Source organism: Lepeophtheirus salmonis, chromosome Z, assembly GCF_016086655.4.
Source record: "Lepeophtheirus salmonis chromosome Z, UVic_Lsal_1.4, whole genome shotgun sequence".
Classification (NCBI taxonomy): Eukaryota; Metazoa; Arthropoda; class Copepoda; order Siphonostomatoida; family Caligidae; genus Lepeophtheirus; species Lepeophtheirus salmonis.
This window is the reverse complement of record NC_092584.1, coordinates 12,043,394-12,187,572: the sequence shown is the minus strand read 5'-3', so window position 1 is coordinate 12,187,572 and position 144,179 is coordinate 12,043,394. Positions and strand designations below refer to the sequence as shown.

The following is a 144,179-nucleotide window of genomic DNA, read 5'->3' as shown; positions in this document are numbered from 1 at the left end:
ATTTTTTCGATTTTTTTTGGAACAGCTCGAAGTTTTGAAAAAAAAAAATATTTTTGTGAACAGCTGTGAACTTTTGAAATTTTCAAAAAATCGTAGCGTTGACAAATTTACTACATATTCTTAAACATTTTTATTATGAGACAATCACAACCCACGAGCCCACTTTTAGGAGGGAGATAAATAGGGTACGAAACCACTTTTATTCTCGTAGAAGAAGAAGGATAAACTTCAAACCGATTTTAGTAATATGCTACCAATGACGTCATAGGGAACAAGGGACGAAATAAAAATAAAATTAACCGAATTTTGTTTAGAGATGTCATTTTAGAAAAAAAAAGAGTGAACTTAAAGGCATTTTAGATAAAGGAAAAAATGTTTGATCGATAAAAAAAACATCATTAAATGAAATTATTTCAAAAAGGCCACAAGAAGGCCTTAAAAAAATTCAGTATATAATAGAAAAAACTAGCATGGACTATATTTTAAAAGTTTTGATGACTTTTCAGTCTGCCTTGTAGGCCCTTCTTGAGGCTAATGGAAGTCATTTGACAATCAAGGATGCTCTACACATGTCAGATAAATTTATAAAAAAGCAAAACTTCGTGTAACTTCATCAAGGGGAACTGGGATTACAAAATGAATCAGATAGTGAACTATCAAAATACTTTTTGAATACCAAGTACCAACTAATTCTAGAATGATGATGAAATTTCAACAAGACATCTTATCTCTGAATAAAGAAAGTTGATACGGTTGGAAAGAGCAAAGAATATTCTAAATTTCCCAAAGGCCAATAAAAATTACGGCAAAGTTTTACTCTTTTCTAATGAAAATATTTCACCTTTGATGTCACTATGAATAAACAGAACAACCACTAAATCACAATCAAATATCGTGAGAAGTTCTCAGCTTCAGTGAGACATGTCTTCAGAACAAAGAACCCAGCCAGAACCATAGTCTGGGCTGTTTTGTAGTCTGTCTTCCAATTTTTATGAAGAGGAAGGAACGGCTCAATGCAGATACTTAAATTAAACTTCTGAATTAGAAAGTATCACCATGCCCAAGAAATAAGTTTGGGGACAACTTTGTTTTCGCAAAAAACGGAACTACTTATCATCTTCTTGAGAGTCAACTTTCTGGACTTTTGGGGACCTCAAAATTTTCCTGCCCTCTTCTCCAGATACAAACACTTTGGGCTACTCTATAAGCTCGAGTCTGATTACATAATCAAGGTTTACAAGGGATTTAGCCATCGTCGTGAGGCAATTGTTAGAGCTGAGGGCTCACATATTGAATAAAAGTTGTGCCAATCACTATTTTCAGATGATTTTGCAAATAAATGTCTTCATGAAACCTCTTGTTTAAATTTTACTCTTCGAAAATAAAATAAAATAAAATGTGTAGCACTAGTGTAACTCTCTGTATAAAGAAAATGGGTATGATTTTACATTTTATATATAACGTCAGTCTACAAATTGAAACAGTTCAAACTATTTCAACTTAATCGTCCGAAACGACTATCAAAAATAACACACACATGACGTAAATTAATAAATTTGTATTTGTTATACAAAATGTTCATGCATACGGATATAAGTAACTTGTTTTGATGATGAAGATTCTAGAAATGTAACGACCTGTATATAAACAAATGTTAAGTCAATTTAAAAAAAGTTAAAGGTATATAATAAATTATTATCATCCCATAAAAAGATTTAATAATGTTATCAGTTTTTGTCCACACCATCAAAAAAATGGAGACATTTCAAAGACCTGCAAAAATAAACAATACATCGAATGATGTAGATATACTTTGGCATTCTAGTAATTCGTATTAGTTGATAGATAGGTACAAAAAATAACTCTAAGAATGGTTTTATCTCACTATCCCAAAATTATACAATGTGTTTTGTTGCCAGCTGTCAATATTTCTGTTTTTTTACCTCCACTCAATATATATACATAGTTTAATGTTCCTTTAATTGGTGAGATGGGATTGCACTGACTAAGTATAACTAAGCATTATTTAGTATTCGGTCCCATCAAATCCATACCAGTCCTGGGGTTTCCATCAATGACCTACATTTGAAGACTGTTCCCACGGACGGACAGACAGGCTTAAGGACATGTTCCAAAGACTAATATTCCAAATTACCGATAAGACTGATCCTAAGACTGGTCTTAACAAAAACAATCAGGACCGACACTAACACAGACGTGAACCTACGCAGATTGAGTTCACGAGAATAATTTCTCCCAAGCGCGTTGTCCATTGAACTACATCTTTTCATACCTATCATTATTTTGAACTTTGATTTTAAAACTTTGAAGCCCTTTTGCTAAGCAGAAAGCAAATCTCAATACTTTTAGAATATTAATTTCCAATTTTCGAAGAACTACCAATTAAGTTTGCGGACATTTTTGGCTCTTTTTGGAGGAAAAGTTGCGAAATACAATATTGGTAACAACGTGTAGGGAAAACAGTTTACTCAGTCACGCAACCTTTTGAAAAATGAATAAGAATGAGAATTATCTGGAGCAAGAGAGGGAAAAACAGTAATATTTTTGTGGAAAAATAAGAGCCTTAACATTTTTACAAAATTGAGTTTTATTCTTTTTGTGCTCGTAGATAGTCTCTCCACAGTAGTGCCATAACCATAGGGACCAAGGGGCTATTGAGCATCACTTGAAAATACATTCTGCTATCGCATATATAATATTTAGATTATTGTTATTATTAAAATCAGAAAACCTTAAATTTTAAACTTCAACAGGATATAATTTATTAATTAATAATAACATTTCAGTAGTAGTAGGGGGACAAAAGTGTCAAAATAGAGTTCAAAAGAGTCTAGCAACGTATGGGATGGGTTTCTTTCATTGTTGGTCTCAAAAGTGGCCTCTCCACCCTCACGGGACTCTTTCCACCTACTTTTTTGATAGCTCTCTAGACGGTCTGCTGTTAAAATCCAAGATCTCTTACATTGGGCCTCATGGACTAAGGGTACTGGCCTGTTCTGTTTTCTTTAACTTCTACGGGTCCAGTTCCTCTTTTTTTATAGAGACTTCTTCCGCTTTTGGACTTTTTGATAATAAAGACGGTGGTCCTGGAAACCCCCAACTGCATGGAGATTCTCTAGCGTCATGTAGTATAGAAATGAAAATTTGTCGATCACGTTCAAGAGTCATTTTCTCGATTTGTATATAAGCTAAAGAGCTCAAGTTTGTTTTGTTTTTTAAGTAATTGTTTAAGGCTTTAATATGTTGAAGTAATTTCAATAACTCGACCTTCATTAATAATTGAATTAATGAGTGTTTGGATTTCAATGGACCACTGGGTAACGATAGTACAGGGTAGATAAATCAATTTAGTTATGTTTATTATCCCAGTCTCCATATTTTCCTTTTGAGTCCGAGTCGAGTACGAAATTGCAGCTTTTCATATTTAAGTACTACTTTTGTCTAAATATTTACAAGTCACCAATTCTACTGATTCAACCATTGCATCATTATTAAAATCCAATCATATAACACATCGTTATAATCCATTTTTTTGTCTCTATCACCCCAAAATTATGAGTGCGACAAAAATTGTGTGTTTAATACCCATAAGAGTAATGGGTATTCAATTGAATAACGAGTATTCAAGTGAGTAACGAGTATTAGGGCGATAAGCTAGTAGAGATCGTTATTTCTTGAGTGCTTTTTTAAATATAAACTCGAAAATACTAGAGCAGAGAAATTCAGCTCGCGGCGTATCACCACTAAAAATACATTGTTATAACCAAGGTCAATAGAGATACAAGATTATACCATAACACGTGTATAATATTTGACTTCCACTACGCTTTTAATATTGACACCATAGTGGATTAGTGATTGCGTGTTTTGTCAAAATCTGTTTTTCTTCCCCAGCAGTCTGTAATATATATCAAATTGAAAATTCTTGCAATAATGACGTCATAGACTATGAGTGGTTCCGTATTTTGTCAAAATCTGCTTATCTTGCCCAGCAATCGGTACAATACATCAGATTGAAAATTATGGCAAGCCCAATTACATGATGGTTAACCTTGTATTTGTTTTAACCTAGGTTGTTACTATATGCTATTGCTTGATCAAGATTATGTATCAGTATACCCCTGGAATATTGACTAAAGAGGGGCATAGTCAATGAAAAATACAATTTGATGATTGTCTCCTCTCTAAAAAAGAAATAGAAAAAATAAATTTCAGATTATGAGATTTATTTAACAAAAAAATACAAACATTAATGCTTTTAAAAGTACAAACTCACTTTTAAATTTTGGAATATATCGGTCAAATCATTTGTTCGTGATACGCTAACAAATAAAAAGATAGGTGGAAGGCCATGTTTAGTTTGAATTATATTATCGTTATTTTTGATGATTGAGCCTCCTATAAATATTCATATGAATAGCTTAAAGTTTTTCAATCATATTTTTGTATTCAAAAAATCACTTATTCGCCTTCATTTTTTTTTTCATCTTTTTACAAAAAAATTTTATAATCTCATTCCCATTAACTGAATTCACAAAGTGAATTTTGTAAAGTGACAAATAAAAAATCTGTAGGTGACGAGGGTAAAAGAATTAATTAAGTAATGTCATTTTTGGGTATCTTAAAAGCAGCATCTTGAGCTGAAAAAGTTTTCACATAACCAAAGAAATCAACTCTATCAAACAACTAACTTTGTTTTATAGAACAATTCCACAATTTATTGACTAACTTATTTAATACGCATATAACGTGTACAAGGTATAACGTGTACAAAACAAAGAAGATTTAGATGACTAATATATGGATAGTGTTGCATATGGCCTTTTAAAGTCCCAGACTTTAAAAATAGATGGTGCCATTTTTTTAATTTCATCCAATTTTTAGTGTCAAAAATGAGTTCAAAAGACTCATTTGAAAGAGTCCTCCAAAGGAGGAGATAGGCTTATTTCGTTGTTTCTATTAAAAAAAATGGCCTGTCCATCCTCATAAATTTCTTTCCAACTACTTTTTTTATAGGTCTTTGGTCAGTCTGGTGTGAAATTCCAAGATATATTACATGGGCCCTCGTGGACTTGAAAAGATTGGCCTTGGCTGTTTCAGACAGTGAAGACGATAGTCGTGGAGATACGTCGAATCGTGGAGATGTAAACTACATACCTCAAGTTTTTTTTTGTAACTAATTGTTTATGCTTTAATAAATCTAAATGTGAATTAATTTGAATCACTCAACCTTCTGTGATTGAATTAGTATGTGTTCAGATTTCAATGGACTTCCCGGTAATACTAATAATAAATAAATACTAATTAAAAAAACAAAACAATTTTAAACGAATAAAACGTGTTTTTCTTTGTGTAACTCGAGACTTTTCAACCCATGTTATAATTTAAAACTGTTTTATTAAAATTACTAATTAGTTACATGTAATCTGTGGCACATTATAAAGTTTGAATTCTCACAGTTGTATTACTTGAAAATACATATACCTTATAACCAAGTAATCTTATGATGTTTGAAGTATATAAGGTACAAAAATATTGTCAATGTTTTTTTAAATAGAATTAAAATTGTTGTTAAAAGTACTTTGTTGCATATCTCAAAATCTATTAAATGATGCATTATGTGCAACCCTCACATGAGTAGTTTATAATCTACAATCCATAATGCAAGGGCGCAAGGCATTTCCCCACTCCCTAGAAGCCATCATTTCCGCTAAGGGCACCTACATTAACAATTAAGAAAGCTCAGGCACACATCTATTTATGGTATTAATTTTGTTAAATTTTATTCTTAATTTATAAATTATATCTTGTTGAAGTTTAAAATGCAAAGTTTTCAGATTTTTATGGACCTCTCAGTAAGGTCTAAAATTACTTCTATTTTTTGTAGAAGAAGATGGATCAACGAGAAACCACTTAGAGCTGAATAATATAACAGGATGGTTTAAATAACGTTGTAGGGATCAGGGGACACATATTTGTAAACATAAATAAATTTTTAGAAAAAAAATGACCTTAAAAGGTTATTTTGAAAATAGAAAAAAAATTGGTTCCAAAAACAGAGTCATTAAATGATATTTCCTCGTAAAAGGCCACAAGTAGGCTTTAAAAAAAGTTGTGTACTTTATTTTCTATTTTTTTTGTGGGGGAAGGTTCAAGAAAATAAGTCTACAGGGATGGGAGGACAAATTATTTGTCCTAAAAAATAACAACGTGATTAATAAACAATCTTTTATTTGAGACTTTTATGCTATTTAGAAAAAGCTCTAGAAAGTTTAACTGGAAATAGAAATAAAGTGCCATTGATTACAATGTGAATAAGCTTATCACATTTTCCAACCCTTCAAGGTCTTTGGGAATTGGACCACGTTTCCATGTAACCTAATTAATTTATAAAAAAAGTTTAACAACTTCAACTTTTATATATTGTATACTTTTCATAGAACTAACCAGATTACATAGTACTCAAAAGACGAAAAATCTACTTTTTAGGCGTATTATTTATAAAATAACTTCTTAGAAAACACTCAATTACAACTATAAATGAAATCAATATTGAATAAAACTTAATTAAGAAACAATTTCTGCAGAAATGCCCTATTGAGCCTCAGAACTTGATGAAGTGTTCTGAGATAACCTTTGCCAAGTTTGATAGTTTTCCATTTATATCCTTACCATTTACAAACAGATTTAATTATCTATTGAAAATAATTTAATTATTAGGGCCTTTCCACTGGTTTTTCAACTGAGAATATTTCTGTTTAAGACTTTCATTGATGCTTTGAGTACAAAATGAATTATTTTTAGTTTTAATTTCTTTAATATGTTCCTTATCTAGCAGAGATGTTATAATATACAATTACTCAGTTTGAAATCTCAATATTAGAAGATTTTGGAGGTTTTTTGTTTTGAAATACACTTTCTCGCATTAATTGAAAGTAGGAAATAGCAAAATACTCTAATATTCAATATTTCCTCCTTCACAAGTAAGAACAGCCTCGACACGCCAGCCAACAGATTTGCAGCACTTGACGATCAAGACCGTATCCGTGGCATACCACGCTGTCATGGGACAGATAATCTAAATTCGAATGAGAGCTGGGGCAGACATTTTTCCAAGCTGCAAAGTCCAAGGGGATTGTGTTCAAGGCTGGAGGAGGGCCACATGGAGGCAGGCCAGAAGGCAGTCATATTGTTTCTACATAAGTTTTGGTTATTCTTGGCTATATGGGACTATAATGGACCTTTTTTTCTTGGTCCAGATTTGTGGCACTTTATTATACTCAAAGTAAATGCATAAAAGTAACAGCAATCTTCTTAAAAACAACATTATAAATAACCAACATACAGATATTGAAATAACATCAGTGTTAAAATGCCGAAATAAAGTATTTAAATATCTCAAATTAATTTAGTAGCATTTGGAATAATATCAATATAACTTCTAGTAGAGCTTTTTGTTTCCACTCAATCGATAATAATCCATGATTTGTTGACACATATTTCATGATATCATTAAGTCTGACGACAAGTAGATATCCCCCTCATCAACAATTCCTAAATATCCTCTAAGTCTCATTTTTCCATTTTGTGAATAAGGACACTTCAGGAACAAATGAATATCATCCTTTTCTTTCTCCTCACATGGCCTTCAAATACTTGTATCATTCTTTTTCACCCATTATTTTATAGGTAACAAATTTATAACGAGCCTATAATTTGTCCACCATGTGTAATGGGAAATCAGAGGACTTTAAATGCTTTATAAAATCACCTTCGATCATTTATTGATTCCCCATCCCTTCTTGAATTTTTCAATAAGCCTAAAAACAGATGAGGTAGGTTGAGTTTTGTTGTTTTTGATCCTCTCCTTTAAAATACTTTATAATAAATGGAGAAGGGTATTCGCAGGTCTTTCAGGATAAAACAACGACTCATTTTCTCTGACCGTACTCTCCAAAGATCCCTAATACTCTTGGGTTCCGAACCCTAAGTTTTTCTTTTTCCATAAATAACAAAACGATCTCAATTTACTTCAAACATGAAGCACCTATACCCATCAAATGGCTTCCCTTAATTTTAAATAGTTTCATAAGGTTGGTATGACTACACATATTCAGGTTTGCCATGAAGATCATAGCGTCCTATTATTGTCATATCCAACTTTATTATGCCTGCCCATGACTGTAATGGACTTCTTAATGTTATAAGTAGTCTAGATGGAGATGTCAAAGGTCTCAACAGTCTTTTTGGCACTTTCACCTGCGTGGAGGACATTGAACACGTTTTGCCTTTTTTACATTTAAAAAGATGGTAGAAAAACATAACTTGTATATTTTTGTTTCAGCTCTCGTTTGGTCAAAATTGGTCGTAATTTAATGCTACTCCAGTGTTTTAGTCTTCTACTTTGCACATATTAGTACTGATGAAGGATTTAATACTAATATGATCATTCCCAGTATATAATAGAAAAAAAAGTTGCAGCCAAGTTTTCAATTTACTTACTAACATTGATGGTATGGGATGTATATATATAGTTTATATCTTCTTATACCACTGAATAAAGAACTAATCTTGATAAACGAGAAAATGAGAGCTCCCAGCATTTACTCCCCAAATCTTCCTCATTAAATACATTTCCGTCAAATGTAGAGAAATATTATCTAAAAATAGGGGATTATCATTCCGTTCAAAAGTGTTAGACACTAACAAGATTTCTTATATATACGTAGTAATGGGCAAAATGTAGAAAAACAACAACAGAAAAACAGTTGGTGTCATAGTTCTTTTTTCTTCTTTCTTGAACAAAAATAGTCGTGGTTTTAATGTCTCACTCTGGAGGACGAATTCGCGACTATGTTTAGTGTACATTTATTATATGTATGATAAAAATAAAAAATATAATTGCTATTATTGAAATTAAAAGTTGTTCTGGAGTTTTCTTACATCTCAAGTATTTAAAAAACTAGAATTTTATGACACTTATCTAAGTAAGTAAATTTCATAATCTCTACTTGAGGCAACCATCATTTAATAAAATCATTTTTTTGACAAATTATGGAGGATTTTTACCTTATCTCTCAGCTAAAGTGTTAATCGAGAGGCACTTATGATATGCAACAAAATTGATTAAAAAACAATGTAAAATGAAATGTAAAAACCTACACTATAAAAAATGTGTACGCCAGCCCACAATTTGTACCGATAAAAAAGTAAAACCCTCGGTAGAATTCTTCATTCTCGTGAATTTCGAGGAAGTGAATATCAGAATATGAAACAAAGTTGTCTTTATTGTGATTATTTAGTAAGATTTTTTTTATACAAGGTATATTCTGTATTAAATAATGGATGTCCAAGATAACCTTCACAATAATCGTATTTTTCTTATATCCCAATTTGACTGTATTTTTTCTAATAGAATCTTACAATAATTTTCTGGAACTAAAGCTATTTAAAAAGAATGAGGATTTTTCTATATATAGCAGCAATATATTTTCTCCCTCCCTAATAATAAAACAGGGAGTTGCCGTTTACAAATATCTTAATTTAGTATTACCATAATCTCACTGGACTGCCTTCTCCTCCCTCTCTACAAAATGGCCATCCCTATACATGTGTTCAACTCCGTACAAAACTTGGTATACATAATTAAAGAGCAACGTACTAAGTTATTCTCTTTAGTCACTTTATTCAAATGTTCAAACCTCTATGGTCTCACTTTGGATAAGATGTGCCAATTTTATACCTTGTACCACTTAAAAAAATATTAAGATCTCCAAACAAGGCCCAGCCCGTGTTAGCGTGAGTGGGGAAAATAAATGTGCAAGACCCTTTTCTTTACTTGATTTTTAAAAAAAATCATTTACTTCGTGAGATGGAGCTCCACTGATTAAGTATAAGTAAACATTATGGCATTAAATTTAATCAATCTTACCTCGGAGTATTCTTTGAAGTCCTAATACTTGTACATAATGTAAATTTCCTTATCCAGGTTTCCCTGGAATTTAAGAGTGATTAATTATAATTTGAAGACAAAGAATAATAACAGGAAACATCCCGATAATCAAATCCCTCTTTTGTTGCAGAATAATTAATGTAAGTCGTCAAATATTTTAGGCTCATAATTTAATTAGGCACCTAATACAAGACTTTTTTTTTTTTTTTGGGTCATTTTTGCTGATACTGATCAACTGAACATACTTATATTTCAATGTTCAATTATTTCAACTTCTTAATTAACCTTGTTTTATTTTTCACTTCAAAGGTGCAAATACCTAAGTATATGTTTGAAAAACATTTTGTATCACGTCATCATATCCTGTTAAATATGTATTAATATCGTAGTTCAAAGTTAGTTCTTATCTATATATGAAAAAGAGATCTGATGTTAACAAAGAACCGAACAAATGAGCATAAATTCATGCATGGTTACATGTAGCGTTGTGACAGTCCCTATTTAGGACGGAAGACTCCAGTCTCGCACCGGTCCAGTTCAGTCCTAGAAACTAATTGAGTAGTTTAAGACAAACATAAAATTGTAAATTTAAAAATATAATTTCTCTTTGTTTTACATTGATGTTGTTTTATTTTGATATATACTTGGGGTTAAGACCAAGTTTACTATAAAATACTATTATAGAAATGGCAAAAATTAATAAAAAAGAAGTGAGCAAATGAAATACCCTTGATACAATTATCTCAACATTCATATTTGATATTTTCTATTTTTAAATATATTCAAATTGAATTAAATGCACTCATTTTACACTTATGAATGCAAAAATGCATAACAAATGACTTCAAGTGGGGGAAACTCATTTAAGCCTTTAATTATATGAAGAAAAGTGAGAGAATAAAATCATTTTCTTTTGGAAAATTAAATGGCTTAGGTTAAAAAATGCTTCCTAATTGTACAAAAAACATTTAAATAATGTTGGAACAGTTTTGAAAATATTTAAAGGTAGATGAACGGCCCTCAAGTTTTGAAAATTTATATTTTTAAAGAAAAACTGGGAATGTCCTTGAATACTGTCCATATACCTCAAATTAAAGCTTTTTTGTATTAACAATAATTTGAGTTAACTAAATTTACAACAAAATATACTTGATAATGATTTCAAAAAATAAAAAATAAATGTTTATATGATCAAAATATCGTCAATTGAAGTTGATTGAAATTTTGCTCTATAACTATTAAACCTTAAGGGAGAATTCATTCTTGTGGTCCTCCCCAGTAAAACCAATGTATGAATTACTACATCGAAATTGAATTAAAATGCCATGTTTTCATAATTAATTACAAAGGACTTAAAGAAGAAGAAATACCTTAAATTATATGTGGAAGAATCATTTATCCCATAATATATGTATGAGGACGTTACTTCTGCAGGGTGAAACTTCCTTGGCCTAAACTGCATAGGGTATAACTTCTGGTCACCATGGTAATGTTGGTCCCAAAGGCCCTGTATATTGTACATATATAGGAAGACGATACGGTTATTCACATATACATTTTTTATAGACAGTAAGGTATAGGATCTTCTATTTGTTTATGTCCTACTTTGACATCCAATAGCTCCATATTTTCCTTAATATTAATGAAAAAAGGGGTTTAATTGTTATACAACATGGTTGTTTAGGCCCAAAAATATAGGATATACAAATTGTGAAGTCACGTGAAAAGTATGTAAATTATTATTTTTCACACGGTATATTTATAGATCCTTGTAGCTGTTGTTGATCTCAGTAAGTATAAAAAATCAGAGATTTTTAATCCTTCTTTTTTACATATTATATGATATAACTTATATTTACTCATATCCATGTAGCCCTATAATTTAATGACATTAATGTGATGTGATTCAATTTTTTTGTTGTTGCTCCAAAACGAGTTATTTCCAAATAAATGATGACCGCTATTACAGCAACAATAACAAAAGATAAAGTAATCTAGACCTTCTACCTACATAGACACAACAATATTACTTGTATCTTTGACACAAAAGAAATATTGTGCGTTCTATTTTTGCAAAAAAGAAGATGAATTTGTTCATTCATGGTGCGAAATACATCAAATGATAATCTTGTTCATATTTTTCCCCGTTAATTAATCATTAAAATTTGGTGCAATTCTTAATAGATTCATGCCTCAAATTACGCATGATAAGATTGTTCATTTGATGAGTCTATGGTGTACAGTTGTGGCAAGTTGACAATAAAAAAATCTTGAACATAAATAAAGATATGGAGAAATATTCAAATTAGTTTTCTACATAATATATGTATACAGCCCAATACTTCATTGCACTGTTTTGATACATTAAAGGGATTTACTTCATCAAGATCAATAACGAGAGTAACGGGGTCAAGATCTTCGGCCTTTATTTAGCAATATACGAGATGTGTTCAAAAAGTAAGGGTACTTTTGAAATTTCGTGGTCAATATTCATTTGGTATTATTTGGAATTTATATTTATTTATTGTTTAAAGCTATCTAGTAATTTTAGTTTGTTTGTGAGAGGGATAATGGTCATAACTATGTATATTTTGTGTTCGTCGTTTTTTTGCTATGTGTCCTTTCATAAATTTCTAAAGTGCTGTTTTTTTCATAATCATATACCCATAATTCGTCACCAGTTATGCCACTTTCGAGCAAATCAGGTCATTGGTATCTTCCCGGCCACCATCTTGGAAGAGTTTGTACCACTTATAAATATTTTTTTTTATTCAGAACAGTTTCACCATATACCATTGTCATTATTTCAAGTGTTTTTAAGCACTTAATTCGACAAAAAATTGCCGAATACACGTAATTCTTCTAATCATTTTTGCTTCTCACAAATAAACTAAACATAATATATAACTTTAAATGATAAATAAATAAAAATTCCGAATGTACTGACATACAAAATTTAAAAAAATATATTTTATTCCAAATATATGTTTACTGCAAAATTGGAAAAGGTACATTACTGTTCCAACACACCTCGTATGTCTCAATTAACCATTTCATGGCAGATAAGAATTTTTGGGGTACTTTTCTTGCCACTTTTAGGGATTTTTGGCCACTGTTGACGTTGGAACGAGTAGTTAAGGACTTTAGAATATTGTTGAAGTTGTTTTGGAGTACCCGGTTTCACCGGTGCTGGAATGTATTAGCGAGTGGGGGACTCCCTCTCGGTCAAATTATATTATGTTGACCCTCTCAAGGAGTAATAAGCTTTAATAGAGCTTATTTTTTTACCGTTTCCAAATTGGACAAAAACTTTTTTTTTTAAATCAAGGAGTTGAAGTTCGTAGGCAGAAAATTAATTTCAAAAAATAATAATTTTTTACTTTATTTTTATTGTTTATCGTTCTGGCTTTACTACCCGGTGGGTCTTTGATAGGCCTAGTGTTAATTCCTGCTCAGGTTAATTAAGTAATAGTCGCTCTTATTGTCTCTTCCATTGTTCTTTATTTTTGCGGTAAAATCGTGTTCCAATCTATTCTAAGACTTTTAACTTCCCATATATGGCTGTTAACTCAACTGCAATGCTCTTGTTACGCATCTTGAAGAAGTTCGCATATATCTGTTAGACACTCATGATATTCAAATTATGTTTGTAAAGTTTCCTTCCGCAATGGCTTGTTTTATGAACTCTATGGCTATTTGAAGATTACTTTTTTTTAATGACATGCTCTATTTGTAATGGGATTCAAAAGTTTGAATTATATATTTATGTTGCTAAATTTCAGAAGTTTGAATTTTAAAGTTATTTTATGAAACTGTTAAATGTTTTATTAAAGTTCATTCTCTCAAGTGATACATAAGAATATAATCCTTTTTTTTAATTTTCTGATCGTTTGAGTATCCAAAGTATTTCGTTAGGCTACAATTTGGTTTTTTTTCAAAATCAAAAATAAGGACTAAATTCTTATTTATCATTTGAGAAAAGAACATTAATGAATCTTTTGAAAGTCAACAACACAACTTTAAATTCAAATTTCCAATGTTCAATAACATAACTTTAAAATTGAAACTTCTGAATCCCTTTACAAATAGAGAAAGTCATTAAAAAAAAAGGCCATTTTCAAAGGGCTTTGGAAGTAAAAAAAACTTTAAAAGACTAAAACTTTGCAAACGTAATTTTTGCATTAAACTACAACAAAAAATTGAATGAACAGTTCATCTTAAAAATTAAACACCCTAGTACACACGAAAATTAAAATTAAAAAGAAGTTGACCCTTTTCAACGTTTGACCTTTTATATGAACTTAAAACTGAATTTTATAGACTTTAAGTATTATACTATTTTAATAATCACGACATTCACGAGTTTCTACGAGTAACCGAAGTGCTTTAAATATCATTTTGCATTCGAGAAAAGTTGAACTACAATTGAATTTGATTTTACAACCGCCCTCCCCCTCCTAATATTGGTTCAACACATTATTTTTCGAAAAATATGGTTACATCATTTGTATTCTTCGATGAATGATCATCTATTTATATAAGCAAATTATTCTAATTAATCGAATGGAGTCGCTGCGTTCCAAATTAAAGTAGCAAAAATTCATCATCACAAAACTTGACTAAGTTGATTTGAAAGGCCATATCTTGGCCAAATTAAGTTTAATCAATGAAATGAAGATTCTAAACTATGGTACTAGGACAAATTTAGACTTTTAAACTTTAACTAGATATAATTTATTAATTAACTATGGATTTAAAAAAAAATTCATACTATAATATTGTATTTTAAATTATTCATACATTTTAAGAATGATAATTTTCATATTCTATAAGCATTGCATATGAGACGACCTTTATAGGCCTGGTTTCTCCCCTATAGTGGAAAAAACAAAAAATGTGTACTTAAGCTCTCTTAATCATAAATGTTGCCCCCGCAGCGACAATTATGGCTTCCAAGCGATGACGGAAGGCCTTAACGGTTGTAGTCCTCTGTCATGGCGTCCCAGTACTCGCTACAAGTTGATTTGAGGGTCTTTGGTGTTTGGATGACAAACACAACATACCTTCTCCTCGAAATAGACGCAAATGTTGTAGTCAAGGGTGTTGGCATAAAGTTTGTAGGAGGAGGGGGGAAAAGTGTAAAGAAAGAGTTCAAAAAAATCTCAAGAAACGACTTCAAAACTCATTCGAAAGAGTCTTGCAACGGAGGAGATTGATTTCTTTCATTGCTGGCGTCAAAAGCGTCCTTTTTACCATCACACGCTTTCTGGACTCTCTGTTGTGAAACCCTAAGATCTATTGCATGGACCCTCATGGATTTGAGGGGATTGGCATAATCATTTTTCTTTAACTCCTAGGGATACAGTTTGGCCTTTTTGAATGAACCCTTCTTCCTTTCCAACGTTTCAGACTTGCGAACGGCGTAGATGGTTGTCCTGGAGGCGCCCAGCTGCTTGGAACGTGGGAATGGATATTCGTTGATCACATTCAAGCGTTTATTCTAGAGTTTTGTTTATCTTTATTTTTTGTTTTAAATGAAACAGAAGAGTTTCTAATTGATTTAAAATGTCTCAATATCGCGGGCAATGACGGTGAACATACTCTAGTATACATTAATTCGTTACAATTCCATCATGTCTTCCAAGCTCTTTTTTTTCGTATTTTATTTGTGACACGATGTTTGTGTTTGTTTCGAAATATCCTCACAAAAGTCCCACATTTGGTACATACGACGTTTAGTTCGTTCCATGTTTTGTCCACCTACATTTTGTCTTTAAATATTATGTCCGAGAATCCAAAACTTTAGTTAACACTCCAACCTATTTCAATCCATTCTAGACATTTTTGAAACTAGGGTATTAAACACCCCATGAAACATTTATTTGGTCAATGTAATTCTTTTTCATTTGTACATACATATATATTTTTTTATCAAAATTTAGTAAATTACTTAAAAGTTGCTCCATGATTTGTCCTTTTGATGTCTTGGAGTCTTTTTTTTTCCAATTTTTTGTTTTTATTTTATGAATAACAAATTATATCTTGCTACAAACTAAACTCATTCTGTTAAGATTATTTGGAAATGAAGATTTTATTTCTTCTCTATTTCTTATGTTATACATATATTTTTTTGTGTTTTAAACAATATTAAAGAGTGCAAAATGTATAGTATCCCTTAAAAAAAGATACAAGATTTAAATGAAGGATCTATTATAAACAAAATTAAATGATTTTAATGCCAGTTCACTAATTGCGCTTTAAAATGTATGCTCTCTAATACTGGGTTAATGAAGGTATAATTAATTTACCTATAATAACATATTGCCTAGGAAATATTAGGTATACAAGGGCGGTCTGAAAACTTTCCCACCTAACAAAGGTACATGACATATTTTATATGTCTGCTATTGTGTGAACTATTTAATGATTACAGTTCCAAAAACAAATATTTAATAACAGCTACATACTTGATCTCAAAATCAATTTCAAAAATACGCCGATCAACTCACTCAAACGACATTTCCATAACAACTGCTCGTCCAAAATGGCTGAAACTTTGGTGAGTAGCTGTCAATAGATATGGCTAGATAGATTTGACTAGCTTTTTATTATGAGTGCTTCCATCTTCACATAGAAGTTGGAAACTTTTCAAAGCACCATTGTATATGGTGTAATAAATCTTTTACCCATCTCTGGATTTTTATTTCATGATAGGCTCAATACTTATGTAAAGAACGCATGACCCAACATTCGTAACAGATAATTATATATTTGAAACTTGAAAAAATAATAAAAAATAGTAAAGCATCATTATGTAACTTTTTTCAATGCTTGATAGAAATGTAAAAATTATAGACATAGATTAAATAATTGATACTATATACTATCCTGATTTTTGAAGAGCATAAAAAGAATATCCACACGGTCCAAAAGGGGAATACTACGGTATTTTTTATAATATATTTTATAAGCTCTATTTATGGATCTCTAACGAATAAAAATTTAAAATAGTGTTCTAATTATAAATTCAATATACATATTGTCGATCTAAATATTCATATTTAGATCTTTGTTATCAATATGACTATTGTGGTTGTCGTTAAGTATAGAGTTAATTAAAATTGGTTGGTATTTCCGATACATCTTTTTCTTCTTCATTCAATTACTAACGAATTTAGTCTGTATTGCAAAACCCGTTTTATATTCAGTTCTTTAATACTGTACATGTCTTTTCAAATATGTAGAAAAAATATATTTTAACATAATGTTTATATATAAGAGGTTGTGAAAAGATATATTTCGTGGTTCCCGCTTTTATAAACTAAGTATCTGTTTTTCCTTTACTTAGCCCATCGGATCATACGATAAGTATTGTAAAGGTGTGAGTGTATAATAAAAATGTTTTTGGACAGAATTGCTCTTGGCTGATTCAATTGTGAATTATTGTGCGTCCAAGAAATTCGCCATATTTATATTTTTACTTCTTACAAGGGAAAAACTCATACAAAGCGAGTAAAAAAATTTGCAATGTATACTTTCGAATCGTGTTGCACAACATTGGGCCAAGTATTTTAATTCGATTGTAGTGTAGTTGAATTATGCACCATTCACTAGTAGATCTGTTCTCGAGAAAGTAGATAAAATTATGGAAAATATTGATATAATAAACCTTCATGATAGCATTGATCATAAAACCGTTTTGGATCATTTGCAGGAAGCTGGATACAAAAACACACTCGAATATCTTGTTTCATCCATAAAACACAATGGGCCACCCACTTTCGATGACGCACCAGAAGCTAAACGTGATTGGGAGTACAAATTTTGCCTTAACAGAGACTTATGGAATTTAGTTAAACAAGTATTAGTCAATAGGGACATGGGCTTCTCCAAAAGGAGTATGTTAAAGTAGGATTCTCGTAGGCAACAAGTTAGCAAGAGAACGGGGCATACATGGCTTAACTCGGATTAATTAAAATAAAGAAAAAAAAAGTAATTATTTTTTCCCGAACCTACTATTTTTGAATAAACCACTTACTAGTGTTTCAATCGACTATTTATTTTTTGGCTCTCAAATCATTTTTTCCCCTTCAAAATTGAGTAAAGTATGTTCTTTTTCTTGGACATTATATTCATAATTGAATATTCATTTATATGTTTATAATTGATTTATGACTCAATACGTACGAATATCATAAGAACTTAAGACCAATCTCCTCAACTCTAAATTTTGGAAACTCAATAGTTTACTTCTCGTTTCTTCTTTTTAAAAAGAGGATTTCTTCTTGAGTCAAATTATAATATGTGATCATAAATGATTAAATATGATAAAGGTCCTACACATGATAGATATATATTAATTATTTTTATGCAACATTACTGACAACCTGTTCAGTTACAAGCAATCTCACATCATGTTTTTCATTTCACATTCACATAGGTACATATAGTTGTTATTTTTTTTTTTTAACAAGCGCCATATGCAACTATTTTATTTTTTTACAAATGAAGGGTCGCCCATATAAAAGCCTGCTCGCAAAGAAGATACAGCATCAGTCTACACGTAGTTCATTTAATCGAAAGACATACACTTCAAAAACACATTTTATAAAATGAAGTCATTTGTAAGGAAATTGACAAAATTACATTTATGAAGATCAATTAGATTTATGAGTTTCTTTATAATATTTCATTTAGGTTTTGTATACTCTCTTGTTGAGCTCTGCTCTCGTAATTGACGCTAGTGTCTTGCACAGACGCTTTAGACGTGATCACGGAGCTCCATTGAGCAGCTACGGTGCTGGTCCATTACCCTTTGGCCAAGCTTCATCCCACAGTCACAACCATGTTGCAGCTCCCTTCAATGGTGCCGGATCTTCCTCCGGTGGATCTGCTGGTGGTGCTGGATCTTCATTCAGTGGCTCTCCTGCTACTGGAGTAGCTGCATCCGGACCTGCTGCTCCCGTTGTTGCCATCATTAGTGAATCAAGCAATGCTCCCGGAACCCTTGGAGACAACGGTGACTTTGACACCGCTTTTGAATCCGAAAATGGAATAAAACAACAAGCTGTTGGATCTACCGTCACCATTGGAGAAGAATCTGTCGTCACCATGAAGGGATCTTACGAATACGTTGGTGCTGATGGTCAAACTTACGTCGTAGACTGGATCGCTGATGAGAATGGATTCCAACCCTCTGCTGCTCATCTCCCCAAGGATGTCCCAATCCCATTCCCCGAAATTGCTGAAGCTGTCGAAGCTCAAATTGCTTTTGCTGCACAAGAAGATGCTGCAGGAGGTTCTATTGGGAATGGTGGATCTGCTGTTGGATTTGGTGGATCTGTTGCAACAGGTAGTGCTGGTGGATTCGGTGGTTCTACTGGAGCTGGTGGATTCCAACAATCCTTCGGTGCTTCTGGTAACAACCCATCTGTTGCTCCTCTTTCTAGTTATGGAAGAAAATAAAACGGATCTGAAATATTTACCATTGTCATTTACAAAACAATTACGCTTTTTCAAAAATAAAAAATTTATATTTCCAGGCAATTATATAATGCTGGAAAAAATTAAATTTATGTCCCTTAAAAAAAGAAAATAAATAGGTGTTGAGTGAATGCACTCATATAAAACTAAGGATTTTTGTTGTATATGTTTTTATTCAATCAAGCCAAAAAAAAACAACTTTTCTAATTACCTTCTTGGTCTTTTATGAATTAGTTTGGAGGTTTGCTAAAAGTTATAATGTAATAGTGAGAGTCTAAAATGTTTCCAAGGTACAAATAAATCAAACAGTGTTGCTTTTAGTATGAATTTTTTGTTAAGCATAATTGATAACTTTAGTTCATCGAAAAAATAAGGAAATAGAACATACAAAATTAAAATATCCTAGTGTTATAATTGAAATTAAGTTGGTTATTATTGTTTAATCTAAAATGATCTCCATTTACTAATTTACTATTTAATGAAGAAGGTAAACACTCTTATTCGGTGCCAAAGAGATCAATGGTTTTAGTCTAATTATAATGTTAGGCCACACATAGTGTTTTGTATGATCCTGAAAAAGCAAACAGGAGCTCTTGTTATGCTGATTTTTTAAATGTTCGAAATATGATGATCTTAATGTATCAAAATCAAGTTTATAGAAATCATTGCCTCATTTCGAAAAATATTTAGTCATAACTCAACGGATCAAAAGTTTTGATTTTGGAGTCTCTTTGTGTTTTGTTATAATCTAAATATTACATATTAAAGATCTTTGAAATAAGGTATAAAATTTTAATTTGACGATATTTTCATCAACAATATTTTATAAAATTCCATAAGAATATATACGTTTCTAAAATAATGATGAGTGTAATTACCTGAATTGTAGTTTTCTGCCTATTACTCTGTTCTTTGGCGTATGACTGCACATCAGTTCGTCTAAAATAAAAGTGTAAACTCGGTTGACCTCAAACCAGCTTAACTTTTTATGACCTTTATTTGAAAAAATATACCTATGCATTTAAACTTTATATAGTAAGTAATTTCTGTAAATTAAAAAGAAATTACATTTTTTGGGGTCAACTAACTTCTTTATTTTCGATTCTACCAACTCTACATAACAACTTTGAATAGTTCAAAACTACCTTGAACCTTTTCATAATCTGCATCTCCTTATGGTTGGATCTACCAAAATAAATGTCTTAAACATGTTAATCGGGTGAAGATTTTTGTTTGTATGACGTCACCCCACAATTTATATTTTCCAATGTTCTAAAAAAAGTTATATAGAAGGAGGGTTTATGTTTCAGACATTATGATTTAGGATGGAGCTGGACAGGACATTAAAAGTTTAGGACTGAAACATCCCTAATAATAAACTGAAACATAAATAATAATTGGGACCATTTGATCTTTATATGGTGCTACAGAATACTTATTTATTTTGAATACAAAAATTAAATCATTAAAACATTGACAATCCATGCAACTCAGTTACTGCATACTTAGGTTGTCTAAATTATTCCTCTCATTACTTCAAACTGTTCATAGATCCAGCATTGTCATTGTAGAGGTAATGGACTTTTTAGGGTCTCCCAAACGAAGAATAAATGGCACAGGCCTCATGCTCGACACACCCCCAAAGATAGATATTACATGGGTTCAAGACATCCTACACTTTTTGGCCTTGTGGGGGTGGTGTACTGTTTTGTTGGAAGGGGTAATTTCTTCCTTGGCTACTCAATCCATTCAGGGAATATAAATGAAAATTGCAAAACCATACCAGTACAAACACAATGTTGGATCAGTTAGAGGTCGCCTGGGCTGCCAAAGCTTCCGGGACCGTGAAGCCAAAGTTTTCAAGACAAGCAGATCTCGTTATAAATAACTGAATGATATTAAATTTAGCTTTTCAAATCATAAGAAAATTATTGGTTCTACCCCATCTACTTCGTTCGTGACATGAAATACTTTCCAATTTATCTGGACCAGCTTGTCGAATATTTATCATATCATAATTGTTTATTGAATTGAAATATGCAATGCATATATAATAATATTTAATTCCCAAATGTACAAATTACATTTCGATAAATTGTCCTTTAGCAAAAAGTTTGTTCGGAATATTGTCTATGCCAAAAAATTTTTGGTAAAATGTTTTTTGGGAAAATTTTAACACCAATAAAAGGGTAAGGCTTTGGTACTTTAGAGGGAATACATTGTAAAAATATCAGGCTATTCATCGAACCTAGAAAGATACTTTTACACTTTCCAAGTTCTATTACAGACAATGAAGATATTTGTAGTACGGCCGATCGTTTGTTAATATCTCACATTCAGGTTACAACCAATGTGTTAAAAATACGATGAATCCACCACGTCTTCTCAGATTTGGGTCGGTTTAGATCTTTAGACGTAAATGTTTAAGTAAATTTTGGGTACCCAAAGTTTTGCATTCAAATCTGAAATAAAATCACACACACCGTAAGTTTGCACCAAAATAAAATTTTCCCTGGATTAAGGTAACTTTTTTTATGGATACTGGAACAACGAATACTACAATGTTATTAGTATTAGAACCTATGTATTATTAGAAATATTGATATGATTATATTGGACACGTAATTACTTTAATTGTATCTTGTATTCCCTTGTAAAGTAAAAAAAAATATGTTCAAATTCAGTTGATATTTAGTCAATTATTTCAACAATAGAACTATTATTTAAGACAATTGTTCAAAACTTAATAAGTACTAATTTGTATCCACCCAATCAATGCTAACCATAATAATTAGAGCATAAGAAGAAGAAACATCTTCAGCTGAAAAATAATTAGATTCTTACGTTTTTCTGTACTTAAGGTAATACCATGTGAAATAACCATGCAAATGCATTTATTTATGTCGATGTTCCTCCAAGCATTAATTAAGAAAAATAAAGATGTTACATTCGACATGGATTATATACTTTTGTTAAAACTTGGATTTAGAATTTTTAAAGGCTCAAGAATTTTGCAGCGTACTTAATGATAAAAGTCAAAATTGACGTGATCAAATGGGTCCTACACATTATATGTAGATAGATATGAATTACCTATACGCAACCATACTAACAACCTGTTCAGTACTACCATTCTCACATCTTGTTTTTTAGTTCATATTTACGTAGTTACATATTTTCAACTTTTGTTATCTTACTAATGAAGGGTTGCCCATATAAAAGTCTGCTTGCAAAGAAGATACAGCATCAGTCTACACGTAGTTCATTTCATAGAAAGACATACACTACTAAAACACATTTTATAAAATGAAGTCATTTGTAAGGAAATTAACAAAATTACATTTATGAGCATCAATTACATTTATGAGTTTCTTTATAATATTTCATTTAGGTTTTGTATACTCTTTTGTTGAGCTCTGCTCTCGTGATTGACGCTAGTGTCTTGCACAGACGCTTTAGACGTGATCACGGAGCTCCATTGAGCAGCTACGGTGCTGGTCCATTACCTCTTGGCCAAGCTTCATCCCACAGCCACAACCATGTTGCAGCTCCCTTTAATGGTGCCGGATCTTCCTCCGGTGGATCTGCTGGTGGTGCTGGATCTTCATTCAGTGGATCTCCTGCTACTGGAGGAGCTGCATCCGGACCTGCTGCTCCCGTTGTTGCCATCATCAGTGAATCAAGCAATGCTCCCGGAACCCTTGGAGACAACGGTGACTTTGACACCGCTTTTGAAGCCGAAAATGGAATAAAACAACAAGCTGTTGGATCTACCGTCACCATTGGAGAAGAATCTGTCGTCACCATGAAGGGATCTTACGAATACGTTGGTGCTGATGGTCAAACTTACGTCGTAGACTGGATCGCTGATGAGAATGGATTCCAACCCTCTGCTGCTCATCTCCCCAAGGATGTCCCAATCCCATTCCCCGAAATTGCTGAAGCTGTCGAAGCACAAATTGCTTTTGCTGCACAAGAAGATGCTGCAGGAGGTTCTGCTGGGAAGGGTGGATCTGCTGGTGGATTTGGTGGATCTGTTGCCACAGGTGGTGCTGGTGGATTCGGTGGTTCTACTGGAGCTGGTGGATTCCAACAATCCTTCGGTGCTTCTGGTAACACCCCATCTGTTGCTCCTCTTTCTAGTTATGGAAGAAAATAAAACGGATCGTAAATATTTACCATTGTCATTTACAAAACAATTACGCTTTTTCACTGATGAAAAATTGATATTGTCAACATTTATTAAATGTCCACAAAATTAAATATATATCACTTAAGAAATAAAAAATAAATAAATATAAGGTTCAGATTGAATCTACTCATATAAAACTAAGGGTTTTTATTTTAATCTTTTCTTCAATAGAGCTGTAACAAGCTTTTCTAATGATTTTTAAAGTATTTTCTTTTAATTAATTTAAGGGTTCAATTAAGTTATGATATCACAGTCAAAAATGTTTCCAAGGTACAAATAAATCAAAAAGTGTTGCTTTTAGGTTAAATTTTTTGTTAAGCATGATTGATAACTTTATGTCATTGAGTTTATTGGAAAAATAAGGAAATAGAACATACAAAATTAAAATATCCTAGTGTTATAGTTGAAATTAAGTTGATTATTATTGTTTAATCCAAAATGATCTCCATTTACTAATTTACTATTTAATGAAAAAGGTAAACACTCTTATACGGTGCCAAAGATATCAATGCTTATAGTCTTAAAATGATGTTAAAGGACACACAAAGTGTTTTGCATGATCCTGAAAAAGTAAACAGGAGTTCTTGTTAAGCTAATTTTTTAAATGTTCGGAATATTCTGTTCTTAATGCATAAAAATCAAGTTCATTGCCTCATTTCGAAAAATATTTAGTCATAACTCAATGGATCAAAAGTTTTGATTTTGGAGTCTCTTTGTGTTTTGTTATAATCTAAATATTACATATTAAAGATCTTTGAAATAAGGTATAAAATTTTAATTTGACGATATTTTCATCAACAATATTTTATAAACTTCCATAAGAATATATACGTTTCTAAAATAATGATGAGTGTAATTACATGAATTGTAGTTTTCCGCCTATTTCTCTGTTTTTTGGCGTATGACTGCACATCAGTTCGTCTAAAATAAAAGTGTAAACTTGGTTGACCTCAAACCAGCTTAACTTTTTATGACCTTTATTTGAAAAAATATACCTATGCATTTAAACTTTATATAGTAAGTAATTTCTGTAAATTAAAAAGAAATTACATTTTTTTGGGGTCAACTAACTTCTTTATTTTCGATTCTACCAACTCTACATAACAACTTTGAATAGTTCAAAACTACCTTGAACCTTTTCATAATCTGCATCTCCTTATGGTTGGATCTACCAAAATAAATGTCTTAAACATGTTAATCGGGTGAAGATTTTTGTTTGTATGACGTCACCCCACAATTTATATTTTCCAATGTTCTAAAAAAAGTTATATAGAAGGAGGGTTTATGTTTCAGACATTATGATTTAGGATGGAGCTGGACAGGACATTAAAAGTTTAGGACTGAAACATCCCTAATAATAAACTGAAACATAAATAATAATTGGGACCATTTGATCTTTATATGGTGCTACAGAATACTTATTTATTTTGAATACAAAAATTAAATCATTAAAACATTGACAATCCATGCAACTCAGTTACTGCATACTTAGGTTGTCTAAATTATTCCTCTCATTACTTCAAACTGTTCATAGATCCAGCATTGTCATTGTAGAGGTAATGGACTTTTTAGGGTCTCCCAAACGAAGAATAAATGGCACAGGCCTCATGCTCGACACACCCCCAAAGATAGATATTACATGGGTTCAAGACATCCTACACTTTTTGGCCTTGTGGGGGTGGTGTACTGTTTTGTTGGAAGGGGTAATTTCTTCCTTGGCTACTCAATCCATTCAGGGAATATAAATGAAAATTGCAAAACCATACCAGTACAAACACAATGTTGGATCAGTTAGAGGTCGCCTGGGCCTGCCAAAGCTTCCGGGACCGTGAAGCCAAAGTTTTCAAGACAAGCAGATCTCGTTATAAATAACTGAATGATATTAAATTTAGCTTTTCAAATCATAAGAAAATTATTGGTTCTACCCCATCTACTTCGTTCGTGACATGAAATACTTTCCAATTTATCTGGACCAGCTTGTCGAATATTTATCATATCATAATTGTTTATTGAATTGAAATATGCAATGCATATATAATAATATTTAATTCCCAAATGTACAAATTACATTTCGATAAATTGTCCTTTAGCAAAAAGTTTGTTCGGAATATTGTCTATGCCAAAAAATTTTTGGTAAAATGTTTTTTGGGAAAATTTTAACACCAATAAAAGGGTAAGGCTTTGGTACTTTAGAGGGAATACATTGTAAAAATATCAGGCTATTCATCGAACCTAGAAAGATACTTTTACACTTTCCAAGTTCTATTACAGACAATGAAGATATTTGTAGTACGGCCGATCGTTTGTTAATATCTCACATTCAGGTTACAACCAATGTGTTAAAAATACGATGAATCCACCACGTCTTCTCAGATTTGGGTCGGTTTAGATCTTTAGACGTAAATGTTTAAGTAAATTTTGGGTACCCAAAGTTTTGCATTCAAATCTGAAATAAAATCACACACACCGTAAGTTTGCACCAAAATAAAATTTTCCCTGGATTAAGGTAACTTTTTTTATGGATACTGGAACAACGAATACTACAATGTTATTAGTATTAGAACCTATGTATTATTAGAAATATTGATATGATTATATTGGACACGTAATTACTTTAATTGTATCTTGTATTCCCTTGTAAAGTAAAAAAAAATATGTTCAAATTCAGTTGATATTTAGTCAATTATTTCAACAATAGAACTATTATTTAAGACAATTGTTCAAAACTTAATAAGTACTCATTTGTATCCACCCAATCAATGCTAACCATAATAATTAGAGCATAAGAAGAAGAAACATCTTCAGCTGAAAAATAATTAGATTCTTACGTTTTTCTGTACTTAAGGTAATACCATGTGAAATAACCATGCAAATGCATTTATTTATGTCGATGTTCCTCCAAGCATTAATTAAGAAAAATAAAGATGTTACATTCGACATGGATTATATACTTTTGTTAAAACTTGGATTTAGAATTTTTAAAGGCTCAAGAATTTTGCAGCGTACTTAATGATAAAAGTCAAAATTGACGTGATCAAATGGGTCCTACACATTATATGTAGATAGATATGAATTACCTATACGCAACCATACTAACAACCTGTTCAGTACTACCATTCTCACATCTTGTTTTTAGTTCATATTTACGTAGTTACATATTTTCAACTTTTGTTATCTTACTAATGAAGGGTTGCCCATATAAAAGTCTGCTTGCAAAGAAGATACAGCATCAGTCTACACGTAGTTCATTTCATAGAAAGACATACACTACTAAAACACATTTTATAAAATGAAGTCATTTGTAAGGAAATTAACAAAATTACATTTATGAGCATCAATTACATTTATGAGTTTCTTTATAATATTTCATTTAGGTTTTGTATACTCTTTTGTTGAGCTCTGCTCTCGTGATTGACGCTAGTGTCTTGCACAGACGCTTTAGACGTGATCACGGAGCTCCATTGAGCAGCTACGGTGCTGGTCCATTACCTCTTGGCCAAGCTTCATCCCACAGCCACAACCATGTTGCAGCTCCCTTTAATGGTGCCGGATCTTCCTCCGGTGGATCTGCTGGTGGTGCTGGATCTTCATTCAGTGGATCTCCTGCTACTGGAGGAGCTGCATCCGGACCTGCTGCTCCCGTTGTTGCCATCATCAGTGAATCAAGCAATGCTCCCGGAACCCTTGGAGACAACGGTGACTTTGACACCGCTTTTGAAGCCGAAAATGGAATAAAACAACAAGCTGTTGGATCTACCGTCACCATTGGAGAAGAATCTGTCGTCACCATGAAGGGATCTTACGAATACGTTGGTGCTGATGGTCAAACTTACGTCGTAGACTGGATCGCTGATGAGAATGGATTCCAACCCTCTGCTGCTCATCTCCCCAAGGATGTCCCAATCCCATTCCCCGAAATTGCTGAAGCTGTCGAAGCACAAATTGCTTTTGCTGCACAAGAAGATGCTGCAGGAGGTTCTGCTGGGAAGGGTGGATCTGCTGGTGGATTTGGTGGATCTGTTGCCACAGGTGGTGCTGGTGGATTCGGTGGTTCTACTGGAGCTGGTGGATTCCAACAATCCTTCGGTGCTTCTGGTAACACCCCATCTGTTGCTCCTCTTTCTAGTTATGGAAGAAAATAAAACGGATCGTAAATATTTACCATTGTCATTTACAAAACAATTACGCTTTTTCACTGATGAAAAATTGATATTGTCAACATTTATTAAATGTCCACAAAAAATTAAATATATATCACTTAAGAAATAAAAAATAAATAAATATAAGGTTCAGATTGAATCTACTCATATAAAACTAAGGGTTTTTATTTTAATCTTTTCTTCAATAGAGCTGTAACAAGCTTTTCTAATGATTTTTAAAGTATTTTCTTTTAATTAATTTAGGGGTTCAATTAAGTTATGATATCACAGTCAAAAATGTTTCCAAGGTACAAATAAATCAAAAGTGTTGCTTTTAGGTTTAATTTTTTGTTAAGCATGATTGATAACTTTATGTCATTGAGTTTATTGGAAAAATAAGGAAATAGAACATACAAAATTAAAATATCCTAGTGTTATAGTTGAAATTAAGTTGATTATTATTGTTTAATCCAAAATGATCTCCATTTACTAATTTACTATTTAATGAAAAAGGTAAACACTCTTATACGGTGCCAAAGAGATCAATGCTTATAGTCTTAAAATGATGTTAAAGGACACACAAAGTGTTTTGCATGATCCTGAAAAAGTAAACAGGAGTTCTTGTTAAGCTAATTTTTTAAATGTTCGGAATATTCTGTTCTTAATGCATAAAAATCAAGTTCATTGCCTCATTTCGAAAAATATTTAGTCATAACTCAATGGATCAAAAGTTTTGATTTTGGAGTCTCTTTGTGTTTTGTTATAATCTAAATATTACATATTAAAGATCTTTGAAATAAGGTATAAAATTTTAATTTGACGATATTTTCATCAACAATATTTTATAAACTTCCATAAGAATATATACGTTTCTAAAATAATGATGAGTGTAATTACATGAATTGTAGTTTTCCGCCTATTACTCTGTTCTTTGGCGTATGACTGCACATCAGTTCGTCTAAAATAAAAGTGTAAACTCGGTTGACCTCAAACCAGCTTAACTTTTATGACCTTTATTTGAAAAAATATACCTATGCATTTAAACTTTATATAGTAAGTAATTTCTGTAAATTAAAAAGAAATTACATTTTTTGGGGTCAACTAACTTCTTTATTTTCGATTCTACCAACTCTACATAACAACTTTGAATAGTTCAAAACTACCTTGAACCTTTTCATAATCTGCATCTCCTTATGGTTGGATCTACCAAAATAAATGTCTTAAACATGTTAATCGGGTGAAGATTTTTGTTTGTATGACGTCACCCCACAATTTATATTTTCCAATGTTCTAAAAAAAGTTATATAGAAGGAGGGTTTATGTTTCAGACATTATGATTTAGGATGGAGCTGGACAGGACATTAAAAGTTTAGGACTGAAACATCCCTAATAATAAACTGAAACATAAATAATAATTGGGACCATTTGATCTTTATATGGTGCTACAGAATACTTATTTATTTTGAATACAAAAATTAAATCATTAAAACATTGACAATCCATGCAACTCAGTTACTGCATACTTAGGTTGTCTAAATTATTCCTCTCATTACTTCAAACTGTTCATAGATCCAGCATTGTCATTGTAGAGGTAATGGACTTTTTAGGGTCTCCCAAACGAAGAATAAATGGCACAGGCCTCATGCTCGACACACCCCCAAAGATAGATATTACATGGCTTGAAGACATCCTACACTTTTTGGCCTTGTGGGGGTGGTGTACTGTTTTGTTGGAAGGGTGTCATTTCTTCCTTGGCTACTCCATCCATTCAGGGAATATAAATGAAAATTGCACAACCATACCAGTACAAACACAATGTGGGATCTGTACGAGGTCGCCTGGGCCTGCCAAAGCTTTCGGGACCCTGAAGCCAAAGTTTTCAAGACAAGCAGATCTCATTATAAATAACTGATATTAAAATAAGAAAGAGTTTGTTCGTGACATGAAATACTTTCCAATTTATAGAATATTTATCAATTATCATTTGTTTATTGAATTAAAATATGCAATGCATATATAAGATCATTTTTTGCCCAAATGTCCAAACAACATTTTTTTGGGAAAAATTACAAATAACTGAATGATATTAAATTTAGCTTTTCAAATCATAAGAAAATTATAGTTCGACACCATCTAGTTCGTTCGTGACATGAAATACTTTCCAATTTATCTGCACCACCTTGTAGAATATTTATCATAATATCATTGTTTATTGAATTAAAATATGCAATGTATATATAAAATATTTAAGATCATTTTTGGACAAATGTCCTAATTACATTTCGATAAATTGTCTTTTAGCAAAAAGTTTGTTTGGAAAATTGACCATGGGAAATTTTTTTTGGTCCAATGTTTTTGGTAAAATTTTATCACCAATTATCTTACTACCAATTGGCCTTGGTACTTACGAGGGTTCAGAATACATCGAGAACATCAGGCTATTTATGTAAACCTAGAAAAATACATTTACACTTTTCTAGTTCTATTGCAGACCATGATGATATTTGTGGCACGGCCAATCGTTTGTGAATATCTCATATCCAAATTACAGCCAATGTGTTAAAAATACGATGAATCCACATCTTCTCAGAAGAGGGTTGGTTCAGATCTTTAGACGTAAATGTTTAAGTAAATTTTGCACACCCAAAGTTTTGTATTCAAATCTGGAATAAAATCAAACACACCGTCAGTTTGGACCAAAATAAAATTGTACCTGGATTAAGGTAACTTTTTTTATGGATACTGGAACAACGAATACTACAATGTTACTAATATTAGAACATAAGTATTATTAGCAATGTTGATATAATTATCTTGGACAAAAATTACCTAAATTGTATCTTGTATTCCCTTGTAAAGAAAAAAAAAAATATGTTAAAATTCAGTTGATCATTAGTCAATTATTTCAACAATAGAACTATTATTTAAGACAATTGTTGAAAACTTAATAAGTACTAATTTGTATCAAACCAATCAATGCTAACAACAATAATTAGATCTTAAGAAGAAGAAACATCTTCAGCTGAAAAACCATTTACATTGTTCATTTTTCTGTACGTAAGGTAAAACCGTGTGAAATAACCATGCAAATGTATTTATTTATGTGTTTGTTCCTCCAGGCATTAATTAAGACAAATACAGATGTTATATTCTACATAGATTATATACTTTTGTTAAAACTTGGATTAAGTATTTTTAAAGTCTTAAGAATTTTGCAGTGTATTTAATGATAAAAGTCAAAATTGACAAGATCAAATGGAATCAATTATATATGGATATGAATTACATATACGCAACCATACTAACAACCTGTTCAGTACTACCATTCTCACATCTTGTTTTTTAGTTCATATTTACGTAGTTACATATTTTCAACTTTTGTTATCTTACTAATGAAGGGTCGTCCATATAAAAGTCTGCTTGCAAAGAAGATACAGCATCAGTCTACACGTAGTTCATTTCATAGAAAGACATACACTACTAAAACACATTTTATAAAATGAAGTCATTTGTAAGGAAATTAACAAAATTACATTTATGAGCATCAACTACATTTATGAGTTTCTTTATACTATTTCATTTAGGTTTTGTATACTCTCTTGTTGAGCTCTGCTCTCGTGATTGACGCTAGTGTCTTGCACAGACGCTTTAGACGTGATCACGGAGCTCCATTGAGCAGCTACGGTGCTGGTCCATTACCTCTTGGCCAAGCTTCATCCCACAGCCACAACCATGTTGCAGCTCCCTTTAATGGTGCCGGATCTTCCTCCGGTGGATCTGCTGGTGGTGCTGGATCTTCATTCAGTGGATCTCCTGCTACTGGAGGAGCTGCATCTGGACCTGCTGCCCCCGTTGTTGCCATCATCAGTGAATCAAACAATGCCCCGGAACCCTTGGAGACAACGGTGACTTTGACACCGCTTTTGAAGCCGAAAATGGAATAAAACAACAAGCTGTTGGATCTACCGTCACCATTGGAGAAGAATCTGTCGTCACCATGAAGGGATCTTACGAATACGTTGGTGCTGATGGTCAAACTTACGTCGTAGACTGGATCGCTGATGAGAATGGATTCCAACCCTCTGCTGCTCATCTCCCCAAGGATGTCCCAATCCCATTCCCGAAATTGCTGAAGCTGTCGAAGCACAAATTGCTTTTGCTGCACAAGAAGATGCTGCAGGAGGTTCTGCTGGGAAGGGTGGATCTGCTGGTGGATTTGGTGGATCTGTTGCCACAGGTGGTGCTGGTGGATTCGGTGGTTCTACTGGAGCTGGTGGATTCCAACAATCCTTCGGTGCTTCTGGTAACAACCCATCTGTTGCTCCTCTTTCTAGTTATGGAAGAAAATAAACCGAATCTTAAATATTTACCATTGTCATTTACAAAACAATTACGCTTTTTCACTGATGAAAAATTGATATTGTCAACATTTATTAAATGTCCACAAAAAATTAAATATATATCACTTAAGAAATAAAAAATAAATAAATATAAGGTTCAGATTGAATCTACTCATATAAAACTAAGGGTTTTTATTTGTAATCCTTTTCTTCAATAGAGCTGAAACAAATCTTTATAATTTATTTCAATAATGTGTCCTTGATACAAATTCATATCATAATGTGTTCCTTTTTTCAATTTATTTAAACTAAACAATAAAATATTGTGCTATTAATTTCTACAATACAATATAAAAGAGAAATCCCTTCTAAAATTAATTGAAATATAGAAATAAAAGAAGCAGCTAACTAAAGAGAGCAAAAAAATAAATGTAAATTTGTATAAATTAATATCTTTTTCATAATTTGACATGTATGTATGTGAATATATATGATGTACAAATTTTAAATTGAACAATATACTTTAAAAGTTAAAAATTCATATTACTATTACTCAATACATTGCATTAAGCAGAAATATGGGCCTAAAAAATGGAACCGTCTCAAATCTAGAACAAATTATGAGGTCAGCAAAGTCTAGAACTAATATATTATTGAAAAATTTTTGTACCTCCAATTTGCCCAATTGATTAAAACAATAAACCAAGCATTAATTTGTGAAAATACGTTGTAAACTATGGTAATTATTATTGATGGGACCCATCCCGATGGGATTTTTAAATTTCTTCTTTAATTAATATTAAAAAATACCATTTCGTTATGAAGGGCATCCATATATATATATATATATAAATATATATTTTAGGGGATAGAGGGGGAATTTTTTGAAAAATAATCGAAAAAATAGAATTTTTTGAAGATCTTCTTTAATGTACAATTTGATATTGAAAATTCATTCAAAATCCACAACTATTACAAAAATTAAATTATTTCGAAAAAATTTCAAAACCAAAAGCTACTCTCAAAAAATTTAAAAATCCACAGCTATTTACATAAAATAATTTTTTTTGGAAAAAAATTCAAAAATCTTCAGCTTTTCAGAAAAAATTGTATTTAAAAAAAATATATATATAATTTGAAATTTTTTTTTATACTTATAGAATATAAATTTATAACTTATAGACATTTCTATACATTGTAGAAAAAAATTTCATTTCGAAAAAAATTTTTTCAAAAACAAAAAGCTACGCTCAAAAAAATGGTTAAATCCACAGCTGTTGACATACTGTAATTATTTTGGAAAAAAAATTCAAAAAATTCGGCTATTTAGAAAAAAATGTATTTTTTTGGAAAAAAAAAAAACAGATCCACAATTCCTCAGAACAAAAAATTTTTTTTGAAAACAATTGCATAAATCATCAGTTAATGGGGAAAAAATTAAAGTTATAGTATAAAATTAAAAAAAAAACAAATATTCTATTTTTAGGAGATAAATTGCAAAAGTACATATTTATTCACATGAAATTAATTTTTCCGAAAAAAATGTGATAAATTAAATTTTTTTGTAAAAAGCGAAAATTTCTTGATATGGGGGAGGGGACGATTTTTTTATTCCTTTTCTTAACTTAAAAAAGTGATAATAATTAAAATATACCAGTAAAATAAAATAATTGGAATTACAAATTAAACATTATTTTTCCAATGCCGTTCCCAATTCCAGAAAAAAACACTGGATTCTCCGATTATAACTCTGATTAATTGCACCATTACTAGTAATTATTGAATTGAACTATCTAACTATAAAGGCTAATTTATATTTTAGACATAAATTTAAAGATGTCCTTCCTACTTCTGCACTGGAAGTTCTACAAAAGGAGCACCTGTCTGTATTATCGAACATAAAATATATATTGAAGATTTTTGTAGCCTGACAATTTTTATAAATAAGAGGTAATTTTAAGAAATAAATAGACGTAACAAATTGATCTCTCTTGGACAACGACAGACAGAAAAATTTGACAATGTTGAATGTTGGTCAAAAAGCTGGATTGATGTGGGAAAATATCCTTCAATGTTGAGATGTGTATGGTCCGTAGAGATGAAATTCATAGAGCAGAGGTCGGGTTTATATTTGTTGAGGAAGGGGGGACTTGGGTTTTGGAATTTTTTTGGAAAAAATTAATTTTTATGAAAATCTTTAGCTATACACAAAAAATTAAATACTATATTTTTTGTAAAAGAATTCAAAAAATGAAGGCAATTCACAGAAAATAAAATTTTAATTACAAAAATTTAGAAGTTTAATATTTAAAAAAAAAGAGATTTCAAATATTACTTTTTGACAATCCCTTGAAATTCAGAGGATAGTGATAAGCTCATAGACTCATCCTTCGATGATGAGTCATTATTTGCTTTGACAACCATGGCAATGAGTAGTTAATGATAAAGAGGAGAACTAAGTTACCTGAAGGAATAAGTAAAAGGTCAATGTCCCCAGACCTTCAAAAATTTAAAGATAAATTTAGGAAATATTGTTTTATTTGTAGGTCTGTATGTCCGATTTAGGACAAAAGCAGACAGGATACCATTTTTTGTATTACCTAATCATCCTTAATTGAGATTATAATTTCCCTTTGATCTATTAACAGTACACATTTATTAGGTTTAGATGCATTTGAACTTTATATTTTGACATATAGTACTTTATAATTTTAAATACAAAAAGACAAAAATTACATCATTGAACCATCAAAAGTCCATGCAATACTCAGTTATTGCATAATTAAGTACTTGTATTCACTCATTTTGGTTTTTGGTTGAAGTTAGTACAAGACAAAAAAAATTCTGTTATGCATTGTTAAATAACAGTTTGAGTACTCTAGTTTTCATCACAAAATGACTCAACTTCAGTGCAAATCACCAATATTTATGTAGATCAACTTTTGTTCCTGTATTTATATGTAGTTATAATATTACGTCGTACAGCTACATAAAACGCCTAAGGTCGTGTAATGTACCTACTTGTAAGCTGTTGTACATATATGGGAATAATTAACCTTTGGAATGGGATAAATATGATTTATATAACACACTCAGTTAATTGTATGATGGCACGAAATGCTTTTATCATAATTCCATATGGAATTGAAATAATGTTATATACAGGGTTGATCTTATCTAGTGTTACACATATCATTTTTTCTAGTTTTCCAGAATAATTAAAAAAAGAGGTTGTTTGAGAACATTTCTTAAACAAAATTATCTAAAAATAATGCTTAGCACAACTTCTTTCAATATGTGAGCATTCAGCGGTATAATTGCCTCAATACAAGGCACTTATCTCTCGCAGAATCGAGATTTGTACAATCCTTTTTGAGGGAAGCCTCTAAAGACTGGACACTCCTCTGAATAGTAGCACAAGTCCTATCTTCCAGACGAGCCTGGATAGACTGGTCCAAGGGTTTGTTTCTGGAGAGGATAATGACCACATTTTCAAGTCCCAAAAGTTCGGAAAGTTGTCTTTCTGGAAGCCCTGGGTTTTAGCAACGCAATGACAGAGAGCTCCAGTTTGAGTGAAAACAAACTGTAGCTGAACTATTCTCTGGCACAAAGTAGCACTTTCTTATCCAGAAGTTTGATGCCAGCATTTGTATTGATTCGCTCCTTCCTCAAAAAAAAAAAAAAAAAAAAAAAAATTGGTAGGGTAGACTACGCAACTCCCAAGACTGTAGTTCCGGCTGTATTCTTTGTTCTGAAGACATGTCACCCTGAAGCTATTGTCTAGATGTTTTGTTGTGATATAGGAGCTGTTCTGCTTATTCACAGTTTCATCAACAATTAAAATTATATAAAATAAAAGAATAAAACTTCCCCCAAATTTTTGTTGGCCTTGAGTCAATTTAAAATCTTCTTTACTCCTTTCAACCGTCTCAGCTTGCTCTATTCAGAGATAATATGTCATGTTGTCCTCCTCCGTGATTTTGCAACCATGTAATTCCGGATTGAAAATTATAAAACGTGTAGCCCTAGATTAGATCAACCCGTGTGTAACAAAACAATATTTGTTTGAATTTTGAACACATAAAAATCACTCTTTTTGTTGCAATATTATACTTGAGAGGAGGGGCCTGGCCTGTTTTCTTTTATACCTTCGGCTCCAGTTTGGCCTATTTTACAGAGCCCTTCTTCCTTTCCAAAGTTTTCCGACTTGCTGACGGTGTAAACAGTGGTCTTATAGACACCCAACTGCTTAAAGTGTGCAAATAGAAATTCGTCGATCCTGTTCTCGAATTGTACGTAAGCTAGAGAACTCAGATTTGCTTTTGTATTGTAAGTTATTGCTTATGCTTTAATATATGAAAATATCAATTAATTTCAATCACGCAACTTTAATTAATTATTGAATTAATAAGTGTTCCGCTGCAGAATTATTTTGAAAGAGTTTGTAATTAGATTTTGAACTCTTTTTTGATGCTTTTGGTCCTCTTATAGCCCTGATGTCAACTCCCCCCAACTGCACCTACAAAGTACATTTAAGAGAGACCACTCAGTAGATTGAAAAAATGGTTTTTATATATTAGAAATTGATGCAAAATAATAAATCGCACTAATGAAAACCTCAAAGCTAAATTTAAATTGGTTTAATTTGATAAAACATTATGTGAAAACATTTTTCGGCAACAGTTATATTCTATGGAAAAGCATGTTCCTCTCTACTCCAGCCCATGATGCAATTTTCTGTATTTTAAATAAGATTTTGGAGCTTTGCCTTTCGAATGAAACCCCGCCTAGCCTACAGTCTGATTGCAACATATTGTAAAAAAAACAAAAACACTTAAAGTAGGAGGAGGGTGGTCTCATTCAAAATGAGAAATGTTAACATTACATCTGCTAATTCTAAATGAACAAAAAATTATGTTTGAACCAAGTTTTTATGTTTTTTAAATTAAAACAACATACTTTTTAAACTGTTTTACTCATCCCCAGGCATTCAGTATATCTTGTTGTTTTTTATTGTGAAAATGCTAGTTTTTTTACTCATCGTTTTAATAAAGGGAAGTAGATATCAATAAAATACCTTCCTGATACTCAAGATAGCTATGTACTATTGTGGCAGCGTTGTACATTGAAATGTTTGTTGGGTACTGTTCAATGCAGTTAGAAAGGATTGTTGCGTTAATATAGCATAACGCTAGCTTAACATAATTTAAACTGTTTTTAAGTAAGATCTTTTTTGTAAATTCAATTAATCAAACCACCATTTATCATACTGAGTCCAAAAAACTCTAATGACTGAATAAACATGCAAGTGTCATGTGTAACCTTACTGAAAAAACAACAGATATAACATAAGATATCTTTTTTTTAAAGGGGGGAGAGAGAAGAGATGAAATACGTGTTTTAGGGATGCTTTATCATAGTTGTCATGTAAACGTTAAAAAGTGTATAGAAGGTTCATATTTTTATTGTAATTTTAATTCAAAATAGTGTTGGATTCGATTCAAAAATTTTGAGTTTGGTTAATAGAGTTTTTTTAACATTGCCATATACAATGTTCGACCTCTATTTTAATAATCAATACATTTTAATAAAAAAAAAAGATCATCCTATTTTAATAAGAAACAATGACAAAGGAAAACTAATGCTGAAAAATACAAAAAGGTTTTTGTTCAGAAGAATCACCTTTGGGTTCAATAACAGACATAACTCAACATCAGAAAATTGATCCTTTGCTAGATTATTAATTCCTCCTACTTCTGTTATACAAGCTCCAGATTTTGTGTTTTTAGGAGGATATGTTGGTAAGTTGTTCAACTACCCCTACACAATAAGTTTATGGGGCTGAGGTCCGGTGAGCTTGGAGACCAAAAAAAAAATGACAAGTGGGACAACGTTTTTTTTCCAGTGTGCCATGGAGTCAAAATCAGCTCCAGACTCTTCCAGTTTCTTTTTGACTCTCCATACAAAGGAGTTGTTCAGGCTTAAGAAGTTTGTAATCCCAAAATTGTCGCATTTAGCCCAGATTGCAACAATAAATTTTACCTTTTCATGATTGTTTAATAAATAATTCGTTGATCGATGCCATTTTTTTTACTGACTAGCCTCCAAAATAACATCCTACCTTTCCAGCTGTGGCAGGCAATCAAAGTTAGTTGTTGAACAACAGCTGCAAGCTGTTTGTGGTGCATCAACAATAAAAATAATCTTGAAAAAAATCAAGAAAATGCGAAAATCCAAATACATTTTTTGACTTCATGTCCTGAAAAATATTTCTTAGACATATTTGAGGTAATTATTTCCTTTTTATTCACATTTTTAGGATAAATTAGGATCCTCAAGAATTTTAGCTATAGTTTGTAACTTTTACATAATTTAAAATCCTTATATGGACCCCAATAAAAAATATAAATTTATCATTCTTTGATTTTGACAATCAATTTTGGCTACTTAACGTGCAATATGTGGCACACCCAAAGGGTCAATAAGAATAATTGGTTGATAGCAATAGATCATAGAAAACAAATTTTGACTATGCCTTCAATTGTGTTGAGTGGATAAGTGTTTTTAACTGACCTTTTGAAATAGACTAGAAATTCGACAAATTTTAGTTCAACTAAAGTCTAACCTTCCAAAAAATATTTGAAGTAAGCTCAAGCAATTCTTAGAATATTGTTGGTTTGAGTAAAGTCCACATTTTTCGATTTTGAATGTTATTCTAGTCCAACATATTTATATCAGTAGTTGCAAAAATACGCGTACTATTTGTGGCAAATAATTAAATGTGTAATAAAATTAGTATGACGTACTATTTTTTGAGAATTATATAATAGATAATTTATTTTGGTATAAAATTTAATATAATTACTGAATATAACCGCCATCAGCTGCTATGACACCCTCCAAGCGCCTGCTGGCACACATTGATGATGCATTACCCATTGCTCATTGACTGATGTTCAAATTTGGGTGGTCTTCTCAATTTGCCACCACACACTGCAGTCAAGGGGATTCAAATCAGGTGATTGAGGTAGCCAAATGTTTTGTTCCAAAATGGCAAATTGGCAGCGAGCCAATCCTGAGTCATTCAAGAGGTATGGGAAGATCTTTCAGATCTTTTCCCTCCTCGACAAGCTTCTGGACCTTGAACACAGTAGTCCTGGATAGTCCAGTGTCCTTGATTATCTCCTTGACAGACCTACCGGCGCGGATGAGAGTGGCAACCATATGACGTTTGGCCTCGTCATTCATTGTAAACGACTTTGTTTGATAGGAGTAAGAAAAACAAAAACAAAACCAAAAGATTTACCGAGTTACTTGTGCTGGAATTTTTTACTTCCGGTCGCGAGACCTTGAGATATAAGCGTTTAAAAATTAGGCTGCGTATTTATGCAACTACCGGTATATATTAGATACGATTGAAAAGGCTCCCAAGAATGAGTGAAATGTATTTTTGTACACTGAAAAAATTGTGTTTTTTTTTCTCCTAAGTCTGATAAGGAGAGAGAATTGTTTGTTGTCTTACTCCCAAAATTAACCTTCCACTTCTATTAATCCAATATTTTAACAGAAAATCCTTCTTCTAAAAAAGGACCATATAACAACAACAAAATAAAAATACTTTTGCAAAACATAGCTAATGCCAATAATAATTATTTCTATCTCTTACAAAGTTTGTAATGACTAGAATAAAGATTTACATTTTTTTCTAATAGGGAATTAAGATATTGATAATGTCCGATGATGAAAAATTATTCAACTCCCACTCCATAAAGAGACACACAAAATAATGTGTATAAACTATTGATTTAATCATTAGACTGGATTGTGCAAATTGCACAAATATTTGTTATCATTTTGCATAAAGTTTTGTCTATAATTTTAAGTGGACAAGTCACCTTCAGGTTTTGTAAGAACCCATCTTTCAAACTATGCGGTCTATTTTTAATTGTATACTTTTCCCCCCTTCCCCAATTCCCTTTTCTTCTGGGAAATCAAATAACTGAATTTGGGAATATTTGCCTGTGATGCATCAGGCAATTTTTGACTTGAGGGAGTGCTTAATGGCTTGCAGCTTCCCTGCTTAACCCTCATTTTTGTTCAATAACTATTACTTCAAACAAGGTTATGTTTGATAAAATAGTGAGTTCGCGGATCATTGAGCACATGTCAGGCCCCTGAAATGACCATATTTTTTTTATATAAACAGAATAATAAAATAATTTATACAAAGTGCAAACAAAACCTGACTAAATTACTGAAATCATGATTTTTATGGAATCAAGAAACAACAACTCAAAACAAATATGTGATATGTTAAAATATAATATTTATATATTTTTTTTAAAACAAATTGTCCTCCTTCAGAAATAATAAGAGTTCAAGACGCTGGCAAACAGATTGGTAGCTCTTGTCGATGAAGGTTCTGCCCATAGTGTACCACGCTTTCCTGATTGTAGCTTGAAGTGAATCCAAATTTTGATGAAAGGTGTGAAAATATTTTTCTCCAAGATTTCTCAAACTACAAAGTCTAAGGGGTTTGGATAAAGGCTGAAGGAGGGCTATATAGAAGCAGGCCAGAAGTCATCCATCTTGTTACTGGAAAAGTTTTGTAATTTACTTTTTGATGTTGTAATCAGTCCGAATGGAGATGCCAACGGTGACACTGGTCCAGAGAACATGGCACACGTGTACCCTTTTTTTTGTTGTTCCGATATTTTTATACTTAGAAACACAGGATGAAAACAATACTTGTTTATTTTTCTCACAGGTGTCGTTTGGTTGTATAATGAAACATTGATATTAAGAAAAACGGTGATGAAATTGTAATGAAATACTACTTCAAGTTTTGAGTCCTCAATCTGTACAGTACAATTCTTCAATCATAAAATCATATTTACTACAAGACCTTATTACTTGTCCGACTGTCTGGTGGAGGCAAGTTCCTTTGTCAGACAGTTTAATACATGTATATTATGTCCAAAAGGGCGACTTTATGGAAACTAAGATCGTTTAGACCTGTGACACAAAAATTATTATTGGATAACCATTGGATTATCCTTTATTTTAACAAACTTATATTGACAGCAATTTTTCCCTGCTTATATTTTTTGCACATACGTAGATCACAACTTTTCAATCTGTTGGGTAGTTAAAAGAACATTTTTAACCTGTTCGAAACATTGTCAAGTTCGACCCATAATTTTTTTCCCCTTATTAAAATGGTCTATACCAATCCAAAAATGCCTGAGAAGTCTCAAATCATTGCCAAAGTCATTGTTTGATTGTTTCTAGCAAGAAAAATATATGAGCACTGAGATAAAAATATTTACCTAAAATGGAAAAGTTCAATACACTTACAATTGAAACATGTGACTAAATGAATTACAGTATAAATGGTGAATCTGTTGTAAATATAATATTCCCATAAATATACCTTTTTATAATCGAAATACATTAAATACTGTTTATTCATTTAAACATCCTTTATATATTTGGAGATGACCTGGAATCTATGGTTTGCAAATCAAGTGAATTTGTACTTATTGGAAAATAAATTCCGTAAGAAATCTTTCAACTCCAACAAAATGGAATTTGTTCACTGAGCCTCTTATTTAAACCTTTCATTCCATTTGAGCAAGGATTGTAATTGAAAATAATAATTAGGTGAAATTTAGTTCTGTCATGGATAGTGTTAAAGTTTTAAGCTATTAATGAATATGTTTAATATAATACCTAAAATGAATAATAACTAAATTAACTAAACATGAATGAACCGTAACGGATAAGTAATTGGTTCTTAAAATATACAAATAGTTTAAAACCTAATTATGTTAAATTAAAAATAAATCAATAGTTTCTCAAAGTTATTAATTATTTATATTAAAAAAGAAATAACATTTTTTAGAACATTATAAATCGAAATTTAAGAAAAGTAAATGTTTTCAAGGATACTTGTGTACTTATCTATAGGCATTAGTTTTAAAACTAAATTCAATTACATGCTCCATGAAAAGCATTTAAAAAAATATAGTATGATTGATTTATTGGTCGTTTAATGACCAAAAACTTTTATTTATATTTCAGAATAATAACAATATAAAAATAGCAGTTTTTATTCTAATAAAATCTGTATCAAACACAATGTCGAACAATTCTTGCCAGATTGTTGACCCAGCACGAATACATGCATCTGGACAAAAGCTTGAACAGAGAGATTTAACTTTTTGGATGACTATATATTCGACAATATGGAAGCTAGGAGATTCAAATATTTGCTGTTATTATTAGCATAGTCGAATCAGTAGATTGTGAGTTTTGAGTAAATTTACACTTACTATAAATACAAAAAATTATAAAATGCATTTACCATAAATTCCATTTTTGTGCACAAAATAACATTCAGCGCTAAATTGAATTTGAATAATCTCACGGTTTTCATGATTGGATCACAAAGGGAAATTCTAATTTTAATATAGAATCAAATACCCTTTCCCAACTTTCAATTGATATATACTCGTATATTCAAGCACTGTCCTCTATGTATTTATAACTTCAATATCTCAAGAACGTGTAGTCAAAAAAAGTCTACGATAAAATTATGGAAAAATACAGTCAACATGCTGTAATACTTTAGTATTACAAAATTAGAAATCCTCAGAATTTGGATAAAACTAGTCATTTCCAAAAATGAATATCCCTTAAAATAAACTCTATTCTTCAAAAATAAAGATACGAAAATAGACTTTCTCAATATTTTTTTTTGTGTAGAAAGTCATTAAACATATTTTAACATAATAACAAACAAATTTAGTAAGGCCTCAAAAGTTGAAAACATTCTATAAATTTGATTGAAAAGAACATTTCTTCTTATTCGTATTTTCCTTTTTAATAATTTTTACGATTTTTTATTAATTTATAATTTTTTTTATTGTTGTAGTAGACAGTGACTGTTTTATAAAAGTTATTCAAAATCAATTAGAGAATTTGAAAAATATAAATGATCATCTTGTGAATATTGAGTAATAAATTCAATTGACCTCATATCTATATTTTTGAAAAATATATTTCGGCTAACACAAAAATAGTTTTAAGTTTATATAAAAAAACTAAGATTTAATTTTGTATCACACCATAATTTAATGTCGTATGAAATAGAGTTTATTTTATGTTAAAAAAATGGATTAAAAAGTCATATTCGAACTCAATAACTCTTTTTTTAATTATTTTAGAGTAGTTAATTATCAATGTTCAAATTTTTATCTTATTAGGTAATACAAAGGAAACTTATTTAGTTTTATCTAAAATAAATTTTGAACCTAAATAAAGTGACCATTTTTATTTATTTATATAAATATATATCGAATTTGAATAAATATCAAAATACTATTATTCATTTGTTTCTAATACTTAAAGTAACAAAAACCGGTACAAAAATCACAAATGTACATATTTTAAATAAACAACCTGATTTGATAAAAAAATAAATAATAATACAACAGTTTCATATATAAGCATAATGACCACATAGTTAATTCATCAGTTCATTCCTGAATCACTTGCTCAAAAGATGAAGAGTCTCGTAAGATCAACTTCTTTGAAAGGATCAACAAATATTAGAAATAACTTAAAATTTATTTTAGCCCGTTTGCCTTTTGGTTCTCTGCTCCGCCATCAGCATTGATGCTGGATTATTCTTCAGAAGAACTGGTCGTAATTCTCCTCCACTGAGTTCATACGGTGCTGGACAAGTTGGTGTTGTCTCTTCATCAGGTGTAGTATCCCCTTCTTTGGGTGGATCTGCTGGATCTTCCTTCAGTGGATCTGCTGGTAGTGGTGCCGCTTCTGGAGGAGCTGGGTATTCTGCTGGTGGTGTAGCTGCTGCAGTAGCTGGACCTGCTGCCCCTATCATCGCAATCTTGAGTGAAACCAACAATGCTCCCGGAACACTTGGAGATAATGGTAACTTTGACACTGCTTTTGAATCCGAAAATGGAATCAAACAACAAGCTGTTGGATCTACCGTCTCCATTGGAGAAGAATCTGTCGTCACCATGAAGGGATCTTACGAATACGTTGGACCTGATGGTCAAACTTACGTTGTAGACTGGATCGCTGATGAGAATGGATTCCAACCCTCTGCTGCTCATCTCCCCAAGGATGTCCCCATCCCATTCCCCGAAATTGCTGAAGCCGTCGAAGCTCAAATTGCTTTCGCTGCACAAGAAGATGCTGCAGGAGGTTCTGCTGCCAAGGGGGGATCTGCTGGTGGATTTGATGGATCTGTTGCCACAGCTGGTACTGGTGGATTCGGAGGACAATCTTTTGGGGCCTCTGGTAGCAACCCATCTCTTGCTCCCCTTTCTAGCTACGGAAGACAATAAGAGTATTTACTTACTTAACTTTGAACGACTGCTGAGATTTGTACCCTGATATTTTTACAAGAGTACATTTAATTGTGTATACATGATATTCATTCTGAATATCCCTTATATAATCAAATAAATAATATATATGTGACAAAAATATATCCTGTCTCAGACAATTGATTTTTTTATTTTTCTCATATAATATACGTGTACCTCGATTCCTTGTTGTGTCTTCAGGTAATTTGGAGTACATTGCATGACTGTCATGGAATTAATTTAACCCTCCTTTTTTTAATGTATTTCCGTGATAGTTTCCAAAACTATCTAAATGAATAATATTTTTCTAAAGTACCAAATTTTGAAAAAAATGCTGTGATCGACACCCTTGCATTTAGGCAAGGACTCAATAGCCAAAAAAAATTAATTCAAATAGTCGTTTCGGTGATTTCGGATACTCGTATATAGAAATAAATTTGCTAAATTTTAGAAGTGTATATGTATTTATGAATAAATACATATAAATAGTATTTTATAAACTTTTGAGTTGTCTGTATTTTTTATGCTCACCCAGGGTCTTAAAAAGTGAAAATTATCCACTTATGCTAATAACGAATTTAATTGGCACTCTCAATAACTACTTATTCAAATATTTTCTTATCACCAAAAACATGTCTTAATTTCTGTGTTATAAATTTTAATTATAGTAAAATAATGTTGCTTTAAACTAATGCGTATGAATGTCTTTATTGAATCAAATTAGTTTTGAGTAACGTTAATTAAGAATCGGAAAAAATCTTTTTATGTAAGATTTTATTATGCTAGAACAAGATATTCCAAAAATTTTGTTACATTGATTTTCTTATTGATAAGAAACTCAACTAATGCTGAGCTTGTTGAAGAAAAAAACCGTTTCGCGGAACCATGGACATTTACAACCACACGGGAAGGCTATGATAATCATATTTAATTTATGGACGAACAAAATCTGTTCGTTCTGAAAGGTTGGTGAAAATGTCAAGATTGAAATGGAGGAAAACTTAATAACATCGTTTTGACAACAGTTCCTTGACTTCATATTGACCAAGAATCCCATTGCTAGTGTTGTAAATAATGACTGTAATAAAAGGTTCACTGAGGAACAATATAGAAAAAGTGTTGAAAGGTGACTAAAAATTTAAATTTTCTCAAGTACAATAAGAAATTATTTGTTTTTAGCAATGAGAAGAATTTCTTGATGGACAAGTACTTCAACAAGAGGAATGCATCCTACAAAATAAAGTTCTAAAAGATTTCAAATCATCCAATAACTCTCTTCGTCCTTAGAGAAGGTTCTAGAACCTCTTTAGAGTTATAATAAATTAGGATTTATTAATTTTGAACACCATTCTTTTGACAAAAAGTTCAATATTTCTTAAAGAAGCAAAACAAAATGAGATATTATGCCCAATTATTAGTTCTATTATCCTCAGAAATTTTATAAATATAATATTAAAAAACCCAAAACTTTAATGGGGCAAATAATTTTGTTTTTAACTATAACTAACTGATGTCTGGTGATCATGAAGGAATGCAAGTAAAGCAGAAGATTTTGTTAAGGAGTTATATCTCTAAATTTTTGTTGGACCAGAGTAGAATTGAGGATCGACAACTGAGTCATTCCTGTTTATGTTTTTGCTAGATATAGAGTGGGATTTTTGCTCATTTTTTGTCACTCACAGCTGCTTGATTTTTTTGTCATCAGAGCTGCTTGATTCTGTTGTTTAGTTACCACAATCTTTTTTTTTTTTTTTTTTCAAATACAACTCTACATATAATAAATATTCACGGATTTAATGTTACTTCTAAGATGTTTGGTCATGCCATGTCTTAGAAGTTTTAGTAGATTTATATTTTTACTAAGAACAATAAAAAAAGATAATATCTTATTCATAAATGTACTTACAAAAGAAAACACGGTTCTACGGCGTACTGCTTAAAGCAATGTATCTTTCATGAAGAAGCAACGATAACACAAGGGAACATTTTGTACAAATGAATTCAAGCCAAAAAAGGAATTTATCTTTGTATACCGAATCTAAAACTGATCTCATTATTTCTCAAAGTCATCTTAATTCTAAAATATCTGGGACTATAGTCGTCCGGGACTGCTAATGTTCAAAGTCATTTTTTGAAGAATATCATAGCTCATATTATAGAAAAAAAATTAATGTAACTCATCGTCAATGGGTTTCTTTATTGTAACAACTCTGGTATATTATTTCCCTTATGGTGTTTCGTAGTTTTCCTCGGATGAAAACTACTCATGTCGTCCCTTAGGGATTTCCGAATCCCAATTCCAACATCTCTCGAGATGGATAATCAAGTTAGAAGTATCTTCCTTTGATTGCCTAGATCTTCCTTTACGGGGTATGACGTCATGAAATCAGCATTGAAATAATAAAAACTACGATGATAACAGGATCACTTTAAAAAAATGGAACAAAAGTCCTTTGATTTGGATATCTTTTAAATAGATATTTTTTCAAATTACACAATGAATATTTTTCTAAAATAAGAGCTATGATATTCCTCGTCAGTATATATTATTAATAAGTTATAAGGATCTAAGGAAGAGTGTCGTTTTTGATTATTTTTCACTCTAAAAATTGAAATATATCGAGTTCAAAACAAGATACAAAATCAATAAAACCCTTTTTTATCATAAAAACACTTTAACATAGGTTTTTAAATATCCTAATTTAAACTTGGGATTTTTTAAGGGGTAAAAAGACTTTGAACGATAATAATCCCCATAATAAATATATTCCCAGATATTTTAGAATTAATATAACTCAGAGAAAAACTGAAATCAGTTTTGGATTCTGTGCTCCTGGATAAATTTAATTATTGCTTTCAATTCATCCCTTCTAATTGTTTCTCTGTTTAATCTACTCGTCTATACGGAAATTTAAACATCTTTGCGTTATACTTATTTGTAGTAATAGTAAACATGGATAATTGATGTATTTTTATAGAACCAGAACTATTAAGAAATACATAATCTAATGACTCTTTGGAATCCAAATATTATTATGAAGAAATACATTTACTTTGACAACAAAGTTATTAAAATAAATATTTGGGAAATATCGTAGACTAGTGGTAAACACTTAAAACACAAAAGATGCCACTACCAAAAATATACTACTTGGTATTCCCCTCCTTTTTTCACGAGAAAACTTACTGAATACTTGTACGTTCTCTCCTCAAGAAGAAAATATTCTTGAGTAACAGCTCGTTGCTAAATCTCATCTAAATTTATATCTATTTTTGTAATTTTGCTGAAGGTACTTTTTTTTTTTTTTTTAATTATGATTTAAACTAAACGCTTGCGAGATTTAATTCATTTTATTTGTATACTGTAGAGTGCTTCATGTGCATTATACTCCCTTTATTTCTTTATATCGTATTGGTATATGATATACATCAGAGAGCATAGTATAAATTGCACTCTATGACTATTTTTCATACATTTTTTTATGCTTATCAGCTTTATTTTAAGTATGAAGATACTCATTTCTTGTAAGGATCAAACTTACGATCGTTATTGAAAATCGATTGAGAATACGTTTTTTAATAGGGTTTTATCGGTTTTTCATAAGTGATTTTAAATTCACACTCTCTTCTCAGTTATCAATGATAAAATACCTGATAAACGTTCCCAATTTTAAAGTAGCATTCCTAAATCCATTATTTTTATAAATGTGATTGTAATATATCACATTTTAATTAGTTTTGTAAAACTTGAAGTGTTGTCAAACAGATTAATAGTTTTGCATTAGTCTTTTATAGCTTTTTGCGTGTGCTATTTTTTTCTTTATTTTTCATTTTTTTATTATGACGAAAACATCAAAAATTAATCATTTGAACGTGAGAAAAAAATTACATTTTTAGAGAGTCAATCAATCACTAACAGCACTCTTTTTACTAATTTTTAGCCATTGGACGATTAATTAAGAATCAGAGATTCAGGTGTTCTTTCTGTAATTGGGATCGGCATTAGGAAAAAAAAAATAATTTGCGATTCCGATTCTTATTTACTTTTATTTATTACTGGTATTTAACGATTTATTACTTTTCTAAGTTATGAAAAAAAAAAAATCAAATAAAGGAATTACAACAATTTGGCTCTCAGTCCAAGATATGATGACGTCATTTATCAAAGATTGCTCAATAACACAGCTTCTGCGTTACTATTCAAATACGTCTTTCAAATTGAGGACAAGACTGGATGTGAAGTTAATATTTTTAGAGTAATACATCTGAAGTATTTATATTCAATTTATCCAAATAAAGTTTGTTTCAGAGGATGTAATAACCTTTCAACAAATACTTCATAATTAAATGGCATAATATCAGAACATTGTATAACTCATAGTCGTCATATATTTTCCCAAAGATGTCATTTGTTCATATAAATGAGCTTGTAAACAAAGTGGCAGAGAGTGGCACGACCTTGCGTAAAAAATACAACTCTCAGAATGATACTATTATTAATTAAATATTATAATCAACTTGCAGTTTGAAATTAGCAAAAAGTCAGTCTTTATTACTGCTTGCATTATAAACAATTATCAATTTATATCAATCAATGGCCTTCGTTTATCATTTGAGTCATTTCATACTCTGTCATTCATACTTATTGTGATAAAATTATAAATTTCCTGTGAATAATAATTAAAAACTATTCTCAAAATAATAATAAACAGTTGGCAAAAAGACAATTTTAAAGAACTATCAAATGACTAAATTATGAGTATAGTTTGTTTATGTAAAAAGGACGGCGGAAACAGAATATTAAAAAATTATCACTAAACTTTTCCATTGTAATGAAAAAATAAACTTAATTAACATTGCTTGTATAATATACCATGAATTTCAAATTTTAAATTGAGCATTGGACTTTATTTTTCCCTATATTTTTCCACCAGATTAAATCCAAAAGAAATTAGTTATATATCTAGAATACAAAAAACAGACAAACCACTTTGAGCTATTAACAATGGAAGTGTAATTTCTTATATATAAGTTCAGAGGTAAAACAACACCATTGCCTAAGGATTTTACTTGAGACTTACTTGATTTTACATAAGAAAAAAATAGTTTATAATCAGCAAAGTGTCCCAAATAGCTCACAACCTAAAAATCCAATCAATCCATTAAGAAGGTAACTTAACCCAAACAAAAATAGAAGCTCACAGAAATTAAATACAAATTAAAAAATGTTATTGGCAATTATCCTTCAATACATCAGTTCTAATGCCTGTGTAATTCTTGTCATAGTTGTACATTTGGATTTTAGACCTTATAAATATTTATTCTTAAATATTATATAAATCCATGAGTTATAAAATAAAAATTTATCAATAGTTCAACATTAACTGAAACACCAAAAATATTGCCACAAGAATCAAAAGGTGATCTTATTATAAAAATATATTTACCACATTTTATTGTATCAAATCAAAAATAATTTTGGACAAAAACATGATTTGAAGAGATTATTTTCAAATAATTGCATAATAAAGGAATCGAAAAAGAATCAATATCAACATATTATTGTCACTTTGTTTTAATAGTTAAAATAAAATGAACAGGTTTAAAAATCCCAAATGTTTATTAAATAATTAACCTGATTTGAGTTATGTAAAAAAAAAGGAAGAAAAAAGTTGCTAGGAAAATTCATATATAACCATAATGAGAACAAGTTAAGTTCATCAGTCAGGTCCTGAATCACATACCAAAAATATGAAGAGTCTCGTAAGATCAATTGTCAATGGCATAATTAAAATATTCAAACTATTTCAATTTTTTAGGTCGTTTGCGCATTGGTTCTCTGCTCCACTATCACTATTGATGCTGGATCATTCTTCAGAAGAACTGGTCGTAACTCTCCTCCACTGAGTTCATACGGTGTTGGACAAGTTGGGGCCGCCTCTTCAGGAGGTGCAGTCTCCAATTCTGGTGGGGGATCTGCAGCTGGAGGTGCTGGTTTATCCAATGGCGGATCTACTGCTGCTGCAGGATCTGCCTCTGGACCTGCTGCCCCTGTCGTTGCTATCTTGAGTGAAACCAATAATGCTCCCGGAACTCTTGGAGACAACAGTGATTTTGACAACGTCTTTGAAGCAGAAAATGGAATCAAACAAGAAGCTGTTGGATCCACTGTTACCATTGGAGAAGAATCTGTCATCACCATGAAGGGATCTTACGAATACATTGGACCTGATGGTCAAACTTATGTCGTTGACTGGATTGCTGATGAGAATGGATTCCAACCTTCTGCCGCTCATCTCCCAAAGGATGTGCCAATCCCCTTCCCCGAAATAACTGAAGCTGTCGAAGCTCAAATAGCATTCGCTGCCCAAGAAGATGTTGCTGGAGAATCAAGTTCCTCTGTTGGTGCTGGTGGATTTGGTGGCTCAGGTTCTGCTGGTGGTGCTGGGGGATTCGATGGCTCTGGTGTCGCTGGTGGATTTGGTGTCTCTGTTGCTGCAGGTGGAGTCGGCGGCTCTGTTCCCACTGGTGGTGCTGGTGGATTTGGACAATCCTTTGGTGTATCTGGTAAGAACCCATCTGTTGCTCCTCTTTCCAGCTACGGACGAAAATAAGGAAATTCATTACGAAAACGACTGATGAGATTTGAACCCTGATATTTTGACTACAGTACTACATATGATTATAAAATGTAATTCCTTAAGGATATCTTTTATATTATCAAATAAAGAATGCATGGACTTATAAAGCCTTACAATGGGTTTCATTTCATAATTGTTGTATATTATCATTAAACAAGTAGGGAAGTTTTTACATCTAAATTTATTTGTGCGGGCTTTTTTACAGCTACAATAGATTCAGCAGGGATTTAATAATTTATAATAGAACAAAACAGTACCAATGATGGTAAATAACTTCTTTCCTAAGAAACTTTCAAATTATATTTTACTATGAACATTAACATATTTAAATTTTGTCGTGGGATTTAACCATACGTTTCATCTAATCTGTGTTTTGAGATTTAATGAATTAATATTTTTAATAATAAACTGAAGTACATAAATCTCTTGGATCATTTGTCATCCAAGAACTCAACAAAGACTCTCTCTTCTGAGTCTCTGGCTCTGTATTCCAATCTTCTTTTAGGAAAATATATTGATTTTACTCAAAAATTTACAGATATTTGTTTGTGTTCTAGAGAGTATGTGAAGGTCTTACTTTACAAAAGTTTACAAAAATGCTGTAAAAACCTTCGAATTAGGATTTCTAATCAAATATTATTTATTTTAGTAGAATCTTTGTTGAATTGAATGCCAAATTATTTGACCCCACATGCTTCATGGTTTGAATAGGAAAATGAACAGTGTTCCCTTTCCCTTCATTTTTTAGCAAATGAATGGCGTTCAATCTCTTATGACTATTTTTTCCAAAGATTACTACAATTTTACTATACATATAACCATTATTATTTTTGAGAGTATCTAAAATAAGATTAAAATATTTAAAAAAAATATCAATTACTGTGTACATTGATTATTTTCTATAAAGTGTTTCAAAATAGACTAATTTCAATTCACTGGACTGAAACAGTCATTTATTAAATAGCTACTTTGAGTTGGATAATAGTGCAAATTTCTAAGTATCTATTTATTTTTATTTCTCAATATTTCATTAAAATATAGACTCATTTAAAACGAGATAGTGAATGTAGGATCATAAAAACCAAATTCGTGAGGATGCATTTTAAAGTTTATGTTAGCTATTGATTTTTCTCAGATTTAATTTAATCAAACTAGTGATAAAAGGCCAAGGAGAGGGTTATAAATAAGGTTTTGACTTTATTACATAAAGTAATAAAATAATTTATGGTTCTTCTTTGCATCTGATTCAAGTTTCTTGGAACAAATGTTGTTAAACTATTTACTATTTATACATGCGGAAAATCAACAAATAACACTGTTTCTAAATAGCTTATTACAGCTGGAGTGTTATACGAACCTTTATACTAAGAATGACTTAGTTAAAACTATGTTTTTATTAATAGTAAAAATAGATAAAACATAATTTATAAAAATAATTTTCTGAACTTTTTTAAATTTAGAAATATAGATATTATAAAAACTGAGTGTTAAAAAAAAAAAAGATGAACGTCAAACAATTAAAAAGTAAATGTTGTAAAAAATTTATCCCTTAGTAATGGTCATAATTGTTATTTTTTTACAGAAATCCCCTCTTATTAGGGTAGATTTAAACAGTTTTAGCAAACATATCACTACAATTTAAACCATCGAGTCTTGCTCATTAGCGCCTAGACCTTCACCAAAAGATTTTCTAGAATACAAAAACAGACAAACCTACTTTGAGCTATTAACAATGGAAACTGAAAAGGTGACCACTTAGTGCAAGTGACCTCTTCAACCAGGTTTCCTATTTTGTAACAATTCTAAATATGAAAACCGGACATGACAGCTTATTTCGGTCACATGCTTAAAAGCAAGTAGTCTAAGATTTAATTGATATTTTTTCAGGATAAAACTAGAAGCAGGGCTCTATTATTAAAAAATTTATCAATATACATTTATCTTAATAAATTCTTTAAATTACTGGATTTCTTGCCTTGTAATTGCAAGAACATTTATTTTTAGCGTTCCCACATTCTTTTTCTTATCTTCTTCTACATTTTAAAAATGAAATGATAAAACACTTTTCAAAAATGAAAAAATATATAGAAAAGTGTAAAAATTGTAGTTTCCAAGGTTGGTCCTTCCTTGAAGTAAACATTTTGAACATTAAAATGTGTATTTTTAAACTCAATCACTGTTTTACTAAGGTCTAAAATGGAAAAAAGTGTATCCAGAGGTACTTAAATAAGAAAAAAGTAATCTATAGTGAGCAAAGTATCCTAAGGAATTTTAATTGCAAAAATATATTTAGTCTGTTAAAATGGTAACTACAGAAGACAAAAAAATAAGCTCACAAGAATAAATATAATTGAAAAAATGATATTGGTAAGTATTACTAATAATATAATTAACATATTTCATTGTATTAAATCAACAAGTAATATTGGAAAAGGAATATGAAGAAAGATATTATTTTCATATCGAATATGAATAAATATCAAAACAATATTATCAATTTGTTTTTAATGATTAAACTTAAATGAACAGGTTTCAAAAATCCCAAGTGTTTATTAAATAATTAACCTGATTTCAGTTATGAAAAAAACAAGGAAAAAAGTTGTCAGGAAAATGCATATATAAACATAATGAGCACAAGTCAAGTTCATCAGTCAAGTCCTGAATCACATACCAAAAATATGAAGAGTCTCGTAAGATCAATTGTCAATGGCATAATTAATAAATATTCAAAATATTTCAATTTTTTAGGTCGTTTGCGCATTGGTTCTCTGCTCCACTATCACTATTGATGCTGGATCATTTTTCAGAAGAACTGGTCGTAACTCTCCTCCACTGAGTTCATACGGTGTTGGACAAGTTGGGGCCGCCTCTTCAGGAGGTGCAGTCTCCAATTCTGGTGGGGGATCTGCAGCTGGAGGTGCTGGTTTATCCAATGGCGGATCTACTGCTGCTGCAGGATCTGCCTCTGTACCTGCTGCCCCTGTCGTTGCTATCTTGAGTGAAACCAATAATGCCCGGAACTCTTGGAGACAACAGTGATTTTGACAACGTCTTTGAAGCCGAAAATGGGATCAAACAAGAAGCTGTTGGATCCACTGTTACCATTGGAGAAGAATCTGTCGTCACCATGAAGGGATCTTACGAATACGTTGGACCTGATGGTCAAACTTATGTTGTTGACTGGATTGCTGATGAGAATGGATTCCAACCTTCTGCCGCTCATCTCCCAAAGGATGTGCCAATCCCCTTCCCCGAAATAACTGAAGCTGTTGAAGCTCAAATTGCATTTGCTGCCAAAGAAGATGTTGCTGGAGAATCAAGTTCCTCTGTTGGTGCTGGTGGATTCGGTGGTTCAGGTGCCGCTGGTGGTGCTGGGGGATTCGATGGCTCTGGTGTCGCTGGTGGATTTGGTGTCTCTGTTGCTGCAGGTGGAGTCGGCGGCTCTGTTCCCACTGGTGGTGCTGGTGGATTTGGACAATCCTTTGGTGCATCTGGTAACAACCCATCTGTTGGTCCTCTTTCCAGCTACGGACGAAAATAAGGAAATTAATTACTGAATTTTGAACGACTGATGAGATTTGAACCCTGATATTTTGACTACAGTATATATGATTATAAAATGTAATTCCTTCTGTAAATCTTTTACATTATCAAATAAAAAATGCATTGATTTTATAAAGCCTTACAATGAAATTCATAAGATAAATTTTGCATATTATCTTTAGAGGTTACAACTAGCTATTAAGGGGTTTTTCAACTATAGCAGCAGTTTAAAATATCAATATAATATTTTATATATGACATAATATATTTTACTCATCTATATATTTCCAAATTAAAGTTATAGGTATATTATTTATGTTAGTACAGCGACAAGTGTCCTCATGCCATCATAATAGGTCTGTAAATTGTTTTTAAGGAATAAATATTTCTTTCAACAGCATTGTAATATCCATTTAATTTTTTTCTGGAACTAAATTCAATTAGAACTGCGTATTTATTACATAAACTATCCAACGATGACATTCCTTTCTATGTCCCTACCAGATGCTTTGTGTTTGTTTCCTTTTCTCAACGCTACTGTTTTCCTCAGAGCTATAATGGAACAAAATTACAGAGACCAAACCGGTATATATAAAATGAAGAAGTAACGATAATATCTAATCAAGTCTCTTTGAAAACACCTGTTTTTACATAAATATCAACCTCATTGCATTTTACTTATTTTTAGTAATAGTCAAAATTCCAAAATTATGTTTATTATATTTTTAGAACAAGAAATATTAGGAAATCTGTTATCAAATGACTGTTGAATACAAATATTATTCTAAAGCAATGGATTCACCTTGAAAACAAACATATACAATGAAATATTTTGGAAATATCATAGACTAGCAGTAGTAAACAGCATTGTCCGGAGTTATTAGGCGTTGATGACAGAAAAACGTTACTTTAATAATATGGAAGATATTAAACTGAAGAACTGCTGCACACAGTTTGGCACTAGGCTGGAGCAGGTAATTATGGCAAAAGGGGCTGTATTAATGGAGCTTGTAAAAAGTTGTTCTTTGATTGTATTTATGAATGAAATGGTCCAAATTTAATGATATTTTTTGAAATATAACAAATAATGTAATTTTTTAAAAGTTTATGTTGAATAATCTTGCAAAAGAAGTATACCTTTCTGGAGAGATTTGTATTTGTTATGGAAACACTCTGATAGCTTTGCACAATCTTACTTGAATCTAGCAAAAATAATATCAATAGTGCTTTTAAAATTTTTCAAATTATGTTACCTTCAGATTTCAAGATGCGTAGATCTAATCCAAATAAATTGATTAGTGAATTTAATGAAGATTAAGATACTCTTTTTATTCTTACTACAGGCTCAAAAGCTGTTTGGTGTAATCCATGGGAAAAAATAATCAAAATTACAAAAATGTAACCTACAAAGACTTTTGTTCTCTGTCTAGCCTTAAAATAACTTTTAAATAGGTACTTTGAGTTGGATAATAGTGCAAATTTCTAAGTACCTATTTATTTTTATTTCTCAATATTTCATTAAAATATAGACTCATTTAAAACGAGATAGTGAATGTAGGATCATAAAAACCAAATTCGTGAGGATGCATTTTAAAGTTTATGTTAGCTATTGATTTTTCTCAGATTTAATTTAATCAAACTAGTGATAAAAGGCCAAGGAGAGGGTTATAAATAAGGTTTTGACTTTATTACATAAAGTAATAAAATAATTTATGGTTCTTCTTTGCATCTGATTCAAGTTTCTTGGAACAAATGTTGTTAAACTATTTACTATTTATACATGCGGAAAATCAACAAATAACACTGTTTCTAAATAGCTTATTAGAGCTGGAGTGGTATACGAACCTTTATACTAAGAATGACTTAGTTAAAACTATGTTTTTATTAATAGTAAAAATAGATAAAACATAATTTATAAAAATAATTTTCTGAACTTTTTAAATTTAGAAATATAGATATTATAAAAACTGAGTGTTAAAAAAAAGATGAACGTCAAACAATTAAAAAGTAAATTTTGTAAAAAATTTATCCCTTAGTAATGGTCATAATTGTTATTTTTTTACAGAAATCCCCTCTTATTAGGGTAGATTTAAACAGTTTTAGCAAACATATCACTACAATTTAAACCATCGAGTCTTGCTCATTAGCGCCTAGACCTTCACCAAAAGATTTTCTAGAATACAAAAACAGACAAACCTACTTTGAGCTATTAACAATGGAAACTGAAAAGGTGACCACTTAGTGCAAGTGACCTCTTCAACCAGGTTTCCTATTTTGTAACAATTCTAAATATGAAAACCGGACATGACAGCTTATTTCGGTCACATGCTTAAAAGCAAGTAGTCTAAGATTTAATTGATATTTTTTCAGGATAAAACTAGAAGCAGGGTTCTATTATTAAAAAATTTATCAATATACATTTATCTTAATAAATTCTTTAAATTACTGGATTTCTTGCCTTGTAATTGCAAGAACATTTATTTTTAGCGTTCCCACATTCTTTTTTCATATCTTCTTCTACATTTTAAAAATGAAATGATAAAACACTTTTCAAAAAATGAAAAAATATATCGAAAAGTGTAAAAAATTGTAGTTTCCAAGGTTGGTCCTTCCTTGAAGTAAACATTTTGAACATTAAAATGTGTATTTTTAAACTCAATCACTGTTTTACTAAGGTCTGAAGTGGAAAAAGTGTATCCAGAGGTACTTAAATAAGAAAAAAGTAATCTATAGTGAGCAAAGTATCCTAAGGAATTCATATGGCAAAAATATGCTTAGTCTGTTAAACTGGTAACTACAGAAGACAAAAAAATAAGCTCACAAGAATAAATATAATTGAAAAAAATGATATTGGTAAGTATTACTAATAATATAATTAACATATTTCATTGTATTAAATCAACAAGTAATATTGGAAAAGGAATATGAAAGAAAGATATTATTTTCATATCGAATATGAATAAATATCAAAACAATATTATCAATTTGTTTTTAATGATTAAACTTAAATGAACAGGTTTCAAAAATCCCAAGTGTTTATTAAATAATTAACCTGATTTCAGTTATGAAAAAAACAAGGAAAAAAAAGTTGTCAGAAAAATGCATATATAAGCATAATGAGCACAAGTCAAGTTCATCAGTCAAGTCCTGAATCACATACCAAAAATATGAAGAGTCTCGTAAGATCAATTGTCAATGGCATAATTAATAAATATTCAAAATATTTCAATTTTTTAGGTCGTTTGCGCATTGGTTCTCTGCTCCACTATCACTATTGATGCTGGATCATTTTTCAGAAGAACTGGTCGTAACTCTCCTCCACTGAGTTCATACGGTGTTGGACAAGTTGGGGCCGCCTCTTCAGGAGGTGCAGTCTCCAATTCTGGTGGGGGATCTGCAGCTGGAGGTGCTGGTTTATCCAATGGCGGATCTACTGCTGCTGCAGGATCTGCCTCTGGACCTGCTGCCCCTGTCGTTGCTATCTTGAGTGAAACCAATAATGCTCCCGGAACTCTTGGAGACAACAGTGATTTTGACAACGTCTTTGAAGCCGAAAATGGGATCAAACAAGAAGCTGTTGGATCCACTGTTACCATTGGAGAAGAATCTGTCGTCACCATGAAGGGATCTTACGAATACGTTGGACCTGATGGTCAAACTTATGTTGTTGACTGGATTGCTGATGAGAATGGATTCCAACCTTCTGCCGCTCATCTCCCAAAGGATGTGCCAATCCCCTTCCCCGAAATAACTGAAGCTGTTGAAGCTCAAATTGCATTTGCTGCCCAAGAAGATGTTGCTGGAGAATCAAGTTCCTCTGTTGGTGCTGGTGGATTCGGTGGCTCAGGTGCCGCTGGTGGTGCTGGGGGATTCGATGGCTCTGGTGTCGCTGGTGGATTTGGTGTCTCTGTTGCTGCAGGTGGAGTCGGCGGCTCTGTTCCCACTGGTGGTGCTGGTGGATTTGGACAATCCTTTGGTGCATCTGGTAACAACCCATCTGTTGCTCCTCTTTCCAGCTACGGACGAAAATAAGGAAATTCATATTTGAACTTTGAACGACTGATGAGATTTGAACCCTGATATTTTCACTATAGTACAAATGATAATAAAATGTCATTCCTTTTGGATATCTTATATATTATCAAATAAAGAATGGATAGACTTTGAAGGCTTAAAATGGGTTTCATTTGATAGATTTTTTATATTATCAATATGAGTTACAACTAGATAGTTTTGGTTATTTATTGATATAAGTTTTTGGAAAAATCAATATTTTACTCTATGGGTCATTTTACTAATTACCTAGTAATTTTGCCAAATGTGTGATCACCATGAAGGTTTCTTACGAATACGTTAGCCCTGATACTCATCTAATATTTTAACAGGATTGGTGATGAGATTCGTTTCCAAATCTCTGCCCCACATCTCCCTCAGAATTTCCTAATCTCATTTCTCAAAATGGCAGAAACTTTGAAAGCTCAAGTTTTTTTCAGTGCCCAAGAAACTCTTCCTAGGGGATCTGTAAACACTGGTGGTTTTGACGGGTCTGCAGGTTCTTGTAGATTTGTAAAATCATCACCCCATCTATTGCTCCTCTTTCCAGCTACGGATCAAAATAAAGAAATGCATTACTGAATATAGAAAAATTGATGTGACTTTAACCCTGGTATTTTGACAACAGTATAGAGTATCATATATTTAACTCCTTCTGGATATCTTTTATATTATCAAATACCGAATGCATAGATTTAATGAAGCCTTTAATTGGTTTCAAGTGATATATTTTCTTTATTATTATTTAGAGTTAAAACTAGATAAATAGGGGTTTTTTAACCATAAAAATATTTGGAATTATCTATGTAATGTATATGTATATGATATTACGATATTTCATATAACATTTGTATTTTTATATTGTGATTTATATTTTTCTCAACAATATTGCAGTATCTTTTTGATACATTTAATACTTTGTTGAAACTAAATTAAATAACGACTTCATTATTTTATGCTATCATTCGAGATTTGTGGTATAACAATTTTGTGGTAAGAAAAATCTAATAAAGTTACAAGTCAATATGAACTTTTAAGCTAATAATACTAATTTCAAATTTCTCATAAATCTCCTAAATTTGGAACACAGGAAATGGAAAGGTTTTGCTAATTTGTTTTTGTATTAAAAATGGTTATTAAATGTATGATGGATAGTCTTAGAATATATAATTTAAATGCCTTTAAGTTAGGGATCTACAAATTCCAAATTTTCAGCCGATTCCTCTTTCAATTCTGATCCATTCTTATGAACGATTTTGATAACGATTCCTTATTATCTGTAAAGAAATTTCATATACAAATAACAAAATAATTTACATTTCTTAATGTATAAATTTTCATTAATGGCAGATAGGAAAAAAAGAATACATTAATTTATCTATCATAATTAGTTGTTAATAAATATATCAGTTCTGTAAAGTTGATTAATTTCCGTCTCATATAAGAGAACTTGATTCTGTGTTATATTGAAGTTCATCCTCCACTTCCTCTGATATTATTTCAACTGCCTAACTGATTTAAAAAAAAACTTCTAACACTGACAATATTTTCTATTATTTTAATGGTTCGGTGCACATGATATCAAATAGTCTTGTACTATCTACAGTTCCTAACTAAGTTTTATATTCCTTCCCTTGGAAATTGAAATATGAAACCAGGGGTAGAGATCAGGCTCGGGTCTTTTATAATGAACCCAGGACAGATACTGATGATTCGAACTTGGTCTATTATTAATAATATTATTCAACAAACATGCAAAAAAAAAGAAATATTTAATGGAAAAGTTACTTAATGATTTCAAGGTAAACAGCTCAAATCAACACTTTCCGTTATGGATTTTTTTAAGGACTCATGATATAATTCAAACGTATGAGGCACTAAAACGTGGTTTTTTCTAAATTGTTACTTTCAAGTTTTCATGTATAAGCCTGCCAATTTGTATAATCTCTATGTAGATTTCCTTCTTCTCTTTTTTGAATTTTTATTAATAACTTTTTTATTGATTTCTAACTGTAATTTTGTCTCCAAATAGGGGCTCAAATTTGTTATATTATCCATATAAATAATTATAATTAAATTTGGATCATTAATTATAATAAATAACTTTTCTTAATAGCTTGCCATCCCTGTGTAATATTCAATATTTTGGCAGATTTTCCTTAAAAGTTCTATTTTTTTTTTTTTGGTTTTTCCTTTATTGTATTATTATTTTGTATAGATATGTATACGTCAAAGTTATAGTCAAAAGAAAATAAAACCATCACGTTATTTTTGCCTTTTTTTAGAGCCACCAACAATAAATTTTCAAGGACATGTACACTGTCCATGTTCAAAAAGAGCCATCCTTGCAAAGTGTTAGTCTCTTAAGCCCAAGGATGTGGGCACCCATAAAAGACACAGACACAAAACTCCGTTATATTTAGTTCAATCAAAGTATAAGGGTTCAAATTGTTGAAAGCTCAGTAATTAATCTTCTTATTTTCTTCCTTAGCTGGACAAGGCAATAACATAAAAATTGTTTTAAGGGACCGCAATATTGTCCAGGTTTTTTAGTGGCAGCGGAGCTATCTGTCATAAAAAAAATAAAAAAAACATTATATGTCTAGAAAAATATATACAACTTTTCCTTCTAGAAAGTATAAAATAATTTTCATACATATAATTAAGGAGAAATATGAAAGTTAATATTTTGAAATTAAAAATTCATAACGTATTATAACTTTATTAGATTTTTCTTCGTTCAAACATCGTTAATTGTATATAAATCATATGACTTATTTGATAACATGATGTATTATATACTTTATAAAATCAAATTACGAAGTTCTAATTAAGTTCATTTGCTACGAAATATTAAATGCATCAAAAAAGACACTGCAAAGCTGACGACAGAAGTATATACCAAAAAAAAAAAAAACATAAATACATTTTATAATGACAAAGTGTACTAACAAATGTCATATACGTAAAACTTTAAATTATAAATATCTACAAAGATCGGCAAAATATGGTAATATCTAATATATATACATTATTAAGATTTCCAAATACTTTAGTGTTAAAAAACACTAAGTATTTAGTTGTAACTCTTAATGATAATATACAAAACTTTTCAAATGAAACCTTTTGTAAGGTTTCATAAGTCTATGCATTATTTATTTGATAATGTAAAATATATCCAGAAGGAATTACATTTCATTATCATATGGACTGTAGTCCAAATATCAGGGTTCAAATCTCATCAGTCTTTCAAAGTTCAGTAATGAATTTCCTTATTTTCGTCTGTTGCTAGAAAGAGGAGGAACAGATGGCTTGTTACACGATGCACCAAAGGATTGTCCAAATCCACCAGCACCACCAGCTGTACCAGAACCACCAAATCCTCCAGCACCCCCAGTGGCACCAGAGGCATCGAATCCACCAGTACTACCAGTGGCCCCAGATTCTACAGCTGCATCTTCTTGAGCAGCGAAGGCAATTTGTGCTGCCACAGCTTCAACAATTTCGGGGAATGGAATTGGGACATCTTTGGGAAGATGAGGGGCAGAAGGTTGGAATCCATTCTCATCAGCAATCCAGTCAACAACATAAGTTTGCCCATCAGGGCCAACGTATTCGTAAGATCCCTTCATGGTGACGACAGATTCTTCTCCATTGGTAACGGTGGATCCAACAGCTTCTTGTTTGATTCCATTTTCGGCTTCAAAGGCGTTGTCAAAATCACTATTGTCTCCAAGGATTCCGGGAGCATTATTGGTTTCACTCAAGATAGGAACGACAGGGGCAGCAGGCCCAGAGGTAGATCCTTCAGCAACAGTAGAACCGCCAAAGGATAAACCAGCACCTCCAGCTTCAGATCCCCCGGCAGAATTGGAGACTGCACCTCCTGAAGAGGCGGCCCCAACTTGTCCAACACCGTATGAACTCAATGGAGGTGAGTTACGACCACTTCTTCTGAAGAATCATCCAGTACCTATAGTGATGGCGGAGCAGAGAACTAATGTGCAAATGCCTATAAAATTGAAATAGTTAGAATATTTATTAATTATACCATTGTTAATTGATCTTACGAGAATCTTCATATTTTTGGTATGTGATTCAGGACCTGACTGATGAACTTGACTTGTGCTCATTATGCTTATAGATGCATTTTCCTGTTTTTTCTTCTTTTTTTCTGATAACTTATATCAGGTTAATTATTTAAATACACATTCGTTATTATGAAACCTGTCCATGTTAATTTATCTATTAAAAACAAATTTATATTGCGTTGTTGTTTATTCATATTCGATTAACACATATATATTTTTTAAATAACTTTATATTTACGTTCATAGGTTCAAAATTACTTTTTAATATAGTTAAATATATATATTCTATTTATTAACTAATAGAATAAAGATTGTTTCAAAAATAAAATTGTTATTAACAGTGAATAAATACATCTTTTATATTTTGTGGACTCTTCCGTCCATTTTGCAATCATAAATATCAATTTAAATGTAAAAAAATATATATATAATTATTAGACATAAGAAAACAAGAGTTTTGGTTTTCAAGAAGATATAACTTTAATTCATAAAATAATTTTGACGAAGTTATGTGTAAACTTATTGAAAATTTGTCTATTTTATTTAATAAAGATCAAAAACATTTAAGCCTAAAACGCCTTCAATTTTACTGTAATTTATGTCGTAACTGAAAATATTCTATTGCATAGTTTTCTCCCCATCATATGGGTTGTTCGAAAATTTGGAGCAATACCTGCAGAGTCTTTATATGGAAGCAAATTTTTCATTTTTAGTAAATAAAAAATAAACTATTTACTACACTATAAATTTTAAATATTATATATAGAATCTTTTTTTTCTAATTTTTTCCACAATGAAGTAAAATTAAACAATAAGTAGACCACAGTGTGTAATTTATTTATATGTCTCTATATTTAAGATATGTGGGGCTTTTTTGAAAAAAAAATCCGAGAACATTTCCATTCAAGGCCAAAATAGCCCAAGAAATCATTCCAATCAAGTTTCATTTGCACTAGATACATTATAGTGGTAGTTTCAACTAGTTGAGAAGATTGTCAGTGTTAAGCTTTACTATTTCATATCTACTATAGAATGATAATTATAAACTTTGACCACATCACACACACAGAGCCTCTGGAGTTTCACCTCGACTGATTTTACTCACCTCTACCTTGAATATTCGTGACCTTAAGAAGCGAGGGAGCAAAAAGTATGGGTTGTCATTCAAATTAGAACGTTGCAAAACACATACATATATATTACACGTTACCGTCACTTTTGTATTGAGTTTTATCCCCTAATCCCTAACAGCTTTGGCAATGATATATAGATTAACATCAGTCTAGTATTCCACAGTTTTATTGCACATTCGTGCAACTTGATTAAATAAAACGAGTGTACATGATAATTTTTCGAGAGTGGGTTAGAGGAGAAATAAACACCAATTATCTATTCATACTGACTTATCTAGGTAGTTTGAATTAACCATGAAGACTCCAATCTTGTATACTCTCAGGAGACTTTGTCTGAAATCAGACCTCTAGATTCAGTCCTATCACCAAACCACCCAAACATATACGTGTGAAAGAGTGAAAGAAGATCCACAATATCACATATTGAATTATCTTTTTTTCCTGTAACTTTTATTTGCACTACAAAATCTACTGTATTCAAATTAATATTAGCAAAACAAACCCAAAAGTAACCAGATAATATTATTTTGATTTGCTTATATGAACAAAAACGGATAAAATAAGGCAGTTTCTCCCGTTTTAGAAAATCTGTAAGAATCCAAAGTTACAATATACGTATTTTCAGCGTCTTATCAATTATTTGTAGCATTTTAATCCTAAAAAATGCCAATTTCCTTGAGACGCACTTTTGTAAGAATCCATAAACGCAATTTAGATAATGTTTTTGTGATGTAAAGGAAATTGATAAGGATTTTTCATTAATGCAAGAAAAATATAAAAATCTTGGATGTACTTCAGGAAATCTTTCATAAAATTAGTTTTACTCATTATTTTTAAATACAGTTTCTTTGCATCTAGTTTACAGGAAAATTTTTCACAAAATACCAAATTTTAATTAAAATCTAACATTTTGTTAAATATAGTCTCCTACACCACTCCTTAGACAAATTTGGTTTATCTTACTTTTGCCAAATCCTTATTATTTCTTTCAAAAACAATCTACGATTTTGAAACATTTATGTTTTTTATAACTTTTGCTAGTTATTTATACAAATTTCAGTTTAAAAAAAAACTATTCAAAATAACTACCAAATAAGTCATCTTCCATTAAAACTATGTACTGTTCAACAAATTTGATTTATAATAATACAAAAAGTGACCTTATGCTAAAATTTATTCAATATTTCAGTAGATTTTTGTGATCTACAAACTAATCACAATCTATTAAACTCAAATAAAATCCTTCAAATCTTTGTAGAAATGATGCCATATAGAACCTTTTTGATTGGGTATATAAATGTATCTTTCATAAAAAGGTTGTAGCTTGCCACTTTAATTAATTATTTTAAGGGAATAAATAATTTTATGGAAACGATATATCGATTGATCAAATAATATAAGGTATATTTGAGTATAAAAAAATTATTCAGAAATAACATTTTATTCATATTTATACGCTCTCTTGTAAAAATATCAGCGTTCAAATCTCATCAGTCGTCCTTATTTAGTTCGGTAGCTGGAAAGAGGAGCATCAGAGGGTTGCTGCCAATTCCACCAGCACCACCAGAACCCGCAGTTATACCAACAACATAACCATCAGCAGTGGAAGAACCTCCAGCAGCCTCTTCATGGGCAGCGAAAGTGATTTGAGCTTCCACAGCTTCGGCAATTTTGGGGAGAAGGAGTAGGACATTCTTATGGAAATGTACGCTAGAGGGTTGAAATCTATTTTCCTCAGCAATCCAATTGACGACGTAGGTTTAAACATCATCACCAACGTATTCGTAAAATCCAGTCATGCTTACGACAGAGTATTCTCCGAATTATCCAACAGTTTCTTGTTTGATTCCGTTTCAAGCATCAAAAGGCGTTATCGAAGTCGCTGTTTCCCCCAAAGGTTTTATGAGCATTGTTAGTTTGACTGAAGATGGCAATAGCAGGGGAAGCAGATCCACCTAAAGAGGATCCAGCAGATCCATCAGAAGGTGATTGGCAGATCCACCAGAAGATGATCCAGTAGGTCCACCGAAAGAAGTAGAAACTGCGCCTGAGGAAGAAGCAGCCCCTACTTGTCCAGCACCGTATGAGCTGTGTGGAGGAGTGTTTCGACCCGTTTTTCTGAAGAATGATCCTGCATCTATATTGATGGCGGAGCAGATAACTAAAGTGAAAATAACCTAAAGTATATTTTCAATTAATTAAAGGTTTGTTTTTGTTCGGTATTACCAGACTTTTCATGTTATATTATTGATTCAGGAATTGACTGATGAGCTTGGTATGTGATCATTATACTTAAATATGAAATGGTCCTCTTTTTCTTTTTAATAACTCAAATCAGGTTGATTATTTCTGGATACATACATGGATGATTTTTAAACCTGTCCAATTTACGTTAAACTGAAAAAGAAGTGATATTTTTTTTTATTCACAATCAATTAATATATCTAATTATTTGAAAGAGATCTTTTTATTTCATGATTAGGATCAAAAATACTTAATGGTTTAAAACAATAAAAAATTTATCTTATCTATTATTATCCCTCTCATAGAGAAGCATCATTTTCATAACGCGGGTTGAGAACTAAGTAGAACATATTTAGAAACATTATAAACAGTTAACGATTAAAATAATTACGTAATTTAATTGTTCTATCATTGCTAAAACCATTTCATCAATTTTGAACCTGTAATGATTAATTAAAATGCTAAAAATACTTATATAAATATAAGATTTTAACCGTGGAGGGACGTTGTATAAAGGATGTTGTGAATATTTTAGGAAGGAAATAAAATATATATGTACATTAATGGACACATATAAACCCTCGTGACTCAAAATGCCCATCGTTAAATTCTCTTACCATCATTTGGTGTCGCGAATGGCGAAAATTCAATCTTCAAAAGAGGGTATATCTTTATAATACAAAAATAGGTATTCCATCTGTGGCAGAGAGGGCGTTGAAAGAAAAGAACACTTGTCTGCAGTAGTATGTTTTTCATCATCTTTATATTTCAGCTCTAAAGAGATCAATATTTCCTCGGGGTTAGCTTAACTCTACTGGCTAACATTCTACCAAAAATATATGCAAAGATATTTATTGATGTCATAGAAGATTTAATTTGGAGTAAAGATTTCCTTTATATAATTCTGAACTATTTAGAAAATTTTTATTATGGGATCAGATCTATGTTAATAAGTAATTAGATATTCTCAAATTTGTAGAAACTTGACACTTTGACTATATTTTTTCATTAAATAAATAATTTTATAAAACGATGTTTCTATAGATCAAATAATAATGGATATTCTTTATTTCAATATATTTAAAATATTCAAAAAATGATTACATTTTATAACTATATGTGCTCCAGTGAAAATATCAGGGGTCAAATTATTTGATTAGTAGTTCAAAGCTCAATAAACAATTTGGTTATTTTCTTCCGTAGCTGGAAAGAGGTGAAACAGAGCGAGAGTTAAAAGAAGTACTAAAGGATTGTCTTAATCCAACAGCAGCATCAGCGGCAACAGAACCACCAAATCCAACAGGAGATCCAATAGCGGTTGCAGAAGGTCCCACAGTAATTCCTTGCGTTGCGAAAGGGATTTGAGCAGCGATGACTTCTGCAATTCCGGAGAATGGGATTGGGACATGCTTGGCGAGATGAGTGGAAGAAGATCCTCCAGCAACGACACCGCCAGCAGATCCACCAAAAGAAGTGGAGTCAGCACCGGATGAAGAGGCAGCACCAACTTGTTCGCCACCGTATGAGCTAACTGGAGGAGAGTCACGACGAGTTCTTCTGAGGAAGGGTCCAGCATTAATGCTGATAGTGGAGCAGAGAACAAAAGTGCAAATGGCCTAAAATAAATATAAAATTCTTAAAGAAACTATTGTTTTATGTCAAAGACAACGTGTCTTACAAAACTCTTCATGCTGAAGGTATGTGATTCAGGAATTGACTGATGAACTTATGAACTTCTCATTAGCTTATATATGTAAAATGTTTAGTACTTTTTTAAAATTTAAATAAAAAATTTAAATCAGGTTGATTATTTAATTACCATTTTTGATGATTCAACTTGTCCAGAGTGTCTAGGTTACCTTTAGTATTTAAATAAGTAATAATGTTCATATATTTAATAATTCTCAGTCTTAGATTAAAAATTACTTTTTAATATAATATATTCAATCAACTATAAGATCACGGATTCTTTTATAAAAGAAATTGGTAAGAAATACTTAGATTCCGTGGGCAAAATTATTCATTTTATGGAGGAAGGATTTAATTGATAAACCTGATAACTTTGTTTTTGATTCTAGTAGCAATATTTTGGACGTCAAAACAAAAAAGGTTATTGATGATCACCAATAAATTTCATTGATACATACCAAATTTAATGGGTCAATCCCTGGAAAATATTATATTTATTGTTTCATCCAATTTAAACGAAATTTGGTATGTTAAATAACCTATTACTACCAAACTTAAAAATTAAATTTAGGATATTTTACTCAATCCAGGTTTTTTTAAATTTTTAACAGAAGTTGTGACTTTTTACGTAACTTGTTACTCGAGTTTATATTTTAAGGACTTAGCACTTAAACTGATCACACGACCAATTACTTTTATTGTAATCTATAGGTATTACTCACAACTCAATTTGGAACAGAAATTTTCACTGCAAATATCCATTTTAATTTCTGATAACTCAACTCCACTCAATCAAAATATCCAATGACTCAACCCCAACACGATAAAAATATTCAAAAACTTGAGTTGAACACAATGAAAAATATTCAAGGACTTGTCAGCAATACCTTAAGACTAAACATGGACTTTCAGTAAGATAACTTTTTCTCAATTCTCCTCTATGAAAATTTTTGTACTTTATTTGGTTAAAAATGATCTTATATTTTCAATGAAGTTAATAAAAGAATATCTTGGGTTGATCTTATATAGTGGTTCACATTTTTTTATTTGCAATCCGGAATGACATTGGTGCAAAATCACGGAGGAGAACAGCAAGACATCTCATCTCAGACCAGAGGAATCTGAGACTGTTGGAAAGAGCAAAGTAGATTCTAAATTTTCTCGAGGCCAAAAAAATTCAGACAACGTTTTCCTCTTTTCTAATGATTTTTTTTCACTGTTGATCCCATTGTGAATAAGCAGAACAGCTGCTACATCACAACAGAAACATACAGACTCCGTTTCAGTGAGGCAAGTCTTCAGAACAAAAAAAATCAATGGCCAGTATAGACCAAGTCTGCCCTCCCGTTTTTTTCGAGAGGAAAGAGCAGCTAAATGCAGATGCTTGCATCGAACTTATGGATAAAAATAGAGAAGAAGAAATGAGATAGAAACAAAGAGAGAGAAAAAGAAAAAAAAAGGAAAGATATATTTTACAATTTATTATAACATTTAGGCTCATGTCTCAAACTGCATAGTTCAATTATGTTATGTTTCATGGGCACAAGAGGATTTTTTTTTAAGTTACATATATTTCTGAGACCTTTCAAAGCTTTTTATCGATACTTTTCTTGTTTTCGATAACATTCCTCTCATTAAAAAAAAATCAACAAATAAGTCCCTTGATGCATCGTTAGTTTGTCCTCATAGAACTGTGAATCCATTTTCCAATGATTAAAAAATATTTCAAAGGAAAGGATCTAAAACCACATAACTCCAACAAACTAAATAGGCTTAAGGTTTATCGAAAAATTCAGTTTACTTTAAAATGCATTCAAACCCTTCTGATTTCCCATTTCATATGGTGGGGAAATTTTATGATCATTACAAATCTTTCACAGTTTTCAAATAATAAATGTGTGAAAAAGATCGGTACAATTATTTTTAGGCCTTATGAGGAGAAGAAAGTGGATTATATTCATATATTCTTAAAGTGTCTTTATTCACAAAATGAAAGAATGATACTTAAACAATATTTGATAATTATTGATGAGGGTATATCTACTTGTTGTCGTAATTAATCAAATCTAATATAATTAGACTTTAATTTGTTTCTAGAATTTATCGAATTTCCTTCTAAATTGTCTTCTCTGTGACGTCACTAGTATAATTTTAAACAAAATTAAAGAAGTTTTAGGAGAAAACTTCAGTTTTTAAAGGCATAGTAACTCTATTTTTTTTAATCTAGACTTTATCATTTTAAATCTTTAAATGTTTGATATTATAATAAATCTGTATACTAAAAGTTTAGGATGCTTAGAAAATAATTTACATTTTTAAAGGATAGAAAGGAATGATAATTTTTTTTTTTTACCATTTATGGTTAATGTTAGTTGGATATAACCGAAACCCTAAAAGCTTGAGCCTCTCAATTATTGGTCTTACTCGGTGTACTATCTATTTTTTTGGTCTGGTTACGGATCTGATGAGAATGGATTCTATCCCTCTGCCCCTCATCTCCCCAAGAATGTTCCCATACCCCGAAATGGCTAAAGCCGTCGAAGCTCAAATTACTTTGGTTGGCCAACAAGATATTGTTGGACCTACTGCAACCGCTATTGGATCTCTTGTTGGCTTTAGTGATTTTGTTGCTCTTGGTGGTGCCGGTGGGTTTGAACAATCTTTGAATGCCGCTAGTAACAACCCCTCTGTTCCTCCCCTTTCCAACTACGGAAGAAAATAAAGAAATTTTCTGAGCTTTGAAGGTTTTGGAAATATGACTACTACCTATATCCTTTATAAATTATATAAAGTTGTTTTTTTTATGAATATAATGATTTTTCTGCACTTATTTCCCAAAATATTAATTAATTTTATTTATTCAAGTTGTTACTCTTTATTTTCAATGCCCACAGTTAATTTAAAAGCCTGTTTTTAAAGGAAATTAACCTAATAGGGCAATTTCACGCAAAATATAACATCCATAGAGCTAGATATTTTGTCATTTCTCTCAAAATCCAGAGCGTCAAAAGATTTTATATTGCAGGTTTTTATCTTTTTCCCAATAGGTGTAACTAAAATATGTATATTCAATTTTTCTAATTGAAATCAATGCCTTGTCAATATTAAGCTTAGTTTCCAAATTTCTCTCTGAATGTAACGTATATATCACTGGAATTTCCCTATATATATATATATTTGAATACTAACTTAAAAGACTGAATATTTAAAAAATGAACATATGGTTTACTGCAGTATATCTAATTTTATTAATTTGAGAAACTATCGGTTTTAACTTTAAAAAGGGGGTTTATTGTTAATATTGTTCTTGTTAAACTTGTTAATAGAAAAGCAAGCTAAAATAATTGTCTTTAAAAAATAAGTATTTGTTGATTATACCATCCTACAAGACTCAGGTCTTGGAACGCCCACTGGCTAAAACCCACCTTTATTATCATTATTGAAGCCTTCATTTGACAGATAAAATATTCATCAAGTTACTTTGGAAATACATTTCCTTGGAAAATTGTCTAATTATACAAAATTCAAGCAAATGAAGGGTAAAAAGTAGTGTTGGATTTCGGTTTGGAAATCCTAAACCAGTCTGAAAACGTTATATTTTTTATTGGAAAAAAAAGTTCGATCAGGACCCTTCTCATATAAAAATTCGGTCTAGATCAGTTCAAAGGAAAAGTTCGGTCTAGATCGGTCCAAAAGAAAAATTATGTCTAATTGGGTAAAAAAAAAATCGGGGTAAACAGATTTTAAAGATAAATTGTTTATAGCAGCACATCATATGCTTTTTCAAGTTCAATGAAGTTTAACAGATATAGCTCGGATTAATGTTCATCCCACCGTCTCTTTAATGTATACAGTATTTGTTCCAGAGCATATCGTGTACTTTTGAGATTTTTTTGAAAAAATGAATCACAGTCGATCATGAAAAAAAATTAGTCTCTCATAATATGAGATCGAAAAAAAAATCAGTCCATAAAGGGAGACCGAATCAAAATTGATATACAAAGTGAGACCAAAAAAAATCGGTCGGCTGAGACCACGATCTGAGCCAAAAATTAGGTTCAAATCGATCTAAAAAAAATCAATTAAGACCGAACCTAAAAAAAAAAATCGATATGGACCGAGTCTCAACACTAGTTAGAAGATAATATTCTCTTTATTATTTTTAATTGCATAATATTATAGCTAAAACTCAAGAAGAAACCTTTTATTACAACTTACAAAAAAAATTGACGTGACCAAATTCTATTTTAATTGATTTTTTTAGTTTAACATTTAATTACTTACATATTTATTTATTAAATATGCAATCTGAGGATGTGTATTTTTTTTTCTAAATTATAGATAATAAAGTTTATTATTTGTGTAACTCCAAGAAGTAATGAATATTTCAGAGGCAAGATAAATTCATCAATTTAATAAAAAGAAGTATTTTACATTACTTACATATAATCGATAAATACTAAATCTTTCTGCTTCTAAAGGGGTTTTTCATTAACAGCGCTCACATTTTTTTTTAAATAAAACGAAAACAGTTTAAGATATCGACGATTTCTTTATTTCCCGTTAAAATACATTCAAGTTGATTTATGAATACAATTCGATGTCGTTTGAATGACCACCACGTGCACGTTTTACGAAGTCCAATCGTTGAACCCAATTTTTGACTACTTTTCCGCATAAATTGGGTGAAACTGCAGCAATTTCACATTGAATATTTGTTCTGAGCTCTTTTAACATCGACGCATTATTGGTGTAGAACAGGGCTTTCACGTGACCTCAAATAAAATAGTCTATATGTGTTAAATCGCACGAGCGAGGCGGCCAATTGACTGGTCCATTTCTGGAGATAAGACGCTCACCATACTTACTCTTCAATAAATCGATTGTAACATTTGCTGTGTAGGAAGTGGTCTTGTTGAAACCACATAGCGTCCAAGTCCATATCTTCCAATTCAGGCCAAAAAAAAAATCAGTTATCATAGCACGGTATCGATTTTGACTCACAGTAACGTGGCGATTGTCATCGTCGACGAAAAAATACGGCCCAATGATACCGCCAGCATGCAATCCACGCCAAAAGTAATTTTTGGGGATGTAATGCCACCTAATGAATCACGTTTGGGGGTTTTCCAGCCCAATAGCGTATATTTTGCTGTTAGCAAAGCCATTGATCCAAAAATGTGCCTCATCGCTGAAGATGATTTTACATTGAAGATCACGATCATTTTCGAATTTTCCTTCAGCCCATTTTACGAACTCCCGACGTTTGAAGTGGTCAAGCGGCTTCAGTTCTTGTGTCAACTTGATCTTATACGGGTGTAGGCCAAGATTTTTTAGCAAAATTCGCCACAACGATCTCACAGAGATGCCCAACGATTGAAAACGGCGCGTAAGGGACAAATTTGGGTCACCTTGAATTGATGCGCTTGCGGTAGCAATATTTTTTACACTTCATACATTTATTTGTCTCACTGGCAGAGGAACATTATGTAGCGTGTATGTGGACTCAAATTTTTTCACCATTTATTATTGATTTTGCAGGTCGATTACGTTGACCCTAAATTGGCGTTAACGCTCTTAAAGTTTGGATCAAAGAATTACCACTTTTGTAATATGTTTTAATAATTTACAAGCGTTGCTCGAGTGTTTACTGCTCCATGATAAAACTATAATTATTGAGCACAGCTGTCAAACAAACAATAACAAATATGACGTTGTTTTCAAAACCTATCAACGTAAAATGTAAGCGCCCCTATTGAAAACCCCTTTATAATAATAATTTAGAATATTTCAGAAGAATCTTAAAAGTTAAAATAACAAAAAAACATCAAAATTGAACTTTTTTGACAGCCAATTTTTTGAAAATGTAATTTACAACTTATTCTTTTGTGTTAGCTCTCATAAACAACAATTGAAAATAACTGGATTTTTGAATTATTCGACACATTCCTTGTAAATAATTGCATCATTGTCCTTTGGAACCTTCTCTTTTGTCAGTACCGTTGTTCTTGGATTTATCAGAGTATGATTTCAGATTTCTATTTTTCTTCTTTACCCAATACTTGACCAAAAATCAACCTAATGACAAATTATACCGACAATCAGGAATGTTAATAGGACAATGAGGGATATTTCTACTGTGGTTGTAGCTCCACTAAAAATACACCTAACTTTTAAATGCTGGAAAGTATTTTTTCAATTGTTAATACTTCTAATTTTCATAGATATATTTATTTTATTTCAAAATATTGGTCTCTATGAAAACTATACTTAAAATTGCATTTAATTCTTCGTTAGTGAACTGGGATTTTTTAAACCGCACAAATTTATGAACTTATCCTTTTAATTAAAATTTTATGACTATGCAACACATTTACGTACATTCTTGGAAGGTCTAGTTCGTAACAAAAAAATATATATTGTGTTTTTGTTGTGATAATCACTTTTCTTATTTTGATTTCAAAATAAAAATAAGCAAATATAACTTGTTTTTTTTCTATACTAAAAGACAGCAAAAACCAACGAAGAAAAATATTTGCAAGTGGTATGTAACACTTGCAAAAATGATAGGTATTAAACATTTTTTGCAAAATTATACCATGCAATAATTTGAAATCTGGGAAAAAATATATATCTTCACTTACCCATATTTAAATGTTTCCAATGACAATGACATAATTAACACAATCTATTGATTATTAGTTACAATATTTTGTTTTGTAAATTAGGATTTCAGTATTTTATATCAGTCATTATAAAATAGTGTTAAGAAAAGAAATAATTTATTGACAATTCCTTTGTAAACTGGTTTTGTAGACACGATGAGTAAAACATGATTCTTCCTTTCAATCAAAGTGTCGCAAAAAATAGCAATGGTTAGTATATAAACATTTACAACATTGAGACTAAACATCAGTTCACATTTGAAGATCCAATTTAAAAGATGAAGAGTTTTGTAAGATCTAATTATTTTTAAGAAATACTTTTTTTTTTTAATTTGAAATGATTTTATAATTGTGTTCATAGGTTGTTTCTGCTTTGGTACTCTGCTCCGCCATCAGCATTGATGCTGGAGTATTCTTCAGAAGAACTGGCCGTACCTCTGAACCACTCAGCTCATACGGAGCAGGACAATTTGGAGCCGCTTCATCTGTGGAACAAGTCTCATCCTCTTTCAGTGGATCAGATTCATCTTTTAGTGGATCTGTTGCCCCTGCTGGAGGTGTTGAATCTGGACCTGCTGCTCCCGTTGTCGCCATCTTGAGCGAAACCAACAATGCTCCCGGAACCCTTGGAGAGAACAGCGACTTTGACAACTCATTTGAAGCCGAAAACGGAATTAAACAAGGAGCTGTTGGATCAACTGTTGTGCTCGGTGAAGACTCTGTCGTTACAATGACTGGATCTTATGAATACGTTGGTAAAGATGGTCAAGCCTACGTTGTCGACTGGATCGCTGATGAGAATGGATTCCAACCCTCTGGTGCTCATCTCCCCAAGGAAGTCCCAATTCCATTCCCCGAAATTGCTGAAGCAGTTGCAGCTCAAATCGCTTTCGCTGCTCAAGAAGATGCTGCTTTAGGATCTGCTGCCACTGGTGGATTAAGTGGTTCTCCCGCTGCTGGTGGATTCCAACAATCCTTTGGTGCTTCTGGACAAAGTGAATCTGTTGCTCCCCTTTCTAACTACGGTCGTTAAATTTTACAATGTTGATACATTCTTGAAATATATATCATTATATACAGAGGAAGTGCTTTATTATCATAGGAAAAGTCAATAATTGCAGAATTAATTTGCATTTACATAAGAACTGATTTAATTATAATTATGTGGACTGTACTGTACATAAATTTTTGATTCCTTAAATTAATATTTTTTTTATCATTTATTGAAAAGATTGAACAAAAGATTCATAAACTCAAATTAATTTATAAGTTTCAATCAATTTTATTACTAAGTTTATTTTATGGTACATTAATTAACTGACATAATTTTCGATGAGTAAAGATTTGAAGGAATATTATTAACTATTTTTGAGAAATTACGAATGCAAGTAAAGCCAATCTCTTTATACTTGATAAATCCCAGGGTAAATTGATCAGAGGGTATGGCTCTTCTCTACACTTAAGGTGTGTAAAGTAAGTTGACACTATAATGTAATTGGATAAAACTAATCAGTGGTAGTTGTCAATCTTTCTTCTAAGTTATTGTGTAGTTTGATAATAAAAGGATTAAATGTATATATTTATTTTATTTAATTTAATATTAAAAATCATCTGTATAGAAACGTTTAACATATTATAAGTTTATTATCAAATCATTACAAAAAAATTATATAATTTTGTAGAAAATTATGTTATATAATGTGACGATTTCTTTCATTTTCGGCCAATTTCTTTGGTTCTTTGAAGTATTAAGTTCCTTAACTCTAATGAAGGTCCTTAATTGAGCATTGAAGGAAATTTGGAGCTGACAATTGCGGTACAGATATTAATAACTCAATAACTTAAAGTTGATTTGAAATTTTTGGTCCATTATAATCATCAAAGATTACTTAAATTGTTTTAATTGAGTGAAAAATGAACTTTTTGGTTTAGTTAACCTTCCTCTGGATAAGGCTAATATCCAAGGTGTTTTATCTGCAGTACAAAAAGGATGATCTCGTGTCCTAAATCCGTTATCAGCGTATTTAGTTTCAAACTTTTTATCCAAGTATCCTCCTATTTAACCAAGCACCTGAATGTCACAGTCGAAGGCAGAAAAGGTAAAATCGGTGGATACTTTGTTGTCGAAATTAGAATGTAATGCTAATTCAGCTCCTAATACCCTACATTTTTTTTTCAAAATATCTAAAAGTGTATGCTAAATCCGAAGGCCATACTTAAATTTTGAAATCAATTTTCTCAAATTTGATAAGGCTGGTAATGTGAGGGCGAATTTCTTATGAAAATAATTATATACATTACCTCTAACCATTTATCTCAAAATCAAAGAGTTTTGAATATCTTTTTTAGTACTTGCATTCAGCTTTTTTTTCATTTACACATTGATTTTCCTTGATAAAAAACGCTGCTGTAACATATATTCTAGTGCTTGTGATTCCTGTCCTTTGATACCCACCCACCCCCACCCGAATATTAGCCTTAACTGGCAGATTTTTGTATACTTTTTCTGATGAATGTTGAACTTCCATATACTCAGGTAAATTCATGATTCTTCAGAATCATTATCAAGACTCAGATCCAACCTTTCCTTGCTGATGTTATTGATTAATTTATTGGTTATCTTATATGTAATTCAACATCAATAAGTCTTCACTTTTAGCCTGCCTCTTTCTTGCTCCACTCCATTCTTGACCTCAGCCCCCCGTACTTTGGAGTTTGTGGCGTCTTGGAGGAGAATGTCTGTCGCACCTCTCATTCAAATTTGATTCGCTCCGACAAACTTTTTCTCTATTTGGAGCAAAAACACTTCCCAATTCTTAGACCAACCTCTGAAATTATCCTTGATATATCAAATTTCAAAATTATTATGATTTTAACAGGACCTTTTCTTAATGGGGTGGGAAACATCCCATGATCCCTTTCATGTAGTAATAGGAAGTTAAAGATTTGACTTTTAACAGAGTCTGCTAAACAATATTACTACTACATCGTTTTCAATCTCGTTTTGAGGTTATTTGCTCCGGTTCTGGTGATTCAAAAACTGAACTTATTGAACCGCCAAGTCAATATAGGTACATAATTATGCTTTTGTATAAAAAAATAAAAATTACTCAATGTTAATAATAAGTAAGAATTGATATCACAAGGATATTAGTCAAATATTATGGATGTATCTACGGCGTTGTATTCGTTAGAATTGAAAAATAATTTATTGAATTATAAATTAAAAGGTAATATAATTTACTTAGGAATACTTTAATATATAGCTTTTTATATTTAATAAAGAATACAATTTGAATACCATAATTTAAATTCATATCCATTGTATATTAATTTACATATTGATTGTGAATTTCGTGTTAATTTGTAGGATTGCACGTATGATGATATTTGAAGAATCAAGTTTTGATGGAAGTACAAACGTGCAAAAAAACTTTTGATTTTTGATGAAGTATATGACATCCACAGTAAATGTGTTAATCATTGAAAAAATGAATAGAAATATATGTAGACTAGTTTAGAAGCTCAAGGTGTGACAAATATTATTTTTCAAATAAATGTTATATTGGTTACATTGATTGCGAAGAACTTGTTAAGCATTCCATAACAAAATTTGAAAGATTAATATTGCCCTAGGTAAAATTAGGAAATTACTATATATTTTTGCTTCTTATTAAATATGAATGCTTCCTGACCCTTTCAAATTTGGACCAAAATTTTCAACGACCCTTTAATATCTTATTGCTAAACTCTACCTTTTCTTCAATATGTTTATATACAAAAGAGTTTACCTCTTGAAATTTGGTATTTAACTATTTTGAAATATGATAATTTCTCTAATGCATTCAAAAAGTAGAATATTTAATTTTTTTACTACCAAAATTTTGATTTAAATAAATAAAATTAACTAGTATGTACTTGATCAAGAATTTTTTTAAAATGACCGAATTTTATGAATATGAAACTTTGGTATCATGTTTTACATATATAGGGTTATGCCAATGCCAAAAACTTGTAGAAGTTTTTATCATACCTCAGGGTAGGATCTCAATATTCAATGTCATAGACATTGAAATTAGAGTTGATTGTAATCATCCTAAGATAAAGAAAATTATAATATGATTACATAATTGTTATTTAATTAGTATGTTTATCAAGCATTATAAATTAAACAAGTATATATATATATACCATTTTGCGTAAACTGGTTTCGTAGACAAATTAGTAAAACTAGATTCCTTCTTTCAATCAAAGTGTCACTCAAAATAAAAATAGGTAGTATATAAAGATTTAGAACATTGAAACAAGGCATCAGTTCACATTTGAAGATCCAATTCAAAAGATGAAGAGTTTTGTAAGATCTAAATATTTTTAAAGAAGAATATTTTTTTAAATTTGTAATTGTGTTCATAGGTTGTTTCTGCTTTGGTACTCTGCTCCGCCATCAGCATTGATGCTGGAGTGTTCTTCAGAAGAACTGGTCGTACCTCTGAACCACTCAGCTCATACGGAGCAGGACAATTTGGAGCCGCTTCATCTGTTGAACAAGTCTCATCCTCTTTCAGTGGATCAGATTCATCTTTCAGTGGATCTGCTGCCCCTGCTGGAGGTGTTGAATCTGGACCTGCTGCTCCCGTTGTCGCCATCTTGAGCGAAACCAACAATGCTCCCGGAACCCTTGGAGAGAACAGCGACTTTGACAACTCATTTGAAGCCGAAAACGGAATTAAACAAGGAGCTGTTGGATCAACTGTTGTGCTCGGTGAAGACTCTGTCGTTACAATGACTGGATCTTATGAATACGTTGGTAAAGATGGTCAAACCTACGTTGTTGACTGGATCGCTGATGAGAATGGATTCCAACCCTCTGGTGCTCATCTCCCCAAGGAAGTCCCAATCCCATTCCCCGAAATTGCTGAAGCTGTTGCAGCTCAAATCGCTTTTGCTGCTCAAGAAGATGCTGCTGTAGGATCTGCTACCACTGGTGGATTAAGTGGTTCTCCCGCTACTGGCTGGTTCCAACAATCTTTTGGTGCATCTGGACAAAGTGAATCTGTAGCTCCGCTTTCCAACTACGGCCGTTAAGGTTTAAATGCCATTCATACTTTTGATACCCTCTAGAAATAAACACCATTAAATACAAACAAGGAATGTCATTTCTTTAAGACTTGGATTAATCATTTATAAATATGCATTTTATGTTAAATATCTTGTCAACACTAGTCAACCTTTGAAGATTTAAAAAAAAGGATCCACATTCTTATAAGAAATTTAACTTCGCTGAAATTTTATTTTGATATTAAATAATCGATTTTACAAATTACAAATATTACAATCGTGAGGAAAATGTAATTTAAAGGTTAAAAAATTCACGGATTTTGAAAGGTTTTTTGTTCGAGAGGGAATAATGACTAAATTTATATATAAGTCTGCTATATACGTTGCTTTTTACCTGAAATTTCCAAACGTAATAGGTACTATGTCATTGATTAGATAACGTACAGTGTAACTATAGTACGTTGAAGAGCATCCTCCAGAAGTATGAAACTTTTTTGTGAAAATATTTACGCCATAAAGTATCGTATCTTATCAATTTAATTGTTGTGTTTTGATGACTTAATTATTTTTTGTACTTTTATTGATCAAATTTTAGACAAAAAATGCTTTTAGAAACAAAGTTTTTTCTTATCACTTTATTTTATTTCTATTTATATACACAAATAATTCAACAATATAAATAAAGAGCTTTAAAAAATACTTAGAATTGACACTCGCTAGAAAGCAAACTTACACCTATAATCAATTTCGTTATTCCAAAGATATTATTTTAACGTTTTGTGCTACCTTGACCTCTCCGAATTTGAATGGCCGCTTACTATCACCATGGTTAATCTTTGTACAAAGTGAATCAATTATGATCCTCAACTTTTGCTATAATCCTTATAACAACAGAAAAATAAACAAAAATATAACTTTTCTTCAACTTTGCTGACGGAATTAATACAAATACATGAATACAACCAGGAAAACTGCCAAATTATAGTTTTAAAAAATTTTTGTTGAAAATTTATTTTCAATAATTGATAAAGTTGAATCAACCGACATAAAAACTAAAATGTCACTCCGTAGAGCACAAAACTATGTCGCAAAATCAAATTGATTTATGTACATCAGAATTTGATCCAAAGTTATGGTCAATTATGCATTTTTTACATTTTATGTAAGCTTTGATTGTCAGTTCTAAAAACTTATGGCATCTTACTGGGACCAAGTAACCTTTCAAGTTTGAGAATTATAGAGTTTAAACTTTTACAGCAATCCTGATAACTAACGTGTCTTAGACTGTTTTCAAGTGTTTTAAATAATCATATTTTTAATATTTTAAGATGGAAAAATTTTACTTTTCTTACGCACTTTTTTTTTTAACTAAGTATATCTTGTTGTTTGTTGGTCCTATAATACCATTAACTGTTGTAAAGGAGGTTTTGTATACTACAAAACCTTTTCTGACAGTATTGTGCTTGGCCAGTTCAGTCGTGATCACTTCAAGCGTCGAGTATGAAGGTCTTAAAAAAATTAATTTGCCATATTTTATATTTTTACTACACGAAAAACAAATTTTTTATGCATCTAACTTACATTTCGGACTCTTTTGCTCAGAATATTCAATACAAAGGCAAGCTAGAATGTTTTTCCTCAAAATTAACTCTGGAACAAATATTTATTCTTTGAATAAATATTGGTAAATTTATTTTAAAAAACTAATCTTATTTACTTTTTGAAATGGGCAATCAATGTAGGTTTTTAAGCAGTAGCTAAAGTTCTTGGGTATCTTTACCTGTCCGAATCATTCGAAGGCAAAGCTTAAAGTTAACTCAATTATATCCATAAAAAGTATTTGGTGGTAATGTATACTGTATTTATTTATAATTTTTTAAGTAAGTTATAAATTTGGATTTTCTACTTTTCTTGATTTGTGTACAAGATTGATTTTATGATGATGCTCACCATTTGTGTTGATATAAGTATGAAAATAATAAAAACTGACGTTATAAGTCAATAAAATATATTAAAGTATGAATATGTCTGAGGTGAGGCTTCCTGAATCAGGATTTTCTCCTTGAGCACTACTTAAATTCCTTAAATCTGAATATGATGACCTTGAATCAAAGGTTAACAAAGGTCCTCAGACCACCAAATAAGTCATTGATTAACCCCATCATCTATGAATACAGGGATTTGTATCGTGCTTTAGTTTTCAGGGACAGTCTGGAGTTTAGGTACAAATTTGAGGCCCTTTATTTAGGCCAACATAGGATAAATGGGGTGATATATATTTTCAGTGATTGTATTTGCTTTTAAGTTTTTCTTTTAATAAATCTTTCATCTTTAAAATGAAAGATCTTTTGTTAAATTATATTTATTAGAAGAATAGGGTGAAATTTTGATATTTTACACTCAATAACATATATTTATTGATTTTTCAAAACTAAATAATTCTCAAGTAAAATAAAAATCTGATATTTAAATCATAATTTTGATTACTTATGGAGTTTAAGTTAAACAAATTGAAAAATTAATTAGAAAACAAAACCAAAATGAAATTGTTAAAGTTCCTGTATTACTTTTGATTTCTCAATATTCAAAGTATTCATTTTGATCATTTCAATGTCATAGACATTTTTGATTAAAGTGGATTCTAATTATCATAATATAAAGAAAATTATAGAATAATTAGACAATTTTTATTTAATGATTTTAAGGTTCAATATATTTTTATAACCCATTATAAATTTAACTGAAAAAAAACAACAATAACTTTTTTCGCGTAAACTGGTTTTGTAGACAAATGAGTAAAACTTGATTCCTTCTTTCACTCAAAATGTCACTCAATATAAAAATAGGTAGTATATAAAGATTTACAACATTGACACTTGACATCAGTTCACATTTGAAGATCCAATTCAAAAGATGAAGAGTTTTGTAAGATCTAATTATTTTAAAGATATAATATGTTTTTTAATTTGTAATTGTGTTCATAGGTTGTTTCTGCTTTGGTACTCTGCTCCGCCATCAGCATTGATGCTGGAGTGTTCTTTAGAAGAACTGGGCGTACCTCTGAACCACTCAGCTCATACGGAGCAGGACAATTTGGAGCCGCTTCATCTGTTGAACAAGTCTCATCCTCTTTCAGTGGATCTGCTGCCCCTGCTGGAGGTGTTGAATCTGGACCTGCTGCTCCCGTTGTCGCCATCTTGAGCGAAACCAACAATGCTCCCGGAACCCTTGGAGAGAACAGCGACTTGACAACTCATTTGAAGCCGAAAACGGAATTAAACAAGGAGCTGTTGGATCAACTGTTGTGCTCGGTGAAGACTCTGTCGTTACAATGACTGGATCTTATGAATACGTTGGTAAAGATGGTCAAACCTACGTTGTTGACTGGATCGCTGATGAGAATGGATTCCAACCCTCTGGTGCTCATCTCCCCAAGGAAGTCCCAATCCCATTCCCCGAAATTGCTGAAGCTGTTGCAGCTCAAATCGCTTTTGCTGCTCAAGAAGATGCTGCTTTAGGATCTGCTACCACTGGTGGATTAAGTGGTTCTCCCGCTACTGGCGGATTCCAACAATCCTTTGGTGCTTCTGGACAAAGTGAATCTGTTGCTCCCCTTTCAACTACGGTCGTTAAATTTTACAATGTTCATACATTCTTGAAATATATATCATTATATACAGAGGAAGTGCATTTTATTATCATAGGAAAAGTCAATAATTGCAGAATTAATTTGCATTTACATAAGAACTGATTTAATTATAATTCTTTGTGGACTGTACTGTATATAAACTTTTTGATTCCTTAAATTAATATTTTTTTTATCATTTATTGAAAAGATTGAACAAAAGATTCATAAACTCAAATTAATTTATAAATTTCAATCAATTTTATTACTAAGTTTATTTTATGGTACATTAATTAACTGACATAATTTTCGATGAGTCTAAAGATTTGAAGGAATATTATTAACTATTTTTGAGAAATTACGAATGCAAGTAAAGCCAATCTCTTTATACTTGATAAATCCCAGGGTAAATTGATCAGAGGGTATGGCTCTTCTCTACACTTAAGGTGCGTAAAGTAAGTTGACACTATAATGTAATTGGATAAAACTAATCAGTGGTAGTTGTCAATCTTTTTCTAAGTTATTGTGTAGTTTGATAATAAAATGATTAAATGTCTATATTTATTTTATTTTATTTAATATTAAAAATCATCTGTATAGAAACGTTTAACATATTATAAGTTTATTATCAAATCATTACAAAAAAATTATATAATTTTGTAGAAAATTATGCTATATAATGTGATAATTTCTTTCATTTTATCCAATTTCTTTGGTTCTTTGAAGTATTAAGTTCCTTAACTCTAATGAAGGTCCTTAATTGAGCATTGAAGGAAATTTGAGCTGACAATTGCGGTAAAGATATTAATAACTCAATAACTTAAAGTTGATTTGAAATTTTTGGTCCATTATAATCATCAAAGATTACTTAAATTGTTTTAATTGAGTGAAAAATGAACTGTTTTTGGTTTAGTTAACCTTCCTCTGGATAAGGCTAATATCCAAGGTGTTTTATCTGCAGTACAGTATAAAAGGATGATCTCGTGTCCTAAATCCGTTATCAAAATTTAGTTTCAAACTTTTTAATCCAAGTATTTAAAAATTTAACCAAGCACCTGAATGTCACAGTCGAAGGCAGAAAAGGTAAAATCGGTGGATACTTTGTTGTCGAAATTAGAATGTAATGCTAATTCAGCTCCTAATACCCTACATTTTTTTTTTTTCAAAATATCTAAAAGTGTATGCTAAATCCAAAAGGCCATACTTAAAAATTTTGAAATCAATTTTTAAATTTGATAAGGCTGGTAATGTGAGGGCGAATTTCTTGGACTATGAAAATAATTATATACATTACCTCTTAACCATTTATCTCAAAATCAAAGATGTTTTCATATCAGTTCTTTTTTAGTAATTGCATTCAGCTTTTTTTCATAAAAAAAGCACTTTTTGATTTTCCTTGAGGAAAAATCGCTGCGTTTGTTAATATATCATTCAACTCAATACTTGTTATATCAAGGTATTTTATACCCAAAAATACCTTGCATAATATTAGTTATGATTTTGGCCTATTTTTTTAGCTACTAGGTTTCATTAGATACTACGTTGACAGCTGAAACAAAAGTAACTAAGTTTTGTTTTCATCCCATGTCTTTTATTGTAATAATTAGGCAACAGGTGTTCAATCTCCTCAGGGCTAGTGTCCTTGCCAAGAAGACTGCATAGACGCTTGGCATATCCGTCCAAACTGCCAACAACATCAATAAGTCTTCACTTCTAGCCTGCCTCTTTCTTGCTCCACTCCAGTCTTGACCTCAGCCCCCCGTACTTTGGAGTTTGTGGCGTCTTGGAGGAGAATGTCTGTCGCACCTCTCATTCAAATTTGAATTCACTCCGACAAACTTTTTCTCTATTTGGAGCAAAATCACTTCCCAATTCTGAGACCAACCTCTGAAATTATCCTTGATTTATCAAATTTCAAAATTATTATGATCCTCACAGGACCTTTTCTTAATGGGGTGGGAAACACCCCATGATCCCTTTCATGTAGTAATAGGAAGTTAAAGATTTGACTTTATACAGAGTCTGCTAAACAATATTACTACTATCTCGTTTTGAGGTTATTTGCTCCGGTTCTGGTGGTTCAGAAACTGAACTTATTGAACCGCCAAGTTGATATAGGTACATTATTATGCTTTTGTATAAAAAAAAATAAAAATTAATCAATGTTAATAATAAGTAAGAATTGATATCACAAGGATATTAGTCAAATATTATGGATGTATCTACGGTGTTGTATTCGTTAGAATTGAAAAATAATGTATTGAATTATAAATTAAAAGGTAATATAATTTACTTAGGAATACTTTAATATATAGCTTTTTATATTTAATAAAGAATACAATTTGAATACCATAATTTAAATTCATATCCATTGTATATTAATTTACATATTGATTGTGAATTTCGTGTTAATTTGTAGGATTGCACGTATGATGATATTTGAAGAATCAAGTTTTGATGGAAGAACAAACGTGCAAAAAAGCTTTTGATTTTTGATGAAGTATATGACATCCACAGTAAATGTGTTAATCATTGAAAAAATGAACAGAAATATATGTAGACTAGTTTAGAAGTTCAAGGTGTGACAAATATTATTTTTCAAATAAATGTTATATTGGTTACATTGATTGCGAAGAACTTGTTAAGTTTTTCATAACAAAATTTGAAAGATTAATATTGCCCTAGGTAAAATTAGGAAATTACTATATATTTTTGCTTCTTATTAAATATGAATGCTTCCTGACCCTTTCAAATTTGGACCAAAATTTTCAACGACCCTGTAATATCTTATTGCTAAACTCTACCTTTTCTTGAATATGTTTTTATACAAAAAAGTTTACCTCTTGAAATTTGGTATTTAACTATTTTGAAATATGATAATTTCTGTAATGCAGTCAAAAAGTAGACTATTTAATTTTTTTACAAACAAAACTTTGATTTAAAAAAATAAAATTAACTAGTCAGTACTTAATCAAGAATTTTTTTAAAAATGACTGCATTTTATGAATATGAAACTTTGGTATCATGTTTTACATATATAGGGTTATGCCAATGCCAAAAACTTGTAGAAGTTTTTATCATACCCAAGGGTAGGATCTCGATATTCAATGTCATAGACATTGAAATTAGAGTTGATTGTAATCATCCCAAGATAAAAAAAATTATAATATGATTAGATAATTGTTATTTAATCATTTAAAGTTTTTAAGTATGTTTATCAAGCATTATAAATTAAACAAATATATATATATATACCATTTTTGCATAAACAGGTTTTGTAGACAAATTAGTAAAACTGGATTCCTTCTTTCAATCAAAGTGTCACTCAAAATAAAAATAGGTAGTATATAAAGATTTACAACTTTGAAACAAGGCATCAGTTCACATTTGAAGATCCAATTCAAAAGATGAAGAGTTTTGTAAGATCTAATTATTTTTACGGAATAATATTTTTTAAATTTGTAATTGTGTTCATAGGTTGTTTCTGCTTTGGTACTCTGCTCCGCCATCAGCATTGATGCTGGAGTGTTCTTCAGAAGAACTGGTCGTACCTCTGAACCACTCAGCTCATACGGAGCAGGACAATTTGGAGCCGCTTCATCTGTTGAACAAGTCTCATCCTCTTTCAGTGGATCAGATTCATCTTTCAGTGGATCTGCTGCCCCTGCTGGAGGTGTTGAATCTGGACCTGCTGCTCCCGTTGTCGCCATCTTGAGCGAAACCAACAATGCTCCCGGAACCCTTGGAGAGAACAGCGACTTTGACAACTCATTTGAAGCCGAAAACGGAATTAAGCAAGGAGCTGTTGGATCAACTGTTGTGCTCGGTGAAGACTCTGTCGTTACAATTACTGGATCTTATGAATACGTTGGTAAAGATGGTCAAACCTACGTTGTCGACTGGATCGCTGATGAGAATGGATTCCAACCCTCTGCCGCTCATCTCCCAAAAGAAGTCCCAATCCCATTCCCCGAAATTGCTGAAGCTGTTGCAGCTCAAATCGCTTTTGCTGCTCAAGAAGATGCTGCTGTAGGATCTGCTACCACTGGTGGATTAAGTGGTTCTCCCGCTATTGGTGGATTCCAACAATCCTTTGGTGCTTCTGGACAAAGTGAATCTGTTGCTCCCCTTTCCAACTACGGCCGTTAAATTTTACATTGCTTATACATTCTTGAAATATATATTATTATATACAAACTCAACCCTTATTTTTTAGAGTTTTATATAAAAATTAATTATTACCAAATCAAAAGCTCTTTTTCTCTAAATCTATAAGAGTTGAAACAATAACTTACTTGATAATTACTACGAATAAAAATTAAGTCCTTTCAAAAAGCAATAAAAAAATAATCAACCAAGAAATAATCCAAACATCATCTATAGGGAAACAATATTTATATATTTCTAAAGTAAATGGTTGAGGTTAAAAAATAATTCCTTATAGTACAATAAAAAAATTGAGAAGTGTTTAAACTGTTTTGAAGAATATTTAGTGATAGCTTAATGACCTTAAAGCTTCAAAAACTTACATTTTGAAAGAAAGATCTGAGTATTTGTATATAACTTTTTTGATTTTTTTATATATAATTAAAATAACGTCAATTGAAATTAATAAAAATTGACTTTTCATTTAGACTATTTTTTTATGCATATATTGTGGTATGGTTAATATAGTGTGAAGAATCCAAGAGAATAAAATTAGAATTATCAGGATCTTTTGGACAACAACATATAATTATTAGTATATGTAGCATATGGAAGTATTTTCTGTACTATTTTTTTAATTTTCAATATGATTTTCCTTTCCCTCCTTTGCCTGAGCAACTCCAATTAAACATTTGCAAGTATTTACATATTTTAGACACAGGGTTTATTCAGTTCCAATTATTTTATTTTAAAGTACAACTTTTCTTATTAGGGTTACAGCCAAATGCTGTAACATTATCATAATGAAATGAAACAATTAGTTATTAATTAACGAACACTTAACGCCAATAGTAGAAATGATAGTTATATATTTTTTGCAGCATGAATAACCATTAAATATATTTAATATTTTGACAGAAAACTCTACATTACACAAAAGTATTTATTCAACAATGTGTATGTTCCTGAAAGTGTCAATTCATTAAAAGGGGATTCAGCAAAATGGTATTCGGACAAGTTTCCTAAAACCGATATGTTTAAATCGTGTTTTTGTAACTTTCTAAATATTTACATTGTTTGGAGGGACGATGTCTTTGATTTCCAACTTTATATGATGAAAAGGAAAAATAATTTTAAACTTCAACCCTCCAGAAGCACAATGCAACAATTTTTATTTTTCATAAACTTATAATTTAATGGAATTTAAAATTGACTAGATCTACAATTAATTCAAGATTATCAAAAATAATTCAGAAATATGAAAATATAATTCATAAATAATTTCTAAAATTGATCATAAATTAATTGCAAGCCTTAATAAATTAAAACTGCATATCTAAATAATTTTTTTAAGAGTTAAATTCCAATAATTATTACAAATTTATCACGAAAGGTACTTTTCAATTTAACAAGATGTGAAAATACAATTTTACATATATACTTAATGCTAAGTATAATTAAGTTTTCATGTAATTGGCAATTTTAATACAAGATTGAGTTTAATTATTGAAAGGTTTAACGTAGTTTTAAGGTTGAATAATGTAAAAATATATTGGTGATAATGATTTAACAATTCTTTTCCAGATCAATCATTATTTTTTTTAAATAGAACCAGAAGAATGTACTTGCTTTTTTTTGAGTAAACTGGTGTTGTAAAACTTGATTCTTCCTTTCTCAGTGTTCTTAAAAAATAAAATAGAATATATATTTTTCCAATGCAGAGGTTTGACATCAGTTCATATTTGAAGATCTAATTAAGAGTATGAAAAGTTTTGTAAGATCTTAATATTCATAATAAATAATATCTTTTAAAAATTGAAATAATTTTGTAATTGTTTTCATAGGTTGTTTCTGATTTGGTACTCTGCTCCGCCATCAGCATTGATGCTGGAGTATTCTTTAGAAGAACTGGTCGTACCTCTGAACCACTCAGCTCATACGGAGCAGCACAATTTGGAACCGCTTCATCTGTTGACCAAGTTGGATCCTCTTTCGTTGGATCTGCTGTCATTGCTGAAGGAGATGAATCTGAACCTGTTGTCCTCATTGTTGCCATCTTGAGTGAAACTAACAATGCCCCTGGAAACCTTGGAGACAACAGTGACTTCAAAAACGCCTTTGAAGCCGAAAATGGAATCAAACAAGAAGCTGCTTGATCTAATTTTGATCTCGGTAAAGATGCCATTGTTGCCATGAAGGGATCTTACGAATATGTTGGCGAAGATGGTCAAAACTACATCGTTGAATGGGTCGCTGATTAGAATGGATTCCAAGCTTCTGCTGATCATCTCCCTAAGGAAGTCCCAATCCCATTCCCTGAAATCGCTGAAGCCGTTGCCGCTCAAATCGCTTTCGCTGCTCAAGAAGATGCTACTGGAAAATTTGGTGCTACTGGTGGACTCGGTGGTTCTGCATCTGCTGGTGGATTCCAAGAATCTGTCGGTGCTTCTGAACAAAGCCAATCTGTTTCTCCCCTTTCCAACTACAGCCGTTAAGGTTTAGATTTAATTTATTCTTTTGATAAATTTTTGAAATAAATATCCTTAAATACCGAAAAAAACTTTTTTGTTTCTGGAATTATTTATGATAGTTAAAGTATGAAAACATTTTTTATTAATTTCAAATAGTATTTTATTTATATTTAAATTTATTTCGGCAGGTAAATCGAATAGGGGGTCCTTAAGTAATGGATTATTACAAATAGAGTCTAACGGATTTGTATTAATATATTGTTGAAACGTTGATTATAAACCCAAAAAAATTTTAAGTAGTATTTAGTATTCACCTTTTTGTCCTATTATAAGCTATATGACCCTATGGAAAAGTTTAAAACCAAGCATTAGCTGCATTATCTATATATTTATAAAGCCGATTTTGTTTCCTTTTTTTTTTCTGTGAAGGAACAACAACGTAGTAATGGGTGAGTGTACCTAAAAATCATTACGTTATATTTAAAACAAAATGTATGTACGTTGGATGGTATAAATTATTGTCATCTTAGGATTTCACCTTCATATGCTGATGAGTTAAACAAATATGTCAAAAGTTAGTAAGAAATGTTGTTGAATTAAGAAAATTTACCGCACAATTCTACATTTTGACTGAATGTAATTTATACTAAGTTCCCTGTAAGGAATGTAAAAAGTTTTTTAACAATATTTTGCATACATTCTAGAGTGTCCTTTTGCTTTCTTTTTACTTGAATTTGTTGATCTTAATCTGGATGGAGAAAAGGCAACCATTTTTTTTTTTTTGTCTAGGTGACAAAGGAAAGGCAAAAAATCCTTTGTAAATCAGACAAATACATTTTACTCTTTTGAGCGCCAAAGCTCTTTACCAATAAATAGATTTTGCAAGCCAATATTATCTTTTGCAATTTTGATGTAGTTATATAATATTTTGTGCAATCTAACTATTGAATGATAAGAAAAATTCAATTGCAGCCACTTTCCTATGTATTATAGATCCATTATAATCCCAATAAAAACATCCATCCCTTCAGGTTGTACAGGTAAAGTGCTGGGCCCTAGTTTAAAATCCACCACGGCCACTTTTCTAAGTATCGAGAACCCTTCATTATACAATATTATACATCTCGCCCCTGAGGTTATGCAGATGAGTTGCTACGCCTCAAGGCAGGTAAAATTTATTCACTGCCGCTTGCCTAAGCATCTATGAACCTTTATAATATCCCAAAATACAGCTCAGTCCACGAATTGACTTTTGGCCCTTAGGGTTAAATATATTACACTCCCGCTCACACTTCTCTGAGTATTAAGAACCTCTTTTAATATCCCATAATACACTTAGGCTCACTTCATGACTTTGGACTCGATAATTTACCTGAACAGAACCCTGGTGGTCCATGGTGTATTATAAAATATTACATAGGATTTTGCATGGCATGTTTCTTCAGCATTCAATAGGTGTATCATTTGAATATAATATAAATTACAATATTACAGACGAAAGTATTGTAAATCCATTGATATTAATTTACAAAATTAATTTTCAACAGGTACATTATAATTCATCCCCCAATATCCTATTTTCCTATGCTTTTTTAAGGTTTTAAAAACAAGGAATTTCCCCATAGTTTAACAATTAATTATTTAATAATATTAGTTTCATTTAATAACATTTTAAATACATAATCATTAAATAAAACTTTAAATAGTTACTTATTATAAAATGACTCCGTTGAACATTTTTACAATTTGACTTTTACCCCGGGATCATGTAATGAATTTCTCAATTCAGCAACCTTCAGGTTAATTAGAAATTAAGAAGTTCATCACTTACTATTACAGTTTTTTGTGGGAGTTAGATTGGGATACATAATTTAAAAAAAGAGAGAGCGCCGTATCTATTCCAAAACATTTTTGATAGCCGTTCAACATTTACAAAAGATTTTTTTTGTCTAAAAGGGAAATTTGCAAGCCTTGAATATGACTTAAATTTAAAAAATAAGGTAAACTTTATATCATATAGACTCACAATGCAAATCAAGATATTCTTTAGGCTCAATTAAAGCTTTAAACTATGCAACAGTGAATACCTTAAATTAATGTGGTGCCGATTCGTAGAATGATTGGAACTGTAAATCCTTGTAATTCTTTCAGGAGACTATTGTTTAACAATTAATGCTATACTTGCGTACAGTTCTTATTGATTAGAAAAATAAACGTAAATAGGGAAAAAATCACCAACTACTAACACAATATATATTAGAGGAAGTACTAAATAGGATTATAATTAGAAAATATATTTAAAAATCAACTAGAATTATAGGAAGATTAAGTTTTTTGAATTTAGGGTTATTCAGAGAGGGTTTAAAGTGGAAATTTATTTACTCATGATCATTGATAAGGTTATAAATCGTAACCATTTTTGATATTTAGAAAAAAGAGAAGGACAATTAACATAATTACCTTTAGAATTTGAAGAATGTTGTCTAGAAGAGCAATTAAGATGTCATGACGCTGCATTAAATTATTTTCTATATGCTGTGTTATGAAGGAAACAGACACAAGCTCCCCTCCCTATCCAATAATTACTATGACAGGAATTATTCAGTTTTTCAATCATCCATTCTACTTTAATCCAAGAGGGACTACAATTTGTAACTTTGCTACAAATCTTTAGCGTTACTCCACGTCATTTATGTGTATACAACACAAATCATTGATGTAATATGGATAAATGGCCCGTCTAATTTTATGTACGTATATGTATACATAGTAAAATCTAGAGAAATGAGTGTAAAATTAGTATTATTTGTTTCTTTTTTTCTAAATTAATATATTATTTGTTAAACTGATGTGTTTATTTTTTCAACTAAACATGACTGTGAAAAATATTTTTGAAAATTCAATCCTCTACAAGCGCAATACAAATCTTTTTATTTCTTATAAATTTGCAACGTAATGGTATTTATAATTAACTAAAATCTACTTTTTATTTAAGAGCATAAATATAGTTCGAATGAATGATGATCTTAATTAAATAAGTATTTATTAACGTTTATCATAAATCAATTGTTAACCTCAAACTGCGTTTTAGAGGAGTTATATTCAACAACAATTACAAATGTATAATAAAAGAAATGTTGAAATTTACCAAGGGGTATGTTTTTAGATGTGTATTTAATCTTAAGTTTTAAAAAATTTTATTTTTCATCGATATTTTTGATAGAAAATTGAATTCAATTCTTGTAAAATGCAAGTTCAATTTAAGAATGAATTATTTAAAATATATCCAGATAATGACTTAAAGATTCTATTTTATATAAAAAATATGATTGAAAATAGCATTTTTACATTTTTTTTTGGTAATCTGCTTTTGTTTAAATGGAAAGTAAAACTTGATTCCTTCTTTCTGTCTGAGTGTTGCTAAAAATTTAAATACTATATAAACATTTACAACAATGGGATTTTTCATCATTTCATATTTGAAGATCCCACTCAAAAGATAAAGAGTTATGTAAAATATAATTGATTATACGCAAATGAATTTTAAATAACGTTTTAACTGTTTCAATAGGTTGTTTCTGCTTTGGTACTCTGCTTCGCTATCAGCATTGATGCTGGAGTATTCTTCAGAAGAACTGGTCGTACCTCCGAATCACTCAGCTCATACGGAGCAGTACAATTTGAAGCCGCTTCATCTGTTGATCGCTGAAGCCTTTGTCGCTCAAATTGCTTTCGCTGCTCAACAAGATGCTGCAGGAGAATCAGGTGCAACTGGTGGAATCGGTGGTTCTGCCGCTGGTGGTGGATTCCAACAATCTGTTGGTGCTTCTTTTTCCATCTACAGCTGTTAAGGCTTACATTTGACATTATTGATACCTTCTTGAAATATATTTTATTATATACTTTCTCAAGTCTTATTGTTTGTAATTATTTTCAGGGTTTTATATTATAATTATTAGCGAATGAAATGTTCGTGTAATCTAAATCTGAAAAAGTTGAAGCAATAATTTATTTGATAATTACTATGAGAGCCCATAAATATTTTTTCGTTTAAGAATTGATGGAGTAACGACAACGTGATAGCCCATGACAATAATACAAAATAAATTTAAAAATTACGTAAAACTGTAAAGAAAAACAGTTAAATTTAAATTTTATTAAGTTCAGTGATACTCTTTTTTGGGTGCCCAAATCGTTAGGGCCTAGTAAGCTGATTTTATGGAGTTATATTCTAGGAAGGTTTATTCTTTATCCCAATACACAAATATTGTTTTTCGGAGCTCAAGTAGACTAGATAAGGGTTTGAGTTTAAAATCAAAAAGTGACAAGTGTCTCAAAAAATAACTATATATGTAAATAAAAACGTTTTCTAAATTTATTAATAATCAAAAAAGCTTTGGCCAAAATGAGAAATTTTTGAACAATATTATTCTACATAAATTGATGAAGGGTTTAAAGCTTTTGAGATGCAAAAAAGTACTTAATTACTTTGAAAAGTCATCAGTTGACTAGGTTTTAGTAATCTAAGAAACGACAGATTTATAACATCATCCCCTGAAGAAGTCCAGGGCACATTTTGGACAAAACATCCTACCCAAAAAATGTACTTGGGAGTAGTGGTCTCTGATACGAAGAAAATGGATCCCTTCTTCTTTAAGCCAAATGAGAAAATTGGGCTGAGGCCTACTATAAGGTACCAAAATGGAAAATCTTGCCCTGGTTGAAGGTTAACTATACTGAGAACAACTACGTGTGAACCCAAGATGGTCCCCTAGCCTTACAGCCTTGAAGAGACAAAAATTATACAAAGAGCACTATTGCTGACTTCTGGGACAAGATCTTCTTTCCCTCTCCCAGTCCTGATCACAATCCTTCCACTTCAGTATGAGGAACGTCTTAGAGAGCAAGGATGGGAAGACGACACAAAGAAATGTGCAGAAGCTCAACGCCAGCATCTAGAAACATTGAGCCAACATGACCACCGATTATATTGTGGCAACCTGCACAAAAGATAGAGGCTGGAGGCGGCCATACTGAATAATTCTTCCCAAGATGGATTTCTAAATGTTTATCCAGTAACATTTTTTAATTTACTTTTCTAATAAAAAGATATTATGGTTTTGGTTTTGCTTATTGATCGAGGAAATTAGCCTGTTGCACTCTGAATTTATGTCACACTCAAAAGATTAACTAAAAATTGCTTAGGGGCAGCTTTACTTCCCTAATGCATTGAGGCATGTAATAACAAAGTCTAGCCGATTTAAAATAAAAATCATACAAAAAAATATTTAGATTGGATTTGGGAGATAGATGGGGTCGTGATCAGAGAGTCTCGTTCGTGGAAAAAGTAGCCTATTCCTAACTATCCAAGGTGGGGAGATGGTTTATCATTCCCTGTAAAATTCGGTAGAGCGTAATAATATCCTTAATTGCACGTTTTTGATACATAATGATGAAGATAAGCTTCCGTTATCTTTTAAAGAAGGAAAAACGAAACAAAATTAACTTGTGTTTTTTCAAATCACGAAATAGGTAAAATCATAAGTCTAAGTAATTATTTGGGATTGAACAACTTGATGGATGAAATCTCAATTTTAGAGAAAAGACACATTTATACACATTCTTTAAGTAGGAAATTTAATATAAACATCGACAAAGCGTTTAAATCAGAGCAAATGATTTTCATATCTCCCAAAAAATCATCAACACAGTAGCTTATGTAAACGTCTAAGAACGTGAATCCAAAAATACTGTCTGCAAGGATGAAAAGCCTTCACAAGGCACAGGCACAGAAACAGGGGAATTATTGAGTACTCACTGTGTCCTATTTGTCGACCACGAACTAAGCATCATTGTAACAACTGACTTTTCATAACGATTTGACACATTTATCATAAATTAATATGTATTTCCATCATAAACATTGCATATAAAATTTACTTTTAATGTATTTTTGACTATTTCATATTTTGAAATGATAACAACATTCATTTTTCATTTAACAAGAACATTAGGCCTATTCAAAAATATAATTCTTTGAATTTATATATATATTTTTTTTTTCATGCTCTAAGTTGTTGTGAGAAGCTCGATAATCATTTTGAGAGGGATCTAAAGATGTTCTAAATCCTACTTCACCACCTTTAAAGTTTTTCCAATATGATATTGAACAGATGAAGAGCTGTCACAAGGCACAATGTCAGAATATAATTCATCACATACTTATTCTATTTGTCGACCTCGACTGTAACAAATAATTTTTTAAAACAATGTTGATACCATAATCTGTGATTTAAAATTTAACCAAGAATAAAATGCAACATTGTTGTCCAAGCTACTTAGCTTTACAAAGAATAGTATACGAAGTGATGCTATAAGTATGAAAAAGTCACCATAGAGAAAGTTCAAGGTGATTCTCAAGTCTCTCCCCACAAGTCCAAGACCTTTCATATTTTCATCAAGCTCTCAAAAAATGAAACCCCAAGAAATTAAATTAGTTGAGTTGATTCCCATTCACTGCATTTTTGGAGCTAACTTCTGACAGTGTTGTTAGGATATCTTTTTAATTTGTTTGCATATTCAGCTCCAACCGTAGCTTGTGCAATGTCTTTGGTTACTGAGGCCAGCTATTCTTTCGCAAATTGTGTGATGTTTTTGGCTTTTTTGATTCTGAGAGCCACCAAATATGAAGTTTCAATAGCTGGCATATTTTGCTGTTAGTATTTGCCAACAATATGCAGCTTGTTTTTGTTTTTTAACAGATTCAGCTTTGTTCTTAAAAATACGGTACATCCGTACCTTCAAAATTGGAATATTGAGTGTTTTGTTTTGTTGGGCTTAATCCATTCGGCTGGCATAATTTCTTTGCAAATGATACAGTGTAACTTTTCAATTCCTGCTTGAACTTGAAAGTCGATCCATTTTCCTAATACTCCCATCTCGATTGATCATGGTGAATCTAAAGTTTCACAAAATTAACTATAATTGAGCTGATTCTGATAATTAGATTCTATTGATATTAACACAAAAAGACAAATAAGTACATTTGGTATCATACAACAACTTTTTAGAAGGCCTTTTGCGACTCATTGCAAATTGTAGGGCGCAAATTGTTAGTAAATAATAAACATCACTCAACTTTTCAAAATTAATTGAATTTCTTCAATCCTAAGATTGCAGTTACGAATATAAATGTGACGTAAATAGCGAACAGAATAGATATTCTTCTTCTTACACAATGCTCTAAGATATAATTAAGGGAATCATAGATTATGAGAAAGGCAACTTTGATTCAAGGGGTTCAGATATCATTAGGTGTAAATTTTGTTTTTAGAGTTTACTTTTGCTATAATAAGAGTTTCTTTTCGAGCTACCTAGAGATAAGAAGGATCGGCCCTAAAGTAATGCATAAGTCTTGAAAACTCCATGGCGAGTCTCAACTCATTTCTGACAGGTTTAATTCCTAAAATATTTTCGTTGAATCCTGTTCAATTCCTCAAAAAATAAAAAATATACAAAAGGGTATTTTTTATTCTGTGAAAATATTAAGAAACTTCCAAGTCCAGGTCAAATCTTTGATCAGGCCGAGTCCCAAGCCTTGAGTTTAAATCCTCACATCTGATAAGAATTAGTAATATGTGGCATCGATTAGTCTTTTTTTGACACTTTCGGCCCCCTACAGCCCTAATGTCAGCCCACTGGCCCATACTTTTTGAGTACATGTAAAGGGAAAGGTCTGCAGTGTCTGTCATCAATACACAAAGGCCTTCAAAACCACTGTCTGGAAGAATTGGGACATAATGATAGAAGAATACATCTGTAGTGAGGGTTAGGTCTTCCACCACCAACTGGAAGCTTCATTGCCGCTATGGACGGCTGTATTAATAATTAAGAGAGCTCAGACGCACATCTACGGATATTAGTAATTTTGTTAAAATTATATCGTTAATTAAAAAATAATATCTTGTTGAATTTTTAAATTCAAAGTGTTAAGATTTGAATGCACCACTCGATACATTATACAATCCAGAGATATGAGTGTAAAATTACTGTTTTTGTTACTTTTTATCCTTCAAGAAGAATAAAACAGCTGTTTTTATTAGTCATAAATTTGCCATGTCATGGCATTTATAATTGACTAAGTTCTACGTTTAATTCATGAGTATATATGTAGTTGCAATTAATGATCTTCATAATTAGTTTTGTAATTATTAAGGATTATCGTAAATTAGTTGTAAAACTGCAATAATTTAAAACCTCATACTTATATTTACTTTCATAGGAGTTTTTATTCTAATGACAAATTGTAAATTTATGTTAAAAAAAAAAATTGAAATTTAACAAAATGTGAAAATACATTTTTTCATTTAACATAAGTTTGAATAAATTTCCATATCGTTCACATTTTTGATAAAATATTGAGTTTCATTATGACAAAGTTCATTGTAAATTTAAGAAGGAGTTATGTAAAAACCTTTTGCTCATAATGACTTCACGATTCTATTTTATATCAATCATTATGAATTAAAAATAGCACAATAAACATTATATTCACTTTTTTGGTTAAAACTGGTTTTGTAGAAACGGAGAGTAAAATTGCTTCCTCCTTTCTGTCTGAGGGTTGCTAAAAATCACAATTGTATATAAATATTTCAAAGCCATAGGTTCTACATCAGTTTCAATTTATTAATCCACATTTAGCGATGAAGAGTTTTGTAAGATCTAATTATTTTTAACGAATAATATTTTTTTTAATTTGAAATGATTTTATAATTGTGTTCATAGGTTGTTTCTGCTTTGGTACTCTGCTCCGCCATCAGCATTGATGCTGGAGTATTCTTCAGAAGAACTGGTCGTACCTCTGAACCACTCAGCTCATACGTAGTAGGACAATTTGGAGCCTCTTCATCTGTTGACCAAATCTCATCTCCTTTCATTGGATCTGATTCATCTTTCGGTGGATCTGCTGCCGATGCTGGAAGTGTTGAATCTGCACCTATTGCTCCCGTCATCGCTATCTTGAGTGAAACCAACAATGCTCCTGGAACCCTTGGAGACAACAGCGACTTCGATAATGCATTTGAAGCCAAAAACGGAATCAAGCAAGAAGCTGTTGGATCAACTGTTGTCCTCAATGAAGACTCTGTCGTTATCATGACTGGATCTTATGAATATGTTGGTGAAGATGGTCAAACCTACGTCGTTGACTGGGTCGCTGATGAGAATGGATTCCAACCCTCTGCCGCTCATCTCCCCAAGGAAGTCCCAATCCCATTCCCTGAAATTGCTGAAGCTGTTGCCGCTCAAATCGCTTTCGCTGCTCAAGAAGATGCTGCTGGGGAATCTGCTGCCGCAGGTAGTGATGAGGAACTCGTTGATTCTTCTGCTGCTGCTGGTGAATTTCAACAATCCTTCGGTGCTTCTGGACAAAGCCAATCTGTTGCTCTCCTTTCCAAATACGGCCAATAGGGTTTAGATTTTACATTATTGATACTTTCTTGAAATATATATAATTATATACCGAAATTTTTTTTAAGTTCTTTTGTTTTTGGAATTAACCTTCATAATTAATAATTGATAAATTTATTTAATCAATAAGAAGTTGTCGGTTATAATAAAATAAGGGTCTTAAAAATGGAATAAGGGCCCTAAAGCGCAGAATAGCTACAAATGGTGTCATTTATATTATTATAATATACATTTAAAACATTGAATATCAACTCGAAAACATTTTAGATAGTATTAAAATTTTCTCATTTGTGTCCTGTTATAAGCGGACTTACAGTATTGAAAATTATAAACTAAACTTTTGCTGTATTATCTTTATCTTTATAAAGCTGATTTTGTCTGTATTTTTGTCTTTGAAGGGATTATTTTGAGTGTGTCCTTAATATAATTGAACTACATGACCATTGAAGGTAAGAAATAACAACAAAGCAATGAGCGTGTGCAGCTAAAACTGAAAAAAAGATGGGCAATGGTTCATTGAATGCTTCAAAATTCATAGAGAAAAAGGGCTTATATAATTTTATTAAGACAGAACTACTAAAAATATTGCTAAAAAAAAGTTCTTCAGTATCTTTTTTTACAATTTTGAATAATTTAATGTAAAAATCTTCATTTAATGATGAGGTTTTTTCCTTCATGTGCTGATGTATCTTATTAGATATCTCAAAAGTTCACAAGAAAATAGGAAATGGAGGAGTCTTGGCCTAACACTTTAGAGATTTTTTTTTTTTTTTTTTTTTGAGTTGTCGAAGCAAAAAAATTTATAGCTCAATTCCAGATTTTGGCTGAATGATTTTTTATTTTTGACGATCTCTGCTAAGGATTATGTGTATTCTCTTAACAATATTCTGCATGCTTATGTCGAGTGTCCATTAGTTACCCTTTTTAATAAATTTGTACCTCTTAATTTAGTTGAGAAAAAGGAAATCATTTTGTTTGTCTTGATGACGAAGAATAAGGCGAAAATAAGACTATATTTTTGCTCTTTTGAGCGGCAATGCTTATATTGGCAATAAGTAGATTTTGGAAGACAATATTATCAAACTATTGCATAAAAAGAAAAAAACCACTTCATCCACTTTCCTAACTATTCTGGACCCTTTCTACTAACCAAAATACCCCCCTAGCCCTCAGGTTGTACAGGTGAAGTGATAGGCTCCAAGGCACTTTAAAATCCACCGCCACCGCGTTTCTATGCATCTAAGACCCCTTCTAATATATTATAATACACTCCGATCCACAAGTTGTACAGGTAAACTTCTGGGTCCCGAGGCAGGTGAAATTTATCTGCCACGGCTTGCCTGATCATCAAGGAACCCTTCAAAAAATCACAAAATACAATATGACCCATGAATTTTGTAGGTGACCTTTGGGCCTTTTGTTAAATATATCATTCAGTCGAGCATCAAGAAAACCTTGTAATATTGCATAATACACTACGGCTTACTGGATGTCTTGGGGGACAGCAGTTCATCTGCACAGTCACTGGCCCATTGTATATTATGGGAAATTAAATAGGGTATTTTATGGCATGTTTCTTCATCATTTAATAGTTTTAATAGTTAATAGTTCTCCGATTATATTACTTAGTACAATTGTGTCCAATGATAATGTACACCAATGTGACAATAAACGTGCACATTTCTCTAAATTTTAAAGCAAATTTTCAATTGGCACTCAAATTTAGTTACCTTTGCATCCAGGGATGCAAAGTATATCCTGCTGAAATTGTATAAAGAGATTATACCCTTACAAACACTTTACCAATCATGATTGCAAGTTTTCTTATATCCAGCAGAAAATAAGCTTTCTAAAATTTTTTGGATCGTAGATGGACTTATAAGCGTAAAGGTATTTATGAAATCCTAAAACGTTATTGGGACAAAGAAAGTGCTCTATCAAAAGCCTAGTTAAAGGAGAATTGCCTTGTGGGAACCACTGAAGTAGTTAAATCTGTATGAATTAGAATCTATCGAAGATGTGTTTAATCAATGATGGCTCATTCAATGGGAATTAGTATCAAACAATGAGAAGAATTGTCTATGGGAATCTTAATATGAATTGCTAAATCACCTCGAGCCTCTATTACAGTCCTAATACAATGCTAAAGCGCGGGCAGGGCTTTGCTGCATGGTCCTTTGGCAAATCCTGGAATTCCTTCTTGATCCAACTGATAAGTTTGTCTTTAGTGTTGCATGGGGTTCTGTTGGTTTGTTTTTCCGTCGTGTCCCCCACATAAAATTCATCGGATTCAAATTCGGTGAGTTTGAGGCATAAGTACGGCGAGTGGAAGTCGTCAAAATTGTATTCAATTGGAGCATTTTATACCTCAGTCTGCATTGATATTTCTCTAAATTATCTTTAGAGGCCTTAAATGCATTACTAACCTTGCGACAAACGTCTCACTGAGTCCCAGAGTTAGAACAATTGTTTTATTGTAACTCCCAGCGTGGATTCCAAAGAGCGCTCCGTGCCTTTTCCAAATATTTGGGACAACTAATTCCATTATACCAACTTGTACAAGTATGAAGCAGGTATCTAACAAAAAAAAATCAGCCACATAAATCCCCTAGTTTGCCCAAGAGACTGCACCAAAGTGGTGGCATATATAGCTTGCTCACCCTGTATGTCAAAAAGTTTTCAAAATATAATTTATAGCTGCCTAAGAAATGTATTAACTGGCTATTTTATATGATATGTTTCCGATAATAACATAATACTGTCGAAAGGTGGGATATCAAGATATTTTTTAAAGTACCCTCTACGAGGCCTCCTTTGGACTAACATTCATGTCGAGCATTTGAACCAACTTGTAACCTTGACTACTGATACAGCAAGGCAAAATTTAAAAACAAAAACAACATATGATCAGGACCATTACTACCTTTTGTAGAGTGGGACAATAAAACCTTGTTGTTAAATTTGTAAATATGACGCTAACAGAAAGTTGCATCATACTAAAATTGCCGGTGTACACCCGATTGAAGTTTTATATTGTTGATTATTTAATAATGGTATCCTTAAAAGTTCAAACTTCTTTTAGTATAATATAAATACTTTAATTATACCCTAATTTTGCAAGGTAATGGTATTTTTAATTAACTAAGCTCAACAATTAATGTAGTTCAAAACACTTAAAAATAGCTAAGACAAATTATGATCGTAATTGATTATTCAACTATTCATGTTTATTATTAATCCATATCAAAAAACTAAAATAATTTCTAACCGCAGTAAAAATATTATGCCGACGTAAATATTTAAATAATTTAAAAAAACTGCGAAATTAAAATAAGTTTCATTGACATTTACAATTTGGATTAAGTAAAAGCATTTATTGAAAAAATTAAACTTAATTAAAACAAGATAAGACAAAAAAATAACAACTGATGAATATATAAGGATTTTAAAATAATAACAATTATGATATTTAAAATAAAATAAAAAAACTTTTAGGTAACTGGTTTTGCAAATAAAGAGATTAAAACTGGATTCTCATTTGAGTCAGAGTGTTGAAAAAAATTTACAATAGTATATAAATACTGAGAACGTCAATGTTTGACATCAGTTCACATTTGAAGATCCAATTCAAAAGATGAAGAGTTTTGTAAGATCTAATTATTTTTAATAAATAATATGTTTTTTTTTAATTTGATATGATTTTAATATTGTGTTCATAGGTTGTTGCTTTGGTACTCTGCTCCGCCATCAGCATTGATGCTGGAGTATTCTTCAGAAGAACTGGTCGTACCTCTGAACCACTCAGCTCATACGGAGCAGGACAATTTGGAGCCGCTTCATCTGTTGAGCAAGTATCATCTTCTTTCGGTGGATCTGCTGCTGCTGGAGGAGCTGCATCTGGACCTGCTGCCCCCGTTGTCGCCATCTTGAGTGAAACTAACAATGCTCCTGGAACCCTTGGAGACAACAGCGACTTCGATAATGCATTCGAAGCCGAAAACGGAATCAAACAAGAAGCTGTTGGATCCACTGTTGTACTCGGTGAAGACTCTGTCGTTACAATGACTGGATCTTACCAATACGTTGGTGAAGATGGTCAGACCTACGTCGTTGACTGGGTCGCTGATGAGAATGGATTCCAACCTTCTGCCGCTCATCTCCCCAAGGAAGTCCCAATCCCATTCCCCGAAATTGCTGAAGCCGTTGCTGCTCAAATCGCTTTTGCTGCTCAAGAAGATGCTGCTGTAGGATCTGCTACCACTGGTGGATTAAGTGGTTCTCCCGCTGCTGGGGGATTCCAGCAATCCTTTGGTGCTTCTGGACAAAGCGAATCTGTTGCTCCCCTTTCTAACTACGGTCGTTAAGGCTTATATTTAATTCCTACTTTTAATACCTTCTTGAAATATATATAATTAAATTCACACAAAAAACTTATTATTGTTTATTTATTAAGAAATACTAAAACTTATTTAGTATATGATAATTTTAAAATAAAATGACGTTTAAATTAAATGTATCTCTAGAAAAACAAATTTTCTGATCATTTATAAATTTGACAATAATTTTGGATTAGAGTAACGTTATATTTGTTTGTCTTTTCATTAACTTTTGTTTATTTATTAGCCACATTGGATTTATTCATACTTTATATTAATTTTTGGTTTTTTTTTTTTAATATCTCTATTTAATTTATTTATCTTTTAAATATTTCTTTTTTTTTCTTAAATTAAAAATTATGTTAATTTTTATCGGAACATTCATATTTTTTAGAAAACGATGAATGTGGGAAATTTTTTGAGAACAAAGTTCTGTCTTTAATAAGAAATTTAATCAGGTTTGAATGGAAAATATTTCGGAATTGGATAACGAAAAATAATTGAATATTGTGCAGTCAAATATAAACGTATTGAAGTACATATTTTTAATTTAACTTTGCAAAAAGTTTACATACTATAAACTTGAGTCTAGTACGTTTTTTTGCTAATATATAGAACTTTTAATCTTATGCCTTTACTTGAGTGTGAAATTGTGAATAGTTACCTGTAGGACCAGTATTTTTGATTTTCAACAAGGCATTATCATTATTCTTGCATTCTTAAGAAGAGAAAATATAAGTAAGACTTTTGGTTCTATAGATTTGAAGACCATTTCCTTATATCAGCCGTTTGTTATATTAATAGGATAGAGTTTTTTTTTTTTCTATTGTAAAAAGGATAAAATGCAATATTTATAATAGCGTAACGGTAAAATATTATACTTATATTTATAAATATATTTGTAAATTTTACTATGAATTAAATTATAATTATAAGGTTTTTAAAGAGAAATGAATTATCCTCAATGGAGTTTATGTTTATTGAGAATTAAAAACTAAAGGTAAGCCACGGCAAACCTTGGGAAAGGTTCTATCAGAAGTACTAGTTTCTTATATTTGAAAAAAACTAAGCATTGCACAGTGAGTAATAAATAAAACTGTTTATTGACATAAATATATTAGTTATTTACGTGAGTACCCATCATTGCTCGAAATTATTATGCATCAAACAACAGTGATACTTTAAAAATATAGCTCGTTAGGCTGAGACGGTACGCAGTTTGGTACGGTGTACTAGTAAATTATTTTTTAAATTAGAATTAATGTAGTTTTTCAAGTTTTTTCGATATTTTAAATTTATTTCCTTTACAAATAAATTATTACTGAATACACTAAACTTCTCTATAAAACAAAGGTTGAGATAAAATATACACAGGTTATAAAATATTATAATTCATAAATTTATAATTTTTTTAGTGCAAAAATTTAACCTTGTCTACATTTTCCTGTATTAACCAAGACCGATTAGCTGTTACATTATCGCCAGCTATCGAAAAAAAATATGTCACTTGATACAAATGTACGTGTAGTTGCGAGATATCTTGAAGCTAACTTGGAAAGATTATGATATTTATCTGATTTTTTGCTACTGCATACAACTGTGTTTTCCTAAACTGGGATGCCTTTTATCGTTGTTTAAGACATTACCTCTATTTCTATTTGATTTGGATAATGTTTTATTTCTTTTGACTCATATTCGTAGGTGTTATATCAATATTCAAGACGCAATAGATATTTATGACACAAAAAATATGTTCAATTTAGAAAAAAATAACAATCAACGTAGTTTTCTCCTGTTGATTTATTTATTATGTATAATATATAAACAATTTATTTAACTTTTCGACGTTATAATCTTAAATTTAGATACGTTTAACAAATTTCATAATTATTGTAAGTATAAAAATCATTTATCAATCAAATCGTTGTTAATGCACTTTTGTACTATGAAATACACCATTTCAAACTCCAAGTTGAAGTGCATACAAACCTGAAGTTCAGTTGAGCTGAGAAAGAACACAGTTTAACTATTAGAGAATATAGCATTAGTGGATCAATCTAAAATACCAATTTGTCATATAGTAATTTATTAATTAATTTATTTAATGAACAGCCATTGGAAATGATCTTAGACTGGACGGGACTAACTTTTGACTTTAACTATGTATAAAAAATGTATTATTTTCCGTCTATAAATATTTTTAAAGTTAGATTATTTTTTTTTTTTTCGAAAAACGAGTGATTTTTGCACTTTTTCGATTGATGCAATATTTTCATAATACTGACAGTATATAAATAAAAAATTGGCTTTATCTTTTTCTGTTTATTGACCCATTTACACACTATGTTTATGATTGTATCCATAAAGTTTCTGAGCCAAAAATTGAAAAACTGATCAAATCGTGTATTCCAAAACTTCCATTGATTAAATGTACATATTGCTCTATAGTAATGAGTGGGTGTTAAAATCAAATTCAATTTCAGCCAACTTTTTGGCTGCAAACGCATGTTTTAAGTAATTTAAACAAAATAATTTTTAATTTTCAGGGGAAAAATAGCCCTAACCCCCAATAATTACATACTTTTGTACCCATTTTTTTGCATTTTTTTATCTAATTCCAAAGTAATAAGAAAAAATTTGGTATGTTGTGATCATTTAAGCCTGTTTATGCTTAAATCAATAGTTATATAACATTATAAGTTTATAAAGTACAGTTCTCAGATCATATAAAAGGTCAAAGGTAACAAAAAAAGGTCAACCTCTTCTAAATTTATATTTTGGCGTGTGTATTAGGGTGTCCAACTTTTTGGGGGACTTGTCAATTAGATCTTCTCCTCTATTTTAATGAAAAGTTTATGTTTCTAAAGTTTCAGTCTTCAAATGGCGTTTTCGACCTCTATCGATATTTGATTTTTTTTTTTTTGACAACATCCTCTATTATAAAGGGATTAGGAAGTTTCAACTTTTAAATCATGTTGTTGAATTTCAAAAGTTGCATTAAAGTTCCTTTTCTCATGTGATATATAAAAATATAATCCCTTTTTTTTCAGTTTCAAGAAAAACAAATTGTATTCCACAAGATACTTAATTTTATCAAACCATCAGTAACGTATAATGCCTCTGATAAGTTGGCTAAAATATCATTTGAATTAACATTTCCCCCCCCCCCTAGTTATAGGTTTTAGAATGCAACATGATTCTTAGATTCATAGTGGACTCAATATGATTGATACTGTTAAATAGAGCTGTGTAAAATATGATGCTGCAAACACGTGCAATATTTTTTCCTGAAGATTTTTCGTTATTTCCCAAAGCTTTTATCATTATTATTTATTTCTTGAAGAGAAATAATTCAAGTATAAAGTAGTAAACTATTGCGTGTACTCTTGAAAGAAAGAGAGTAAAAATGAGGATTTATTAGGTGGAACCCTTTGTTGGACTTGAAGTATTATTGAGGATCGGCATCGAAGTATTTCCAGGCTATATGGCTTTGCTATAAACGGAGTGGGATTTATGTTTATGCTCCTGTAACAGCTCCTGGCAGCTGATCTAATAAAAATTAAGGCAGCTATGCTGCTCACTTCTTAACCATTCTTCTATTTGTCTAAAACATTACATTCATTTTCAGTTGATTTCATTTTTACTTGCCTGATAGTAATATTGTATGCATCACTGTACAGAGTTCATTACAACATGTTTTTAGAAGTAGATTTGGCAGTTTGTACAGGAGATTGGTTTTTCAAAACTGTTACCATTATTATTTTAATACCCAGAGTAATACGTAATTCAAGTCTTTTCGGTTGTAGTACCCTCTGTTAGTGAACATCTTTTTTTTTTCTTCACGTAGTAGAACTTGGTTGATATATTAACCCCAATATTAAGCAAATTTTATTTCTTGGTACACAGTTGAGATCCCCTGAAAATTATGTGAACTAATCAAAAAACATTAGCTTTGAGTATAAATCAGGTATAATTTCGGATTATTATAGTTGAAATATTTTAATTTCATGGGCATGTCATTACTTTTGATACTAAGAATGTACTCATTAACTTTGATGAGATTGAGTGTGATATATGGGATAACAGCTGATATTACATTTGGTGCAATGCATATACACAAGTATGAAAAGTACACAAATTAAAAGAACGCCTTAAAAATAAACAAATGAATCATATCAACAAAAACTTGATTAAAACTTCCAAAATTTGCGATTAGATAAAAAGAATGCAAACTTTTGAAGCATCAAAACTTAAATGCTGTTTACAGCATTAAAATCTATTTATCAAAATTAGGGAGTAAACAATTCCAGTACACTAACACAGGGTTAAATAATTGAATAATAAACAAATACGCCAGCAATTCTGAAGGAATAAGTGTATTTAAATTAATACCTTCAATGGATATAAATGCAATTTATGAGAACCATAATAACTGACTTATAAGCTCCTTCCACAAATTTTTATGTTTATTTTTCTAATATGATAAAATGATACATTTTTAACAATTGTCTTGAGAATATAAGCCTTACAACTCTTTATGTTCATTTAATCACTATTCATTATTTAGAATTAGAATCCGGGAATAACTTCATAATTTTTTTTAAACTAATATCCATGTTAATCCGTTTGTTAGTTTTTAATTCCATAGATAAATTCATATATTTAATGACTTAAGAAACACCTCCCAAAAATGCATTGGACACTTCATGTATATAATTGTTTAAGTTGGTTAATTGCAGTACGTATGGTTGGGACCAACTCTATGGGAAGGTCGATGCTCTTGCAAAAACTTATGTTTATACGTTAATCCATGAGTATTTTCCTATCTGAATAATACATCATTTAGAATGATTATTAATTGATAACGGAGAAGTGATTAGCACTTCTTCCATTTGAGTGAATGAGGTGTTTGTTTATTATTTAATTTATTTCAAGTACTACAAGAGTAAAATTTGATCTACATTCGAGCCTAACATTACCGTATTGTGTTTATAAAATGATCTTTAAAAAATAAAAATAAATTGTTGCAAAAGAACAATCATTAATTTACCTATATGACAAATATATAAAATAAACAATACTTATCAGTTTAAATTAAAATAAAATGATACAATCATATATATCCGTAAATTTAATATAATTTTTCGGTAAAATGTCCCAAATGGTCCTTTGGCGACATATCCGTTCTGAAAATTGTTCTTTGGCAAAATGTACATTCGGCAAATTGTCCTTGAGCCACATAATTCTATTTATATATGTATAATTAAGATTTCTATAGATATATACATCAATAGAAGGTTTTTCTTGTTCCTTGTATACATTTAAGGGATTAAGATAAGCAACTCATAAGAAATTCTGAATCATTATTTGAGGAATAATATTATCAATGACCATGAACATTAAATTTTAAGCAACTTTAGAGGTTTGAAATTTAAAAAAAAATCTTTTACTTTCCTTCTTTATAAATATTGCTGATGAAAAGAATAAAATATATGTTCCTTCAAATTAACTAAAGTGAAGAAGGATCAAGCAAAATAAAACGTTGATAATGGTTTCAATCTTCTTTTTATCAACCATAAATTAATTTTAGTAAAACAAAAGTAACAACTTGCTATACTATTTTTAAATAAACCGGTTTAATACATATGAAGAGCCAAACTTGATTCCTTTTTCGTGTGTCACTAAAACTAACAACAGTATAAAAGGATTTGGATGCAAAGCTTCCACATCAGTTCATATTTGAAGATCCCATTCTAAAGATGAAGAGTTTTGTAAGATCTCATTATTCCTAATTCAATATATACTTTTGAATTTGCAATTATTTTCACTGCTTTCATAGGTTGTTTCTGCTTTGGTACTCTGCTCCGCCATCAGCATTGATGCTGGAGTATTCTTTAGAAGAACGGGTCGTACCTCTGAACCACTCAGCTCATATGGAGCAGGACAATTTGGAGCTGCTTCAACTGTTGAGCAAGTATCATCATCTTTCGGTGGATCTGGTTCATCCTTCGGTGGATCTGCTTCATCCTTCGGTGGATCTGCTGCTGCTGGAGGCGTCGAATCTGTACCTGCTACTCCCGTTGTTGCCATCTTGAGTGAAACTAACAATGCTCCCGGAACCCTTGGAGACAACAGCGACTTCGATAATGCATTCGAAGCCGAAAACGGAATCAAACAAGAAGCTGTTGGATCCACTGTTGTACTCGGTGAAGACTCTGTTGTTACCATGACTGGATCTTATGAATACGTTGGTAAAGATGGTCAAACCTACGTCGTTGACTGGGTCGCTGATGAGAATGGATTCCAACCCTCTGCTGCTCATCTCCCCAAGGAAGTCCCAATCCCTTTCCCCGAAATTGCTGAAGCAGTTGCAGCTCAAATCGCTTTCGCTGCTCAAGAAGATGCTGCTGTAGGATCTGCTGCCGCTGGTGGATTCCAACAATCTTTCAGTGCCTCTGGACAAAGCGAATCTGTTGCTCCTCTCTCCAACTACGGTCGCAAATAATTTTTCTTGACTACAAAAATTTTTTATTCATTCTTTTTTACGCCAACAATATCAAATCAATAAACTTTATACATTAAAGCTATCCATAACTGTTTTATTGGTTAAAAAAATGATAATCATATAACAATGAAGATGCAAGGTCTCTAATTTCATCAGAATGAATGAATAGTTATGCAACACATAAAATAAAATTTGCAGGTAAACATATACTATATATAGCAGGGACAATTATCAATCCCCACACGACCCATTTTTGTAGTCTTCTACATGAACTTTCAGTTAATTGAATTAATCCAATTTTTCAAAAGAATGATATTTATTAATGACTCAAAAGGTAAAAGAAATAAATCTCAGGGTACATATATTTCTTGAAATAAGAAACCATAAATTATACACTTCGTATTAGAGGTTGTCTTCCTTGTATCATATTTGAAGTTGTCACGTAAAAGGAATGCTTTTAAAGAAATTGTCTTTCCTTGTCAAAATTAATCAATTAGACTCATATGTTGAGTTGTGACTACTTTCATTTTTTTATTTCTTTATATTTTTAATGTAAAAATAATTTGATATTTTGAAAAACAAAAGCTAATTACAGGTGTATCATATTTAATTTATGTCAATATAAAAATAATCTTGAATAAAAATCAAAAGCAGGAAAAAATCCTAAATTATTTTATGACTTAATATATATATATATATACTCCCAAATATTTAGATATATATAAGATGTGCAAGCAATTTGTGTGTCGCAATAAGGATTTATTTTAAACAGTTTTACTCTCCACCTATGTAATCATATTAAAAAAGTAATATCATATAGTGAGAAAGCTTAATACATTCTAATTTATTTTGTAAAACAATTTAATCTCCACCCTCAATAGCAGTCTCGCCACTTGATTCTGCAGCCAATCCTAGAATTCCTTTTTGATCTGATCAATAATAGCGTATTACGTTTTGCAGACGTTGTTAGACTTGTTTCTTGATCAAGAGCTAAACACACACAAAAAAAAACACATTAGATGTAGATCGAGGAGAGTTTGGAGGGCAAAAGTTTGTCGACCTGAAGTCGTGAAAACTATCTTGGAGCCATTACAGAAGTTTTTTTTTGTGTATGTGTGATTGGGAGGCAAGACCTGCTGCTACATGCAAGACACCAATTGGCAACCATATCTATCTAGGGCTTCACTTTGTTAACACGACCAAGTAGGCATCAGTGTTAACCCTAAGGCTTTGACGGGGGCATCAGGAAACATCATATATCAATCACAGCTAACCAACCCAAACACCATAACGTGGAAAAGTAACTTCTTCTGTAAACTTTATTAATAAAAGCTATCCATGACTGCTTTAATGCTAAAAAACTTACCTCTTAATAACTCGTTTTATTCATTTGATTCTGTTCGGTCGTAAATGCTTAGTGATATTTTATAAGTTATTTATCTCGGGTTACATTTAAAAATATATAAAGTATGCCAGTTTGGGATAAACATTAAAAAAACTGGAGTACGTCATCTATTAGGTGTAGTCAAAATCCAGTATTTTTAATAGATTTTTATTAATATGGTTAAAAAATGACAATCATATAACAATGAAGATGCAAAGTGTCTAACTTCATCAGAATGAATGAATAGTTATGCAAAACATAAAATAGAATTTGCAAATAAATGCATTTGTTACAATTTTCATATACTGTATACTTAGAAGGGACATTTGCCAATCCCCACACAACCCATTTTTGGAATGTCCTTCATGAACTTTTAGTTAATTGAAGGAATCCAATTTTTCAAAAGAATGATATTTATTAATGACTCAAAGGTAAAAGAAACCAATCTCAGGCTACATGACGGCGGGCATATCCTTGTGAAAGAAGGCCAACCACCTGTTGATCTGGTTAATGAACCTTTTTTATACAAAAATTGTCTTATGGGCTATATTTACTTGGATATTATAAATGACATATGATTTTGTTAAAAAAAATTCAAGAAACGCATATAACCCTAATTAAATATTTAGATATATTTTTAATATACTCAATATCAGAATTTTATACTGTCCTAGACTCAGAATAAGAGCATGAACAAACTGTGAAATTAGAGCTACGAAAATATATAAAACGCAATATTTATGTGACTAAACGCCAAAATTAATTTTGACCAAGTAAACACAAATATATGTTTACACATTACTGCTAGCTCACTTAAAAATAAACAGGGGGCTCTGCTCTATAAAGCAAATATGAATGATAATAATAACTTTAAAAAAACTAATTTCTAAGGAAAAAAAGCGAGTTTTTTTTGTTAAGCCCGGGAATTTTTAGACCAGATTTTCCTGAGTGCCTTTATCTTGAAAGCATAAAATGACCTTAGTAGCCTAATAATTATTGTTTTGTTGCCTCAGGAGGGGGGTTTGAAAACAAAAACAATACTTACATAGTTTAGTGTTTTGTTACCTTGAAAGATCTAAATAAAAGAAAAAAATATAAATTATATCTTCATTGTAAATACATGTACTTAGTCTCATTTTTTTGGAAATTATATCAATTTCACATTTTTTTTATCAGAGATAATGTTTTGTATGTAAAAAAAAAAAAATGAAAAATTCACATTATCCTTAATCTTCCCCTCGTCTTAAACTTAAACTTTTTTCAACTTTAAAGTACAAAAACACATTTTAATGATATTCTTCTTCTGATTATTGGATGTATTTTCAAAAGTATTTAACATAGAATCTCTAAACTCCTCAAAAATAATTTACAATTTTGAGATTATGATCATCTTGAAAAGAGAAATCATATTCCTCCGCCGTCTCTATGACTAATATTCTTTTAAATTTAACAGCAAGGTTATAAAGCAATAATAAAGATAAATTTGATTCCAATGCCACTCACAATTGGAACAACAATATATCTGAACAGTTTTAGTTTTGAGTTTTAATTTTAGATACAAGTGACCTCACAGAATTTGATGACTCAGACTATTTTTATTGTGGAATAAGTAATTTCGTATTTTTTGCTTTATTTCAATGGTGTATAAGATGGGTTATAATCATACAATTTAAGCCAAATATGCCCTCCAACTTCATAATCCCCCTGTCGTAAAATCCCTTATCCCTATCGAAAAATCCCTCGGACAACCAATTTTCATAAGCCTCTAGTGAGGCCAAATTTGTACTCTCAGACTCATTGGCGGAAGGCAAGAACAGGTGGCATTCACTTGGTGTCAGATCCAGAATGTAGGATGGATGCATAAAATCTTCCCATCCGAGCTGCCCGAGCTTCTGGCGTATAAACAAATATGTGTGCGTCATGGCGTTGTTTTAATGATATCTTTTTGTCTCCTATTCACCAATGCTGACCACATCTGTTTGATCCTCAGCTTCAAACAAGTTTACTCTCTAATTCTACCAAAAAAACTTTAAATGCTGTATTTTTTCCTTTTGTCGTAAAATCCGATGTGACCAATAATGTGCAAGATATACTTAGTCTAAAAAAAGGGACATGATCAACAAAAATTACTTAATTGCCCAATCGAATATAGTTTATATACACGTTGTTCTATAGGATATTTTTCAAAGTTAGTCATTTTGCCCTTCAAACAACAGGTGTGCATAAATAGTAAAGGACACGCCAGAGTTAAAATTATAATAAATTCCTCATCATAAAATATATATATATGTCTTGCGTAAAGTCAAGACATACATCTTATTAATAATAAAAGAGGACCTTTAAAATTAATATTTTAAAAGTTATTTAGGATTTGTAGAATGAAAAAATATTATTTTTAATTCACAGAAGCTTTTCAAGGCTCATTGATAGTACAGGGTCGTTCAAGTATATCTGGACCATTTTTAACTACATCTTCAGCAATAAGAACACCATTTAACTGGGTAGTTTCAATGTTAAACTGAGAAGTTGAGCCTTAGCTTTAAGTATGCATTCAAGACAAGTATTTACGATGGAGGAAACACGGAGTAACACCAGCATCGAACTGGCTTACGCGGGACACAGCCCAGCGTGATTCAAGAAGATCATTGAGTATCCAAAGAGCTCAGTCTACGACGTCTAAAATCACTGGAAGTAAGAGGGGTATATAAGAGGATAGCCCACAAGTCCTGGAGTGATAAAAAACGCACTTCCATATTTCTTGTAGGACTGAAACGGTACATCAAAGAATCTCCTGGAACTTTGATTAGCGCCATTGCCAAAAAATAGTTCCAAGTAAGCCGTGCAAAAAGGGCCATAAACACTAACTTGAGGTTGGAGTCATATCACCTCTACAGACAAAATAAAGGCAACCCAGATTGCCCATGGAAGAAAATTGGTGAACGATTTAAAGTCCCTTGGTAAAGGAATCATTTTTTATTTGGATGAGAAACAATGGACTGTCTACAGATCCCACACCATCAAGAACGAAATTTGGTAAGCCACAGAAAGAGCTAATGTCCCTCACGTCTTTAAAACGAAGTTTCCAACCAGCATCATGACCCTTTGGGGTAATTGGTAGCAACGGCAGTGTCGTGCCCCCCATCTTTTTTTAGTCATAATAGAGCCTGAGTGCTGACGGCTACTGTGAACTTCTGTCTGACCAATTGATTCCTTGGATAAAAGCTGAGGTAAATGTTGTCGAGTTTCTGACTCGGCTCTCTCTCACAAGGCCTGCAAGACCAACACTTGTTTAAAGAAGAATATGTGTCATTTTGGGACACCTAGTCTGGCTATCTAACTCCCCTATATGAATCTTATGGATCACTTCTTTAAAGAGGTAGTTGGAAAGGAAGGTCTCTTTCAATTCGGAGAACAGCGTCGACTCCTTGAAGGCTTATATCATTAAGTACAAAGACAAAGTTTCCCAGGCGAACGTGACCAAGGCCTGCAAATCCTTTAAACCTAGTGTTGAACGAACAATCGCCGAATTTCTATTAATAGAACTTGTAAATAAAATTTCAAATATCTATTTGCTTCCCTTATTGATCTAAATGCAGTTAAAGGTTGTCCATATTTATCCGACGACCCTGTATATAAAATGTAGACCACAAAAACATTGATTTTAGGCCATAAAAGTCATTTTTATGTTTCCTGAAGTAAACACAACATCTCAATCTAAGGACAAGAATGGTGCCTAATATGTTATGGTCCGTTCAAAACATCAATGCCAGGACCAGAGAGAAGAGAGTCGAACTTTGTCGTGAATTGTATTAAGTTTGTAGGTCGAGGACGAAACTTGTTTTCAGCGATAAAAAAAAGTGGGATTTGAACCCAAAATTCAATAGACAAAAGGATTGGATTTGGTCCAGGTAGAATTTATTGTTTTCGGACGTTATCGAAGGTCTACGTATGAACCAGGATAATTACATATTAAGGATTTTAGAGCCTGTGGCGTTTCCATGGTTTAAAAGTAGCACCTTGATTACACGCAAGATGGGCCTCCCATACACACCGGAAGCCGAAACTCAAGAATTGTTGGAACAGCACATTCAATTTTTGGATAGATCAATGTGGCCACTTTCAAGTACAGATGTAATTCCCCAAGATTATTTGGTATAAGGGTATCTAGAGTCGAAGGTGAAAGTCCGATCCTCTCAAAGTTTGGATACGTATCGAAATGCCATCGAAATGCATATGACTGACAATCCCCCAAAAAAAAAAAAAGGATCCGTATAGAATACAACTCATTTCTATAAATATACTTATAGACTTTTATTAAAACATAATTAAGATATTTCTATGGATAAAATCAAACTTGCGTTAATAATGTTTCATGTAAAGAGTATGAATATTTGTTTATACATACATATACCAGTGTTAGTACCCGGCATATCCCGAAGTAATTGGACGTCTGCTCAAAGACAAATTTGCTTGAATAATATAAAAGCTAATCCCCCAAGAAATTTACAGTGTTATTTTACGTTTTTCAAGAAAGTACACTCAATACTTACATTATAATAAACAATATAAATAAAAAGGAATTATAATAAGAGTTGAACAAATAAAAAAATAATACATTGGGATGACAAGTGTTGCCCGTATTTACTTGGCCCAGTCAGTCCAGTCTTAGGACTGTCGATCATTGGGAGCGGTCCTTAAGAATTTCGGCTCTTGGAATTTTTCATTAAAATGTCTATGTTTTATTAAGCTAAATATGATATAAGAGATATGCATTATTAAGACTACTGAACATATGCTGCAAAAAATATTATTATTTTCTTCATTATAATACAATGTAATAGGAAGATATTATATTTCTACTTAGTTATATAATTTATTCTATTCATGCGCGGAAAACTGCTCTCGGGAAAATTGCCAGTGGAAGATTGCCATGGAGAAAATTACACATTAGGAAAATTGCCATATTTTGATCAAACTTCATGATGAATAATAACACATCATAAATTCCCTTAATATTATTTATGACAAATATCTAAACATAGGAAGACATAGACCAAGGGAGTACCTTCAAGTGTGAGTAATATTATTGCAATAGAATTTTATTACATTTTTTGAAATTTAATCAAATCCGATAACCTTTGAATTCAATGTCATTTTAGAACTCTTTTGTGCATTCTCTCTGCTAACACCCCGTGGATGACTAAAGATCACATATGATGATTCAGCATAAAAACAATCTTTAAAAAAATAGCAATAAAAGGTGTAAATTTTATTTTATATAAATAAAGATGTACAGAACAGGATTTCATAGAATTTTTGAGTCAATCATAGTCTTCGTACTCAAATTTATGAGATGAGTTAAGATATTTATAAATTTTTATTATTGTAAAGAACTTTTATTCAATTTAAGATTCTTTGAAATCTTTTTAAATCAAATCCTGTAATTTTGCATTCCATTATTGAAACAGTTAATTTAGGCTACATTAAGTGCTTCTTCCGACACGTCCAAAGGTTTATTAAGACTAATTTATTGGTAAAAATGAATGATAACTTTTAGAAAAGAATACAAATGTATTCTATACTCAATTTGGAAGAAATCCTTATAGCTTGATTTTGTGTTGACAGTCCACATACATCAAATCTCGTCCTTTTTAAATGTTGATATTATGGATCTACTTATCTCTAAATGTTTTAAGGGATTTATCTTTGATATGTTGTCTAAAAACACGAAATGTGTTGTGGGCTTAAAAATATGATTACCTTACTTTTCATGGTGGATATGACTCCTTAGTACACAAAATTGATAGGATCATGAACGTCATTAACTTTATTGTATCTCGTAATCTTTCTTTTAAAATCAATTGATAGGTAGACAGTTATTTCCAATTATATAATTATTATTCAATAAACATTTAAAATTGTTCACAACTTTATAAAAAACTAATTCAAATTCAACCAATTAACGATAAGAACACTGTTCAGGAAAAGATATCTATAAAAATTTATAGTACACAAATAACTCTGTGAACTAAAAAAAAATATTTAATAGTGTTGGGTTCGAGTACAACTGGAACTTCACATTAGCCGACAATTTTACTAAAATGACTCAAACTCGCACGCGTCTTTCAAGTAAAATCAATAAAAAAATGGGACATTTTTCACTTGGGAACATATTTTAATATTATTTAAAAAATCGAAATTCCAAAATTTTAGACTTATTATTCATCCATTTCAGAATTTAGAGGCCCCTAAAGCTTTGGCGTCGAAGACACCTACCCTATTTTAAATGGCTGTCTTTTGAATGTTTTTAAAGATATTGATCTACTTTTAAAATCATTTAAAATATATTTTAAAAAAATGAGTTTTTATCCACAAGGTCAGCAGATCAAAATTTTGATCTCAAAAAAATTGAAACATCTCCATTTTTAATTTCACTCAAACTTTTAAATATAAATTCGAAATATATGTATGTATATTCCAATCTAATATTACACATAAAAAATATGAGGGTCGGTAGAGTAAATTTTGGAATGTATCATTAATTTATATTTTCCTAAATCTAAAGCCTTGACCTCTTCATAAAATGTTCATTGGACGATCATTTTTAACTTCAAATAGTATCAGGGGGAATCAAATATACGATATCGAATCACCTCAAGGGCGTAACCCAGGAGCTACCATCCAGGTTTGGCATTTTGTGATAAAAAGAAGAATATCTCACAGAGGCAGATATAATTATTGGCTTTAAATCTTGCCTGCAAATATTTTTTGCAGTTAGTTACCTCTGGTGGATGAGAGTATTGGCACTTAACAAAGCAAAATGCATGGTTTGACTTTCGTGTGACGATTTTCTGGGTGGAAAACTGAATAAAATTAAAGATTGAATTCCCCCAATGTTGTGGTTTGGCATTTGTATGTTCAATAATAAGAACTTTTTAAGTATTTCCACAAAATAAATTTGTAAAGTAGATTGGTATCTTTAAAAACATTTAAAATACAGCGATTTAAAAATATGATAGGTGGCATGGATGGCAAACTTTAGAAGCCTGGAAATCCTAACCCAGAGAACAAACTGGCTGAAATTTTAGATTTATAATGAAACAAAGACTAATTTGGACTTCAAATACTCGCCAAAATATATTTTTTGGAAAATTCAAAACTCTAACCGTTGGATAATTGATTTGTAAAATTTATGGTATAGAAAGGACATTGAGAAATTAACGTTAATGAATTAAAAAGTAGAAACCACAATACATAATATTTAAAATATTGAACTCGATCACAATAAAAAAAATGTTACACTGTTTTAACACATACTTGACTCTTCCTGGAACTCAAAAATACAGTCATAAATGAAGTTATATTCAATTTCAATTTGACAATTAAGTCCTAAAATTAAAATTCATTCTTTCAGACCGGAGAAGTGGACTTCTATATTCTCCAAGATATAGAACCAAAGAAAGAAAGGGGGAATTAATGGAAGATACTTCCAACTTAATCACCATCTCTAGAGATATTCAAATTCCACGAGGAACTACGGGATGAAATTTGCTCTAGATGTAGTCGAATGGTTTGTCATTAGGGATGTCGGAGGGCCAAAAGTGTGAAAAAAGATTTCAATGGAAATCAAAAGAGTCTAGCAACAGAAGAGATGTACTTCTTTTATTGCTGGTGTCAAAAGTGGCCTCTCCAGCCTCACAAGCCTTTTTCCACACACTTTTTTGATTAGTTCATCCTTACTAAAAAGTTTAATTTATCGGAAGGTAAACATAATAATCTATTGAACATTATTTCAAAAGATACAAAGTCTAAAAAATTAACCAAATTAATAACTAGATTAAAAACATTTAATCATCTTTTGTGACAAAGTTAATAAATAAATAGTCAAATTTATTATAATTAAATTCGTTCACTCGTTTGTGTACTTCAATTAAATATGATCCGTACATATTCTCAAAATAAATTCAAAGTCAAGACCATCATAAGTTCCCTCATAAAGAACAAGTTTTAATTTTTTTTCCTCCAGCAAATAAAGAAGAGAGCGGTTTGTTTTCTGTCCAGTTGTTAGTAAACATAATTAAACTATGTATAAAAAAGAGTTCATAGTTATTAATGTGTATATAAAGGCCGAGTATTCCATGAACACAACATCAGTTGCATTTTCCATCATTGGCAATCAATAACACCAAAAATGAAATATTTAGTAAGACACACTAAAATGTTCTCTCGAATTAGTTAATTCATATTACTAAATATGTTTGTATTTTCCAGGCTCTTTGTACCTTAGTTCTCTGCTCTGCCATCAGCATTGATGCCGGAGTATTCTCCCGAAGAATTGGTCGTAACTCACCTCCAATCAGTTCTTACGGAGCTGGACAAATAGGAGCTGCTTCATCCTTTAACCAAGTCACATCCTCATTCGGTGGATCTGGTTCATCCTTCGGAGGATCATCTTTCGGTGGATCTACTGGAGGAGCTTCATCTGGACCCGCTGTCCCCGTTGTTGCCATCATCAGTGAATCAAATAATGCTCCCGGTACCCTTGGAGACAATAGCGACTTTGACAACTCCTTTGAATCCGAAAATGGTATCAGACAAACATCTTCTGGATCCACTGTCACTATTGGAGAGGAATCTGTCGTTGTCATGAAGGGATCTTACGAATATGTTGGCCCTGATGGTCAAACTTACGTTGTCGACTGGATCGCTGATGAGAATGGATTCCAACCTTCTGCCCCTCATCTCCCCAAGGAAGTCCCAATCCCATTCCCTGAAATTGCTGAAGCCGTCGCAGCTCAAATTGCTTTTGCTGCCCAAGAAGATGCTGTTGGAGGATCTACTTCTGCTGGTGGATTTAGTGGTTCTGCTGCAGGTGGATTTGGACAATCTTTTGGTGCATCTAGCCAAAGCCAATCCGTTGCTCCCCTTACACAATATGGTCGTTAAGACTTTCCTTCCTAAAATTTTATACTTTTTATACATTCTTGAAATATAAATAATTAATTAGAAACGAAAGTTGATCGAAATAAATTTAATTTAAAAAGAATATATGTATTTCTGATTTAAGATTTTACAAAATTTCCAATTTATAGTGTATTGGATCATCAATCTTCCTATTTAGATTGGAAAAATCTTTAATAACGAATAATATTTAAGAATGAATTTTTTTTAATCATTACTGCAGATGCTATTTATGTATAGAAAAACACATTTTAGGAATTATCAAAGGAAAAACAGTTGGTGTGTGAGCTCATATTTATTTTTTGTTCATAAATATATATGTATTTAATTAAAATTATTATACATTTTCTGCACAAATACATATTTAGATGTAGAAATAGTTCCTGATTATAGAAGTAAATAATTTTCTCACTTTATGAGGATCATTGTTTTTGTAATAATAATGGCAGCTTTTCATTTTTTTTATTTCTGTAACCAATTAAATTTAATAGAGCAAAAAAAATAAAAAATTCTTAATAGAAATTCAAGGTTTGACAATTATTGTCATTATTGCTAGAATTTTCACTCTGATGTATCGTACTGACTTCTGGAAAGAAAAACAGTTTTTGATATTACATTCAACCACTCATCTACTATGACGTCATTATTTAAAGCGTGGAAGAAGTAAAACATCAGGCGACCACACGTTATGGTATAACCTTGTATTTCTATTAACCTTAATTTTTAGTATAATTTCCTACTCGTTACTTTTAACAAACCATTAGTGAACTTGGATCTAAAACACCCTGATATTAATAAAAGTACTTCTTATCATTTGTCTATCTAAATTCGATAGCCAATAATATTCAGCATGATCTTAAAATATTAATTTAGATTATATTCAATTCATTATATATATTGATATTATATTGTTCTGGATCTTTTTGCATAATTAGCCAGTTTAATCGAGATTTAATGATTTTAATGTACTGTTTTCCTTAAAAATAGTTCCTTTGTTATTCTTATGGAATTTTTTATGAAATGTTTTTTTTTTATGTAAGAACTGAGGCATACCACGATGGCTACTGATTTATAACGCATAAAGTAATAAATATTTAATACAAATTTTTGTAATAATATAATTTTTTTTTTTACTTTATGAATAACCAATTTCATTTTAAGCAACTTCGAACTCATGTTGATTACATCATTTAAAATTAAGGATTTATTTTTTCTCCATGGCTTATATTACTCCAAATATTTTTTTAAATTTTAATTGATATTTACGAGTGAAAAAAGAATATTTAAAAAACTGATACAAATTGTAAATGACGTAAACATTATAATCATTCAACATGTAATAAAATACAGTTAATTTTTGTGTTTCCTTTGTAATCAGTTCAATAATCGGGTTATAAAAATGATGTTTTTTAATGGAAAGTTAAGTGTTCCAATCGTCTCTGGCTATGATGATCGTTGCAACATTTGATGAGTTGCATTCAAATGAAAGTAGTGTGGAAAAGATTGACTGTTTTCATTTTTAAATAAATTCAAACAATAGCAGACTTACCGAGTGGTCTATTAAAATTTGAGCACTTTCAATTTTATACTTCAACTAAATATAATTTATTTATTAACTACAGAATTTCAATCAAATTAATAATATACTTAAATGTGTCTCTGCTCTCTTAATCATAATGTATCCCCTTAGCTTAATTTTGGCTTTTCTGGCGGTGGCAGAAGGCCTGGCACCCTCTGCGTCCAATACTACCTGAAAGTTGTTTTGAGGGATTCGGTGTTTATATGACGGACACTATAGGCATTCCCTCGACATGTACCCAAAAGGTGTAGTCGAAGGGATTGGCATCAGGGATTCAAGGGGATACAAAAGTGTAAAAATAATTCAAATTGGACTGGGCTGTTTCCTTTAATAATTTCAACCATTCAACCTTAATTAATTATTGAATACGTAAGTGTCCAGATTTCAATGAACTGCCCGGATAGATATGATGTGTTAAAATTTTGTGCATCAAAGTCATATAATACTATAAGCCTGTATGCGAAAGCTCAAACACGTCCGCTAAAAATGGGTAGAAGAACTGAAAAATTATCTGAATGACATAATTAAGTTCAAAAGGCCATTTGTCGACAATTTGTTATATTTTTACAGAAAAAAAATTATTTTTCAGATTTAAATATAGACAAAGACACACCCATATTAATAAAATCAGGCCTGTGATCACAGTTTTTATAAAATCATATAATTTCAATATAAACCCTATCCCATGCCTTTTTTTACCATAGACATATAAAGACATTGAGCAATTTCAATCTTATAAAGGGTTTATTTTTTGAATAAAAATATGACAAATATTTTTATGAATTTATGTATAAGATGAATATAGATTTAAACATTTTTGTTGAAAATTCAAAATGTTTTGAGGCGTAGCAATGCAACTAAAGAGTAATCTTAATATACAGAAGGCCCATCTAGCCGTTGCATTTGGAACTACCACTTTTTTGACGTCTGACAGCTGTAGTAACATGCTCATTGTATTTAAATATTTTGTAAAAGGTCTCCGGTGTACAAAATGATTAAGATTACGCTCGAAGAACATTGGGAAATACTGAAGACTTACATCCACAATGGAGAGTCTTCAAACGAATTTGCAAAAAAATTACGTCGGTCGAAATAAAGCGCATTCCAGGCAGTTTGTGGGAAAATTTGTGAAGCGTGTGCACAAAAATTGTTCGTTAATGGATAAAACAACGGGTTCCCATGTTCGTCCAGTGCACTTCATCGAAAAATTGCTGATTTTGCCGAAAGCAAAAACGAGCAAGGAGCTGCCGTTACAGTCAATGGTGAGCACTATGGGGCCATGTTGGAAGATTTTTTGTTTCCCCAAATGGAAAAGGAATACATCGACGATATTTGGTTCCAACAAGATGGCACTACGTGCTACACAGCCAACGTTACAGTGGATCTTTTGCGCACTGTCTTCGACAATCGCATCATAAGCCGAAAGAGCGACGTCAACTGGCCTCCTCGTAGCTGCAGTTTGACTCCGTTGGACTATTTTTCGTGGAGAACCGTCAAGGATAAATGTTACGCCAACCATCCAGAGACAATTGACGATTTGAAGCACGAAATCGAAGTCGTCATTGCAGCTATTGAAGCTCACAAAATCGAAAATATATTGAAAAATTGGGTCGACAGAAGGGGCTACTGTAAGGCCAGTTACGGCGGCCATATTAATGAAGTGGTATTTTATCATTAACCAGAATGTTGAAGCTTTTGCTCTTTGTACCTTAGTTCTCTGCTCTGCCATCAGCGTTGATGCCGGAGTATTCTCCAGAAGAATTGGTCGTAACTCCTCCAATCAGCTTTTACGGAGCTGGACAAGTAGGATCTGCTTCATCCTTTAACCAAGTCACATCCTCATTCGGTGGATCTGGTTCATCCTTCGGAGGATCATCTTTCGGTGGATCTACTGGAGGAGCTTCATCTGGACCCGCTGTCCCCGTTGTTGCCATCATCAGTGAATCAAATAATGCTCCCGGTACCCTTGGAGACAATAGCGACTTTGACAACTCCTTTGAATCCGAAAATGGTATCAGACAAACATCTTCTGGATCCACTGTCACTATTGGAGAGGAATCTGTCGTTGTCATGAAGGGATCTTACGAATATGTTGGCCCTGATGGTCAAACTTACGTTGTCGACTGGATCGCTGATGAGAATGGATTCCAACCTTCTGTTTTATTATACATTTTCGGCACAAATACATATTTAGAGGTAGAGATAGTTCCTGATTATAGGCCTCCCTGATTGTTTCCAAAACCTGCTTCTTGTGAACCTGCTGAAGAGGACTTTACAGCAGGTTCAGCAGCAGGGTGGAGTAAGTCATTGAGGCAGAGGACTACTACGTTGAATAAATGGATTCCTCAAAGTATTTTTTTTTCAATAAAATTAGTTCTAAATTAAAAAAGTTATACTTATTTGTTCTTTTTAAATTAAGAATCGCGAAATATTTGAAGTCTGCAACCTGCATTTATCAATATTCTTGGTTAAAAAAATTCCACAAAGTTTCCAATTAAAAAATATATTTTCCCAAAAATATTAATTCAATCTTATAATTTCTAATAGTTATAATTCAAGTGTCAGTGTACTTTAGTTTTGTGGAGGCAAAGTGCTATTATAATTCGTAGATTAATGTATGTACAATTAAATATATTTACTACCAATGCAAACTTAAAATGGAATTAAAAAATGAACTGTTATTTTTCAATGCCATCTTTGTTTCCTATTCATTAGAAATATTAGTGTTCTAATTGTTAATTGATTGGGCTCACAAAATCTTTTTTTAAACTGTGAATAATCCCCTACTATAGAGTTTTTTCGCGTGACATCCGGATTGTTGATATCGGCCATTAGGTTTTTTGACAATGAAAAACTTTTTTCACTATAATTAAAGAAAATATTGCATTGTTGTATGTTAAGATGGAACCAATAAATAAAAAGACTGAAACCTTACTCTCTAGTAAAAATGTTACATCTCTATTGGCCAGTTTTTATATATTAGGTGGGGGAAAAAGTAACTTTGTATTTCCCGCTCTTTTTTTGAATAAGTAAATCTCGTTCATTATTGGTAACATCAGATCATACGATAGGGTATTCATGATTTAATTCTGGTGTAGTGGAATTTTAATTATAGCACTGGCAGGAGTGTCGTCGAACATGTTGACAAAATCCTGGAAAGTATCATGATAGACCTGGCATGTTAGCAGTTTTCATATTGCTTAAGTGTTGAAAATCGATCATAAACCCGTTCTGAACCATCTGCAGAAGGCTGAATACAAAAAGAATCTCGATGTTGGGGTGCCACACGAGCTGGCAAAAAAATATCTCATGGATCGAATTTCCATATGCGATTTCCTGCTGAATTAAGACAAAATGGTCAATTTCTAAAGAGGATTCAGACCACCGAAGAGTCCAAAAGTGTTTGGTGGTATTAACGGGGTATAATATTCTTTGAACTGATCTCCTATAGGCCAGCGTTCAACTACTCTCTACTGTGAACAAATCCACTGTTTGAAGTTGGTGATAGAACAGAAGCAGTCAGCATTGGTAAATCGGAGAGGAATCATTTTTCATCAAAACAACGCCAGTTTTTTTCTCTTAATAAAGCTATTTGAATGAGTTTAAGCAAAATTGTTCATTTTATCTACTTTAAGTATTAGCTTTGATTAATTTCTTCCCAAAAAAAATTATTATAAATTTCTAATATTAATTATTTTGTCAAAAATTTTCAAAAATTCCATAACTGTACAAAAAAAGGAAGAAAAAATTTGGAACGTAAATTCAAAAATTAAACTTCAAACGTTATTTTTTTTGAAAATAATTCAAAATCTACAGGTGCTCACAAAAATTAAATTATATGAATAAAAAAAATGATATCAAATATTCATTTATGATAAGAAATTAAATACTTTGGAAAAAATTTCAAAAATCCATAGCTGATTAAAAAAAAATAAGTTTTTTGGAAAAAAATATTAAATTTTTTGCAAAAAAAATATTAAATTTTTTGCAAAAAAAATATCAAATATGAAATTTTCTAGTAAAAAGCAAACATTCTACATAAGAATTTACAATTTTTCTTTAAATCTTGATAAAACTACATCCAATGCCTTTAAAAATATTGAGTACATCTTTAAGCCTAAAATAGACAGTGATATATGAATTAATTATAGTTATACATTGTGAAAATCCATATGAAATTGCCTCTTTTATACAATTAAATTTGTTTTGGATCGATTATAGATAATAAAGGTAAATTATAGAAGAAAAACATTGGGTCTTTATAAAAAGCTTCGCAAATAAGAAATTATAATGGTTTATTTTTAATAGAAAATAGATCTGATATATAACAAATCCACACATTAAAAGGATTGGTTTTTAATGAACCGTAGGGTTCAAATCATTTTATTTGTTGATTCCATATTGGACATTCAACTACAGGCAAAACCGTTAAATAGTTTTCTTAATATTAATGAAAGAAGGTTTAATTCTTATTAACATTGTTTAGGGGTCCTAAGATGACCCACGACAACAATACGGACGTAACATGGAAATGTTCTGCAGTAGGGGTATGTTAAATTATGAAAATGAGCAAATTCAATTTTATCCCAAATTTTCTATTGACTACATATCTCGGAAGTATATTTGTAAAAAAAAATTAATATTGGCACTTGCACCGAAAAAACTTTTGCAACCATGAATAGGTGTTTTTTAATCTACTTTTCAAGTAATAAGAAATAATGTTTTTATCATTAACACCCTTTTATAATTCAAGGAATAATTTTTTAACATTAAAAAATTATAAAGGATAATTTTTTGATCACATTAACAGATCAAAAAAAGGTCAACTTCTTCTTAATTTTTATTGTAGCATGTGTTCTCAAGAGTCCCGTTTTTAAAGTGCCCTGTTAATTCGATTTTCTGTTGTATTTTGTGGAAAAAGTTATTTTTGTAAAGGGATTTTTTATAAGTTTCTATTGTAAAGTTATTTTGCTGAATTTCAAAAGTTCATTTTTCCAAGCTATACATAGGAATATAATGAATATTTTTCATTTTAAAGAAAAACAAATTTTTGCGTAACAAACTACTTTGGTAGCTCAAACGATCTGAAACACCTTAAGGACCTTCGAGTTGAAGAAATAAGTAAGATACATAAATTTATTACAAATGGCTGAAGTAGCTCCTATATTTTGAGTAACATGATCAAATATATAGATATGTACTGGCAAGAAAATATAAAATTATTTTTTCTAGAGTGTTTAAAATGTCCTCTTGCATCCAAAATGTAGTGCTCAAATTGAATTTGATTTTAAGTCCCCCTCCCTATCTATAGTGCAATTCGGAAGAATTGGCCATCTATCGACAAATATTGGAACTTTTTTTTTTTTTGATGAGAAGTTGATATAAACTTATACCCGGCAATTTAAGCTTAATGCCACTAGGTAGAACACAGAACTCCGCCTATGGGCATTTTCTTAAAATTGACCTTTTTTGCTATATCAAGCATCTCTATTGAACATATATATCGATAGTTTTGCTGTGTACCTCAATATTTTCCAAATGTATGATGGATTAATTACTTTTAAACTTTTGTTCTACCTTGACCTCATAAAATAAAATGGTATCCTAGAGTGACCATACATAATCATTGTACTCAAATTGCTCAAAATCGATCCTTAACTTTGTTGTAATCCTGGTTCACAGTTTTTTATTTTATTTCTATTATTAAGTAGGGTTACTCTACGTGTTTTATCTATCACAGTAATTATATCTTAAAAACAGTGACTAACAAACAAACAAACTGAAAATAAACACATCTCCTCTGTTCAACTTTTTTCGAGAGGCAATACGTTTGTATATCTAGTGATGAAAATAATGTGTATTTTAGGCACGTTAAAGAAATAGAAATCGATAAATCAACATGGTAACTCCAACAATTTGAAAAATGTTTTGGAGGAGAGCTGCTTAGCTCTCATGAGATTTAATTAGATCAGCTAAAATCAGCTGTGATAATGGCAGAGGGGAGAAGTAAATTAGTAAGTAGATTGGCTAGAATTACTCTGATGTCGATCCTCAATTCTACTCGAACTCAAACATGGACTTACAATTATAACTATGCCATACATCCTCATGGTTATTCTCCATCTTTTATAAGTACACACGAATGTTCAATCAGGGTTCGTAATAGGATATGAAATTCCCTACACAGGAGATAAATAAAAATGAAGCAGCTGAGGAATAGAAAATGTATTCTTCAGATTACCAATTCCAAAATGGCGGCGTAGCATAAATAGCATCTGCAGTAATGATTAAAAAAAATTCATTGTTAAATATGAACCAAATCCTTCAGATTATTCGTTATTAAAGATTTTTCCAATCTAAATAGGAAGATTGATGATCCAATATACTATAAATTGGAAATTTTGTAAAATCTTAAATCAGAAATAGATATATTCTTTTTAAATTAAATTTATTTCGATCAACTTTCGTTTGTAATTAATTATTTATATTTCAAGAATGTATAAAAAGTATAAAATTTTAGGAAGGAAAGTCTTAACGACCATATTGTGTAAGGGGAGCAACGGATTGGCTTTGGCTAGATGCACCAAAAGATTGTCCAAATCCACCTGCAGCAGAACCACTAAATCCACCAGCAGAAGTAGATCCTCCAACAGCATCTTCTTGGGCAGCAAAAGCAATTTGAGCTGCGACGGCTTCAGCAATTTCAGGGAATGGGATTGGGACTTCCTTGGGGAGATGAGGGGCAGAGGGTTGGAATCCATTCTCATCAGCGATCCAGTCGACAACGTAAGTTTGACCATCAGGGCCAACATATTCGTAAGATCCCTTCATGACAACGACAGATTCTTCTCCAATAGTGACAGTGGATCCAGAAGATGTTTGTCTGATACCATTTTCGGATTCAAAGGAGTTGTCAAAGTCGCTATTGTCTCCAAGGGTACCGGGAGCATTGTTTGATTCACTGATAATAGCAACAACGGGGACAGCGGGTCCAGATGAAGCTCCTCCAGCGGATCCACCGAAAGATGATCCTCCGAAAGATGAACCAGATCCACCGAATGAGGATGTGACTTGGTTAAAAGATGAAGCAGATCCTACTTGTCCAGCTCCGTAAGAGCTGATTGGAGGTGAGTTACGACCAATTCTTCTGGAGAATACTCCGGCATCAATGCTGATGGCAGAGCAGAGAACTAAGGTACAAAGAGCCTGGAAAATACAAACATATTTAGTAATATGAATTAACTAATTAGAGAGAACATTTTAATGTGTCTTACTAAATATTTCATTTTTGGTGTTATTGATTGCCAATGATGGAAAATGCAACTGATGTTGTGTTCATGGAATACTCGGGCTTTATATACACATTAATAACTATGAACTCTTTTTTTAAAAATAAGTCGTGGAATATTGTGTGCTACGAATTGAACAAAAAAACAACGCTCGAGCATCTTCATGTGAAGAAAATAACAAAAAAAAGTACAAAACCCGTTCTTTACTATTGTTGGTACATTGTACATAGACCGTGGTCCTTGACTTTGAATTTATCGAGGGAAATATTATAAATAGTTTCAAATGCAAATTTCTTGAATGTACACTAAATGATTTCCTTTCCACTATAGGTATTTAATTTATAAATATAATTTTATGAATGAAGTTAAGTGTTTATTTTGAAATAACTTAAAGTAAGGAGGAAAGAGGGATAATAAGTAAAATAATCTTTTCAGGTCATTTATTTGAAAAAAGCTATATAATTTCATCAAGTTGCTTAAATTATTTTATCAATAATAATACTTTACAACTGTCAGTCCTGATTATGTCAAGAAATAAGTTGTCTTGGCCTTGAAAATTAATTCTTGATCGAAAGGCACCTATGATTCCCAACAAGGATCCAAAAATGTATTTATTCTTCCAATAATTGTTTCAAAATATATGATTTTTGTAGCAACGAGTTATTTAGTGAGCAAAAAATATTAGAGGGAGGAACAATTATTCAGTTGAATAACAAGTTATCATGCAAGTAACGAGTATAGCCCGTAATTCCTTGAATATTTCTCATAAAAACTCGAAAATACTTGAGCAGCAAAATTCAGCTCGCGGCACATCACTAATTAAAATCAATACATTAATTTTGTTAAGTCACATTACAATTATAATTTATAAATTAGTATACAATCAAATATACCTATTACAAAAACGAATCTGAAAAGATGCTTTGTTAGGGAAATTATATATATTCAATTGAACTTATTTAAAAAATATATTCTATGGTCACTTTTTATACATTTTTCATATTAGTGTTATAATTGTTGATTGTTTGATGTTAAATTATCTTTTGTTCAGCTGTAAATATTTCACCACAATTAATGAAATATAATAGATTATTCACTTTGAACCACCTTGTAAAGAGTGGCCCACGAAACTTTTTTCTTTTGATATTGCTATAAAAAAAAAGACAAATGGATATTTTTCTATAGTTTATTTTTTATTTGAAAGCCTCAACATTCCGGTTAATGATAAAACACCAATTCATGAATATGGCCGCCGTAACTGGCCTTACAGTAGCCCATTCTGTCGACCCAATTTTTCAATACATTTTCGATTTTGTGAGCTTCAATAGCTGCAATGACGACTTCAATTTCGTGTTTCAGATCGTCAATTGTCTCTGGATGGTTGGCGTAACATTTATCCTTGACGGTTCTCCACGAAAAATAGTCCAACGGAGTCAAATTGCAGCTACAAGGAGGCCAGTTGACGTCGCTGTTTGGGCTTATGATACGATTGTCGAAGACAGTGCGCAAAAGACCCACTGTAACGTTGGCTGTGTGGCACGTAGCGCCATCTTGTTGGAACCAAATATCGTCAATGTCTTCCTTTTCCATTTGGGGAAACAAAAAATCTTCCAACATGGCCCCATAGTGCTCACCATTGACTGTAACGGCAGCTCCTTGCTCGTTTTTTTGCTTTCAGAAAAAGCAGCAATTTCTTCGATGAAGTGCACTGGACGAACATGGGAACCCGTTGTTTTATCCATTAACGAACAAATTTTTGTGCACACGCTTCACAAACTTTCCCACAAACTGCCTGGAATGCGCTTTATTTCGACCGACGAAATTTTTTTGCAATTTCGTTTGAAGACTCTCCATTGTGGATGTAAGTCTTCAGTATTTCCCAATTTTCTTCCAGCGTAATCTTAATTATTTCGTACACCGGAGACCTTTTACAAAATATTTAAATACAATAAGCATGTTACTACAGCTGTCAGACGTCAAAAAAGTGGTAGTTCAAAATGCAACGGCTAGATGGGCCTTCTGTATATTAAGATTACTCTTTATTTGCATTGCTACGCCTCAAAACATTTTGAATTTTCAACAATAATGTTTAAATCTATATTCATCTTATACATAAATTCATAAAAATATTTGTCATATTTTTATTCAAAAAATAAACCCTTTATAAGATTGAAATTGCTCAATGTCTTTATATGTCTATGGTAAAAAAAGGCATGGGATAGGGTTTATATTGAAATTATATGATTTTATAAAAACTGTGATCACAGGCCTGATTTTATTAATATGGGTGTGTCTTTGTCTATATTTAAATCTGAAAAATAATTTTTTTTCTGTAAAAATATAACAAATTGTCGACAAATGGCCTTTGGAACTTAATTATGTCATTCAGATAATTTTTCAGTTCTTCTACCCCATTTTTAGCGGACGTGTTTGAGCTTTCGCATACAGGCTTATAGTATTATGTGACTTTGATGCACAAAATTTTAACACATCATATCTATCCGGGCAGTTCATTGAAATCTGGACACTTACGTATTCAATAATTAATTAAGGTTGAGTGGTTGAAATTATTAAAGGAAACAGCCCAGTCCAATTTGAATTATTTTTACACTTTTGTATCCCCTTGAATCCCTGATGCCAATCCCTTCGACTACACCTTTTGGGTACGTGTCGAGGGGAATGCCTATAGTGTCCGTCATACAAACACCGAGTCCCCGAAAACAACTTTCAGGTAGTATTGGACGCAGAGGGTGCCAGGCCTTCTGCCACCGCCAGAAAAGCCAACATTACGGCTAAGGGGATACATTATGATTAAGAGAGCAGAGACACATTTAAGTATATTATTAATTTGATTGAAATTATGTAGTTAATAAATAAATTATATTTAGTTGAAGTACAAAATTGAAAGTGTACAAATTTTAATAGACCACTCGGTAAGTCTGCTATTGTTTGAATTTATTTAAAAATGAAAACAGTCAATCTTTTCCACACTACTTTCATTTGAATGCAACTCATCAAATGTTGCAACGATCATCATAGCCAGAGACGATTGGAACACTTAACTTTCCATTAAAAAACATCATTTTTATAACCCGATTATTAAACTGATTACAAAGGAAACACAAAAATTAACTGTATTTTATTACATGTTGAATGATAATAATATTTACGTCATTTACAATTTGTATCAGTTTTTTAAATATTCATTTTACACCTTTTAAATATCAATTAAAATTTAAAAAATATTTGGAGTAATATAAGCCATGGAGGAAAAATAAATCCTTAATTTAAAAAGATGTAATCAACATGAGTTCGAAGTTGATTAAAATGAAATTGGTTATTCTTAAAGTAAAAATAAATAAATTATATTATTATAAAAATTTGTATGAAATATTTATTACTTTATGCGTTATAAATCAGTAGCCATCGTGGTATGCCTCAGTTCTTACATAAAAAAAACATTTTCTAAAAAATTCCATAAGAATAACAAAGGAACTATATTTAAGGAAAACAGTACATTAAAATCATTAAATCTCGATTAAACTGGCTAATTATGCGAATAGATCCAGAACAATATAATATCAATATATATAATGAATTGCATATAATCTAAATTAATGTTTTAAGATCATGCTGAATATTATTGGCTATCGAATTTAGATAGACAAGAGATAAGAAGTACTTTTATTAATATCAGGGTGTTTTAGATCCAAGTTCACTAATGGTTTGTTAAAAGTAACGAGTTGGAAGTTATACTAAAAACCAAGGTTAATAGAAATACAAGGTTATACCATAACGTGTGGTCGCCTGATGTTTGACTTCTTCCACGCTTTAAATAATGACGTCAGAGTAGATGAGTGGTTGAGTGTAATATCAAAAACTGTTTTTCTTTCCAGAAGTCAGTACGATACATCAGAGTGAAAATTCTAGCAATAATGACAATAATTGTCTAACCTTGAATTTCTATTAAGAATTTATTATTTTTTTGCTCTATTAAATTTAATTGGTTACAGAAATAAAAAAAATGAAAAGCTGCCATTATTATTACAAAAACAATGATCCTCATAAAGTGAGAAAATTATTTACTTTTATAATCAGGAACTATCTTTACCTCTAAATAGGTATTTGTGCTGAAAATGTATAATAATTTTAATTAAATACATATATATTTATGAACAAAAATAAATATGAGCTCACACAACAACTGTTTTTCCTTTGATAATTCCTAAAATGTGTTTTTTCTATACATAAATAGCATCTGCAGTAATGATTAAAAAAAGTTCATTGTTAAATATGAACCAAATCCTTCAGATTATTCGTTATTAAAGAATTTTCCAATCTAAATAGGAAGATTGATGATCCAATATACTATAAATTGGAAATTTTGTAAAATCTTAAATCAGAAATACATATATTCTTTTTAAATTAAATTTATTTCGATCAACTTTCGTTTGTAATTAATTATTTATATTTCAAGAATGTATAAAAAGTATAAAATTTTAGGAAGGAAAGTCTTAACGACCATATTGTGTAAGGGGAGCAACGGATTGGCTTTGGCTAGATGCACCAAAAGATTGTCCAAATCCACCTGCAGCAGAACCACTAAATCCACCAGCAGAAGTAGATCCTCCAACAGCATCTTCTTGGGCAGCAAAAGCGATTTGAGCGGCAACGGCTTCAGCAATTTCAGGGAATGGGATTGGGACTTCCTTGGGGAGATGAGGTGCAGAAGGTTGGAATCCATTCTCATCAGCGATCCAGTCGACAACGTAAGTTTGACCATCAGGGCCAACATATTCGTAAGATCCCTTCATGACAACGACAGATTCTTCTCCAATGGTGACAGTGGATCCAGAAGATTGTTGTCTGATACCATTTTCAGCTTCGAAGGAGTTGTCAAAGTCGCTATTGTTTCCAAGGGTACCGGGAGCATTGTTTGATTCACTGATAATAGCAACAACGGGAACAGCGGGTCCAGATGAAGCTCCTCCAGTAGATCCACCAAAAGATGATCCTCCGAAGGATGAACCAGATCCACCGAATGAGGATGTGACTTGGTTAAAAGATGAAGCAGATCCTACTTGTCCATCTCCATAAGAGCTGATTGGAGGGGAGTTACGTCCAGTTCTTCTAGAGAATACTCCAGCATCAATACTAATGGCAGAGCAGAGTAACAAAGCAGTAACAACCTATAGAAAACAATTACAATGCCATTATAATTTTTTTTAATATGTAACTAATTAAATATAATTAGATCTTACAAAAGTCTTCATCTTTCCAACTAGATATTCAAATACTAACTGATATAAAACCTTCCCCTTCTAAATGTTTATATACTATTTTGGTTTTTGCGGCATTCGAAAAGAGGAATTATGTTTAATTCTTCGTGTCTACGAAACCGGTTTAATTAAAAATATTATAGGGAATGCTTACTTTTTTTCCTGAAATTAAATGATTGTTGTTATAGACCAATGAAATCATTATGACCTTTCATTTATTTAATATTATTTTATGTGGAAATACATTTATAATGTTTTAATCAGCATTGTTTTCAACATTTCTTCTACCATAATTTTCAAATTGTCATGCACATATAAAAAATATATAGACATTTTAATAATTTAGATCTATTGCTGTTTGGCAATTGATTTACGATAAACTTTAATAAATAATTCATCCATTTGAGTTATTTTTAAAATATTTATATTATTAAATTAATGTCTAACTTAGTTCACTATTATTGCCATGACGTTGCAAATTATAAACAAATTAAAGGAAGACGCTTATATTCGAGAAAAGTATTTGGTTATAGAATAGTGGTTTCCAACCCTTGATGTTGGGGTCACAACATCTATGCCATGGGGTGTTAATTGATACGAATGTTAATAGTATATAAAACCATATGAAAAACATATTAATACAGTAGAATAAATTGCATATTATGAAACTAAATGTAACTCAAAAAGGAAGATCCCTTCTTCCTTCTAAACATTTTGTACTTCCTTACGGGATAGACGGCTGTTTGAATGCTCGGAAAGAAATTTATGGATCACGTTCAAGTGTTATTTTCTCGCCTTTTACGGAAGATAAAGTGCTCAAGCTTGTTTGTTTTGTAACTAATTGCTTATACTTTAATATGTGGAAATATGACACCCATATTATAATTTTATATTTACCTGATTTAGCTCTGTGTTACTTTGTTTGTTCTCCAGAATTTAATTGCCACTCCGTAAAATCCGTTTTGAGCCTATTTAATCCATAAAAATTTCCTGAAATGAGCTAAGACCATGCCAAAAAGTGCATATAAAAAATATTTCGAGGACTGGAAAAAACGTTGGAATATGTGATTTGCTTCCAATGGAGATTATTTTGAAGGCAAAGAAATAAACTTTAATCCTTAAATGTGAAATTTGTGTCTCATTTAAAACTTCCTGGTACTTTTTTTAGAGAATGTAAATATTAACTAGTTAGTTATTAAATCTTAAAGAATTGAATTAAATGAGTATGATGCTATTGTTCGTTAATGTGTGGTTGAAAATCGATCCTGTTGTGTTCCTGTGTTTGGTCTTTGAAAAAATCTACTGATTTAAAACACCCTCAATCGGGCGCATAGTTGAAACTGGATACTTAAAAATGAGAGGAATCAGAAAAATACATGAAAGGAATTTATTATTCCTCCCATCAGTTGACAAACTATATAAATTGATACTCCTCTCCAAAAAAAATCAACAAAATCAACAGAAAATTGGACACACAAATGGACTTAAAAAATTGAGATTGGTGCTCCATTTCGAGCGGAACATAAATCTAGAGAGATACGGAATTTGATTTATGCAAGCAAGGAAACAATTTACAACGTCAAGAAGGCCATTAATGAAGGGATTTATATCGATACGACCTTCCTCAAAATTGTGAAACAATACACACGGCAAAGATAAACCTGTATGATTTTCAAATTTTCGGTATTTCGATGGCAGGTTGTTTGGAGAAGTTGCCTTGAGCTATGAAAATAATCGCTACAAATATTCGTTGCCCTACGATTTCATCATCGAAATTTTTTTGTCAACAGCTGGGGATTTTCGATTTTTTCCCCCAAAAAACTTAATTTTTAGTGAATAGCTATTGATTTTTGAAAAATTTAATATTTGAAATTTAGTTTTTGGAAATTTTCTCCAAAAAATATATTTTTGGTGAGTAGCTGTGGATTTTTGAAATTTTTTTCCCAAAAATGTAATATTTTTCAAAAAAAAAAAATTGCTTTTACAACCCCAATGCTAATATTTTCTCCACATACGATCACTGATGATTTAGTTACTAGATTGATGACACGTTTCGCCGCCTGGCTGAGGCATAGTATATACAAAAAGTTTTGATATTTTGCTTTTGATCTATTTATTTTTTGTATACTTGTCTGTCAAGTGCATTGTCATTTCTAAGTCGTTTTATTAATTCAATAAAGTGTTTAGATTTCGGTTTAATTTTTATAATTAACCAGATGTGACTATATAAATTTCAAAAACAATAGACTTAATTTCCTTTGTTGTAATAATTTGCTCCTATAATGATTAATTAAAGTATTTATCAATCTTATAAGCTAAGATGACCAAATTTAGATTTACAAAACACGAAGTGAAGTAACCTGTTCAATTTAAAGATAGGAGTGAGCGTTAAATTTTCATATAGTTAAGAATCAATTGATGATGATATATTTAGAGAAAGAAAAAATTGTATCTTTTTATTTATGTAAATATATATTTAGGAACTTATTTTATTTTTAATAAAATAACTATTTAACTGGTTGTTCAATTGATAAAATAATCCCAGTCAGGACGTAAAAAGAGGATATGTTCGAGGAAAAGAGATCCTTTGGGTGATGTAAATAAGAATTCCATGTTAATAAGTCTAAGATAGTCCACGTATATAAATAAAGAAATTTCCATGAGAGTCTTTTGTATCCAGTTTGGAATGTCTAACTAGTATTTACTATCATTATTTGTATGTGAGATTGCATTTAATGAATAAAAAATACCATAAAAATACTTATATCAGAAAAACATTCAAAGGTCCTTTTACATACTTGTAAAAAGTTGCTGATTGATTAATGATCCTAAATAAAATAATAATTTTATAATATTTAATGAATTAATCTTTTATGACTATTTTTTTAAATTATTGTTATGTAAATAGTCTGCAAATATTACCGGATTCCATTGAAATCTGAACAATTAGTAATTGAATATTTTTTTAAGGTTAAATGATTGAAATTAATTCATATTTCGATAATTTAAAGCATAAAAAATTAATAACAAAAAAACAACAACTTTAGCTCTTTATGTTATGTACAAGTCGAAAAAATGACACTTTAATGGGATCAACAAACTTCTATTCACGACCCAATCGGTTGTGCTTCACGTACTCCAAATAGTTGTGCCTCTCAGGACCACCGTTCATGCTGTCAGATAGTACGAAACGTTTGAAAAGATGAAGGGTCCTTTTAAAAAGGCCAAACTAGACCCTGAGGAATTAAAGAAAACAGCCCAGGCCAATCCCCTCAAGTCCATGATGGGCCATACTAGAGATCTCGGGGTTTCACACCAAAGTATCCACAGGGCTATAAAAAGTGGGTGGAAAGAGCCTTGTGAGGGTGGAGAGGCCACTTGCGGGACCAGCAATGAAACAAATCAATCTCCTCCGTTGCAAAACTCTTTGGAGTAAGTCTTTTAAGTTCTTTTTATTATTTTTTTTTAAACTTAAGATTCCTTATAGCCCTAACGCAAACCACTTCGACAACTCTTTTTGGGGGGCGAATCTCGAGGAAAATGCCTGCATTCTCTGGCATCCAAATACCGAGGCCCACAATGCCACTGTCAACTAGGACTGAGACGGCATGACAAAAGACTAGACCTGCACCACCTGGAAGTAATCATTGCTACGAAAGGCGTCTACATTAATTATTAAGAGAGCTCAGACTCACATCTATTTAGAGGAATTTATTTTGTTGAAATTGTAGTGTTAATTAATAGATTATATCTTGTTGAAATTTAAAATTCAAAGCCTTCAGATTTGAAAGAACCCCTATGTAAAAGGTTTAATTATATTTCTTCAAATACAAGCTCACCAGAATATTTTTGCTAATTCAGTTAGTGATATTTCGCCAACGTAAATTTTGCAGATCGAGTTTTTAGCTATACTTCCTATAATTATTAATAATTAATTAAATCATCAGATTTTTACATAAACGTTTTACTCATTACTATCATTTAAAATTAATTAAATGATTACAATGTAACTGTTGCTTACCGATAGGACTGATTGGAAAAAGTGGTTGAAATGTTTGTAATTAGGGAGAAAAACTTACAATGGATATAAAAAAGATACTATCAACCAAGGTAGCCTCTATAGTCTCTTGACTAACTGACTTTCCTTACCAAAATTCTGTCCACAAAACTTTATGAAATTGACTACCACGTAGGAATATTTGTTCTAATGAATTATTGGGGTTTTCTGATTAATGAAAAATCAAAGTTTATTGACTAAATAAATTAAGTAATAAATTTTGTCAAATCACTTTTTTCATCGAAAATGGTTATTTTCCTTTAAGGAATTATAACTTCAACTATTAAAGTTATATAAAAATATTATCAATAACATTTAAAAGAATTATTATAGATAAATGATTCAGGTAAGAATATTTTCGCATGTAATTAATTATATATATTTCAAGAACGTATCAAAAGTATAAAATTTTAGAAAGGATAGTCTTAACGACCGTAGTTGGAAAGGGGAGCAACGGATTGGCTTTGACTAGATGCACCAAAAGATTGTCCGAATCCGCCAGCAGCAGAACCACCAAATCCACCAGCAGAAGCAGATCCTCCAGCAGCATCTTCTTGGGCAGCGAAAGCGATTTGAGCGGCAACGGCTTCGGCAATTTCAGGGAATGGGATTGGGACTTCCTTGGGGAGATGAGGGGCAGAGGGTTGGAATCCATTCTCATCAGCGATCCAGTCGACAACATAAGTTTGACCATCAGGGCCAACATATTCGTAAGATCCCTTCATGACAACGACGGATTCCTCTCCAATGGTGACAGTGGATCCAGAAGATGTTTGTCTGATACCATTTTCGGCTTCAAAGGCGTTGTCAAAGTCACTGTTGTCTCCAAGGGTACCGGGAGCATTATTTGATTCACTGATAATAGCAACAACGGGAACAGCGGGTCCAGATGAAGCTCCTCCAGCGGATCCACCGAAAGATGATCCTCCGAAAGATGAACCAGATCCACCGAATGAGGATGTAACTTGGTTAAAGGATGAAGCAGATCCTACTTGTCCAGCTCCGTAAGAGCTGATTGGAGGTGAGTTACGACCAATTCTTCGGGAGAATACTCCAGCATCAATGCTGATGGCGGAGCAGAGAACTAAGGTACAAAGAGCCTGGAAAATGAAAATATACTTAGTGTGATCCTTTACCTACTTAAGAGTGTGCTTACTAAATATTTCATTTTTGTTGCTGTTGATTGTTAATGCTTGAAATTGCAACTGATGAGGATTTAATAAATACTCAGTCTTTTTATACACATTCATAACTATGAACTTTTTTTGTAAATTGTTGAATTATTGGTACTACGAACTAGACAGAAAAGCAAACGCTCGAGCATCTTCATTTGAAGAAAATAACAATAAAATAAAAACCCGTTCTTTACTATTGTTGGTACGTTCTATATATATATCAAGTGCCTTGATTTTGACTTATTCGAAGTAGTTATTATAAATAGTTTCAAATCTAAAATTCTTTTAATGAACTTTCAGTAATTTTGTCTTGATTTTATTCATTTAAATATGCATGATTTGATGAATAATCTTGATTACTTACTTATGAGTCTAATTTAAATTAAGTCATAAGAGTATTTACTTTACATGTAACGCTATAATTCCAAACAAAGTTATTCCTTGGAAGTCGTATAGAAGCATATACGGAGTAGTTTTTTTTCCCCCATCTTATCTCTCGAACACAATTCTCAATATTCTTTATCATACCATCTGAAGTCCTACAGTACCGGAATATGTGAGCAATTGTCCTCAATTGATCAAAATTACCACGATGTGACCAAACATTATTAAAATGCCTCTCAGTAAAGAAGACCCAACAGGATATTTGAGTCAATTTAAAATTATAATTTGTTGATTGGGATACATCCAAATATATTAACTACCGAAAAAACTTTAATTCATAGCTTGTTTAGGGAAATTGGACATATGAAATTGAACTGGTTAAGATTTTTTTTTTTTTTTGTAAACGACAGTCTAGAAGGCATCATAAAGAACATTAAGAGTAGTTTGAGAGAGAATTTATATATATTTTTCAAATTTGCGTTCTAATTGTTGATTGTTTGAACTCAAATTATCGTTTGTTAAGCTGTGAATAATTCCATTATTGTAATTTCAAAATATAAATTTTGAACTTTTTCTGCTCAAAACGTCTTGAATATTCAATGAATATTTAGAATGTGAATAGGTAAGGAACATAATTCAATTTAATACAATACATAGGTGTATTCGTTTGAAATAATTAGTGAAAAGTGATCCTGCTATAAAGATGTTCAATCAGTTGTAAAAAATATATTGAATATTCTTTATAATGTACATTGTAATTTGAGAATTAACAAGTTAATTAATAGTAGATCACTTTGGCAAATGAGTATGCTAATTTAAAACATATACTCACAAGAAATATAAGGAATGTGTTTTATATTAAAGACCATAATATGATATTTATTTATCTAAGTAATTAGGGACAAGTTACTTAAACATTTATTACTGTTTGCCATACATACATAAAATAAAATTGTACAAATATAAGAGAACGAACATGACCACACAACGGGGTATTTGTGCTACTGCAGCAGATTCTAACACCTAGTTTAAATCAAAATTTTGTTCAATAATATTTTTATTTTTTTACATTTCATAAATTTTAAAATATTAATGTCTTCGTTTTCCTCATTCATGGCTTGATGTCTCTCGTAGGATAGAGAGGGGCATCTATTGATGAGATGGTCTACACTTTGCAATTCTGCCATACATACATTACACGTTGACCTTATGTCCTTCCACTTGCTTAAGTGGGCTAAAAATGGGCCCTGCCCAGTATAGTCTTGTACAATGAGTCTCAATTTTTCTCTTCCGAGCTTGATACACTTCGACTTATTAAGTATTTTGTTATTAAGTTATTGTGTATGTTTCATAGGTTGATCTTTTTTATTTCGGTCACACCAATATTGAAAGAAGAAGTCATGAATTATCTTCTTAATGTACCTTAGAGGCGTCCCAATAGTAAACTGGTTTCGGCTCTCAGTATCCCTCTTCGCAAGATATAATTAGGGACAAATAGCACAAAGTTTTAAATATTTACTGGTGTGTCATTTTTAAACAACCAATAAAAATTTTAAAAAAAATTCTTTCAAATTTAATACAAATATTTAACCGTTGCTTTGTATTTAGATGCCAAAATAGAATCAACATATAAAAAGATTTAAGCCCTTCCATTTATTAATAATCAATTCCTTTAATGTGTTGACTTGTTCTATATCAGATCTAATATGTATTATAAATATGTTATTAACTCATTATAAATTTTGACTTGCGTAGTTTGCAAGAATCAAATATTTATAATGCCTAATCAATTCAATACGAAATTAACTGTACAAATTTCCATAATAAGAACGTTTGATGGCACTGATCCACAACTCCTTCAATTGATGTATTTTGTAAAATTAAACATTTTATTGGGTAATAAGCCAGGATACTTTTTAGTTCCAGTTGATATATTATCACAATAATTATTTTTTTTTTCCTATTTTTTTGAAAAAAAATAAGGAAAAAAAAAATTTTCAAAAATTCAAATGACCAAATATGTCAATTATTCCAACTGCCATTCATTTTACTATATACAAACTATCACTATCAAAAATTAAAATTTAAATATTTAATTTTCTGGAGAAAATTGTAGAAATTAAAATCAAATTATAAAATTTTTTTGGATACAAATTTAAAAAATGCAAGTCCAAATATTGAATTTATTCATTGCTACAAATAAAAAATTACCTCTCAGCTAAACTGGAAGTCATCATTACCGCTAAGGACGGCTACATAATGATTAAGAGAGTTTATGCACACAAATATTTACTGTAATACATCTGTTAAAATTCTGTTGTTAATTAATATATAATATGTTGTTGAAGTTTAATATTCAAAGTGTTCAATTTTTAATGTACCCCTCAGTATGGATAATCCTACAAATTTGAAGATTGTTAAGAGGAGAACATCTTAGCTGTCATGTCGTTTTATTAATTAGATTAGCTACGGGCATCTACATAAGTAAGGAAATAAATACAAATCCCACTCTGTGTCAAGCAAGGATCTAGTCATAAATTACTACTATAACAATTTACATCCTTGCTTGCCTTATATGTAGGCTTATATATTGGTAATAATTGTTAGCGTTCTACGAATTTAAGGAGATAATATCTTTAATAATTTATTGATGACCAAATGAAGGTCACTTTTTCCTTTATTTTTAATTCTTTTTTTTTTATATTTTGCAAGATAATCTTTAGCCATTGCTTATAATTGAAACAAAACCTGATTTAACCTTTTAGATTTTCAGTAAATTACCTTCGACACGGACTTAAAACTTACAACTCTACTTTAATTAAAGGTAAATGTCGAAGAAAAGTCCTTATTTCTACAAAGCTATTGCCATGTAGGCTCTCTATTATTATTTGAAACTTAATTTAGATTTACATCACAATAGAATTAAGTTTTATTTAATTTCAATAAGAAATATGTAACCTAACAGTGTTCAACTAGAACGAACGTTAATTGTTATGTATAAAGTATATATCATTAATTAAAAGTTTACAGGTAATAAAGTTTTTTTCGAAATGTCGTAATCAAATCATTGGAACTTAATTTATTTCGGGAAACATCTAATGATACGAATAATTAATCCCTAAGTTAAGATATAAAATAATATAGACCAATTTATTATAATGGACAAGTTGAAAAACAATCTAAAATACAAAAATTGTTTGAACGCTTTTTTTTTCGTGATTCATTATTTTTGTCCTATTTTCTTTTCAATTTATACAATATAAATTGTTGAAAGTAAATCAACTATTTAATCATTGTTGGGAATTGATCACGACTTAACAAAAGTTATTTCTAAATTTAACCAATCAATATTCAGAATACTTATTACGTGAAAAGAAACAGAAAGATCAACATCTGATTACAAAATACACTATTTATTTTTGTGTTAGCGAGAAAAGGTCTTAGAATTAATTTTGCCATAGTATATTATTATTCAATATTTTTTCGGTCCTAGATAGGATCGTGGACCGAAGGACTGACTAATCAGTCCTTCGAAATGTAGGAGTGGCTATATTTAAAAGAATAAAAAAATGTTGATGTATAAATTATGAATGTGTATCAGTAAATTAATTACCTTATTCATAGTTTTACAAAAAATAAAATCAATGATTTTGCAGAGTTCAATGGATTTTTTTTAAGCTTAACAAAAATTTAGGAAGATGAGATATATAATTATAGGATTGGACAGGAAAAGGTGAACTTTAATTTTTGTTCATTTTTCTCATTCATACAGGAAGGTTTAGTGATTATTTTTTGACATTCTGGGTCAGCCATCCTTTGTGCATAAACAAAATAT

The 144,179-nt window shown here is 31.2% G+C and overlaps 20 protein-coding genes and 3 pseudogenes across 20 annotated transcripts; 18 read left to right on the top strand and 5 right to left on the bottom strand.

Annotated features, from left to right (window-relative positions):
- Positions 1 to 18,462: 18,462 nt before the first annotated feature.
- LOC121130326 (uncharacterized) lies at positions 18,463 to 19,606 on the top strand. Its single transcript, XM_040726083.1, has 2 exons — positions 18,463 to 18,597; positions 18,671 to 19,606. Exons 1-2 carry the CDS (start codon positions 18,586 to 18,588, stop codon positions 19,436 to 19,438), a joined length of 780 nt encoding a protein of 259 aa, XP_040582017.1. The 5' UTR covers positions 18,463 to 18,585; the 3' UTR covers positions 19,439 to 19,606.
- Positions 19,607 to 22,638: 3,032 nt separating this feature from the next.
- Positions 22,639 to 23,785, top strand: LOC121130320 (uncharacterized). Its single transcript, XM_040726078.2, has 2 exons — positions 22,639 to 22,774; positions 22,848 to 23,785. Exons 1-2 carry the CDS (start codon positions 22,763 to 22,765, stop codon positions 23,613 to 23,615), a joined length of 780 nt encoding a protein of 259 aa, XP_040582012.1. The 5' UTR covers positions 22,639 to 22,762; the 3' UTR covers positions 23,616 to 23,785.
- A 3,028-nt stretch (positions 23,786 to 26,813) lies between these two features.
- Positions 26,814 to 27,962, top strand: LOC121130317 (uncharacterized). The gene is made up of 2 exons (XM_040726077.2): positions 26,814 to 26,949; positions 27,023 to 27,962. The coding sequence occupies exons 1-2, from the start codon at positions 26,938 to 26,940 to the stop codon at positions 27,788 to 27,790; spliced, it is 780 nt and encodes a 259-aa protein (XP_040582011.1). The 5' UTR covers positions 26,814 to 26,937; the 3' UTR covers positions 27,791 to 27,962.
- Positions 27,963 to 31,165: 3,203 nt separating this feature from the next.
- Positions 31,166 to 32,309, top strand: LOC121130349 (uncharacterized; annotated as a pseudogene).
- An 11,303-nt stretch (positions 32,310 to 43,612) lies between these two features.
- On the top strand, positions 43,613 to 44,668 carry LOC121130363 (uncharacterized). The gene is made up of 2 exons (XM_040726113.2): positions 43,613 to 43,705; positions 43,767 to 44,668. The coding sequence occupies exons 1-2, from the start codon at positions 43,694 to 43,696 to the stop codon at positions 44,505 to 44,507; spliced, it is 753 nt and encodes a 250-aa protein (XP_040582047.1). The 5' UTR covers positions 43,613 to 43,693; the 3' UTR covers positions 44,508 to 44,668.
- Positions 44,669 to 50,279: 5,611 nt separating this feature from the next.
- Positions 50,280 to 51,142, top strand: LOC121130476 (uncharacterized). The gene is made up of 3 exons (XM_071893794.1): positions 50,280 to 50,291; positions 50,348 to 50,993; positions 51,036 to 51,142. Exons 1-3 carry the CDS (start codon positions 50,280 to 50,282, stop codon positions 51,140 to 51,142), a joined length of 765 nt encoding a protein of 254 aa, XP_071749895.1.
- Positions 51,143 to 53,830: 2,688 nt separating this feature from the next.
- LOC121130248 (uncharacterized) lies at positions 53,831 to 54,794 on the top strand. The gene is given in 3 exon segments (XM_040726009.2): positions 53,831 to 53,859; positions 53,918 to 54,180; positions 54,182 to 54,794. Coding segments are annotated over 3 exon segments (804 nt in total). The 5' UTR covers positions 53,831 to 53,847; the 3' UTR covers positions 54,711 to 54,794.
- Positions 54,795 to 57,814: 3,020 nt separating this feature from the next.
- Positions 57,815 to 58,880, top strand: LOC121130008 (uncharacterized). The gene is made up of 2 exons (XM_040725692.1): positions 57,815 to 57,891; positions 57,950 to 58,880. The coding sequence occupies exons 1-2, from the start codon at positions 57,829 to 57,831 to the stop codon at positions 58,742 to 58,744; spliced, it is 858 nt and encodes a 285-aa protein (XP_040581626.1). The 5' UTR covers positions 57,815 to 57,828; the 3' UTR covers positions 58,745 to 58,880.
- A 2,593-nt stretch (positions 58,881 to 61,473) lies between these two features.
- Positions 61,474 to 62,898, bottom strand: LOC121130475 (uncharacterized; annotated as a pseudogene).
- Positions 62,899 to 67,292: 4,394 nt separating this feature from the next.
- On the bottom strand, positions 67,293 to 68,827 carry LOC121130015 (uncharacterized). The gene is made up of 2 exons (XM_040725700.2): positions 67,912 to 68,827; positions 67,293 to 67,849 (listed from the first exon to the last, which is right to left on the bottom strand). Exons 1-2 carry the CDS (start codon positions 67,921 to 67,923, stop codon positions 67,421 to 67,423), a joined length of 441 nt encoding a protein of 146 aa, XP_040581634.1. The 5' UTR covers positions 67,924 to 68,827; the 3' UTR covers positions 67,293 to 67,420.
- Positions 68,828 to 74,747: 5,920 nt separating this feature from the next.
- LOC121130010 (uncharacterized) lies at positions 74,748 to 75,666 on the top strand. The gene is made up of 2 exons (XM_040725694.2): positions 74,748 to 74,877; positions 74,949 to 75,666. The coding sequence occupies exons 1-2, from the start codon at positions 74,866 to 74,868 to the stop codon at positions 75,618 to 75,620; spliced, it is 684 nt and encodes a 227-aa protein (XP_040581628.1). The 5' UTR covers positions 74,748 to 74,865; the 3' UTR covers positions 75,621 to 75,666.
- A 3,217-nt stretch (positions 75,667 to 78,883) lies between these two features.
- Positions 78,884 to 79,672, top strand: LOC121130011 (uncharacterized). Its single transcript, XM_040725696.1, has 2 exons — positions 78,884 to 78,941; positions 79,001 to 79,672. The coding sequence occupies exons 1-2, from the start codon at positions 78,930 to 78,932 to the stop codon at positions 79,670 to 79,672; spliced, it is 684 nt and encodes a 227-aa protein (XP_040581630.1). The 5' UTR covers positions 78,884 to 78,929.
- Positions 79,673 to 82,531: 2,859 nt separating this feature from the next.
- Positions 82,532 to 83,396, top strand: LOC121130474 (uncharacterized). Its single transcript, XM_071893793.1, is given in 3 exon segments — positions 82,532 to 82,570; positions 82,630 to 82,888; positions 82,891 to 83,396. Coding segments are annotated over 3 exon segments (777 nt in total). The 5' UTR covers positions 82,532 to 82,558.
- A 3,248-nt stretch (positions 83,397 to 86,644) lies between these two features.
- LOC121130012 (uncharacterized) lies at positions 86,645 to 87,472 on the top strand. The gene is made up of 2 exons (XM_040725697.2): positions 86,645 to 86,689; positions 86,748 to 87,472. The coding sequence occupies exons 1-2, from the start codon at positions 86,678 to 86,680 to the stop codon at positions 87,417 to 87,419; spliced, it is 684 nt and encodes a 227-aa protein (XP_040581631.1). The 5' UTR covers positions 86,645 to 86,677; the 3' UTR covers positions 87,420 to 87,472.
- Positions 87,473 to 89,178: 1,706 nt separating this feature from the next.
- On the top strand, positions 89,179 to 89,911 carry LOC121130473 (uncharacterized; annotated as a pseudogene).
- An 8,626-nt stretch (positions 89,912 to 98,537) lies between these two features.
- On the top strand, positions 98,538 to 99,412 carry LOC121130009 (uncharacterized). The gene is made up of 2 exons (XM_040725693.2): positions 98,538 to 98,601; positions 98,672 to 99,412. Exons 1-2 carry the CDS (start codon positions 98,590 to 98,592, stop codon positions 99,353 to 99,355), a joined length of 696 nt encoding a protein of 231 aa, XP_040581627.1. The 5' UTR covers positions 98,538 to 98,589; the 3' UTR covers positions 99,356 to 99,412.
- A 3,505-nt stretch (positions 99,413 to 102,917) lies between these two features.
- Positions 102,918 to 103,789, top strand: LOC121130014 (uncharacterized). The gene is made up of 2 exons (XM_040725699.2): positions 102,918 to 103,001; positions 103,075 to 103,789. The coding sequence occupies exons 1-2, from the start codon at positions 102,990 to 102,992 to the stop codon at positions 103,717 to 103,719; spliced, it is 657 nt and encodes a 218-aa protein (XP_040581633.1). The 5' UTR covers positions 102,918 to 102,989; the 3' UTR covers positions 103,720 to 103,789.
- Positions 103,790 to 109,360: 5,571 nt separating this feature from the next.
- Positions 109,361 to 110,318, top strand: LOC121130013 (uncharacterized). Its single transcript, XM_040725698.1, has 2 exons — positions 109,361 to 109,502; positions 109,571 to 110,318. The coding sequence occupies exons 1-2, from the start codon at positions 109,491 to 109,493 to the stop codon at positions 110,234 to 110,236; spliced, it is 678 nt and encodes a 225-aa protein (XP_040581632.1). The 5' UTR covers positions 109,361 to 109,490; the 3' UTR covers positions 110,237 to 110,318.
- A 9,427-nt stretch (positions 110,319 to 119,745) lies between these two features.
- On the top strand, positions 119,746 to 120,639 carry LOC121130438 (uncharacterized). The gene is made up of 2 exons (XM_040726187.2): positions 119,746 to 119,823; positions 119,892 to 120,639. The coding sequence occupies exons 1-2, from the start codon at positions 119,812 to 119,814 to the stop codon at positions 120,564 to 120,566; spliced, it is 687 nt and encodes a 228-aa protein (XP_040582121.1). The 5' UTR covers positions 119,746 to 119,811; the 3' UTR covers positions 120,567 to 120,639.
- A 3,220-nt stretch (positions 120,640 to 123,859) lies between these two features.
- LOC121130471 (uncharacterized) lies at positions 123,860 to 124,389 on the top strand. The gene has a single exon (XM_040726215.2). The coding sequence runs from the start codon at positions 123,898 to 123,900 to the stop codon at positions 124,387 to 124,389; it is 492 nt and encodes a 163-aa protein (XP_040582149.1). The 5' UTR covers positions 123,860 to 123,897.
- Positions 124,390 to 128,622: 4,233 nt separating this feature from the next.
- Positions 128,623 to 129,512, bottom strand: LOC121130111 (uncharacterized). Its single transcript, XM_040725825.2, has 2 exons — positions 129,435 to 129,512; positions 128,623 to 129,366 (listed from the first exon to the last, which is right to left on the bottom strand). Exons 1-2 carry the CDS (start codon positions 129,444 to 129,446, stop codon positions 128,692 to 128,694), a joined length of 687 nt encoding a protein of 228 aa, XP_040581759.1. The 5' UTR covers positions 129,447 to 129,512; the 3' UTR covers positions 128,623 to 128,691.
- A 4,382-nt stretch (positions 129,513 to 133,894) lies between these two features.
- LOC121130114 (uncharacterized) lies at positions 133,895 to 134,768 on the bottom strand. Its single transcript, XM_040725827.2, has 2 exons — positions 134,711 to 134,768; positions 133,895 to 134,638 (listed from the first exon to the last, which is right to left on the bottom strand). Exons 1-2 carry the CDS (start codon positions 134,720 to 134,722, stop codon positions 133,964 to 133,966), a joined length of 687 nt encoding a protein of 228 aa, XP_040581761.1. The 5' UTR covers positions 134,723 to 134,768; the 3' UTR covers positions 133,895 to 133,963.
- A 4,372-nt stretch (positions 134,769 to 139,140) lies between these two features.
- On the bottom strand, positions 139,141 to 139,995 carry LOC121130112 (uncharacterized). The gene is made up of 2 exons (XM_040725826.1): positions 139,942 to 139,995; positions 139,141 to 139,885 (listed from the first exon to the last, which is right to left on the bottom strand). The coding sequence occupies exons 1-2, from the start codon at positions 139,951 to 139,953 to the stop codon at positions 139,211 to 139,213; spliced, it is 687 nt and encodes a 228-aa protein (XP_040581760.1). The 5' UTR covers positions 139,954 to 139,995; the 3' UTR covers positions 139,141 to 139,210.
- Positions 139,996 to 144,179: the final 4,184 nt, after the last annotated feature.

Excerpts from the sequence above, each read along its gene's own strand:
- LOC121130471 (XM_040726215.2), top strand. The coding sequence starts at position 123,898 with ATGCCGGAGTATTCTCCAGAAGAATTGGTCGTAACTCCTCCAATCAGC.
- LOC121130008 (XM_040725692.1), top strand. The coding sequence starts at position 57,829 with ATGAGCACAAGTCAAGTTCATCAGTCAAGTCCTGAATCACATACCAAA. Across the intron at positions 57,892-57,949 it reads CCAAAAATATGAAGAGTCTC|GTCGTTTGCGCATTGGTTCT; the intron begins GTAAGATCAATT and ends TCAATTTTTTAG.
- LOC121130476 (XM_071893794.1), top strand. Across the intron at positions 50,994-51,035 it reads TGGGGGATTCGATGGCTCTG|TCGGCGGCTCTGTTCCCACT; the intron begins GTGTCGCTGGTG and ends CTGCAGGTGGAG.